Source organism: Amphiura filiformis, chromosome 15 (assembly GCF_039555335.1).
Source record: "Amphiura filiformis chromosome 15, Afil_fr2py, whole genome shotgun sequence".
In the NCBI taxonomy this organism is placed as follows: domain Eukaryota; kingdom Metazoa; phylum Echinodermata; class Ophiuroidea; order Amphilepidida; family Amphiuridae; genus Amphiura; species Amphiura filiformis.
The window spans coordinates 45124663-45258278 of NC_092642.1; the positions used below are offsets into that span (position 1 = coordinate 45124663).

The following is a 133616-nucleotide window of genomic DNA, read 5'->3' on the forward strand; positions in this document are numbered from 1 at the left end:
ATGTAGGAACCATATATCGCTCATTCTACAAAATCGGGTGCCAATCCACTGTAAAAATTGAAAAAATAAAAGTTGTTCAAAAAGATCTGCTTTTTGTGTTTTTTAAGAGTAAATGTATCACTACTTTCAGATGTAAAAGATTGCCAACACCACTTGCATATTTTTCTTTCAGGAAGTCATGATGTTTTTAACACTAAAACTCAATGTAATGTGAGCTACGTTACCGGCTCCAATATGGGCTGGTTTTACTTAATCCAAGGTCATAAAAAGCAAACAAAAGATCACTTGAGTGAAATGTAAAACCAATTTCACCATTTTATAGAAGTTTTAAAGATGCGTAGATGAGTGCGTAACGTAGCTCACAGTAACGTAGTTCATGGGTTTTTAATGTTTTTGATGTGATTTGTGAACGTTAGAACGTTATGTCGTTTAATTCTAATATAAATGGGGTTCGATCACTCATGATGCAGTCATGTCTACAGTAGAATTCATCTCGACCTTTGCAGGACTTAAACCCCATTAAAAGCTATTAAACCAAGATAACACTCATTGAAACAGCTCAACTGATTAAATCGGATCTTCTCTTGTTGTGCACATGTGTCTGTTTTATATGTGCGGTATCGCTATGAGGTGCTATAATACAGCTTCAGTTGGGTAACTGATTATAAAGGAAACGCAAGGAAACAATGGTACGTGGACCTTTGTTCACGAAATGAGACAATGGCCTGCTTTTTGTTAACCAGCATTCTTGAAAATGAGCAACATAATGATTGTTGACTTAACACGGTTTGGAAATAATTTCTTCATATTTTTGGTGTTATCTGTCGTTTACATATCCTTCCTAAAACACAAAAGTGCGACTATTTCCAAACACCTAAATTAGCTAAAAATTTAGGACATGTTACAAAACTATATTTTCTAGAATTTCATAGAATAGTTTAAATGTATAGCTTGTACCGTTTTTTGTGGCATCCTTCAGAACGGAGCGGTCCGTTACCAATATAGCTCAATATTTTCGGTCAAATCTCCATTCAATTAACACGGGGAGTTGGCTAGCTATGAGCTAGCTATGCTTTGCCCTCACTCATATTCTACGAAAGTGCGACTATTTCTGAACATCTAACCTAGCTGTAATTTTAGGTCATGTTAGAGAAATATATTTGCTAGAAGTTTGGAGAATAGTTTAAATATTGGCCGCTAATTTTTCACACAGTGATGTTAACTAGGCAAATGCAATATACTTCTAACATACACTATTTGTAAAGGTCGCGCGTCAATGGTGAGAGCACTGTGTATTGTGTATAGGAAAACAGACAGTAACTGCAGTATGTGGTACCTAGTCACATATTATTAGGAAGTACATGTTATACAAGTGCATACTATGGAATCCTGGTAACGTAACTCAGCAGTCTTAACATGGTCGGTCAAAATTTCAATGTTTACAACAACATTTATATGCCAAAAATGCTACAGCATCACGATTTTTACTGTGATTTTTAAAAACCTATGAGTGTTTCCTTTCAAAAACCGCAAACTACATTGATACCTCTGTTTTAGTTCTTTCCAATAACGTGTGTTAAAAAGGGGTAACATAGCTCACAGCATTTTGGTGGAAAGTGCAATTTATTTTAGAATTACACAAAGACGTTTTAATCACTAAAAAATAATGTTGATAAACAATATGATGGTGCGTTATCTAATTAAAAAGAACAAAAAGGAAAGGAAACGCATTTATTCAAAGAAAATATTAAGGGTCAGATTTATCACTTGAGCAGAGGAAACATATTTTTAGCGATTTTGAGCCTTTGCAAGGGTTAATCAGGCTTAGGAAAGCATTTAAAGTATGGAAAACTATATATGTCCGTGTAGATCTCATTGAGTTCTACCAGAATAAAAATTCCTTTAAAAGGAATAGGGTGGGCAAATGAAAAATTGTCAAGAGAAATGAAAGAACGAGTAAGTCAAGTTCACAATTAAAAACAGGGAAAATATGACACAACATCGATTTCCATTAGGGGAATAACACAAAACGTATAAACAAAGTTAAGAGTTTTTAACTTTATACGTTTATACGTTTGTTATTCCCCCATTGGAGGTTGTGTCATATTTTCCCTGATTTTAATCTGATCTATTGCTTATCCTTTGTTCTCTGCTGGTCAGTTGGAACAGATTTTCCCTGTTTTTATATTAACCCTTCACATCATAACACAAGACGTTTTATGTTAACATTTTATATAAAACATGATAAAACTTTTGTAGATAATCGTTATTTAAAACATTTTCGTAATCATACCTAGAGTTGTTTTTTTAATCATCAGATAGAAAGACTTCTGCTCATCTTCTCTGGTGAGACAACAGGGCTGCATGGGGTATCTTTCCATATCAGAGTTTAAAAATCTGTCATATCAATTTCCTCAATATGTTGTATTGCAACTTATGAGGGGAAATGTTTGATTTTACAATATTTCGATATTATTTTTTAACTTTGTAACTTTATTATGATTAACATAACTGTATTTCAAAGCGTCAAACTATATCATTATTTTTTCCCAACAAAAATAATCCAGGGAATAAAATATTCATTCATATGTTTATTTATTTTATTCAACCTGGGTCATTTCTACTGGTGCACATGCATTTTAATAATTTGTCTATAATACCTTATACAAACATCAGCAACCACTATTTGTCACAAGATTTGAAAAGTAAATAGCCTATGTACATACTGAACACAATGCACATACAAGCTGTATTTAATTACATGCCGAAGCTGTCAGTATAAAATGATATATATGACCTTCACGATGCTATTAATTTAGCCCAAAGATTAGGAAAACTAGCAAAACTGGTGAACTGGTACTGTTCAAATAAAAACATCTGCAAATCTTGCTGCAATTTCCAAATAGTATTTCTATTACTTAAATAATTATTTTTGTTATTTCTTTTAATACAAACACATTACTGCCTATGACGACTTTATCGTATTACTTACATATCAAAATCAAGTAATAATTACAAAACTCGCCGTAAACTATCACCTCTGTGGGTGTTTGGGATATAACTGGCACGAATATTTTCTCAACACTGCGGCATGTGAAAAAGTAGGTCAATAGTCAGAGAATACAGGGTGGGTGCGGCACGCCGCACCCACCCAAAAACAACATATTTGATGCCCTAAATGCTCGACAAAGTTTTTGTGGACCAAAGAATGGGAAAAAGGCTATTGGCACCCGATTTTGTAGAATGAGCGATATACTGCACGTATGATAAAGTCGGGACTAGCCTCCAACAACCAGACAAATTTAACTCAACATGCTGAAGGAGCTGGGATGTGCCAGAATGTGGGAACTAATTAAGGCAGTACAGGGCCCTCTCAACACTTACAGCTTTTCAAGACAATATGACGAGAGCCTTCCCTTTTAAGGATTTTTTTTTAAATTTCTAGCTGATTTACCGACTCATTTATCAGGAAATCATTGCGGATGAATCATTTAAGGTGACACTGTTACATTTTTCATTTATTTACTTTAGTCTTATAAATATTAGGCCTATTATTGTATATATAATTTTAAGAAAACTATTATTTACATTTTATTTTGAGCATTGTGTAGTGTATTAAAATCACAATATCTATCTGGTGAAAGCTGACACCGTATAGTCTATATTTTAAAAATGAAACAGATTCCATGAAAAGTTTTAGCGCGGTTTTAGCATCAAATAGACTATAATAGCCACAAATACATCATACCCTTAAAATAACCACAGCAACAGTATATAAACCATTGGTGATTTGTAAACACTCATCGACAGCACAAAGTGCTCTGAAGAAGATCCCCGTGCTTCTATCGAGTCGCTGGGTAGCCACCCGCTCCAGTTTTGCCACAATGACGGACTGGAAGTGGGTGTTGTCGCATTGCCCAAGATGATGGATCAGGCTTACTATTTTTCCAGAGTTTCTACTTTGGAATCATCAAGTTGTGTTCTTGCCGGCCCCGCTGTCTCTGCTATGCAATGCCCAGGAGGCGGGAAGAACTGAACTGTGGAATCTGACTCGCTTACTTCGTAGCCTTTCCATAGTTTCTACTTTGGAATCAACACCCGGTCTTGAGCTGAGTTCTTGTCGTAGCGGCTCCGCTGTCTCTGCTATATGCAGTGCTAGGGGTTGGCAAGAAGCACTCTGGACCACCATGATCTTATCTGGCTGCAGTGGGGGTTGTTGGTAAGGGTACTGCGTGTATCGTTATCCACATATTACACCCCATGCAGAGATAATGGTTTTGGTGGCTCTGAGTACATACACCTGTAGCATCGAATAGAACTGAATAGGCCTACTCTATTATTGCTCTTCGAAAAGGAATAAAAATCAAAACCACTATAATCCCTCCAATTATCTACTGCTGATTCCCTATTATAGAGCAATCAACATGATCAACATTGTGTGAAAAGTGTGCCAGCAGGTTCCATAATGTCATTTACAATTTTTTGGCTTGTCTACTGTGGTTTATCATTGGGGTGGACTTGTCCATCTGGGAATGAAATTGGCCAAAGGGGGTAATTAAATTTACTGCCAGTAATTGGGCCTGGATCATGTCCTTTTTCATAGAGCAAGTGGACTATACATAAAATTTGACCCCAAGATATCATTTGACCTCAAATGACCTCCACTTGATGTTATAACATGTTTGCACCTCCTCAGGATGATGCCGGAGCACTTTTAAAATCATTTGACCCTATAGATGACCTTTGACTTCGAAAGACCTCCGCTTAGAAGTTTCACCTCATGACTCCCTATACCCAGATATGAGATATTAGTATCGCCAAGTGAGGTTAACGAAGTCTAATTGCCTTTTCAAAGAAGAACAATTTCCCCTGAAACATGCAACATTGTCCTCGAGTGACTCCTAGATGACCTTTGACCGTAAATATCTCCACTCTCTTGATGTCCCCACCCAAAAGATTATTTACACATGAACGTGTTTATTAACAACTGAAAATAGTTAATATCCACATTATCTAGAAATTACTGGTATTTTAAGAAACCTCTCCTATAGCCTATATTACAAATACAAAATAAAACCCAACACTTTCAATCGCACTCTGAAGTTTCACACCAAAGTGTTATAAACACTACCAATATTAATGCTTCCTTAAACACCACGTTTAAGTTTTAATCATTGTTAGTGTTTAGAGTTTATCTAAAAGTGTTTACCTTAAACACTATTTTTTTTAAATTTGGGTTCCAATGTAGCAAGACAAAATGCCAACTCAATATCTCTACATAGCGCCATGTACTAAAACACCATCCAGGAAACCACTGCTGTGCTATTAAATGAGTCATCACAGTGTAGGGTGACACAGTCCATTATATTTTGGTTTTCATTTAATTTGTTCTATTTATTTTATCTTTTTATGGTTTACAATTTTTGTTTTAATATCTTATATGTCGTGTATGCCTTGTTTGTGGACGATTTTCCACAGCGAATCGGGCAGTGAATATACAATTTATTCCGGTACAGAAATGTTTGTTTTTTCAACGTATGAGGCCTGTCGTTTTTTTAAAGGTAGGCCTAATGTTACACTTTAAGAGAAACTGTTTAACCCACCCAATATATTTAGATAAACATACAGTAAGTTAGCGAAATTCGAAAACACCATGATAAAAAAATTGGAGAATTGCTGACATCGAACCGAACCGCGACCTAATGTTTAGTGTATCCTTTAAAAAAAACCACCCGGCCTAATAAAAGGGCCATGTATTTTGTTATTATGTTGTTGAAATTAAATTTGTTGGCAGTTGCAAAAAAACAAACAAACAAACAAAAAAACCCGGTCTAAACCACCCTTGAATAGAAAATATTTAGATCATAAACAAGTCCCGGAAACAAGTATATACCGGGTGTCCCAAAAAAAGGTTACATGTAGATCATTTGAAAATAATCGAAGTTAATGTTAACAAATATAAATATCCTTTTCATGACATAATCTATGTACCCTCTACTAGTACCCCTGTTAATGTTAAGTTCACAACGTACGTACTTAGCCCGCATTCCAGGCATTCCTGACCAAGCTATTTACGTGACATAATGCAACACGAGGTTCCTTCACCCTCACAGCCACCGTGCATTTGGCGGGGCACTTGAGTAGGCCCAGCCATAGCATGGCAGATGCAGTATTTTATTCCGATAAACAAAGAATAAAACTTGTTAAGTTTTATTTCAAGAGTTCAGTCAGAAATGTAAAAACAAACAGCAGCGATTTCAAGTCAACAAAATCCAATGCCAAAGATTGTTATTCATTTCACTATGTTGATGACGGGAAATACAGCGTGCACGTGCAGAACTGCTTTCACCAAAAACGTCTCTAATTACCATCTTCCTCTATTTTGTTACCACCAAAAGCCAAGAAGCTCTAAAACTTATTTATTTTCAGTGTACAATACTTAATTTTTCAATATGTATTTTGTGCAATAAGTTCAACGATGAAAAATAAGAGAAACATAAAAAGTAATACAGAAATTTTTTTGAAAACAAAGGTGTGCTTGTGTTCAACGGTCGTTGTTCGATATTTTGATGGTTAGCCACTCTTGACACCCCTGTCATCTTGCGCTCATAAGTATAAGTTGCTTTTAAGATACGGAATTGAAATGACATTGTTTTGTTATACCATCACAAAATGCGGTTCATTTTCTACATGTAACCTTTTTATGGGACACCTTGTACTAGTACTACTCGGTTCTACTCTACTCGTAATCATGGAAATAGACGGTTTAAACCAGGTTGTTCGATTCCAAAGTTGATTTTAGTATGAGTGCTAAACTGAGTAGGCCTACTTTTTTTTCACAGTACAAACCTTATTATTCACGTAGTAACAAACCCGGTATTTGATTTTTGCCAAAATGCACTATATTTCCTTTTTTTTGTCATTTATGTTTTTTTATTAGAGAAAACAAAAAAAATAATAAAAATAAATCACAGCTTACTGAGGCTGTGCAGGTCTACGCATAGATCTCGATCTGATGATCAGTAAAAGAGTCCAAGAGCAGAAATATTTGGTGTCAAACCACATTTGTATAGATTTATTTGCGTAGCAAAATTAAACACGAATTTTCGGTCATAGACCTTTGTCAAGTGATGACCTTTTGCGTGCCGGAAAACAAAGGAAGAGGAGAGCACAGAAACGCGTGAGGAGTCGCGCGCGAAGTCGTGCGTGAAAACATAGAATGAAATGCGCGAGGTCTATCGCGACGCAAAGGGGGAAGACACGCAAAAGGTCAAAATCAAAATTACTGCAAAGAAAAATGAAGGAAATAAAGAAAGAAAAGTAAAGTAAAGTAAAGAGAAAAGAAGAGAAGAGAAAAGAAAAATTAGAGTAAAGAAAAGAAACCTGAAAAGAAAAGAGAAAAGAAAAGACAAGAAAAGAAAAAAGAAAAGAAATGAAGAGAAGAGAAGAGAAGAAGAGAAGAGAAGAGAAGAGAAGAGAAGAGAAGAGAAGAGAAGAGAAGAGAAGAGAAGAGAAGAGAAGAGAAAGAAAAGAAAAGAAAAGAAAAGAAAAGAAAAGAAAAGAAAAGAAAAGAAAAGAAAAGAAAAGAAAAGAAAGAGACTAGCGGGACACCGCGCTTCGCGCGGGTCCCCGCTAGATGAGTAAATGGGAGCGTTCACTATAACAGGAACAATTACTGAACAGGGAGAATCATTGAAAAGGGACATTTTATTTATCTAAATAAAATCTGTCTCTTCTTACATTTTCTTTTTTAGTTTCTTCTGCTTAGCTTGTGATTTTCCGTTTCCATGTTATTTATTTATTTAACCCCGTTCTCATTATTTTCTAAATCTGTTCTTTCTTACATTTCCCTTTTAGCTTTTTTTTTTTAATTTGCTGCTTGTGATTTCCCGTTTCCATGTTACCGGTATTTATTTAATTCTATTCTCATTATTTTAGCTTCTTTTTTTCTTACATTTCCTTCTTTGTTTCGTTATCATAATCCCGTGACCCGTCCATGTACCTTTTTGTCCTTTATTTTTCCTTCATTCCGTATTGTCATGTCCACTGGTCGTGTGGCACTGCGCCGTTTACGCGAGCATTGGCGTAGTTCGCATTACGCACGCGGCGCCGACGCGCTGCCGGCCAGCTGCAGTGACGCGTAGGCTGCAGCCGATTTTCATCACAAAACCCCGTTTTTACCCATATTTTCACTGTTTTTGCAGCCAATTCTTGACCGTTTCCAACCAAATTTTCTTATAACCGTCTCGGTATATTCCTCGATTTCCCGTATGAATTTGGCGACATTTGGATCGAAACTGACGGAGCCTTTGATGGACTCACATAGATAGATACAACATTCGCCTATTTAGGCCTATAGTAAGATGCGTTGTTCCTCGACTTTCCGTTTGTGAGTATTATGCACTTGGGTGAGAGCGGTAACTGTAAGGTCCGTGATGGTATGACTATCCCCTCTAAAATGTTGAGGGACGGGTTTGGCGGTGTCACGTATGAGGACGTCTCGTCTATGTTCGGTGAACCTATCCGCCAAACGCCGTTCAGTTTCACCGATGTACAGAATATGCGGATGTCGTCGACACCCAAGTGCATAAATCACATGTGTAGAAGTACAAGAAAACTCGCTTCTGATGTGGTAGGTGCCTGAAGTGCTACTGACACAATTAGTATCAGATATATGGTTACAGGTATTGCAACGACGGCGATGACATGGAACAGTGCCACACGCTGAGCTGTCGGTAGGATTGAGATAGGAGTGAACAAGCCGATCTTTAATGTTCTTATCTCTACGATATGATATCATGGGAGATTCAGGGAATATTTCATTGGTAGAATGGTGGTCTTGAAGGAGTTTCCAATTCCGGATGATGATGTTGCTAACGGGTACGGTGTTGGGATGGTATGTTAATACCATCACTGGACGGTTAGAACCATTACGGGGTTGCTTGATACGAAGACATTCGTCTCTTGTGATGTTCTGGAAACGTTCGACGGCTGCTGTGGTGACCGCGCGGGGATACTCACGATCAGTAAAGAAATCAATCATCTTGGTAGTTTGCTGATTGAAATCGCCATCATCGCTGCATAAACGTCTTAAACGTAGTACCTGTGAAGATGGGATAGAATCCTTACATGATCTGGGATGAGAAGACGAATATGTGAGATATGAATGTGAGTCTGTAGGCTTGTAGTGGATTGAGGTAGATAACGAGCCCTGGTTAACACTGATGGAGATGTCAAGGAAAGTAACCTGAGTGGTAGATATATCCCAAGTAAACTGAAGAGCGGGATGGAATGTGTTTACAAAGTTCATGAATTGGAGAAGATCCTCCTCTCTACAGTTCGCGATGCCCAAAATATCGTCGATGTATCTCAGGAATAGAATGGGCTTAGTACCTTGGTAGCGGGCGAGAAATTGTTGTTCAATAAAACCAACGAAGATGCATGCGTATACTCCCGGTGTTGTCACTTAACATTGACTATGTGTACGCATGATCGTTCCCAATTTTGCGAAAAAGGGGTTATTTTTAAACTATGTTCGCGAACATTTTATGTTTGCGATGTTTAAAAATAGGGTTGTTTTTGACGACGGTGTACTCGAAATTAGAAAATATGGTATATTTTTGTGAATCATCATCATGATAATGTTGAAATCCCAAGAAATCTTACCATTTCTCGCTCAATTTACTCCCGGATTTCACTTTTGTGACACTTTTTTGACTTCCTAATATCCCGGCTTAAATATTCAGCAACACGCTCGACTCGGTTTTATTTGTTTCATGGTTTGTTTACACCGATTACGTCACTGGGGACTTACCCAGTTTGGCCGCGGATTCCATGAGACTTTTTTCATTAGCTTTATTAATGACACGCCCGGCCTCCGGAGCCTTGACAAACTGGGTACCCACAAACCGAGCCACAAACACTGATCTCTACACAAAGATCAGTGGCCACAAACCGGGGCCACAAACTCTTCGAAATGGCACCTGATCATAAAGGAATTGTTCCTTCTGAACCTTCTGAAGTTGTAGTCAGCAGGGCGGAAACCGCAAATCGCTAACTATTTGGTGACCGGCAAGCTGGAGGTTTTTCTTGAAAATATCTAAAGATGGGGCTGAATATAGTGGTTTGAGTGAGGGAATTCGTGGCAAATGCCACTGAGAGTTCGTAATTTTTGTCAGTCAGTTTATGTATTGGTCACATTCAAGCTTTATTTTGCAACAACAAAAAACCGGGAGGAAAGGTAACATTGTTGATAACTGTATCATAAAAAACACATGATGCATCCTATTGGATGTATTTGTATATATTTTTCTGTTATTTTTCTCATTAGTTCTCCTCAGAAAAGACAATGAATCAGAACAAGTGTTTTTGTGTGTGTTCTTGAAATGTTAAAAAAGGGGTACTTTTGTAAAAGTGTACTTGAAATGCAAAAAATAGGGGTATTTTTAAGGCTAATTTGTACCCGTTTTCGTATAAAATAGGGGTAAAAATGACGAAAATGTTCTTGAAACCGCGCAAAATAGGGGGGTATTTTTGACTTAGGGAACGATCATGCGTTACGCCTTTGAATGTTAAGTGACAACACCGGGCGTATACTGGACCAAGTCTAGAACCCATTTTGACGCCACGTAGTTGCAGGTAGAACTTGTCGTTGAATTCGAAGCAATTGAGAGTGAGTACTAACTCGGCAAGACGGCACAGTGCGTCGGTGGAGGGATTTTTCTCGGATCGCTGATCGAGAAAGAAGCGTAGAGCTCGGAGTCCTTCATCATGAGGAATGCAAGTATATAAAGACTTAACATCCATAGTAAACAAAAGAAGACGTTCATCATGTATATCCAGTTCATTGAGTATACGAAGAGCGTGTGGGGAGTCTCTGACATAGGTTGGTAGAGACTCAACGATAGGTCTTAAAATTTCATCCAAGTACTGTGCGATCCGTTCAGTAGGGCAATTACATGCGGATACAATAGGTCTCCCGGTGTGCCAACTTTATGGATTTTGGGTAAGAGATAGAATTTGCTCGTGCGTGGCAAAGGGTTGATGAGATAGGTGGCAGCATCTGGAAGTTCGTTAGAGTTGACCAATTCGTCAATAGTTTCTTTGACAAGTTCTTGGTGGTCTTCAGTAATGTCACTATCTAGCTGTTGGTAGGTCGAATTATCCGATAATTGACGTTCCGCTTCTTCCAGATATAGATCTTTGCGCCATACCACTATTGCACCACCCTTATCTGCTGGCTTGATAACAATGTCTGGATTGTTGTGAAGAGATTTCAAGGCCTTATCTTCTTCTACAGTTGTGTTGCGTCTCCTATGAGATTGCTTGAAATCCAGTTTGTTAATGTCGTTTTCACATTTGTCGATGAAAAAGTCAAGAACAGGTAACTGACCTTCTTTTGGTGTGAAGTTAGACTTCACTTTCTGCAGAGTATCTAGATAACTGGATACTGGTTGGATATCGGTACTATCATTTGATTCATCATCTGTATCGTCATCATCGTTCTGATTCTGTGAATGGAAATGGGCCTTTAAACGGAGTCGTCTGTAGAATTGTTGTGCGTCTTGACGAATTTGGAATTCATCAACATGTCTATTGATAGGGATAAATTTCAATCCCTTGGCGAGAACACTGCGTTCAATCTGATGAACTGATGATCTGATGATCTGATGATCATCAGATCTTTCGATCTGATGATCAAACCAATTTCGGATAATTTGAAAATTTAGATAAATGAACGGTAGGCCTACATTCATTATTGGTTGCAAAGTAGCTCAAAGCTGCGAACTTGGATCCATTTTATGTTTTTATTGTATAATTTTGCTACCGCTCAGTATTTGGCCTATATCTCAATTTCCTTATTTGAATCAGATCGCCAGTGTCACAAAAGTAAATGAACCGACGAAAAGCACTGACAGTAAAGCTTTATATTCCATTTTGGTCAAATTTTAATTTGAACGGTATGATTCTTTGCCAAATATGAAATATTATTTGTAACAACTGTCAGGAAAGTGTTCTGGTCATTTTTAAGCCAAACTAATGAGGTAAAATGAAAGAAAACTTGCTTACTATTAGCCGCTTAAAATAAATATGTTGTATGTGGGATTTTAAGTTATAATTACGACTTTGAACCTGCTCGGTTGTCCCAAAACCTTCTCTGCTAAAGCGCAATGAATTTGGCCGAATCCAAACATTTTTAAATGTTTGGATTCGGCCTCCGCAAAAAATCAGGTTTGAACAAATTTACCAAACCCATTTTAAAATATCGTACTTTCAATTGAAGTGCAATCATGCCGATATTATAAAAAAACTTTGAATCAAAGGCCCATTCAGTGCCCGGGATTCAGTGATTTGCTCATCCGGACGATCGTAAAAATCATCAAAATTCAGATTTTGATAGGCCTACCTTTGTCATTGTCATAGATGTGCTAACATAGCCTGCGAGTGGCCAGCCGAAAGCCGTGTACATGGTGTATTTAAGACAAAATACCGGGACAAAATAAGACATTTTACACGAATCTGTAATTTAGAGGACTACTGACAGTATCTAAATTAGCTACATGTACTTCGTCAGTACTGCTGTTTTCTTCGTTTTTTGCCAAATGTGAAGTCTATGTGACGTGTCATGTCAAAAGGAGACACTTTTGGGCAGGTTATCAATTCTGAGGTTTTTACATATCTTAAATATAGAGATATTTTGCTCCACAACGCCGTTTTTCCCAATGAAATCGGACATTCCAATTAGATATTGAGTTCGTGAGTATGGTATTATACTTGGAAATTGAGATATCGGCCTTTAAAAATATTATTGACAAAAATGAGAGTGGGAATTACCTTGAAAAATGTCTCAAGAAATACAAGATGCCAGTTATATTCCGGTCTGAAACTATCAGACAATATTTTAAAAATTAATACCATCACAAATTCGCAACAAACCCAAATTTTGAAAAAACCACCCTGGGCAGATTTTTGGTTATTTCTATTCTCCATTTACGATCCTGCCCAAAAGTGTCTCCTTTTGTAATGACACGTCACAAATTTGTCATTTCAAAAATACCAAATGACAATTTGAATGACTTATCCTTCACTTTTTTTAAAGCAATTTATAAACAATTTTAATTTTTTTAAACTTTCACATAACCGATTTATAATGCGGTCCGTGTCACCTCAAGATGATAGCATTGCTCCATGTGGCGCAATCTATCGTTACGTTAGTTTCCTTTCGCAGTCGTTTTAAAACTGTCTGATATACTTCCCATAATATTAAGGGTATAATAGACGCGGTATTATATTGTTGGTCGAAGCAGCCAACATGTCGATTTTCATTATCTTAATAAATATATTATTTAAAAATAACACTTTGATGTTTTGCAAAAGTTCATTCTACAAATCATATACACCAATCCGAGAAGCGTTTACTGTATTTGGCCCTCTATTGACGGCAACACAGATGTACCAGAGCGGGCGATTTAATTCGTAATTCAATACTCATGATTGTGTATTGAATATCACTGTTGTGTACAATTCCCGGGTACAATTCTGTATAGCACACAATAAATAATGGATGGAACCCCCGACCTCGGGACACCGCAGTTTTACATCGGGGACACCGCAGTAATGGCGAAGTCGGATAGGTGTATACTTTGAAAACTTGCTTGATTTATTGTTGTTAATGAGTTATGTACGTTTTACAAAAGTGTTGTTGTTTCAGCCCTCTTTACAACATAATTCAAGAACCACAGGACCTACAAAAGTATATCTGAATTCTTCTAAACATTCGCTATGAAATAACCAATGCATTTTTTGCCAAAGCTCACTACCATTCGCAAGATGATGTGAACTATCAAATCGCAACAGTTTATAATATTTGCTAACCTTAAGGGCTGGGGTATGAGCGACCTTGAAGTTCCGGTATCTGGAGAGGGGAAGCAATGAGTTACCCCAAATCACAGCGGCAGGTAGTGACTGGGCCGCCGAGTGCTAATATATATTTATTTTGGAAGGTTCGTGTTTGTTTTAAATTTTGGGGCGTTTTTCCAAAATTTGATATTTTTGGTCATATTTCAAAAAAGCGACATGCCAAAGACAACTCTTTGGGCACATAGTTTGTTATTGTTATTGCAGTTCTTTTCCACATACCTACGTTAACATTCGATTGGGTGATTTACTAATATTATATATTTTATGACTGCAATTTGGCGTTTTCAATGCGTTTTACACGTATCATGAAATTAACGCAAATATCTAGTCACGCTGCTTTTAGAAATTTTACCTGATCGTCGGCTTTTGCAGGCAACAGAATGCAGATTGGCTCACGATAGATGTCGTATTCCTCTATGTGGTTCACTCATTGATAAAATGAGTTTGCATTCCTTGTGACAACACACACATTGCCGTCTGGAAACCGGGTCTGGTACTGATTTTGGGACAGCCAATAGACTTCAGCGCCGTATCAAATCTCATAAAAACCACACGACTGACGACTATGTGTTTATGTTTCCCGCACGAAAGCTTGTGTCTACATCTATTACTATACTTCTTTGGAAACGTTGACCTTTGACCATTCTTTGTATAACGCCCTGATATGACCTTGATATGTTCGCTTGATTGGGTACGTTATAGCATCCATTTCATTGAGGTGTTAGGACTTGGTCAGTACTATACTTGCAGGGATATAATAGTTTAACATGGTGTGTGAGCATGGTGAAAGACTCATTATTGATTAGGCGCGGACATATTAAAGGCACAGGTCCTTTGCGTGTATAGCAGAAAATTATAATAGAATGTGTGAATAGAATGTTTGGAATTTTGCAACTAAAATACTAACTGCATTCTGCATTATGTATTTATTTATTTATTTAGGCCTATGCCTATTTATTTATTTACTGACTTATTTATTTATTTTATTTATTTGGTATATTAGTTAGTAGGCCTAGTTAGTAATATTCCATGATAGGCCTACGTCGGTTTATTATTGATTGTTGATAACTTGACAACTTGATTGATTGATCGATTGATAGTCATTTCACATTATATTCCTAGTTTATAGGCCAATTTGAATAACATCGTACATTAGATAAATAGACCTATCAGTATTGATTTATTCTATTCAGCAATATCAAGGATTACTATCAAACTTCTCATAGCTGATTGTAAGTTGGCTCAGTGGTAACGCAGTAGGTTTTACAACACCGAGGTCCCGGGTTCGATTCCCACCTCTGCCTATTTTTTGCAAGGCTGAGAAAAAAATGAAATTTCTGGACTGCAAACTTATTTGGCGCGCGATCTGAGCTGGTCCTTTTCTGGTGGCTGTGTCTGTTACAGGCACACTCCCTCTGCATCCAAACCAGGTGCACGCTCATTACACCTCCCTTAACAAGCAATAAAATCTAAGACTATATATAAAATGAATAAAAACATAAAATTAAATATTTGGGGGATTGGAGAGTAATTCATTATTTTTACACAATAACAAGTGCATGTTTAAAATAATTTGCTCAATCGTCCATAATTTTTTAAAGCGTACACCACGCTTTGAAGAAAGTATTATAACCCTCTTTACGCGGGTGTCTGGGTGTCGACTGCATACGGCAAGTTTCCAGCTTTAAAAATGTACATTTCCATGACCATATTTGGAATCAGCATGAATATGTATTTTTAAGAAGAGTACAAAAAAGACCAGTAGGCCTATTCGTTCAGTGGGTTCTTGAGATAGCTCTTGATATTTTGAGAAAATATCTCATAACTTTTTAAGTTGACGCTTTATATGATCAGCATGTAAAGCGTTATAAAATGGGAGACCTTGGAAACCAGTCAACCCTTTATTATGCTTATTGTGCAGTTATCAATAACTACGTCACTATTTGCTATAATCTATAATCAAACATGACAATCTCTAAAGCAGTATTCAGACTTTTTATTGTACGTACAATATGGTATGCAACATATCTACGTTGTATAATCTATTGCCATTCTATTTCCGGTAATGTTTAAGTTCTAACGAATGTTTGATGACGTAAAATCGATAATATATTTCTACTAGATATTACATGTAACATATTATCGATTTTTCGTCATCAAACATTCGTTAGAACTTAAACATTACTAAAAATAGAATAACAATAGAATAAATAACGTAGATATGTTGCATACAATATTGTACGTACAATACACGGAGTCTGAAGCTAGCTTAAGGGCTCAGTTCTATAAGATCAATATGCTTGTACACTCAGAGGATGACCTTTGAGTGGGTTGAGTATAAAAACTCATAGTCCGGAACTTGAGGTCAACTCTTCAACATTGTATGTAAATTGAACTATGCCGTGGTAGATGACGCTATTGTGTTTAATTATGGTTGGGCAAACAACCAATCAAAGGACGCGGTATATAATGACATCATGGCCTTAAAATAACCACAGCAACAGTATATAAAGCCTGGTTGTTTTGCAAAACATTATCGACAGCGTCAAGTGCCCTGTAGATCCCCGTGTGTTATCGGGTGGCCGCCCGCCCCAGTTTTGCCAAAATGACGAACTGGAAGTGGGTGTTGTCGCATTGTAAAACAAATTCTCCAAATGGATCAACCGCTTACTTCGTAGCCTTTCCATAGTTTCTACTTTGGAATCAACACCCGGTCTTGAGCTGAGTTCTTGCCGTAGCGGCCCCGCTGTCTCTGCTATATGTAGTGCTAGGGGTTGGCAAGAAGCACTCTGGACCACCATGATCTTATCTGGCTGCAATGGGGGTTGTTGGTAAGGGTACTAACTGCGTGTATCGTTATCCACTATATACACACCTCATGCAGAGATAACGGTTTTGGTGGCTCTGAGTACATACATCTAGCATCGAAGGAACTGAACCAAGCCATGTACCAAACCCCGGAAGTCAACAAAATATCGGCTGTCTACAGGATTGGAAAGGCTATGAATTGTGTATTTAATAGAGGCAAACATTTTAAATGCTTCTATCACTAACACATTGCAGTAAGCAGTCTAAATGATCCATAGGAAAATTCGTTTTATTTATGCGACAAAACTCACTTCCTGGTTGCAAGCATGGAAACTGGGTAAGGCAGATCACACGATTAGCAGACATGCATTATTTAATCACAATTAATTTTGCATGATTAATACCATTCTATTTTTTCAGGGTCTATGGTTTTGGTCCTATTATTTTGTATTGGCTCTTTCAAATAGGTATATTACTTTTGGATTTTACTTCGTTTGTGGTGTCTTTTTTGTACTAGCAAATTGATAGGCCCGTGGAGTATTTATAGGCCTAAACTGTGCTTTACTTTGGTCTCAAAAACAAAACACTAAAAACACCTGCCTCCCAACTTATTAAGACAGTATTTAATATGTTATTTACGTATGGTACTGCATCCATCTTTTACATCTGATTCTAAAAGCACTTCCTGTCTTCCCCCCCCCCCCTGTAAAAATGCATTGTGCAATTCCAGTTGAAAGCAATACACCCCTTATGGAAAACATGAACTTAATCTTCCACAAAGGGAGTGTGAATTTCAAATGGGGTTACCTGAATGGGTGACACGATTTGAAATCTACATCCATATGTGGAGACTATAAGGTCATATCTTCCATAGAGGGTGCATGGATTTCAGCTGGAATAACACATTTATAGGCCTATAACCTGCAATGTACAGATACTCCATTTATTACTAGGGAGGGAGGGCAGTAGTGTAAATGAGCGAGCTGTTCAAATATGCCAACCCCCTCTTCAAACGCACTGAAAACTGAAGAAAACAAATAAAACCAAGAAAGGCAAACTCACTATAACATAACAAACATATACAGGGACAATATATGAAACATTTTTTCTACATGTACACACTTGCACTGTACAGCTTACACTGTATAAGTCCTTTAGTTTCCTAGACAACCCGAGTCTGTTAATTCTGCTAGAATGCTCAATTACAATGCAAATTCATTCACCCAATTTCCACCTGTACTGATGTGCAGTGTGCCATATTGCACAACCTAGTGAAAACTGGAAATTCTTTAAATCAATAGGAAAAGAAAATGGCTATTCCAATTGAATCCATACACCCCCCCCCCATGGAAGACATGACCGTAACCTTCCATACAGGGAGTGTGAATTTCAAATGGGGTTAACTGAATGAGTAACTCCATTTGAAATCTATACACCCCCTGTATGGAAGATGAAGGCCATGTCTTCCATAGGGGGTGTATGGATTCAATTGGAATAGCCCTATATAATAGGCCTATATTTGCAATTAATTTATAGATACTGTCCCCCTCCAAACATACTGAAAACAGAACAAAACACCACATAAAAAAAAAAAACCAAGAAAAAAAACCCATAAGGCAAACTCACAAAAACAGGAAGAGTTTATGAAACATCAATGTACTGTTACATTGTGCATGGTGCAAAAAGCACTAATTATGTATTAAATCATTGTTATTTTCCTAGACAACCAGAGTCTGTTGGGTCATGGGTGTGCCTTATTTATTTGCACAACCTTGTGAAAGTCCTAATCAATAGAAAAATGAAATTGTGTATTTTCAAATGGATAATGTTGAAACACATCATTGATTCACATTTGATCATGAATATTATGTAATGGACCAAAGTACACAATTGACATATTGATAATTTTGAGATGAAATGAACAAAAACTTTGCAAGTTTGTATTGAATTGTACATATGAATTTTAATCTACTTACTTAAGGTGGTACTACACCCCTTGATAAAGTTTGTGGCTAATTTTGCATTTTTCTCAAAAAATAACTACACACTGGTAACAAAAGATATGCATATTATATGGGCAAGGAATCCAATTACTTCACTGACATTTCAGTGATTCAAGACAAGTGGTTCATTATATATGTTAAGAAATGAGGTACATTCTAGCAGTACCTCTTTTCTTATCATAAATACTGCACCGCTTGTCTTGAGTCACTGAAATTCCAGTGTAGTAACTGGATTCCTTGCCCCTATAATATACATAACTTTTGTTACCAGTGTGTTATTATTTTTTTTTTATAATGCAAAAATAGTCACAAATTTATCAAGGGGTGTAGTATCACCTTAAAGCCATTTTGTAACATTTCCATTAGAATGGAGTATTTCTTTTCCATAAAATGTTAGCATTTACTGTCAGATATGTTCCCTTTTAATTTTGAGCCGAACTGAGGTAAAGCAAAGAAAATTGGAATTTACCACCAGCACTAATGCATGTCACTCCGTCGGTCGTGCTACAAAACGGTCCTTTGATGCGTGTATAACCGTCCCTCAGGCTCATGCCATGTACGTACTGTGTTATCAAGCCCAATCATCAATATTATTATTATTGTCCAAAAATTATACTTTGGACTTGTTTATTCAATTATATTAATCTGTAGGCCAGGGGTGATCAACCTTTTTGATCCACCGGCCTCATTGCTAAGTTCAGACAGTTTGTCCGGTCGCGTTAAAGTATAAAAGCCAAGAATTTTCTGCTTTACAAATGCTAAATTCCGCTTTTCTCCACTTTGTAATTTTAGCACATTCCTGACATAATAAAATAATCGCCTTTAAATTGCGGGTTGGGACTTTAAATGGTGTTGTACGGTAAATCTATGACGGATTTTACTTTATTTTGATGAATTTTGAAGACCCATTTCATTTAGTATTTTATTTATTTCTTTTCAATTTTCTTTTTTTAGGGCAGTTTGCTTCTTTTTAAAAATTTTTTCTCAGAAATGCGTTTTCCGCTTTACCTCCGAATTCCGCGGAATTTCCGCAACGCGGAGAATTCTTGGCTTTACGTTAAAGTTACAAACTTTGATATACATTTGTTATGTTATTTTTTATAAGAAAGGCTTTGTGGGCTGCATTGGACAATGAACATTAATCAAGAGCCTTATATGTTGCCACCTGTGCTATAGGCCTACACTGTTCTTCTTGTTCGATTTTGATATAAGAAGCAAAAATGTGAATAACAATGCCTCATAGGATAGTATACTTCCGGTGTGGTTACCACAATTCACCACATTTTTGTTCACAACTATAAAAAACCCTGGATAAATTTGACCGGGGTAATGAGAGAAATACCAGTTTTCTTTTGATACCAAATTCTCAATTCTGATAAAGAAAAACAGGGAATGAGGCTGTCAATTGGATCACACCCCTTTAATAGAATAACTAGATGTACAATTTTATCAATAAAACACCGCATTCAGATCATCAGTGGCATAATACCATTCACTTGCCCAATGCCATATACAGTATCACTATCAAGCAAATATGAAATTTAATACGGTAATTTCACAATCAAGTTGTAAGTACTGCAAAGTATTATTTTTTTTGCAGCATAAAATTGTGCAATTTAAGAATAATCCTCATTTGGCAGTTTGGAATTTACAACATTTCCTGCGACATACAGGAAAAATACTAAATAAACATATCAAAAAAAGTAACTAACCCCCCTTAAATAATGGCCATTATTCAAAAGGCTATTGTATTACAAATCTGTAAAATGCGTTGGAAGCAGAATTTATTTCTGCGCATTTTGACACCCTCATTTGATACGATAGCCCTGAAAACAATAAAACACCGGTCAATTTAATGTAGTGAGGTCCAGATTTGTAAGTTGCACTTACATACAATTTTTTACAATACAAAAACACTCAGATATCATTACACAGATTTCCTTCCATTACACTGAATACAAAATCAATACAATTTACTGCAACTTTCAAATCTTCGGTTACATTGATTTAAATGTACGCTGTGACGTCAATATGTAGTCAATTGTTGCAAATGAGATGTCAAAATGTGCAGAAATAAATTCTGCTTCCAACGCATTTTACAGATTTGTAATACAATCACCCGTTTTTGAATAATGGTCATTGTTTAAGGGGGGTTAGTTACTTTTTTTGAGATGTTTAGGTGAGCCTAAACAATTCAAAAGCAATGCGTGAAAATTTCAGCAATAGAAAAAAAAATTGCCATACAGTAATTTAGATATCAAAGACTTTTTTTTTACAAAACAGGAGACATATTTTTGTCCAAAGTGATCCTTTTATTGGCTAAGCCTATTATCTATTTTCTACTATACATAAATTATCATACAATCTGTCAATGACAATTATTACTCTAACATGCTGATGCAATATACATGTTACAAATCACATTCAATAGTACAAAAATATGGATATATATATCAAAAGACTTTATTTACAAACTTATATACAGTTTTTACACAGTGTTCAAGAAAGGGGTATACATTAGTCCTAGAAAAAATGAGTTGGTCGATTTGCATTAGGCCAGGTACTACAAGTAGGTCTCTTTGTGAATATAGTTGTCAGGATTACTTTCCGAACATGTATGGAATGAATTTGTGGCATCAATCTAATGTCATTGAAGAGTGCTATCACATACCACATCCACACGCAACATCATGTGACATCACCCAATCATGTATAACATCCACATGCAACATCATGTGACATCACCCAATCATGTATAACATCCACATGCAACATCATGTGACATCACCCAATCATGTATAACATCCACATACAACATCATGTGACATCACCCAATCATGTATAACATCCACATGCAACATCATGTGACATCACCCAATCATGTATAACATCCACATGCAACATCATGTGACATCACCCAATCATGTATAACATCCACATGCAACATCATGTGACATCACCCAATCATGTATAACATCCACATGCAACACCATGTGACATCACCCAATCATGTATAACATCCACATGCAACATCATGTGACATCACCCAATCATGTATAACATCCACATGCAACATCATGTGACATCACCCAATCATGTATAACATCCACATGCAACATCATGTGACATCACCCAATCATGTATAACATCCACATGCAACATCATGTGACATCACCCAATCATGTATAACATCCACATGCAACACCATGTGACATCACCCAATCATGTATAACATCCACATGCAACATCATGTGACATCACCCAATCATGTATAACATCCACATGATACATGTGGATGTTATCATGTGGAATGGATGTTATGTGATGTCACATGATGTTGCATGTGGATGAAGTACGTGATTGGGTGATGTCACAAGTTCACGTTTCATATAATCCCACTTAAAGGAAATCTGTACCATAAACTAATCAATGGCTATATAGTTGCAGCAATAATAAAAACGACAAACAGTAAAAGTCCCAAGCTTATATACGTCCAAATAAAGGAGAAATTCTTAATTCCTTACGACAATCAGCCGTCAGTTTGCAATCCATGGGGTATATTGATACCCGATGTATTTTTATTACGCTGTAACGGTACCCCGATTTTGAAACCAGCGAAATCTGTGCCACAAGCCTCGTCCCTCGTGAACTTTGGTGACTCGCGAATACTACCAAAGTTCAGATTCAACATTCGCTTCAAAAGAAAACGCGACAATTTTTACCCATAAAACTACAGAAGAACATAAAAAAATGTATTTTAAGTAATATTTATGTATCAAAAACCAAAATTCGCTGTGGGGTCGCGAATGCCACACAGCAACACACGCTCGCCGAAGGTAGCCGAGGGTCTGTGAATCGCAGAAACGAAGGATTAAAAGTGCTTTTTCTTTGTTAGGAATATTCCGAAATTCATATAGACCGTCTGGTATGTTTAATTTAGGGGTATATAACTATATTAGCCATTGATTAGTTTATGGTACAGATTTCCTTTAACTCCAATGTGCACATAGCTTAGCGAACATCCACTTACTAATTCTTTGACAGAATTTCTGTCAACTTATACATTCACAAAGAGGTCATTTGATTAACGAATACGCAATGCACAAGCATGTGGGCTTACTCGCGGTGACTATGCAGGCTAGTTTGCTCGTTAATAAATGACGCACAAACACAGATTACTCATGTGCAAAACTGGAGCAATTATGCAATAATTTGTGGGCTCCATTTGCGTCTGTGTGTTTACGAATAATGAAATCGATGGTTGTTCAACAGATCAAACACATTTCTTTGGCCATTGCCTGAGATGACAAAAACCACTGAATCTTGGTCAACAAAAGATCACAAGGATACATTCATTTTTTTGGTCCTATGTCTTAGTAAAAATTCAGTATGGTGTCAGAAGGCATTAGCCAGAGGGGTGTCCAGGTGTCATTTGGACGCCCTGTTTTCAATTTGGACACCGTAAAATTCTGATTTTTATATTGGAGTGAATAGTGGACACCCAGATTTTGTAGAATAAAGGTATTTTTGACCATTTTGGACATCCTAAAGACACCTGTCTGGCTAATGGTGGAATTTCACAAGGCTTTATACATGGGTAATATAACAGAGTGTTATACAGGCTGTATCAAAATGGTACCCATCAGTTTTGACAGTTATTGAAAAGCCTGCTTCTTCCAAATACAACATTGGATCCTCTTGATGAAATGATCATAGTTTCTAGTTATGACTGGTTATGACATTAATCAACAAGTTATGTGGATCAATTTGTATTTTGATGTCAATATCACTGGAAACTGATGGGTACCCAATCATTTTGATACGGACTGTATCACTCAACACATTAAGTATATTTTACAAATCTTTTGACATTCTCATACCACGTGTGTTCTCTGTGCAAGTACTGCTAAACTGTTACTTTAATGCTGATGACTCTATTACAACCAGTAAAACATCCATACATGCAAACATTAGTTCCAGCACATAGACCCCTTTCAAGAACAATAGGTACTCTTTTACCTTTTATAGACAAAAGTTGTAATTCAATTTAGCAGCATTCCTTTGATTAGTATTGCATATTCTGTGTTTTCACAGAGTGAAAAACCCATACACCTTCCTCAAGGCAAACGTAAGGTAAACATTTTCAGAAAGGAAATGATGCAAGGCATCCAACTAGCATAGCAGATCCCTGCAAAATGAGCAGTTGAGAAAATCACAAAATTTGATTTTCATTTATTGACTTGAGGTCGAGGAATCACAAAATTTGATTTTAATTTATTGCCTCGAGGAAGGCATACAGAGTATAGTGGGTAGATTCAAGCATGGTAATAATAACACTGACTCAGTACTCTCCAATGTATAGCCCAATAGAGGCCGTCAGCGTGACGTCATATGCTGCCATCTTGTGGGTACACACTGCGATGGTCGTTCGATCTCCATGCGCGAACAGCAAAATCACCGCGTCGACGCGTGATAACAGCTGCGCGGTAAGCTGCACCCTGCGCATAGTGTCCGATGCATGAACACGCAGAACATTTGTACCCACAAGATGGTGAAAGGCTGACGGCCTCTATAGAGCAGCCCAAAAAGTTGTGGAACTAAGTCGGTTCTAACTTTTAACAGAAAGATTAAAGGAGAGGGACAGAAAAAATGGTTGCATGAATATCAACTTTTAACATAAACCTTCAATCCTTAAAAGTATTAATCTATAAACAGCTTGTGACATTGGACTTCACCATGCCCCTAAATTAGCTGAATAAAGAAAGCCAAAATTGATTTATTTTTGGTCGGAAACTTTTAGTATATACTCATAATCATTGTGCCTGACATGACCCCAGAGAAAATATCTTTCCATTCCCAGAATCCTTTGCAATATGATACATCACCTCACTACATCAAATGACACTCCCATTACTTTGCACAGGTTCCATTTGTTTTCAAGTTGGGAATAGACTGGCTACTATTAAAAAACATGGGGCGGTAGTAATGAAATAAACATTAATTTGCAAGCTCTGGATGTGCTGCAGCTGTTCAATGAGATAAATTTCCTCACTATCGACCCATGTTGCACTAGATAGCAAATCAGTTCAGAAAATTGAAATGGAAGCAATGCATTATGGGAAGTGTAAGATACCAGCCTTCTCTGATATGAACTGGTAAAATCTGTTCTTGATATCAGTAAAAGCATTTTACGTCCGGGCAATAAAATTATTATTTTATAGCTGAAATACAGATAAATGTCACAAATCAAAATTTGTTAAGTGTACAAGTTCCAGCTGCTTCCACTGCATGGTTGCACCCACCCACTAATAAACTTGGTATGAATATGTTACTTCAATAATATTGTTATATTCCATGGCAGTTTCAATATATTAAACACATTTTTCCACAACATAATTCAGCATTAGATGGCTCCAAAACAGTCTTGAGAAGAATATCTAGTAACATAATGAACTAAGGCTGTGAAAAATTAATTGTTAGGTGTGGGGTACCCGGCCGACCCTAGCTCAGACCCCCAACCGACCTTAGCTCAGCCCCGATTGACCATAGCTCAATTAGTGCAAATATTCCAAAAATGTACAATTTTCCCTTCTACATGTACATAAAACTGCAATTTTGCATACAATGTGACCGATGCATCGCTTGTGGATACTTTATGAGCGACAGGGAAGCTTAAGCAAAATTAATTTTCACAGCCTAATCTGACTGACCAGGTCATAGTTTAGTTCACAGATTCAATACATATGGTAAGAGTACCTTGGTGCAAATTATTCATCTAGTAGTTTAAAACATTATTTTGAAATTAAATCTGATATTCGCCCTTTGCACGGATCCGTCATCTTGTATATATCAAAGCGAGGTTCTCCCTGCAAACGCATGCGCAAAAAGTGCATTTTTATTTCTCTCGTAACCCTCCAGAAGGCTTTTGCTAAGCGTACACGGTCATTAAAGCACACGTTTGACAGGGGTACGCACACACAACACACACTTTGAGGGTAAAACCTCACTTTGAGATGACCATGCAAAGGGTCAATTGGAACTGACATTTTTCAACTCTCTTTGCTATCCACCACAAAATTGACTGGAGAGTTGACCAACCGTGCTCACTAATTTTGACATTGCATTGAATCCTTCCGTAAAAGATGGAACAAAGGACAGATTTCCTAGTAATTTATATTTATAATTTATTTTTACACTGCTAACAAGCACTAGGAACATGCAATATATCATTGAAGAATCAATTTATTGGTGAAATATTGGCAACTTTCCGGTCAGCATGTGGTGGACGGTCAAATTGTGTGACCTGCTCCCACAAAATAAGCATCAAGTCGCAAGTTGGGATTTTCAAGACGTTCAAATTGTTGAGTTGCTGTTCTTTGTTTGAAAACACTTACAGTATACTATAGACGAATCCAACGAGCCAAGTCATGGTCAGGATTTGATCGGCCATATTTGGTTCCCCGCATGCACCAAACAGGTGTTGTGAGTGCCCAATTGGGTGGATTAAACCTGCTTAAAATTTGATGTTAGATTCTTTTGTGTTGTAAACTGTCATCATTCTTTTGTCTACGTGTAACACGGGTGATAGAATGCAGTTTAAAATACCCTTCAAGGCCACATTATTTCACATTTTAGGTGAGATAGCTGGGTCCCCGTCGCGGCTATGGCTGCCATTGAGGAGTAGGAATGCGTGAAATTGGATTCGTCTATAGTCAGTGTCAGTGGTATGTCCTTTGTTAATAGGGACAGAATTGAATATGGAGTACAGTCATATTATATCACCATACATAAAGGACATACCACTGACTATTCTATCCCCATTCACAAAGACATACTGCTGACAATACAGGCGTCTTCAAACAAAGAACAAACAAATCAACAGTAGGAACATCTCCAAACTCCCAACTTGACGCTCATTTTGTGGGAGCAGGGCACATTAATGTAATCAATTGAAGCTGCTGAAAGGTCAAGGAACTGGCCTGTAGAGGCTCATAAACACCGTACATAGAGACACTATACTGCTTCAACCTAAGAAGTACAAACCAAATATGCGACATTGGGGGTCGATGCTTTGCATCACACGCATTGCGTGTTTAAAAAATGCAATGCATAAAGACTGTGGTGCGCTCAGCAATTAATACAAATCGTGCAGAAGTTGATGCGCCAAAGAAGCATTTACACACGCATTGCGCTGAAATAATTTTAATCTATTTACTTGTACTTTTGAGTTGACGGACTATAGTAGACAGGTTAACCCCATGAGAACTACCTGCCAATTGGCCAAAAAAAAGTTTTCATTATCAATTGGACCAATCAGCAACATTGTTCGAATAATTTAACCACACAAAAAAATTGGGGTGAATTATTTGCAAAGCTCTGTTCTGATTGGTGATTAAGGGATCTGGAATGAGCGCTTTGAGCATTTCGACAGTATTTTTTATGGGACATGAGAGCACCTCAGACGTATCGAATTGCATTCTTAATACGAAGCATGTCTTTCTGATATCAAATAATTTTCATTTTTTTTAAATCACGATATGATACAAATTTTATGATAAATTATAAAAATTTGATATTTTTCAAATATTTGATATATAACAGTCCTCGAAGTAAATTTTATAAATCTAATGATATATTCTTAAAGTGTATGTAGCTGGGAGGAAAAGCGGACGATCAATTGAAAATTTTGACCTTTCATATTGAAGATATGGATTTTTTCCCATAAAGACCTAATTGTTTTTGGTGTTTTGGGAAAAAAATCCATATCTTCAATACAAAAGGTCAAAATTTTCAATTGATCGTCGGCTTTTCATCCCACCTACATACACGTTAAGTATAAATCATCAGATTTATAAAGTTTACTTCGAGTACTGTTAAATATCAAAAATATCAATTTTTAATGATTTGCCATAAAATGTGTATTACATTGCGAATTTCAAAAAATCAAAATTCTTTGATATCAGAAGGACATTCTACGTATTCAGAATGCAATTTGATATGTCTGATGTGCTCTAATGTCCCACAATAAATACTGTCCAAACGTTCATACCCCTTCCCTTAAAGTGAAGATATCATATAATTGACCAATCAGAGGCAATGTTAGATCGGCAGGTAGTGCTCAGGGGGTTAATGGGCTATTCCAGTTTAATTCTATCACCCTCTATGGAAGACATGACCTTAATCTTCCGCACATGGAGTGTGAATTTCAAATGGGGTTACATGAATGGGTGACTCCATTTGAAATTCACACTCCCTGTGTATTGATTTCGACTGGAATACCTCAATTCAAGTTGTATTCTAGTCGTCATTTTTGTAGCAGACTGCCGCTTCAACTTTGTGGATACTTGTGGTGAAACTTCTTAGTTTTACTTCTTGAGAGTTGGGGATGAGAGATGGGCCAGACTCCTCCCATTCCTCCGGGATGTCCTGGTCTTTGTCTGTGTAGAACAACAGGTTGAAGGTACCTGCAAATGAGAGAAAACAATGGTAAGACACAATGGTAAGAGAGATTGTTTTAGGTTTTTGATGAGTCGAGAAACAGAGATAGGCCAGACTCTTAACCCCCTGAGCACTACCTGGCACCTGCCGATCTAACATTGCCTCTGATTGGTCAATTCCATGATATTTTCATTTTAATCACCAATCAGAATGGAGTTTTGCAAATAATTCACCCCCATTTTTTTGTGTGGTAAAATTATTCTAACAATGTTGGTGATTGGTCCAATTGATAATGAAAACTTCTTTTTGGCCAATCGGCAGGTAGTTCTCATGGAGTTAAAGATGCTGCAAATGAAAGTTGACCTCATGTTAACAATTGGAGTCCAATGGGCTATTGTAATTAGCCAAACACCCTTATGGAAGACATGACCTCAATCCCATACAGAGGTGTATATTTCAAATGGAGCTACCCATTCAGGTAACCCTATTTGAAATTCACACTCCCTGTGTGGGAGATGAAGGACATGTCTTCCATTTTTGTTGTACATAAAATATTTACGAGATTGATTCCCGCACATTTGTTTACGAGAATCAAGGATATGACGTTCTCATTCAAACCCTCCAGTCAGGATAGAAAAGAGTGCCACTGCAAACATGATTAGCAGATGCTGTTTCCAAGAGCCATACATGTATTGGGTGTGGCTGAAGTACACAAAATTTGACCTTTGACATTTTACTGTCGCGATCCACAAGTCTTTTAATTCGCACGAGTGTCCTTGACTATGCTTCTGTGGCCATGAAGACTCACCTCTGCCCAGTAATCCCTAGCTATTACTAAATTGATTCATCAGGTTTGTTGGTAAACACTATAAATGATTTCATTGTACAAAGCCAAAAAGTAACTCACTATTGATGATTTTGCCTATCATGGTCAGTAGGCATCATCAGAATAATGGTTGTAAAATGTAAATCCTTACTTCAGGTTGGACATCAAAGACCAAAACTAACTGCACACGACAAACTCGCAAGCAATCAGTGAACGAGCAGTTCAAGTCCACAATTGTGGACCATGTGGTCCAGCAAAACCATGTCATCAACTGGGACAATGCTAAGATCTTGTGTAAAGAGTGCGATGCAAATACAAGAAGAATCAAAGAATCCATTTGGATCAGAAGAAGAGGCCCGAACGTCATGAACAGAGACAAGGGGCCTACTTCCTTAGTCACGTGTATGATCCTCTCCTGGCTGATAAAACACCCTCGTTGGCCGGGATACATCCAACCATCATTCTGATGATGCCTACTGACCATGATAGGCGAAACCGTCAATAGTGAGTTACATTTTGGTTTTGTACAAATGAAATGTGACCGTCCACGGCGAATGAGCCGTAAATTCCTCCCCCGGTCAATTTTGTTTTATTTCGTGTTTAAAAAATAAACATCATAAACTTAAAAATGGTATATCATTTGACTTCAAACGATATCCAGAAGCGGGGTTATGGTTTGTTAAACTTTGCTCCTTCAACAAAATTATAGCTTTTACGTTTTTACATGTGTCTCTTTTTCCACATTGTTGGCAATAAATATCAAACAGTCATAATTGGCGGTCATTTCAAATCATCCCCAAGTCAACAAGGTTTAAGAAAGTTCTCTCATTGTTAATTGTTGGTTATGCATACCTGTACAAAATACAATGCCTGGTAACCCACCACTTGAACATACAGGATTTAGCAATATAAGCAAACAAAGACCAGAGCTATTAAAAGTTCTATAGCCATCTAAGGTAGAAGCTTATTATCCACTTCAACAATAGGATTATTGATTAGTTTTTGACTATCGAAATGAGACGGATGTCGGGCCAGCGTAAGTTACCGATGAATATGACCTTCGTACACATTTTACACCGTAACTCAGAATACAATTTAGGGAATTTACGGCTCATTTGTGCTGCCGGGTCACAAATCATTTATAATCCCTAGCTATTGTCTGAAACTGCTACATAGAGGGTGTTTGCTTCAAATTCAGTCTTCAAATGATAGTCACAGATAAAAGATAAGTAAGGGACTATTATTGAAGACTGACTCATCCAGATACTTACAAGCTGTTTCTAGGAGTGGCAGGAATGTGACGGTAGCAGTAATCTGTCTGATGACAGCCTTGATTCCTTTATTGATATCCTCTGCACTCTTCTGTCTCGGTTTACTGTCAAATTTAATCGAGAAGACACAAAATGTCATAAGGTGCATACTGTTTGTAATCAAAGTTTACAAACTCTGATGATATAAACAGAATTTTGCAATAAAGTTCACCTCATGCCCCCCTACTGGGCTATTCACGTTGAAACCTACACAACCCCTGTGGAAGACATGATCTTAATTTTCCACAAAGGGGGTGTAGATTTCAAATTGAATCACCCATTAATCAGTAAAGGGGTGTAAAAGTGTGCTGAGGCTTGTGGGTCAACATCTAGCGTGGCGTGCGGAAAACTTCTTTTGTTTGCTTGCAATCTACGCCTCATGGTGTTGTGCCAATAGCGCCTGCTTAGCTTAGTGAATGTGCATACCTTTGCGACTTGATACATGCAAAAGGTACACTATTTGCCTTCCAAGCTCTATGAGCGACAAATTAAGATTGCAGCTTTACCATATTATTACCCACATGCTAATTTTGAGTCTGTACTCTTTGGGTATAATCTTTTAGTTTAAAGCATAATAAAAGAAACTGCAAACTGTTAAGAATGTTGAGAAATTAATACTGCTTAAAACCGCTCATCTAGAACTATGCATGTGACCAGCTGAGAGGCTCATTTCACATGGATGGGGGGCTTTGGGGCGATTGCTTACTTTTCTGTTTTTGCTGTTTTATCACATTCAATGTTAAACTGCCATCTCTCCAACACTTCACCCGTATCAATGCTCGATACGACCAACACCACTCTCTGTACTATTAGCTCATTCAGCCAATCTGAAAAAGACAGAAATTATAGAAACTGAATTACTGAACCCTGACAGAAACAATAGTAACCGAACCCTCATGCATACATTCAATGTTAAACTGCCTGACAGAAACTATAGTAACTAATAGCATACTTTTTATTGTGCATAGAATATTTAATGCAAGATGTCTTCGTTATTTAATCTATTCCTATTCTAATTCCAGAAATGTTTGATTCTAATGGTATGTTTAGACGAGGAGACTTTGTGAAGCGACTCGCTCTGGAATGTCTCCTCTGCCAGAATCGCCTCGTGTAAACTCAGTGTTGACTGGGTAGTTAAGGACCCAAGAGGGTTATGAAGCGAGTTGAACCAGAATAGAACATGCTCTATTCTGAAGCGACTCGGAAGGGTCCCAAGTGCGCATATCAGTTTCACAATCAATGGAATGCCTCAAAACTGGGGTGCAGTGACTAGGACAAAGGGACAATCTGGTCAGTATTAATAATAAATAACATTGTGAAATACAATATAGTAGGCCCAAGCATTAGGCCAAGGAAAGTCGATTTTGAGTTTCCCGTCACCCGCCCTCACTTCATTTTCTGACCCTCACTTGAATTCATTTTTTGTGGAAAAATCAAAACATACATTTTGCTGTCAACCTTTCAGACTCTTTTTAATATACTTTTGAATCGCATTTGGGCTAAACATCCATCTTCAAGTGAGTGAGCGGCAAATAACAACACATTTTACATGCGTGTTGGTCATATAATGAAAGGCAGAAAAATAATGAATAATGAAAAAGTTACCTCACTTGTTTTCAGAAATTATGTGACGGGAAACTCAAAATTGACTGTTAGGGGCCTTTAATACCATGAGATAAATTCATTCAGTTTTGTATCTGAAGTAATAGGGTCAAGCATGGGATACAACACCATTTGCAGATGATGAAATTGAGACAGTTGAATAAACAGTATGTGTAGCTATAAAGAAACTATACTATAGGCCTATACTGATTTGACCAGTAACAATTGACCCATCTGATATATTTTGTTCAGATTCATTTTCTCATAAAACACAAATATGCTAGCTAAACACTTATCCACTAGTGTTCTCAAAGGTCTATTTAACCCAGACCTCAGGAACTAACAGGTTGTTTGGTTGTGAAACTTGACTTTTTGGGGACTGCCCTTTTACATACATTGTGCTGAACTGGTAATCACTTTTTGGTAGTTGACTCATCTAAACTCAACTGTTGATTGTCACATAAATCTTGAAAACCCAGATGGTTATTCGTAAGCGACTCAAGTCTCCTCGTGTAAATGGACTTTAACGAATATTTGATGACGTAAAATATATTTCCACCAGACATTCGACATCATATACTGAATTTCTGTTAGCACACATTCGTTGAGGTCAAAAACCATAGGTCACAGTAAAATGTTGTGATTGTCTTTTTTGCGGGTTACAAATTTGCCAACATGGCAGAAAAGATTCTCAAGACTCTTCTGAACATTTTGATTTATGATTTGTCCATCTGAAACATCTGTCCAATGATGCAAAATACTTTCTTGGGACTGGCCCAATACTGACTAGATTAATTGTAAGAATCAAGATTGATTCTTGCATTGTGCTATTCCAGTTGAAATCCACACTACCCCCTGTGGAAGATTTTGGAAATATCTTCCACAGAGGGAGTAAGTTTTTCAAATGTAATTGGTCAGAGAGTTAATCATTTTGACACTCATACTCCTCCTGTATTATGGCTTCACCTCTATCTTCCATAACCGGAGTGAGTATTTCAAATGGAAGTTACCTAATTGTCTGTTCTATTTGAAACTCCTACTCCCTCTGTGGAAGACTTCAGCTATATCTTCCACAGGGTAGTGTGGAATGTGGATTATGGAATAGCCCATTGTGTGATGAGACTCTATACCCCTGATTCCTACCTTTGAGTTGAGTAAGTACATTTGACAAGTAGTTTTTGAGTTTGTCGTCAGTTGAGACCAGTAATGTCAAGCCATATTGCTGCTTGCGTGTGAAGGTTTCAGGCGGATAGATCCCTCGCTGGTATAGCACACTGTTAATCCCATAATCTGTGATCAGAAGAAAGAATGGAATAAACTGGTTAGTTTGTCGTCAGTTGAGACCAGTAACGCAAGCCATATTGCTGCTTGCGTGTGAAGGTTTCAGGCGGATAGATCCTCGCTGGTATAGCACACTGTTAATCCCATAATCTGTGATCAAAGAAAGAATGGAATAAACTGGTTAGTTTGTCGTCAGTTGAGACCAGTACCGTCAAGGCGTATTGATGCTTGAGTGAGAAGGTTTCAGGCGGATAGATCCTCGCTGGTATAGCACACTGTTAATCCCATAATCTGTGATCAAAGAAAGAATGGAATAAACTGGTTAGTTTGTCGTCAGTTAAGACCAGTAACGACAAGCCGTATTGCTGCTTGCGTGTGAAGGTTTCAGGCGGATAGATCCCTCGCTGGTATAGCACACTGTTAATCCCATAATCTGTGATCAAAGAAAGAATGGAATAAACTGGTTAGTTTGTCGTCAGTTGAGACCAGTAACGTCAAGCCATATTGCTGCTTGCGTGTGAAGGTTTCAGGCGGATAGATCCCTCGCTGGTATAGCACACTGTTAATCCCATAATCTGTGATCAAAGAAAGAATGGAATAAACTGGTTAGTTTGTCGTCAGTTGAGACCAGTAACGTCAAGCCGTATTGCTGCTTGCGTGTGAAGGTTTCAGGCGGATAGATCCCTCGCTGGTATAGCACACTGTTAATCCCATAATCTGTGATCAAAGAAAGAATGGAATAAACTGGTTAGTTTGTCGTCAGTTGAGACCAGTAACGCAAGCCGTATTGCTGCTTGCGTGTGAAGGTTTCAGGCGGATAGATCCTCGCTGGTATAGCACACTGTTAATCCCATAATCTGTGATCAAAGAAAGAATGGAATAAACTGGTTAGTTTGTCGTCAGTTGAGACCAGTAACGCTGCCGTATTGCTGCTTGCGTGTGAAGGTTTCAGGCGGATAGATCCCTCGCTGGTATAGCACACTGTTAATCCCATAATCTGTGATCAAAGAAAGAATGGAATAAACTGGTTAGTTTGTCGTCAGTTGAGACCAGTAACGTCAAGCCATATTGCTGCTTGCGTGTGAAGGTTTCAGGCGGATAGATCCCTCGCTGGTATAGCACACTGTTAATCCCATAATCTGTGATCAAAGAAAGAATGGAATAAACTGGTTAGTTTGTCGTCAGTTGAGACCAGTAACGTCAAGCCGTATTGCTGCTTGCGTGTGAAGGTTTCAGGCGGATAGATCCCTCGCTGGTATAGCACACTGTTAATCCCATAATCTGTGATCAAAGAAAGTATGGAATAAACTGGTTAGTTTGTCGTCAGTTGAGACCAGTAACGTCAAGCCGTATTGCTGCTTGCGTGTGAAGGTTTCAGGCGGATAGATCCCTCGCTGGTATAGCACACTGTTAATCCCATAATCTGTGATCAAAGAAAGAATGGAATAAACTGGTTAGTTTGTCGTCAGTTGAGACCAGTAACGTCAAGCCGTATTGCTGCTTGCGTGTGAAGGTTTCAGGCGGATAGATCCCTCGCTGGTATAGCACACTGTTAATCCCATAATCTATGATCAAAGAAAGAATGGAATAAACCAGGCATGAGAATACATTTCAATGGTTTTTCTTGTTTCAACGATACGATAGTAGGATACGAGACGTAGGCTAAAAAGGTCTGAAACGCATGCGCGGTGGTGTTCTTGAAATCATCTAGAAACGCTTCATTCGCTGGTATCGTTTCAGGTGGTCTTGGTACGAGTAAGTATGATCATGCCAGCCAGTATTTGCAAGAACTTCACTGGCTCCCTGTGAAGCAGAGAATTTTATATAAAATCATGCTTTACGTGTTCAATTACGTTAATCATTATTTATCAGATTCAACATTCGCTCAAAAGAAAACGCGACAATTTTACCCATAAAACTACATTAGAACATAAAAATGTATTTAAAGTAATATTTATGATCAACAATGTCTTTTGAGAACGAAAAGTGTAAAAACAGCACTAAAAACCAAAATTCGCTGTGGGGGTCGCGAATGCCATGAATACAGCAACACACGCTCGCCGAAGGTAGCCGAGGGTCTGTGTGAAAGGCTACACTACCGCTAGGCGCTTGTGGCAGAAAGGATTCGCAAGCAGCTATCATGGCGGATTAAAAGTGCTTTTTCTTTGTTAGGAATATTCCGAAATTCATACAGACCGTCTGGTATGTTTAATTTAGGGGTATATACTATATAACTATATTAGCCATTGATTAGTTTATGGTACAGATTTCCTTCAAGAACTTTTCATTCATTCATAAGTTTGGAAGAGTCACACCTTTTGGTGACAGTGTCTTGATGCTTCTGACTCTTCCTGGCTAGCCCAAAAAGGGGTCAGAAAGGGGCATTTTTGGGAAAAAAGTCAATTTTCACCCAAAATTCATCTTCTGACAAAAGGGAAACATAGTTTGACAAAAACTTGTATCCTTTTCACATAACAATTATAACAATTCAAGTTTACTTAAGGGATCTAAAATGAGCGTTTATTAACGTTTCGACAGTATTTTTGTGGGACATGAGAGCACCTCAGACCTGTCGAATTGCATTCTGAATACGAAGCATGTCTTTCTGATATCAAATAATTTTCATTTTTTGAAAATCACAATATATAATACAAATTTTATGACAAATTATAAAAATTTGATATTTTTCAAATTTTTGATATATATAACAGTCCTCGAAGTAAATTATATAAATCTAATGACATATTCTTACAGTGTATGTAGCAGGGAGGAAAAGCAGGCGGTCAATTGAAAATTTTGACCTTTCATATTGAAGATATGGATTTTTTCCCCAAAAGACCTAATTTTTTTGGTGTTTTGGGAAAAAATTCATATCTTCAATACTGAAAGGTCAAAATTTTCAATTGATCGTCGGGCTTTTCATCCCACCTACATACACTCTAAGTATAAATCATCAGATTTATAAAGTTTACTTCAAGTACTGTTAAATATCAAAAATATCAATTTTTAATGATTTGCCATTAAAAATGTGTATTAAATTGCAATTTCAAAAATTATTTGATATCAGAATGACATTCTTCATATTCAGAATGCAATTCGATATGTCTGATGTGCTCTAATGTCCCACAATAAATACTGTCCAAACGTTCATACCCCAGCCCTTAAAGGAGTATTTCGTGATCCTAGCATCCTCTTTTTATGACATTTTTCAGTAGATATCCACGAAAAAAGCTTATTCCCAAAATTTCAGTTGATTCCGATTTTATGCGTTATGCGAGTTACGCATGATTATGTGCATTACACTGCTCCATAGACAATGTGTGGTAATTTCGTTCTGGTGCACCAGAACGAAATTCAAATGTCACGATATCTTTGCTAAACGAATTAATCTGCAAGATATTTTTTGTACATAAACATTATGTAACCAGAGGTTTCCAGTGATATAAAAATCTCAACTTTTTTTGAGAAAAGTGGGGGATGATGCTGTGGATCACGAAATGCCCTTTTAATTGCTGGACAAAAGCACTTTTTTGTAATCGCTTGGCAATATTTTATTTTTATTGACATTTTTACCACCTAAAAATTTGAATTTTCATATGACATTTCACAGATGTGTTGAAAATGACAATATACAAAGTATTAAACAAAAATTAGATTAAATTACAATGAAAACAAAAAATTGACAGGGGCACAAAAATTATCAAGTCCCCCATGCACTCCTATGGAAGTCAATATCATAACATGGTTTTGAGATCACCGCGGGCCTATAATTTTAACCATGACCCAGAGAAGGAGAGGAGGAGACTTAAAGGCATTCCTACAATGCACTATGATCGGGAAATTTGATCAATATAACCTAATTTTAAAGGCAATGTCCCCATTGCCACACACACAAAATGGTAATTTTAAAACTCCAGCCAACAAGCTGATAGTTGAGACTTATGACTGATATTTGATTTTCTTACAGGAAACATTCATATTGTCCCACTGCATTAATTTTATTCCAAAGTTTTGAATGTTAAATAATAGGATGAAAACACCAGATATTTGCACACAATCCCAATGCAAGGTATGATCAACTGTACCACATGTGTACAAAATCCAGACATACAAGGTCAGAAACCCCATTGGGTTGTGGGAATGTCTTTAAACATCCTCTGACCATGACCTGAATAAAGCAGTCTATATTTGTTTTATATACCTCATTAATATAGATTTTTGTCATCTGATTGGTTAAAATGCCTATTTTATTGGTCATATTAGGCCATGGTAAAATTTACAAAGAAAGTTTTTCGTTATGAACCGATTAAGTCACCAAGCTGGGCAGGCAGCGCGTTGGCGCCAGCGTCTAAATGCTAACACGACATCGCAGGGATGATCGCGCAGAGAGTTTGATCGGGACGCCTTACGATGTGAAAATGACTATGCCCGGGAATAGTCTGTTTAAAAGACTATTGCCCAGGGAATAGTTCAGTTTTTACGAAATTCTTAAAAAGGAGGGCATAGCTAATTCAATGACTGCACTTTTAACCAATTGATCAGATGACAGGAATCTATTTATGAGGTATACAGAAAATATTGCCCAATGTTCCGACAGTAATTTCATCATAACTTCACTTAGCAATACAGTAGAAGATTGATGTTGGTATCAAATTGTTTCTGAGAAGTTCTCTCTTCCAATAAACAACAATTCAGGTTAATAGAATCAATTTGAAATTTGTATGCCTGTCCCTAGCATTGGAGTATCTGTATCTGTAGTTGGTACTACACAGCGCTCCCGAGCTGGAACCAGGAGTGAAAACAACTATCGCATATTTTTATTTGCAGAGAGTCGAACCTGGCACAATAGTGTGATAGCTTGTGATACACTCCAGAGTTCAGTGAATGCGAATGTTGTTTTCACTCGTCTCCAGCGCTATTGTGAGCCGGTTCATGCCCGGATGTTCGACCGACAGAATTGCAGAATATGATAATAATACATTATAATTGAGGAAATTCAATCATGCCTGCATGCTGAGAGAAGAGTTAAACAATCACGCTGATTGGCTGATCAACACACTTTTGGCTTATTTTATTATTACCGCGGATGTATAATAAAATTGGCGATCCTGACTTTTAGACCACCAGCGCTATATAGGGCTCAAATATTACTATTTCATCAAGGGTTAATATTCTAACAAGCTTAAACTAAAATCTAAGGAGTCAAGCTTTAAACTATTAAGCAAAAATATCCAACAAGCTAAAAACGATTTTTTACCCATTTTTTAACAAGCTTTTTTTGAAAAGAAGCTTAAAACATCCATTTTTTCATCGTAAAAATCATCTAAAAAATCTTTAGAAATACAGTGACCTACCTAATACTATTAATCTATGTTTCCGATGATATCCAAGAAGCTAAAATAGTGTGAAAGAGGGCAGGGCTTTGAGTAATGAGGGAAATTACGGGGTAAAATACATCACGTTTTTCGGGAAATTTGCCATCTTGAATAAATGCAGAATTGCGTCACGCAGTAAAACGATGTCAAACAAGCTTGAAAATACATGATACGCTAGCGTAAATTACTGTCAAAACAAGCCTACATCAAGCGCTTGTGCTACGCGAAAACTTCGGAGCTGGCATCACCGATTTTGTTACCAGCTCTTTTACGTCAAAAATAGCTATAAAAACATGAATTTCGGAACAAAATAAAGCTTGTTTGATGGAATAAAAGGTATGTTTGACACCCAGTATGGAAGAGAATCCCAAAATATTTTGGCGCTATATCAAGTCTCTCAAGAGAGAGATTGTGGTGGCATTGCAGCCCTTAGAGACCAAGGCCAATTGATATCAGACAGCAAAGGCAAAGCTGAAATTCTTAACAACTATTTTAAGACTGTGTTTACTAAGGAAGACACAACCCAGATTCCACACAAGGGAACATCACCATTTCCTGAAATGCGTGACTTCAAAGTTACTTCTGAAGGGGTTCTGAAGCTTCTAAACGACCTTAAACCAGCAAAAGCAGCCGGGCCTGATGGTCTCCCCTCTCGCGTGTTAAAACTGCTTGCAAACCAGATCGCTCCAGTCCTAACAGACATTTTCAACTGCTCTCTCCAGCAAGCTGTGCTCCCTCAAGATTGGAAAGAAGCCAATGTGTCGCCAATTTTTAAGAAGGGGGAGAAGGTGGATCCAAAGAACTACCGCCCAGTTTCATTAACCAGCATATGCTGTAAAACGTTCGAACATGTGATACATAGTCAGATTATGCAACATCTGGATGATCATCAGATTTTGTCCGACTACCAACACGGATTTAGAAAGCGCAGATCTTGTGATACTCAGTTAGTTTTAACAACAAATGATTTGGCTCATGCACTGGACAGCAAAAAACAGGTCGACGTAATCATACTCGACTTCAGCAAAGCATTTGATACCGTGCCGCATGCTAGACTGATAAATAAGCTGAAATATTATGGTATCAACAACAAACTCATCTGTTGGATTCAGGCATTTCTCACAAATAGACGGCAGAAAGTTGTTTTAGAAGGGCAGTCATCTTCATATCTATCTGTGGATTCTGGCGTACCCCAGGGCACTGTCCTGGGGCCACTGCTATTTTTACTTTATGTGCACGACTTGCCGGAGAATCTTTCTTCAACACCGCGTCTATTTGCGGATGATTGTTTAATGTATAAGACTATCTCATGTGCTAAAGACTCTGAAGACCTTCAAAAGGATCTTGACACCCTGAGTAAATGGCAAACTAAGGGGCAGATGCGTTTTAACGCGAGTAAATGCAAAGTTATGCATATGTCATCAGCTAGGTCACCTATGTACAACAAATATAAACTCAGTGGTCAGACCTTGGAAGTCGTGAATTCCCACCCATACCTTGGTATACATTTGCAAGACGACATGAAGTGGGACACCCAAGTCGCGCACTCAACTGCCAAAGCAAGCAGAATACTGGGGCTGATTAAACGCAACCTTTATAATTGCTCCGAGCAGCTCAAGTCGACTGCCTTCACCAGTCTCGTCAGACCGCATACTGAATACGGCGCCGTTCGTGGGATCCCCACACCAAAGGTCACTGCAAACAACTGGACAGAATCCAAAGGAGTGCAGCTCGGTTTGTCAAACATAATTATGAGAAATCTGAGGGAACTGTCACCAAAATCCTTCGCGACCTTGAATGGCCACCTCTCCAGGACAGAAGGTCTGCAGCACGCCTCGCACTTATGTACAAGATTACACAAGAACTTGTCGACATACCCAGTGACCAGTTCCTAACGCCGTGACCCGACAAGGTCAAGGCCTTCGGCTTCACCGCAAGAACTCACATAATTACCAAGTACCTCACTGCCGCGCAAACACCTATAAGAACTCATATTTCCCACGCACCATACAGGAGTGGAATAACCTAACTGACAACATCATCACTTCTCAAAGTGTTAAGAGCTTCAAGGCACATCTGCAGACTCATCAAAACCTTAACTAACCAGCATAACCCCCCCCACATGCCTGGCTTATATGCTCAAAGTATGAGCCCCGCCAGTAAACGAGAAGAAGAAGAGAAGAAGTTGAAAACATGTTTAACCTTGTTGCGAAAGTTTAATATGATAAATTTGTAATTTGTACCTTATATAGCTCGGGTGGTCTAGAAGTCAAGATCGCCATAAAATTGTAATAAAAAATAACCAAGACATAGTCCAAAATAAAATTATAAATAGACGAGCGATGCATCATCAATTTAACTTGGCGATCCTGACTTTTAGACCACCCGAGCTATATAAGGTACAAATTGCAAATTTATCATATTAAACTTTCGCAACAAGGTTAAACATGTTTTCAACTGTACAAACATACCTTTTATTCCATCAAACAAGCTTTATTTTGTTCCAAAATTCACGTTTTTATAGCTAATTTTGACGTAAAAGAGCTGGTTACAAAACCGGTGATGCCAGCTCCGAAGTTTTCGCGTAGCACAAGCGCTTGATGTACGCTCATTTTGACGGTAATTTACGCTCGCGTATCATGCATTTTCAAGCGCGTTTGACATCGTTTTACTGCATGACGCAATTCTGCATTTATTCAAGATGGCGAATTTCTCGAAAAAAGCGTGATGTATTTTACCCGTAATTTCCTTCATTACTCAAAGCCCTGCCCTCTTTCACAATATTTTAGCTTCTTGGATATCATCGGAAACATAGATTAGTAATATTAGGTAGGTCACTGTATTTTTAAAGATTGTTTAGATGGTTTTTACAATGAAAAAATTGATGTTAAAGCTTCTTTTCAAAAATTGGTTTTAGCTTGTTAAAAACGGGTAAAAAAATCGTTTTTAGCTTGTTGGATATTTTTGCTTAATAGTTTAAAGCTTGACTCCTTAGATGAAACTTTTAGTTTAAGCTTGTTAGAATATTAAACCTTGATGAAATAGTAATATTTGAGCCCTATATAGCGAGGGTGGTCTAAAAGTCAGGATCGCCCAAATTCTGCAATTCTCCATTGCTTTTTAAAAGCAGTGCATCGCAATCGCTCAGCGATTACACCCATCGAATGTGTGTCATCAGCCCTCAGATTGTGTACTGGTTTTCAGTACCCTGTTTTCCATGGGTGACTGTAGGAACCCATGGATTCGATCCATGTACTCAGCGATCAAGTTTATTCAGCTTTATTGGTCGATTTTTAGGAATAAGGGCATACATGCAAAGCCAAAGGTAGCTCGTTCACGTAGCGTTTTCGTTGTCCCACTGGCCTACTACAACGTTAATAACGTAGATTGCCTGGCGATCGGAGTGTTATCGTCAGAGCACCTCGGACTAAGCCAAAGGTTGCCAAATTTTGCACCCTGGTCGACATGATTCATGAATGCATGAATGATGCTGTACAATTTTGTCAATGTTTACCTTTACACTGCAATCCAACAGTAAATAAACACTTTAATTCATTCATTTTATACCATATCATATGACTTACGGAAGAATTCCGCAACAATCTCGCTGGAACCCTTCAAAGTAATGGTATTTTTTGTGGCTTGCTGTGTCGACGACATGTTGACTTTCTTATTTTGTTGTGAATTTTTTTTTGGAAATCCCTCACATTTTGGAAGACTTTCTGTGATTGGTGGAATCATCATACGCTTCCCATAAAACGAACATTTCTATTGGCTGCAATGAGAAAATGACATTATTTCATCAAAAGAGGGCGACATTTCGTCCATGTAGCAGACAACAAAATGGCCGCAAATGTTGTGTCAGGATCTGGCGATTCTAATAAAATGCTTGGAAGAGAGCTTCCAATGTTTATTATAGATGCATTTAGTGGAGAACCATTTTCTGGTAATCCTGCCGCAGTATGTTTGGTAGGAGATGAGGTGAGAGTAACATCGATTGTTGTTGTTGTATAATAAATGACTAAATGTTGTATCAATGCTGTGTGGTGTGCAGTGCACACTATATTTTATATTAGGATTTTATTTATTGCTGTCGGTGTCTGCACTCTGTACAGAATCCCAGGCGGCATAGGACACGCAACACGGACGTACGAGGCTGGCGAAGATACAGGGCTGACAGCCCCATTCACAATACACGGTTAGCGATTATAAATGGACAATTAACATACTTGCAGTGGGGTACTTTGCAGAACCCCAACGGTTTTAGAGTAAGATAATTTTGCTTTGACACCACATAACAAATTTAGAATTGTTTGTGAAGATTTCATGATTATGTGTTAATCCAATGGCGACGTCAAAAATAGCGATATCGCATCCACCATCATCTGAGAATCCAACAGTCCAACAGACTGGGGGGTAGGGGGGCACTCCCACTTTGGAGGTGTTGAGATTGAGAACCCCTTTTTCAGAATTGCTGTCACCCCAAAGACCCCCATTACAACAAGTTAACATGGGCAAGAGGACAAACTATAATTAGCTGATACCCCAATGCTTAATTTACATATAGCCAATCATAGTGCACTGCTGTTTCAGTAGTAATGAATAAACAACAGTTGTTGGTTGAGCTATCACGCATTGACCTGATGTGACCCCATGCGAGTAATCAATTTCGTATGTAAATAAGATAGAGAGGATCGCAAAGCGCATGCACATCTATCAGACTGCTGTGGCAACGCACAAGCAAATGAGGAGAAACTACAATCATTATTTGGGGAGGGGTGATGTAATTCGTGATGCCCTCGTCCCCCGAATGTTATTGCAAAAACGCAAATAAATGGAATATTTTTCTTCTTTAATATCTGTTCAGAATTGTAAAGGCCTACGGAAAAGAAAACCAATAAACAGCATTTCCAAAATACAAAAACTAGGCCTATAAAACCCGGTATAAAATATCAAGTCCGGCCATTAACATTGTATCGTGTATTTACAGTAAATGAATATTTTATTTAGTTTATATTCACAGATTTTATTTCAACGTAATATTTCCCAAATTTTAAAACCTAATTTTGGAATACTGATAATAATTCATTAGTCCTAAAGTAAGTCACGATGCACGGAAAAGAGAATAAAAACCAGGAACAAATTGCTTTAAACTATCAGTGAATATTATAGTACCATTAAAATTGCACGAAAGCGATATAAAAGAAACCCCAATTGAAAATGCGTTCACCCAGATCCCATTGTGTATATAATGACGTCATGCCATTCATAACGTAACTATCACGCCCTGCACGGTGGGTCATTAGCATGTTATTTGATGGAATGTTTGAGATCGAAAGATGCCTATGAATATTGGACAGGTACCTATGGTAAAAATATGTCGAATGCCTTGATATTTGGCTCGAATGTGCTTTAGGGTCGACAGGAACTATTGGGCGTGTTACTATGACTATAGAGTACATGAGTGACACATAAATCGACTCTGGCCGCTGAGGTCTTGCTTCATCGATGGGTAGTTCTCATAGCATGTGTTTTCAATGGAACTTGACCGGAACAGAGGGTGGCGAGTTGTAAAAGTTATAGGTTTCAAGCAATGGGTACATGCATATTTTTTTCACAAAAGAATACATGTTTGGTATTGATGGTTAGAGGAAATATTGAATTTACATAGGAAACAGTTACTTTATCAAAATTTGTTTCTGTTGGGAACAGGAGATTCTCAAAAACGGGGTACATGCATTTAGCCCATACCAAGCTATGCATGAAATACGGCGTGTTATTGACAATGTGTTTGGCATTGAAGGATGTCCATTTACTTGTTGTAATGCATATTTCTTTATGAACACAGGCTCTGTCACCTGAAGATCCTTTATTTTTCCATTTGATCTGCCACCCAAAGACCCTTCATTTATCACTGATTTTGTTACTTATTTTGAAAAAACAAAGAAATTTGAAGCCATTTAGAACTAGAAATTCAATGTTTGAGGTTTCTGTGGCGCTGTTTCGGCTCTCACCCAAAGTTCTATTTAAAAAAAAGGTTAGGCAAAAAAAAAAAAAAAGGTTGGTCTCAAAGCTCACGAGAAATTTAAAAACAAATGCGAAATGCGATTTTTTTTTTTTCATGGTATTTTGATAAAAAAAGTCTGATTTTCGCCAATTTTTTCTGGAAAAAAAAAAAAAAAAAATCCGCATTTCTTTTTTGTCAAATCGTGCGATTTTACAAACGCGCGCGCAAACTTTGAGACAAACCTTTTTTTTTTTTTGGCCTTATGTTCTCACCCAATGACCCCATATTTTTTACATTTTGCTCTCACCGAATGGCAAAATGATGCTCTCACCCAATGACCCCATATTTTTTACATTTTGCTCTCATCGAATGCCTCTTGCTGTGAAAGTGCCAGCCCTACACCTATGGCAGGAAAAAGTGGGCAATATGGGAAGCTCATTGCCGGGAAATTTTGGTTTTGACCAAAAAATAAAAAGAAATACATACGGTAAGGGAAATGTGTCATACTGGAGGAAATTTGGTGAAACTGGAGGAAATTCGGATTGCTTGCAGGAAAAAACATTTTTTCAGTCTGTGCGGGGCTACACCTAAATCCATTTCATATTGAAGTGCCCCCGGCTGCCAGCTCATAACAGTATTCTTGCTTAGGATAGGAAAACAACTGCGTAAATTGCGTATTGCTTGCTTCGGGTCCATTTTACACTTTTAAGGAAAAATATTTGCATTGGGTACTTTTTGAAAGTCCTTTAAGTATGCAGGTGATACAGCTTGAAATACCCAGAGGATTTGATAAATTTTCTGATTGGCAAATAACTGAATAAATAATACACATATGTACACCTTGATTATTTTAACGACATTTTTGAATCTCTCTTGCTTTTTTTTGTTCAGGATTTATCAGATGAGATCAAACAAAAGATTGCAGCGGAGATGAACCTCTCAGAGACGGCCTTCATACGAGCTCTTTCACCTGCTGATGACTTTGATAAAGGTTGGTCATGATATCCATCCGGCAAAAAAAAGGGGTGAGGGCTCTCCCCAACAGTACGAAACACCGTCAATCAGAACTCCCGTCAGTCCGAAAATTTAGGGTTAGGTTTCGAACTGAGGGAGGTTCGGATTGATGGTGTTTCGGACTGACGGGGTGTCCTCCAAAAAATACCATCATCAATTACTACAACTGGCCTAGATTTTGGGGATTTGGGGACTTAAATTTGTTTCTGCTGTATGCTTGTAAAATCAACCAATACACGTTTGACTGATATTTCCATCGCGATAATAAACCGTCTTGTTCAGATGCTTTTTCTCAGATTTTAACAAAACTACAGCACCTAATGTCTTGATTTTTTTTATCTTTGCAAGGCTGTCAGGTTGCCATCTTTATTACAACAATACAAATACATTTAAAAAATACAACCTTTTTTTCATTTTTTTTTTTTACAGAAACATAATTAAGAAAAATTAAAGTAAAAATTTTATAAGGTCACAAAAAAAAAATCACAAAAAAAGAGATAGATTGAACAATGCACCATGTATAAAATCAAACAAACAAATATTACACCTAAGTCATGTATCTTCGAATCCACAGTCATGCATACCACAGGAAAAAATTTAAAGATCAAACCTCCTTTTTTTGAAATGAAGTGAGAGTTTTCCCCTTTTTTTTGCAATACAATATTCAGTCTCTCTATTACTAGTATTTTTAATAAAAACTTTACAACTCACAATATTAGGCTTCTTTTTTTGAAATTTACTAACATAAATATAGTATTTTATACAAAGAAACAAATATGTAATAAAGTTGTCTTGAAACACCCCAAAAATCTTATCAAAATTTGAAATGGAAAAAGTAATGTCATGTTTATCTTGAATAATCTGAACAAAGTCGTCCCAAATAGGTTTGACACAATCACATTCACAAAAGATATGAATGATTGATTCAGGAAATTTGCTACAAAAGGCACAAAGGGAAGAATCTTTCCTATTAATTTTGAAAAGAAAGTCATTAAATGCAATTGCCTTATGGAAAATTTTAAAATAAAAGGAACGAAGCCTTGTATCAATAGAACATTTAAAATTACGCAAATGAATTTCTTCCCAGTCCGTGTCCTCGGGGCCATCATCATCAGAATCAACATCGACAAGAGTCTCCCAAAAATCAATACGATTCTGTGGAACACATGTCTCTCTCAAAATAGAATAAGAGTATCTTGGAACCTTTTGAGCTTGAGAAGACCTGTAGTGACATCTTCACTAATTCTAACTTGCCCATCTGAACCCCGAAGCCACGAGCTGGGAATACATTTCATGAGAAAATTAAATGTCCTTCTGTCATGATTAGAAATACCAAAGTCCAAAACCAATTCTTCAAACAGTTTACTACCTGGTAAGGGAGGATTAAGAAAGTCATTAATATACACGATTCCCATGTCACACCACTCCTCATAAAAAAAAAATTTTTGGTCTTGGACCTAATATTTCTATTGTACCAAAGACATTGATTAAAGCCCATATCAGAAAATTTTTTATTATAAATTTCTTGACAAGCCCTGTCACGATAAACGTACCAAGTCCTAAGCGAGTCAGCTAATTGAGAACAATCAAGTTTATTAAGAAGACTCTCAGGAGCGTACGAAAGCCATAGCAAATCACCATACTGTTGATCCATACTTGATATCTCAATGGTTTTCCAAAACTATCAAAGTCTTCATCAAGAAGAAATTTAACCCAGGTCATTTTTTGTGCCAAACAGAAATTGTATGGGTCAATCATACGGAGACCACAAAATTCAAAACTATTACAAAGATAAATTCTTTTAACCCTATCATTACCCCCATTCCAAATAAATTTATAAAACATCTTATCAAGCTCTTTGAAAAAATGTTTTGGGACTTTAATACATAAAACTGTAAATAAATAAAGAAGCTGTGGTAAGAGAAGAGTTTTAACAACACATATTTTCCCAACCATAGAAAGGTTTCTTGCACGCCAACAATTCAAGATTCCTTGAATTTGTTTTAACTTTACTTTATAGTTGAGATCAAACATACAAGTACTTACAGATCGGGAATTTAGGGAAAAGTTTATACCCAAAGTTTTAAATTGATTTCTTTTCCAAATAAGACCCTGTTCTAAAAAAGGAAAATTCAAAGACCCCCTTTTGGATCCCACCCAAATAGCCTCAGATTTAGAAAGGTTGATTTTGCAACCAGACCAATTTGCAAAATTATTCAGTATAGCAAAAAGGAATTCTGCGAGCCGTCCAGAAAACATGTCGAGTCATCAGCTAAAAGAGAAATTTTCAACTCTTTGTCACCAATAGGAATACCTTTAATATTAATATTTTGACGCTTTTCTGCAATAGCCATAGTTTCAATAACTAATAAAAATAAATATGGTGAGATTGGAAAGACCTGAAATATTCTTTTAATCATATCAATAGATTCATTTAAAAACCCATTATTAATAATGTAACTTTTTCTACAAGCATAAATAGTTTCTACATATGAAATAAAATGATTCCCAAAGTTAAAATGTTTTAAGACTTGTAATAAAGAATCATAACTAACCCTATCAAGAGCCTTTTCGATATCCAGAAGTAAAATGGCACCAGGAATGTCTTTTGCTTCGGTATACTCAATGATATCTAAAATTAAACGGATATTATTACCAATATTCCTTCCTTTAAGGAAACCAGATTGATCAGAATGAATAAGATTATGAATACACTTTTTCAAACGACTGGCCAACACTTTAGCAAAGATTTTGTAATCAACTGTCAGCAATGAAATCGGTCTATAGTTTTTAATACATAAAATATCTTTATCTTTCTTTGGCAATAATGTTATAATACCATTTCTTTGGGACATTGACATGAGACCATTTTCAATTGAAAATTTATAAGAATTAAAAGGCATGTCCGAAATATCTTGCCAAAAAACAATATAGAACTCAACTGGAAACCCATCATACCCTGGTGTTTTATTCTGTTTCATTGAGAGGAGGGCATCATACAATTCTTTCTTTGAAATTTGTTGATCCAAGAACTTTCTTGGACTCAGCACTCAATTTGGGAATGTTAATACTCGTAAGAAAATCCTCCATAGTATCACAAGAATTGTCAGTAACAGTTTTTACAGAATACAATCTATGGTAAAAGTTATAAATTTCTTTAACAATGTCAGACTGGTTAGAAACAATGTTACCATCACCATCTTTAATCTTATAAATACATTTCTTCTCACAAGATCTTTTTTCCAAGTTACAAAAATATTTTGAACTTTTCTCACCTTCCTCCATCCATCTAGTTCTTGAACGAATAATCAAACCTTTTGTTTCAAAATCCAAGATTTTGTTTAATTCTGCCTCCAAATTTTCCAACTGCGAAAACAGTGAATTATTGGATGGATTATCATTAATCTGAATTTTTAACTTTTCTATATCACTCATTAATTTTGTTTTAACACCTTTCCTTTCTTTCTTTTTTCTAACACAGTATTCAATACAAACACCAGCAATAGTACACTTAAATGAATCCCAAAGAACATACTAATGTCTTGATTTTTGCAGGGTATGTTAGTTTACTAAAGTACATTACAATCATGTAAAAAAAACAGAATTTTGAAAAATATTGAGGGAAATGTTACAATATGGCTTTAATCTTGTACACAAGGATTGCAAATTTCAAATGTGATTACCTGAATGGGTGACTCCATTTGAAATCTACACCCCTGCATGGGGATAATGGATATTAAGGTCATGTCTTCCTTAGGGTGTATGGATGTCAACTCTAATAATTAGCCCATTGTATATATTTCTTCACCAGCTTGCAGATTTGGTCTACGATGGTGGACACCAACCAATGAAGTAAATCTTTGCGGTCACGCAACCATGGCATCAGCAGCAGCTTTGTTTAACATAGTAGGCAATGGCTCTTCCATAAGGGGTGTATGGATGTTAACTCTAATAGCCCATTATATATATTTCTTCACCAGCTTGCAGATTTGGTCTACGATGGTGGACACCAACCAATGAAGTAAATCTTTGTGGTCACGCCACCATGGCATCAGCAGCAGCTTTGTTTAACATAGTAGGCAATGGCTCTTCCATAAGGGGTGTATGGATGTCAACTCTAATAGCCCATATATTTCTTCACCAGCTTGCAGATTTGGTCTACGATGGTGGACACCAACCAATGAAGTAAATCTTTGCGGTCACGCAACCATGGCATCAGCAGCAGCTTTGTTTAACATAGTAGGCAATGGCTCTTCCATAAGGGTTGTATGGATGTTAACTCTAATAGCTCTTTGTATATATTTCTTCACCAGCTTGCAGATTTGGTCTACGATGGTAGACACCAACCAATGAAGTAAATCTTTGCGGTCACGCAACCATGGCATCAGCAGCAGCTTTGTTTAACATAGTAGGCAATGGCTCTTCCATAAGGGGTGTATGGATTTTAACTCTAATAGCCCATATATATTTCTTCACCAGCTTGCAGATTTGGTCTCGATGGTGGACACCAACCAATGAAGTAAATCTTTGTGGTCACGCATAACCATGGCATCGGCAGCAGCTTTGTTTAACATAGTAGGCAATGGCTCTTCCATAAGGGGTGTATGGATTTTAACTCTAATAGCCCATATATATTTCTTCACCAGCTTGCAGATTTGGTCTACGATGGTGGACACCAACCAATGAAGTAAATCTTTGTGGTCACGCAACCATGGCATTGGCAGCAGCTTGGTTTAACATAGTAGGCAATAGCTCTTCCATAAGGGTTGTATGGATGTTAACTCTAATAGCTCTTTGTATATATTTCTTCACCAGCTTGCAGATTTGGTCTACGATGGTGGACACCAACCAATGAAGTAAATCTTTGTGGTCACGCAACCATGGCATCAGCAGCAGCTTTGTTTAACATTGTAGGCAATGGCTCACCACAACTAGAATTTGAAACTAGGAGTGGTACATTGATTGCCAAGAAACAGGATGAATGTATTACTATCGATTTACCATTGAACCCTTGTACAGAAGAGGTAAGATACATTTCTTTAAAAAAAGTTTCAGGCCCTCACATGATATATTTCTTTAAAAAAGTTTCCGCCCTCACATGATATATTTCTTTAAAAAAGGTTTCAGGCCCTCACAAGTTTTTGCAGGCTTGAATATATAATCCACATCAAGCTATTTGGATTTGAAATAAGCCAGAATTTCTGAGCCTGGCCATTCAAGACCTTGCTCTTAAATTTTTTTTTGTTGTCACAATTTTGTGAGGGCCATGGGCCCTTGGACCTTGGACCTGTCTTATTTTGAGCCCTGTATTTTGCTAACAATAACAGTGTCAGTATAACTAAGCAGTATCATGTCCAAGGACACAATATGTTGAAAGTAAGGTTTAGTATGTCTAAAATATATGAAATAAGGTTCGCTATGTAGAATCTAACCCTAAATGTATCCCTAACCCTAGCCCCAACTCTAACCCTACCCCTAACCTTAGCTAACTTTGTTGTTTCATATCAGACATAGCAAAACTTATTTTCAACATTGCGAGTCACCAACACCACCACAACGGACTATTAGAACTGCAAAGTGCAAGTGCAGTACTACTAGGAATCAATTGAATTGTAATAATGGACTATTCCATTAAAATCAACACTCCTATGGAAAACATTAATCTTCCAAATGGGTAGTGAGAATTTCAAGTGAGGTTACCTGAATGGGTGAATCCATTTGAAATCTACACCCCCTGTGTGGCAGATTAAGGTCATGTCTACCACAGGGGGTGTATGGATTTCAACTGTAATATCACATTTCATTCATGATAATCATTTGTGATGTGATCAAACTAATTTTGAGTCATGTGTTGCTAATATTGATTTTGAGATTATAGCCAATAATAGTATTCAACTCATATTTCATTGTTCTAAGCAGCAATAAATTGACATGATGATAATTGATAGATATGGAACCCCAAGTCCAATTGTGAGGAAGTTTTCACCAAAATAAAGCTCTGAAACTGGCACATTACATATATACCGGTAATGAAATGAAAAGTTGAATTTTAGTATTGTTCGACAAACAACAAATTCATGACAATGTCTTTTTAATTTTTCTCTCATGATAGGATCCCAGTTCCATAAGTGACCTTATCAAGGTAGGCAAATATGGTTTGGTGCTTTTGGATTGTACAGGGTGTCCCTGAAAGAACTGTATCGTCAGAAAATGAATTTTTGGGGTATTTAAACACATAAACCCAACATAACTAAATAACTGATGTGGTTGAGGTATCAGTTATCACATACTTTTTGAATTTTGACAATCGACCGCTCCGTTTTTGAATTAAAAGAATTTTATGAAACTACCTCATTTTCAATGCGTTCCACGGAGTCAAATATCTGTCAATGACAATAGACGCCTCATGTACTGATGATGCGCAGTGATATTAGCACTCCGAATACTGATCACCGATTGATATTTGAATCTGTGGAAAGGTTTTCAAATGAGGGAGTTTCATAAAATTCTTATATTTCATGAACGGTGTGGTCAATTGTCAAAATTCAAAAAGTATGTGATAGCTGATTTATTCGTCAAACACACCGGTTATTTAGGGAGCATGGTGGCCGAGCCATGCGGGCTCCAACTCATAATCGGAAGGTTGGGGGTTTGAGCCCCAGCGACGCCATCCTGATGTGCCCCGGTGACGCCATCCTGATGTGCCCTTGAGTAAGGTACTTTATCTCGATTACTCCTTTCCACCCAGGTGATGTGCCCTTGAGTAAGGTACCATACTTTATCTTGATTACTCCTCTCCACCCAGGTGTTTAAATGGGTACTGGCATTCTTTAATGCTGGGAAGGTAACAGACTCGCTGTGGAGGAGGTGTAGGGACCCCCTACAGCAACATTGCATGGAGGAGTCTGGCCCAATCGCCAATGAAAGAGAGATGGGCACTCTGTTCACTGTTTATATACAGGTTCGCCTCCTTTACCTTATCTTTTTTATTTAGTTATATTTAGTTGTGGCGTTAAAATACCCAAACAATTAGTTTCCGACTATACAGTTCTCTCAAGGACATCCTGTATGTATGTAATTTTCTGGTCTTAAGACCGGGCAAATTTGTTTGATCTTTGGATCGACCATCGATGCTACTTTGATGCTTGTTATTAATGAACTGACTAATTTAATTAGAATTAATGCTTAATTTATATTGGTCAATATCAATATCAATACAAGCAAAGATTCATATGTTATCACAAATAACAACAGTCAATTAATTGAGTTCATAAATAATAAGGATCGACAAAGCATCTGTAGTCAATCGAAAGATCAAACTAATTTGTTTCTATTGCCTAAGCCCCTAATTAATGTTGAAGCTTGGTTGTTTGCAAAGTTTCGATTGGCAATTTTATATGGCATGCAAACTCTAGCCAACTACTAATCTCTGGCTAAGCGCTGTTCCAAACTATAATGAAAGACAAAGATAAGAAGACTAGTTTGCGTCTGACGTCACTGTCAATCAAATTCTTTACGATCCTTGATTGGCTAATTAACGCGCCATATAAGGAAGGTCGATTCATCTGGCTGGTGCCGATCGGAGAAAAGGAATAGCAGTGAATGGCGAAAAATACGTACTCTTACAAGGCAAAAAGCAACTTTTCTAGGCATTGTGGACATGGTGCCTTCACCAAAAAAAGTTTCCTACTATTAAGACCTAACTTTTGAGATGGTTTGTTTGTTAAAAGGTGCAAAATCAACAATAAGGCGCCCGGTTTTACCGCCGTGTTCAGCAACTCATATCATCACGACACTTGTAAACAAACCGTGCTCGGAGTTTGATTGACAGATGACGTCAGACGCAAACTAGTCTTTTTATCTTTGTCTATCATTATAACTCATCTGCTTTCATCTGACAACAGGGTTGCCAAACAATTTCATCCCAAATCGCGGGTCAAATAATCGAAAAGTCACCCAATTTTTCTCTTAACCATTGGTTTCTATGGGGCAGGAAACTATCGGAAGTCGCGTGAGCCAATTGATGTTGAAAAGTCGCCCAAATTTTTTCTTAACCATTGGTTTCTATGGGACAGTAAATTGTCAAAAGTCGCGGGGAAAATCTTCAAAAGTCACCCAATTGGGCTACCAAATCACTGGTTTGGCAACCCTGTCTGCCAAAACACCTAACACCGATTGGGTTATTCCTTTTGAAATCCATACACCCCCTATTCAAGCCATGACTACTATTATCCTCCATACACGGAGTGAGAATTTCAAATGGGGTTACCTGAATGGGTGACTCCATTTGAAATCTACACCCCCTGTGTGGGAGAGTAAGGTCATGTCTTCCATTGGGGGTGTAATGGAATAGCGCATGTAATGATTGATCAGAGGTGCCCAGTTATCTCAGTCAGTACAGCGCTAGACTCTGGTCCGTGGATGAGTACTGTGTGGTTTGAGTCTGAGCCCTCCCCCCTATTTCTGTTGTAGGAAAATTGAGCTGGCTTGAAATTACCCTGTGGAAAGAACCAACTGCTAATTATCTTGGTCTACCCATGCTAAGCTCGGGTGCTGATCCTGGCTGTGATGGTTACATATGCTAACTAGGGTTCTGCGCCTGTATAGAGCTGAGTGAGCTGCATCCCAGAATGCCATACTAGAGAAGCTATCTTACCCTTCCCAGAAACCTTTGCAACATTATGCATCACCTCGTTTCATCAAATGACACTCTCATTTATACTTTGTATAGCTTCCCTTTGTATTCATTTTGAGAATAGACTGGCTGAACATGGGTCGATAATCAAGAAATAAACATATTTTGTAAGATCTGGATGTGCTCCGTTTATTGAGGTACATTTCATCCCCGGTGTTGTCACTTCCTATTCAAAGGCGTAACACATGATCGTTCCCAAAGTCAAAAATACCTATTTTGCGCGGTTTCAGCATTCATTCATTTTCATTCTACTTGCAGCATTTGTTACCCTTATTTTACACAAAAATCGGTACAAGTTAGCCTTAAAAAATACCCCTATTTTTTGCAGTTCAAGTACACTTTTACCATGTTTACAAAAGCACCCCTTTTTAACATTTCAAGAGCACACACAAAAAACACCTGTTCTGGTTCATTTTTTTTTCCGATGAGACCTTGTCCTTTTGAAATGGAAACAATGCATTGTGGGAAGTATAAGATGTCCTCTCTGATTTCAAATACTACGTCACTCATCTCTTTGCTTTGTCTTCATCAGGTAGTTCTTGGTTCCATCAAGCCACAAGAAACTTACTTCTCGGAGAAGACACATAAACTCCTACTAAGACTACCTGATGACTGCACAAGGTATAAGAATGATACTATAGTATAGTTGCATGTGCAGAGAAGATTCCTTACACTCTCCAGAATGCATTTCTTCCATTTCAAATTTCTATATAATATGCTATCCAGTGCAACATGGGTCACTATTGACAAAATGTACCTCGATGAACAGAGCACATCCAAATCTTGCAAAATATGTTTATTTCTTGACTATGGACTCATGTTTAGCCAGTCTGTTCTCAACATGAAAACAAAGGGAGCCTGTACAAAGTAATAGTAGTGTCTTTCAATATGATGAGGTGATGCGTCATGTTGCAAAGGATTCTGGGAAGGGTAAAGATATCTTCTCTGACGATACATTATAGTATGGTTGCAGTGAGTGGTGGAAAGATTTTGCATGTATACAAAAGGGGACTAATCTCTGTTATAATATAATGTCAAATTTGGATGAACTTTGTGTTTCCACTTTTTTGTAGCACATCGAAGGGAGTCTGTTTGCAGCCAATTCCCACCCATCAGTTTTCAGTGATTATGGACAAGACTGCCACATCAAATGAGATCTACCTGGGGTCCATTTCACTAAACTTTACGGAGCTTCGTAAGTCTCGAAATCGTTCTTAACTTACTACGAGTCGTAAGTTCCATTTCACTAAACTCATTTATGAACGGTACTCTTCGTAAGTAATAGGGATTTTCTACAGGGACCCTTCTTAAAGTTACGTCTAGCATTGGGTATTCGTAACTTTACGAATGGTTACTGGAGTTACGAAGGGTTAAGAGTTTAGTGAAATGGACCCCTGGGCATTTCAAGAGGATCCAATGTTGCATAGAAGAACAGGCATGTCAATAAACACCAAAAACTGATGGGTACCGTCCATTTTGATACAGCCTGTATGTGAGGGACACATCAGGAAATTGACAAAATCTTGGTTGTACTCATAATTGGAAGCAAGTGTGATTATAACAACTCTTTTTACATGTGATGACTGGTGGTCGACCGAGTTTGAAATGATGATATATTCGCACTCACACACGCACCCCTGTGTGTGTTTGTCGCCGACCGAGGACATTGTGTTTTGCTATCTAACAGAGGACGAGTGTATGATGTTTTCATCGCCTAACCGTGGACTAAAATGGCGGATTTTTTTTGTGTATAATACGAAACAGAATTTTAGCCATCGCCTGCGGACGGTAGTTTTCACACGTATGGTCCTCGGTTTCAGGCAAATAGCGTTATAAAGCATTTAGCATGCATTTGAGGTCTTTTGCAGCAGTTTGAGATTGCGGACTGTCCTCGGTTGGAAGTAAGTTCGCAGTTTAGGGTGAAAAATCTTGTGTGTGTCCTCGTTTGCCCGCAAACACGTACGCACACCATACCGTCAAACTGTGGGTGTTTGGGCTTATGTTGCTGAATGTGTTTGAAGCTCAAAAATCCACAGCTTTTTAGTTTTAGAGTAGTGTAGAAACCACTAATAATCTTGCTCTCTCTTTTCATTCTACTTGCAGCCTTTTTTCCAGCAACGAACGAAGAATGCATAACATTACGTCACTGGGCAGGAAAAACCTCTTATGTGTCATTGGCCCCTGAACATGTTTAAGCAAAGCCTTCTATGTAACCTCGCTTGGCAGTTTTATTTTAAACATGTTCAAGGGCCACAAGTACATACATGGTTTTTCCTGCCCAACGACGATTATTTCCTCCCAAAATAGCTAAATGTACATGTAGACACCTACTTTTGCAAATACCATTGGTCTGTGTTGAAGAAATCACGGGAAGTAAGGGCATAAACCAAAAGATTGATAAAGCTATATAAACTTAACTAGTTGACCATAGCTCAGTGGTGTACGCATGTTTCGAAAGTGGAGAAACCATGGGTCTTGATTCCCCCGACTGCTTGAAAATGTCCGTCTCACTTCGCTCGACGTAATCAGACCAGAATAAAAATTTTAATTGTTGGCCACTTTTTTTTCCGTCGAGACTCAATAATATGAAAAGTGGGGATACCAAAATGTTGATCAAAAGTTGCAATACTTAATTTAACCATGTTGCTATTGCACCCCCGGATTGCACCACCCTCTAGCGACAGCCCAATTGGACATTTTCCCCCGATTAGGTGCACTTCTACTGACTGATTGACAAAAGGGGGGGGCATGTCAATTTCACCCTGACTAGGTGCATTTCCCTTCCCTTGACTGGGTGCACTTCCCCCCTGTGGCTCCTTTGTATAATGCTACTGTCATAGCTGACATCCCTCCCCCGACTCAATGTCTGTAACTGAACCAAAAGTGGATCTAAATTACAGTTGATGCTTTTTGAAGAACATAGGAGAAACTTAATCATCATTTTTTACCCACTCCTTCCTAGTGAAACTATACTTTCATTCATAGTACTTCATTTATCGTTTGGTTTGTTCCCTAGGGATATTGGGCTAATCCAGTTGAAATCCATACACCCACTGTGAAAGACATGACCTGATCTTCCACACAGGGAGTATGAATTTCAAATGGGATCACCTGAATGGGTGATTCCATTTGAAATACACCAACAGGGATGCAAGTTTTTCGGGAAATTTCTTTTGGATGATGATATGTGACATGATCTGGTCCATGGGGCCAAAGGCAGTAAATTTGAAATTGAGATAAAGGCAAAAATATGGAGTAAAAAACAATAAAATACATAACAAAATACACATCAAAAAGCTTTAGAACCAAGTATGCTAGACATTTGCCTCCTTTGGCCCCCATGGAGCAGATCATGTCACACTTGATTTTGAAAGATGATATTTCTTAATAAAGAGAGCAAAAAAAAAAAGCAAAATAAGGAGGGGTAATACCCTCTAGCCTATTCCCGGACAAGGTCCCATAAATGTTTGATGCCGCGCACAAGCGCTCGTCCGTCTGGCCAAGGGCCAGTCTGATTTTCAGGAAATTTGACAATTGCCAATATGCATCCCTGTACCCCTTGTGTGGGAGATTAAGGTCATGTCTTCCATAGGGGGTGTAGTATGGATTTCAACTGGAATGGCCAGTGAGGTCCATGACCACAAATATGTTAATGTGCCATTATAACTAATTTATGCGCATATTTCACATTATATTTCAGGCTACTTTAGGTGACATAGAGCCACAAGATGTCCAGTATGCACCGGGTGCTAACAAAGACCTCCTGTTACGTGTCCCTGATTCAATGACAAGGTAGAACTGGTTATAGTTGAGCCAATTAGTTCTTGATTTATGCAACACTTAACCCTAACACGCCTGAGTACTACAAAATACTACTAGATATATGCGCTGTTCGTGCGTGCATCCCACGTGGTGTGATGACGCAATCAACCTAAGTGATATATAGGCACGGTTTCGCTGGTCAGCGAAGCCCAAGACCCTTGGCAAAGTGTTGCCGACCCGGTACTTGGCATGCGAGGGGTCTCCACCCAGAGCAAACAACTTCTTTCTTTGTTTTCTCTCTTTATTCCTTCCATCTTTCCCTTCCTGTTGCCAAAAAGCCCCTGGAGGGTTAGGGTTAGAGTGTCCAGTGATATGTCAAGTCTGTGCAGTGTGTAATTTTGTTAGCATGATATCATGTGTTTAGACAGTTCTAACAGAGTACTAGTTAGCAAGTTGAAAACAGCAACTTTCTTAATGGGACTCTCTTTTGGCAGGGAAAAGGTGAACTCCCTTCACAGGTGTTTGAAATCAAAGTAGTCTTGAGTAGTTTTAATCCATATACTGGCTTTATTGTAGGATATACATGTGTACTTCTTAGCTGCAAATCTATGGCAGTTAGTGAATGGTTTTAGATTTCACACCACCAAATAGTATTATACAGTTGTGCACCCTGAATGCATTTCTCAGAAAAACCCATAGACCTAAAGTAAGCATTAAAATGAGCAGAAATTTGCACAACTTTAGCTAAATTTGGATTGGTCATGATTAGTAATATCAAATCCTGCAAGTGTATCACAGATGGGAGAGATCAAGTATTTTTTAATGATTCTAAGCAGCCTATTCTATACAGAAACACTGGCATCATTTTGCAGGTAAATTAGGTAATTCCCAGACATCATAGACTTCGAGGGTCAGTCGTAAAAAATAACGATGGTCAACCTATATTTGTGCCCAGTCAGAAGGATCAGGCTAGGGCAAATTTCAACCATCATAGCTGTCGCTAAGAACTGAGTCTCTCCTGTGAAGTAAAAATGTTTTCTTGAGGCAAATTGAGTACATATCTCTATGGGGATTTATTTGGTGGTGTGAGATCTTAAATGATGACTGTGTCTTGTACCACGGTGGTCAGCGAATTCCAGTGTGCTGAGAGCTGTTGGTTTATCCCTATGCGTTATGCACTTTAAATCACTATTCTGTTCTGTATAAAAATTTTTATGTCAAGCACAGTTTCTGCATTTGACCAGGGAATAAATAAAGATTGGGAAGTGTCACTCGAAGATAAATGTAATAAAACTATGGATGCCGCCATTACCCTGCCATCGCGTAGGCCTGGAACACTACCGCGATTTCTACCGGCTGCATCGCGCCCGTGCTTCGCGTTCAAGAAATAAAATTACCCGTGAAAATCACGGCTTGCTGCAACCAAGGTTAGACCTTTTCAAGCCTGCAACAGCGTATTTTTTCAAATGTTGAATAGCTGTTTTTAATACTTTTAATAATATTTTTAGCGCATCCATTAACTTAATTTATTAAATACATCAAATCGACCAACAATCCCACTCTCCAGACCAAGATTAATACAAGAAAAATACTGTTTCAATCACAAAATTAACCTTAATTTCGGCGCCTACACGTAAGACTTGGCAATAGTCTATTCAGATATCGTTGTCAAGCTCGAGGTGATTGACCCTTGATGATTGACAGTCGGGAACGCTTACTGTTACGCGTCGTCATGGTGCTGGGAGCTGCTGGGCGCGTTCGGGGGTGCTGGCGACTGTCGAGTCGACGGTCGCCAGCACCCCTTTTCCCAAGATGGCAGCGCCCATGCTGGTACCAAATTTGTGATTCCCGGCAACTTGTGTATAGCATACCGTAGCGTGCAAATTTGGCCAAATTTGGAGAATCGGCGAATCACTGTCAACCCCTTGATTTGACTACCTTACTCCAGGGAAGATAATTATCTTACCCTTCCCATAATCCTTTGCAACATGATGCATGACGTCATTACATCAAATGGCACTCCCATTACAGATTCCTATTTTAAGAATAGACTGGCTAAACATGAGTCGATAGTCAAGAAATAAACATATTTTGCAAGATATGGATGGGATCTGTTCATTGAGGTACATTTCGCCACTATCGACCCATGTCGCACTAGATAAAAAATCAGTACAGAAAATTGTACAGAAATTGGGAGAAGTGCATTATGGGAAGTGTAAGATATCTTCTCTGACCTTACTCATATGTTACTTGCATGTAATTCTTGTTGGGGGTAGCAAATAATCTGGAAGAGTGTCAAAAGGGCGATTCCATTCAAATCTACACCCCCTGTATAGGATATTAAGGTCATGTCTTCCATAAGGGGTATATGGATTTTAAGTGGAATAGCCCAACGTATGTGTCTCTGCTGACTGACCTTAACAATACCCTGAAAATAAGGTGGTATAAAATTGATGTTTTGGTTCTCGTCCAGAGGAATTTTATGATTTGGTGAGGGAGAGAGTTTTTTTTTCTTAAATGTAAAATTAGCATTGTTAGTAGTTTCTGGTCTTTTCCAACCGTGCTCGAGGAAACGATGAGGCTCTTTTTTTTTTTTTCAAATGTGAGATTCTGAGGGATAAATCCGTAAGTACCACAAAAAGAATTTGAAAGTGATCCTTGTTACAATAAAAAAAAAAATTTCCTAAAGCAGTGCAAAGTCTTAAATGTTTTGAAAAATGAAAAAAAAAAAATTGTGACTAATTCCAGAAATTGAGGCAGGAGGGGACAAGAACCAAAACTTTTTTTTTCAGCCTAACTTGCATGAATCCCAACCAATAAAATTGGAACCTGTGTGATTGCTTTGTAACAAACAATCAAGTTGACCTCGCCATATCTAATTAATAATTCATTCAATCATTTCGTTACCAAGAGAATCATTTGAGAAAATCCAGCCAGACACAGCGGCCCTGATGAAAGCTTACGGCAAACAAACATACATTGGCGGCGTCATCATCACATTGAAAGGACACCAGAAAATGGAGCAGTGGATCACCGTGGCACGCCGTACGATTTCATCTCGAGATATTTTGACCCGTGGAACGGAATCCCAGAAGACCCAGTCACAGGTACGAAATGATCAAATATCATCAATAAATTTGTACCTTTTTTTTGTGTTTGATTTTATTTTTTACAGGGCAACTCTGGAGAGTTTGAAACCCGATACCACAACTATGATGAAAGTTCATAACACCGGGCGAATCATGGGGGTGATATTGACGCTGAAAGGGAGTAAAGAAAATGGTGCCGTTGATGCACATGGAAAAGTGTACGACTTTATCTCAAGATATTTTGCTCCTTGGAATGGCATTCCTGAAGATCCGTTCACAGGTACCTTGGTATACCTAATGCTTGTTCTATAATGTCATGCCACTACTGCTTGGTGAATGCCGCTTAACTGTTCTGAGCCTTCGCTACAAACGGCACCCGGGGGTTAGTGGAAATTAGGGTACGGGGATATGTGGCAGATTTGGGGTGCATTTTCAGCCATTTTGATTTATTGATGCTTTTTAAATCAAATTTGGTTTAAAGTCGGGTAGTTTGCCATAGTCCCAGCCGCACATCCCCACCCAAACTTACGTTGAGACTCCCTGGGAAGCAGCATTCACCAAGTGGCATGCCCTTGGATGACACTCTGAAACCTGTGCTACCCTTTGCTCATTGGTCCAAAATGATCACAAACGACAATTATCCGGAGTTGACTCCTAGCAATTTTGCAGTGTTGGGAAAAGCGGTGGAGTGATTGATGTATCGACAAAACGCTGATTCTCACTGGTCACCACTATTGACGCTGTCCTAATTGTTTACTGAAAGTTTGTCCAGCTTATAATTGGCTAAAATTATTTTTATTATTTTTTTTGGACTTGTCAATAAAGTCCTACCTTATGCTCGTGTAAATTCACATAGGCGCCGCCAATTCATAGCAGTAACTGGCATAAATGGTGTACCCAACTGCGTACATGCCATTCTTTATTCATACACAACATTACAAGTCTTCATTTCTTTTGCCAATTATAAGCTGAACAAACTTTAAAAAAACATCATGAGAGCGTCAAAGTGGCAAGTGGTATGACACTATGCAATCAGCATTTAAATATAGAAGAATGGGGTATTCCAGTTGAAATCCATACAGCCCCTATGGAAGGTGTGACCTTAATCTCCCACACAGGGAGTGTAGATTTCAAATGGAATCACCCATTTAGGTAATCCCATTTGAAATTTACACTCCCTGCGTGGAGGATTAAAGTCATGTCTTCCACAAGGGGTGTATGAATTTCAACTGGAATACCAATAAAATCATCTTTGTGTCAGAGGGTATATGGCCCATGATTACAATGTTGCACTGGTTCAAACCCCCAGTGACATCTGTGTGTTGTGCTCTTGGGCAAGGCTTTTCACTTCTATTGCCTCTCTCTACTCAGGAGTATATGGGTAACAGCATATGGTGTAATGTAAAACAGGCTTGTTGTGTTGGAGGAGTTGCAAAATCAAACACCCCAAGCAAGTTATGCAGACAGGGTTTATTGATTTAAAAAAACAAGCTTAGATGTGATAAAACTGACTGATATTAATGGAAAATAAGTTTCTAAAATGGGATCTAATTAACAGCCTATTCCAGTTTGGCAGAGCATTAACAAGGAGGTATTTCAATTTGGTTTTTTTTTCAGGTGCTGCTCATACTGTATTGTCTCCATATTGGTCTGAAAAACTGGGAAAAAAACAAATGTATGGTAAGTGTTGTAATTAGTTACATTTTGGTTTCATTTTTTAATAGCTAATGTTCCCATGGGATTACTTGGTATAAATGTGTATGTGCTGCAAACATGGTCACATTATTATTCATTTGGTATATCAATGGTCGCTTTTATAGGCCATTTTGGTATGTGGATGGGTAATTAAAAAAAAAAATTCCCAAATTTTTTCAGAACTTGTTCATAAATGATACCCCACCATAATGACAGTCACCCCACAGAACTAAACCACTATCATTTAATACTGGAATTAGTTACTCCTTGCTTGTTACCCAATAGGCTACAGCAAATATTGTACTGTCCGAAAAGGATTGTCAAGACGCAAGTCTAACAAAATGGCATAAAAGTTGTAGAAATTGGTCTAAGTTGTGCCAGATTAGCTTAGACTGGGGATGGGGTAAGTGCAAGTTGTAATCCTCTCCTATGGAACATTGTAGAGTTCCTAGAAGATCATTTAAAACAAACAAATCAGTACGACTAGAAATAATTTACCTGAATCATTATTCTTTGATTTGTCTTTTTACAGCACGCTAGTGTTCTGCACGTGGAGGTGTCGTCAACATCAACGTGCGCAATGATGGGAGAGTGGACTTATCAGGCAAAGCAACAACAGTAATGCAGGGCAAGATATTTGTATAGACATTTGATAATGGTGTAGTACACTCTCGTGGAAAAATTGAGTTAGCTTTAAATTCCCCTGGACAAGGAACTTACTGCTAATTGTTTCGTTGTAACCCATACAAAACTCTGGGAGCTGATCCTGGTTGCAAAGGTCATTTGTAGAATGTCTAGGGTGTGCGCTCTTGAAGCTGCATACAAATTAGTTTGTATTATGACTTATTTGGTTGGGAAAAGAAACTTCTCAAGGCTATAGGCTATGATAGGTCAGGTAGAGGTTGTGGGTTCGAGTCCCTGTGGTGTCAACGTGCTGTGCACTTAAGCAATGTCCATCACCCCTAATGCTTCTCCACCCAGGTGTATAATCAATACCGGGAGAAAACAGGTGCTGTGGAGGAGGTGTATCGATCCCCTCTCAGCAAAATTATGTGGAGGAATCTGGCCCAATCGCTTCAAAAGTGAGATGGCCACTCCAGCCTGTGATCAGAGGATTTCCCCCTTTACCCCTTTTATGTCAGGTCATAGGTCATCTGGTCGAGGTCAATTTCAGGCATTAATTTTGAACAAAAAATGTTATCATAGATTCATACTTGAAAAAAGGCCACTTTAAAAGATGCATTTTAGTCCATATTAGTCAACTCGCCAGCAATGCACATAATGAACCGTTGTGACTGAGCGCATTGAAATGTGATGCTATAAGTTAGTTCATGTGTGTAAAACAAATAAGGCTACACATACCTTTTTACATTTCGGAAAATATTTTTTGATTTATTTCAAAAAGTGTTGGGGGGACTTCTAAGTTGTGGATCCTGTATTATGTGTTTTATTATTGAATAAAATCAACAACCATATTTACAAAGAATGTGTTTTGATTCTTCAATACCGTCACATTTTCCAACTACTTAAGAAGTTTGCATTTTAATATACAATGCTTACTGGAGGTATCAAAATATGCCCTGGACAACATTTTACTCTGATATCAAACTAACCATTGTTGCCATATACAGGCATGAGAATTTTCAGTTTAAAAACTGAATTCATTTTTTTTTATAGTCAAAATTTCCGCAACTTTATTTAATTTCAGCCTGTTTTTGGTACTTTTTGCCCAATTTCACGCGCATTTTCAGTTTTTTCAGGTTTTTTTAGGAAAGTGCAGTCTCATGCCTGCATATACACTATGCAGTAGCGGAGGGCTAATTATTTTACCGTAGTTAACATTTGAATAAGGAGCCTTATAGTAGTACTACACCCTGATAAATTTTGTAATTAATTTTGCATTTTTCTCAAAAAATAACTAATCACTGGTACTAAAAGTTATGTATATTATAGGGGCAAGGAATCCAATTACATCACTGAAATTTCAGTGATTCAAGACAAGTGGTTCATTACATATGTATGTTTAGAAATGAGGTACATTCTTATTTCTAGCGGTACCTCTTTTCTTATCATAAATAATGTACCGCTTGTCTTGAGTCACTGAAATTCCAGTGTAGTAATTAGATTCCTTGCCCCTATAATATACATAACTTTTGTTACCAGTGTGTTATTATTTTGTGAGAAAAACGCAAAAATAGTCACAAATTTATCAGCGGGTGTAGTACCACCTTAAACAACTGTATATGTGGTGTCTTGCACAACCCTATAAGAGTCGGGATTAGGGTTAGGAAACTTATAGTTTCTCCTATTCAAATGTTAACTATGGAAAAAAAAATATGGGGGGGGGGGTACTTGGATTCAGGCCGGGTGCACATGCTTGATCCGAAAAATTTTTAAACAAAAATTGTCTTTAATATAAAGACAAAGTTCACAGATCAGGTGTATTTGTTCTAATTCTCATCTAAACTAATCTGCACTGATTTGACAAGTAAGAGAGTCCAAGAGCAGAAATATTTGGTGTCAAACCACATTTTTCAAACCTACGCAGCCACTACTTGTGCACTGATTTGACAATATATAAATGATTTGACGCATAATGATACCTACATCCTGACTGTGGAAATAAAAATTTTTAAACCCCATTTTGCATTTAGGTTTTTAAGCCACCTACAGGGAACAAATTTGGCTGTTTTAGCGCTTAAATGAAATATATTGTAACATTCTATATCACACACATGATGCCCATAAAGCTTATATAACTCGCTAGCCAGAAACTCTAGAAATATACAGTGAGTATGCAAAAGGAACCTGTTGCTGCAAAAGGAACCTGTTGCAGCAAAAGGAACCTGTTGCAGCAAAAGGATCCTACCTGTTGCTGCAAAAGGAACCTATTACTGCAAAAGGAACCTGTTGCTGCAAAAGGAACCTGTTGCTGCAAAAGGAACCTGTTGCAGCAAAAGGAACCTACCTGTTGCTGCAAAAGGAACCTGTTGCTGCAAAAGGAACCTGTTGCTGCAAAAGGAACCTACCTGTTGCTGCAAAAGGAACCTGTTGCAGCAAAAGGAACCTGTTGCAGCAAAAGGAACCTACCTGTTGCTGCAAAAGGAACCTGTTGCAGCAAAAGGAACCTGTTGCAGCAAAAGGAACCTGTCGCTGCAAAAGGAACCTGTTGCTGCAAAAGGAACCTACCTGTTGCTGCAAAAGGAACCTGTTGCAGCAAAAGGAACCTGTTGCAGCAAAAGGAACCTACCTGTTGCTGCAAAAGGAACCTGTTGCAGCAAAAGGAACCTGTTGCAGCAAAAGGAACCTACCTGTTGCTGCAAAAGGAACCTGTTGCTGCAAAAGGAACCTGTTGCTGCAAAAGGAACCTACCTGTTGCTGCAAAAGGAACCTGTTGCAGCAAAAGGAACCTGTTGCAGCAAAAGGAACCTACCTGTTGCTGCAAAAGGAACCTGTTGCAGCAAAAGGAACCTGTTGCAGCAAAAGGAACCTGTTGCTGCAAAAGGAACCTGTTGCTGCAAAAGGAACCTACCTGTTGCTGCAAAAGGAACCTGTTGCAGCAAAAGGAACCTGTTGCAGCAAAAGGAACCTACCTGTTGCTGCAAAAGGAACCTGTTGCAGCAAAAGGAACCTGTTGCAGCAAAAGGAACCTACCTGTTGCTGCAAAAGGAACCTGTTGCTGCAAAAGGAACCTGTTGCTGCAAAAGGAACCTACCTGTTGCTGCAAAAGGAACCTGTTGCTGCAAAAGGAACCTACCTGTTGCTGCAAAAGGAACCTGTTGCTGCAAAAGGAACCTGTTGCTGCAAAAGGAACCTGTTGCTGCAAAAGGAACCTGTTGCTGCAAAAGGAACCTGTTGCTGCAAAAGGAACCTACCTGTTGCTGCAAAAGGAACCTGTTGCAGCAAAAGGAACCTGTTGCTGCAAAAGGAACCTGTTGGAAATTTTGGGTACAGAAAATCTACTAACTCAAAACACATGGCCATGTGAGAGAGAATGACTTTGTCCATCGTCTTTGTCTCTTGTGTTTTTTGTCCTGTTGCTTGAAAAAGATTTATGTTAGGATAAATATTAAGGTTACGTAGGGTGAAAATTCCACTCAACTTGTCTTTTGTTTTTTAATTTTTATTTATGAAGTATATGTATATATTAAACATCTCAGAGATGTAGATTGAAAAAATTGTATCAACAAAGTATTTTTTTAATTATAATTATTTTTGTGTATCAATATTTGCTCTAGATATCCCACAGCACTAATTCTTTTTTAAAGACAGTTCTTGTTTTAAGAGGACACTACACTAAATCCTTCCGCATTTGGTGGAAGAAAGAGAAGGTGTGAGGGGCTATCATTTTCTTTGGAAGGGGGAATCCCAAATATACATGGGGGCCCGTGGGTTAGATTTTAAAAGGTACGCCAACATGTCCTGTCATCCTCCCCTGGCCCTGCTCTCGGCCAGCCTAACTTTGCCAATGTGGAAACTTTAAATGGCCTAGATATTATGATGCAGATTTGAATGTTTCTGTAGTGTTTCCTAAGCCTTATAAAGATGCACTGTAAATGTTTGCCAACAACTGCTCCCCCTCCCCCATTCTACCCTCCCCCAGGACTCATAATTATTATGCACCTAGTTACTTTATTGTATTTTCACATGTATTTCAATGGGACATTTATTTAGTGATGTCCCCCCTTATAGAGATTATTATTCCAGGGCATGAACTGGCAACCCTATCATTTTCATTTGATTTCTAAAATCACTGAAGCATAAGCACAGTGGAGCATGAGTATTCAACCAGCACTATACTAGACAAAATCAATAAAATAAGTACTATCACCTTGGCCCTGGCAACACTAACTAGCATTGTAAACAACTTAGCACATGGTTTGAACATGATATAGATAGTGTGGAAGTTTTGGCAGAAATTTGTCAATTTCTGCAAGTTTTGTGAAAATCAATTGATATTTCCCATGCAGTAAGGATTATCAGTAGAAAATGTGAGTACTTGAAACTAAATGTGTGCATATCTCAGAACTCCATTTTGGACCATTTGGCCTGATATGCTGAGATAAAATAAATTATTTTTAATGTTTCCCGTAGCTGATTCATAAAATTTTGATATGCATGTGTTAGCTGATACTTCAAAGAAATAATGTAGGGAATAATTGTGTCAATATATTGGCACACTAAATTAAAGGAGTATTTCGTGATCCTAGCATCCTCTTTTTATGACATTTTTCAGTACATATCCACGAAAAAAGCATATTTCCAAAATTTCAGTTGATTCCGATTTTGTGTTTGCGAGTTATGCATGATTATGTGTATTACACTGCTCCATAGACAATACGTTGTAATTTCGTTCTGGTGCACCAGAACGAAATTCAAATTTCGCGATATCTTTGCTAAACGAATTAATCTGCAAGAAATATTTTGTACATAAACATTATGTAGCCAGAGTATTCCAGTGATATAAAAATCTCAACTTTTTTGAGAAAAGTGGGGATGAGGCTGTGGATCACGAAGTGCCCTTTAATATTGTTGTTGCAAAAAGACGACATTTACCCCATCATTTTCATTGACATTCTGTGAACATGTAAGCTTACTGTTTCAAATCAGGAGGACCTATCGAAAGAATAAATAGGTACATTATTTCATTGGTTTGTTTGTAACACATATGCGAAATCGCAATGAAATCGGACCCTCTCCCCATATTTTCCTGGCCTCTTTCCCAAAAAACCTCATGCTCATGAAATTGAACACAAATTGAAACACTTACAAAGTACATTTGTGTATGAGCTATGACGTTAAAAAGTATTACAATGATAATCATTAGAGTGTCAACTTTAAGATGAAGTATGATTTTTAGGCCTGCCATGTTTATTTTTTGAAAAACAAAATATTTTAGGTGGCTACGTGCAGCCAATTTGCCTACACAAAATTTCAAAATCCTGTATAACCTTAATTAATAATCGTTGGGAACTGGTGGTCATTGTATACGTGTATGTCTTTTCTCCTCCACCAGTTTCATGCACAGAGAAGTTTTTGAACCAACAAAAATGGTAAAAAGTCATACTTTTGGCTTTATTTTGGTCAATGATTCAAAAAATAAAGCCAGTATCTAAAAATTTCTAAAAAAGTTCGTCGATTTCAAAAAACATGTAAACGCCAAATTCCGGGTTTTTCCTTTTTCTATAGTATGTTTACAAAAACTTCAGGCAAAAATGTGTTTTTTGTGATTTTCTCTACCATTGTTGTTTTTAAACCATGCATGTGTTTATTTTTAGATTCCTTGACAAATTTCCTTTCCAAAATGTATTGTAGGCCTATTATCTTACATGAATATTTAGGGGGGGGGAATTGAGAAGTTACAACACTTTTAATTAAAGGCCTATTTAGTGATCCCAGTGAAGGTGTAAATAAATTAAAATTATTTATAAGTTGCCTTGGAGTGAAGGATAAGTCATTAAAATTGTCACAAGGTATGTTTGCTACGAAACATTAGGCAAAAAAACAACAAAAAAACGAGGAAAACAGCATTATTGACAAAGTTGAAGCTCCCGTTCAAATACATGTAGTTGATGATTTGTATATAAATTAAAAATTTATGTAAATTTTTATGATCCTCCGGATCAGCATCAATAATTACAAGTAATTATCAAAATCTCCGGGGTAGGCCCCTATCTCATATAAGCGTATAATGATGATACGCACGATTGCTTTGCCGCACCGGTGTACGGCGATGCGCGTGACAAGCTACGCGTGCTACTAACAAATTACAATCACTAATTAATTTTAATCTTAAAAGTGTCCATACCCCTATTAGTTTTTATTATTTACCCTTCCGCACGAGTAACAATTGCGGTCACCGAGTCATTTTTTTCTTTTCAAATTCATGAAACTTTGAAAACGTTCTTCCATTTTCAAATCATGTTTAAACATCATGATCAAGCTGGTTAAAAAAAAAAAAGAGGAAGGTTTTTTCAAACTCTAATGGTGACCCGCAAGTCAAATTGCTAGAATTGTACATTAAATACACCTAAACAGACACAATGCAATTTGCAGGCAGCAGCTTAATTAGCGCCAATATTGCAAACATTGAAACAAACAACTGTACAAACATCCAATCCAACCCAACCACATCCCCAGTAGGCAATGAGGATAAAGTGCCTTGCCCAAGGACACAACCCCGGGGACACAACACGTTGGCACGAGCGGGGCTCGAACTCACAAAAAAGCGGTGGAGTGATTGATGTATCGACAAAACGCTGATTCTCACTGGTCACCACTATTGTCGCTGTCCTAATTGTTTACTGAAAGTTTGTCCAGCTTATAATTGGCTAAAATTATTTTTATTATTTTTTTTGGCTTGTCAATAAAGTCCTACCTTATGCTCGTGTAAATTCACATAGGCGCACGCCAATTACGCAACGCGTAACTGGCATAAATGGTGTACCCAACTGCGTACATGCCATTCTTTATTCATACACAACATTACAAGTCTTCATTTCTTTTGCCAATTATAAGCTGAACAAACTTTAAAAAAAACATCATGAGAGCGTCAAAGTGGCAAGTGGTATGACACTATGCAATCAGCATTATAGAAGAATGGGGTATTCCAGTTGAAATCCATACAGCCCCTATGGAAGGTGTGACCTTAATCTCCCACACAGGGAGTGTAGATTTCAAATGGAATCACCCATTTAGGTAATCCCATTTGAAATTTACACTCCCTGCGTGGAGGATTAAAGTCATGTCTTCCACAAGGGGTGTATGAATTTCAACTGGAATACCCAATAAAATCATCTTTGTGTCAGAGGGTATATGGCCCATGATTACAATGTTGCACTGGTTCAAACCCCCAGTGACATCTGTGTGTTGTGCTCTTGGGCAAGGCTTTTCACTTCTATTGCCTCTCTCTACTCAGGAGTATATGGGTAACAGCATATGGTGTAATGTAAAACAGGCTTGTTGTGTTGGAGGAGTTGCAAAATCAAACACCCCAAGCAAGTTATGCAGACAGGGTTTATTGATTTAAAAAACAAGCTTAGATGTGATAAAACTGACTGATATTAATGGAAAATAAGTTTCTAAAATGGGATCTAATTAACAGCCTATTCCAGTTTGGCAGAGCATTAACAAGGAGGTATTTCAATTTGGTTTCTTTTTTCAGGTGCTGCTCATACTGTATTGTCTCCATATTGGTCTGAAAAACTGGGAAAAAAAACAAATGTATGGTAAGTGTTGTAATTAGTTACATTTTGGTTTCATTTTTTAATAGCTAATGTTCCCATGGGATTACTTGGTATAAATGTGTATGTGCTGCAAACATGGTCACATTATTAGTCATTTGGTATATCAATGGTCGCTTTTATAGGCCATTTTGGTATGTGGATGGGTAATTAAAAAAAAAAAATTCCCAAATTTTTTCAGAACTTGTTCATAAATGATACCCCACCATAATGACAGTCACCCCACAGAACTAAACCACTATCATTTAATACTGGAATTAGTTACTCCTTGCTTGTTACCCAATAGGCTACAGCAAATATTGTACTGTCCGAAAAGGATTGTCAAGACGCAAGTCTAACTAGAGGCAAATGATGGTCATAGACCATAAACCTAGCTGGGGTTTGTTGAGGTGTTTGAGGTTGTGGTATTTGGTTGGTATGGGTGCAGCATTTGTTTTTGGTGCGTATGTTGTAAGTATGTAGACTACTCTTTGTTTTGTTATGAGCGGTACAAAATGCAAATCTTCTTTGAATTATACGTCACTAGGTTAATTTGGACCGTTGTTTCTCCATATGTCTACAGATTTAGAATCGTTTGTGAAGATTTCATGATTATGGGCGCATGACACCAAATCACTGCGCGAAAGGTGCAATGGTGATGAGTTCCGGTTAAAAGTATGAGGCTACTGGAAACAATGTGGTGTCCTTAGGGACCATGTTCTTCGTGAGGTTGGCATGTTCTGATTTAAATGAAAGATGCTAACCTATTAATGACTAAAATAGATATGAAATTATACAAATCGATTTCACAAGAAAAGTAGGCCTGTCCGAATTACTGCTAACGGAACAAGTTTTAATACTAGTTTTGGCGTTGAAATAGCGGCGTCGCTTTTCAACATTTTTTATTAAAAACTGAATCTGTAAAGTTCCCCAAAATTGAAGCTAAAATGAAATTTCAGTCCTTAATTAATACAGGGATGACTTTAAAAAGTGATAAAAATTGTCACGCCTGGTAGAGAACGCCGCTTAAAAAATTTGATTTCTACGTGCTTTTCAATGGAGAAGTTATTTGGTGGTTTATGTCCTTGAAAGCATGTTATAAAAATGGTGGAATGAGCTATAAAATTTGGAATTTAAAGTTATTAAAGAAAGATTTCCCTGAAACTGATTTATTTTGAAATGAGAATATTCTATTATATAATCATGAAGCTTTCAAACAAGATTTTAGAGTATAAATTTCTGGAAAATTCGCTGGAAACAGGGTTTGGTACCAAAGCTGGCAATGGCGGCCATGTTTGTTCAGATATACCATTTTGAGCTTAAAATCGAATAACCATTCAACTTTTAAAATTTGTGTTTAAGAAAATGGTATAATAATTGAAAAATGTATAACATGAAATGTGTTTATAAGATACTCTTGGAAACATTTATCCCATCAAAGGTATCCAAATACCTCCAACTGCCTTATCAATAGCGTTTTAAGGGGACGTGTCTTTTTTCCTCTCAATTTTAACGACATTTGGTCGGTATATGGCGATATTATTTGCAATGCGGCTGTTTTCAATTCTCTGGAGGGAAATTCATTAACCCGCAAGTTTGTGATGAGTTTCTTTGATTAAAGATATTGTAAGTGACAGTTTTTCTAAGAATGGTTTATTGTTTCCAAAAATAGAGAAAAGTTAAAAAAATTCAAACCTCTTGTGCGGTTGAAGGGCGCATGACACCAAATCACTGCGCGAAAGGTGCAATGGTGATGAGTTCCGGTTAAAAGTATAAGGCTACTGGAAACCGATGTGGTGTCCTTAGGGACCATGTTCTTCGTGAGGTTGGCATGTTCTGATTTAAATGAAAGATGCTAACCTATTAATGACTAAAATAGATATGAAATTATAGAAATCGATTTCACAAGAAAAGTAGGCCCTGTCCGAATTACTGCTAACGGAACAAGTTTTAGTGCTAGTTTTGGCGTTGAAATAGCGGCGTCGCTTTTCAACATTTTTTAATAAAAAACTGAATCTGTAAAGTTCCCCAACGTCATCCCTGTATACCTTCAATTTCGGGGAACTCAGTTACAGATTCAGTTTTTGGCTCTGAGCGGAGCTTATCAGTGCCTTTGTCATGCAACTAACTAGCATTCATTTTCAGGCCACAATACGCTGTTGGTTTTTATGCTAAGGATCATTTAATGACTGATATGAAGACTTAAGTTTCGTTTCTAAGTTTGGCTAAGTTATTTTCGAATCGATTGCACTCCAGATTTTATTGAAATTCAGGCGATAAAAGTATTATTTTTGGGTAAAAAAGACCAAAATAGTCACGATAATCGAGTTATATCTTGGTTCCCTGTGTGTGCTAGAGATTATTCTGGTCTGTATAATTTAAGATGCGTAATACAGACGGAAACCAATGGAGGTACATTTCTTAAGATTTAGTTCAGATCAGAAATTATTTGACTACTTCTTAACTTTTCTTCACTATTTCTTTATAATTTAAATAAAGAGATAGGTAAGGAATGTCAAAAAATAGTCAAGAACATGTCTGAATCTTGAATAAATCCCCGAATAAATCTGAACAAATGACTTTTCTGGGGGGACTATTTGGCTTGCGCAAGTGCAGTACGAAAGCACTGTGCCGATTTTTTTGTTAAAGGTCACGTTTTTACCGATAAGCTGCGATGCTCAACAAACTTCGTACTTTTCTATGAGGCTATTTTGAACCAATAAATCGATTAGTTTTTCTTGATTGATGACATCACCATTTCTGAACCAATCAGCAAACAGTTTTGTGTGATTGATCGATTCTTGCAGTAGTCTCCACAGCAGCCAGTTTGGTTCCGCCCCTTCCACACAAACATTTTTGTGGAGGGAGCGTAACCAAACTGGCTGCATAGGAGACTAAGCTCACTGACCCACTGACCTTGCAAACTCAACCACAGAGAGCTACGGTGCATAATCGAGGTGAAAATACGCTAGTTTGTTTACCATTCTGAGCTCATGAGCTTCTGGTAAATGTCATTCCGAAGCATTTACGAGCATACCATAATATTTTTTTTTTTAATATAAAGATGTTTATTTAAGTTATTTGTAAAATTCAGCGATGGACTTAATATAGAAGTGGTTTGATTTTAGTTGTAAACGCGGGACTCGACCGGCATGACAAGTTGAACATGTGAAGTTCCAAATTCGGAAGCCATGTACTACTATTCCATGTACGTAGGTCTCACACGAACTGCTCCGAGGTTATACTGACTACTAGATTGTCTACTTTTGTACTTTCGTAAGTGATGAAATTGAAGAAAAAATCATGAAGTGAAATCTATCAGAAATAAACACTGATGTGATGTAGGCTAGTCCTGCTTAATCGGAGTACAGCATCCAGACCAGGCAGATCCAGATCCGAACAGAACTTACGATTGTTCGGTTGGACCGGGTTCAACACACATGACACAACAGACATGTCAGGACAGAACAGTTTTGGTGTTTACAAAAAAATGCAAATGATCTCAAGTCACAAAAATTTGTTATAAAATTTCATCTCGCCTCAGTATTTCTGTCTGTCCGGGGGTGTGGATGTCCGTGTGTCCGTCTGGAGCTGTATCTGGGAAACTGTAAGACCTACGCAGTACGTGGACGCTACTTGGTGGGAGGAAGGGTATCTAAGTTTGCTCCGTAATTGTATGTTTTACGGTGAAAAATAATGCAAATTAACATAGCTAATTTGCATAATTTATGCAAAAATCAGCGCAAATTGATAAAATTTCATTTCTGAACTTTGTTCAGGATGGGACTTAGTAATCACTATTTCCGTCTGTGTGTGGGGGTGGGATGTCCGAATGTTTGTCCGGAGCTGTATCTGGGGAACCGTAAGACCTACGGGGACGCTACTTGGTGGGAGGAAGGGTATCCAAGTTTGCTCCGTAATTGTATGTTTTCGGTGAAAATATGCAAATTAACATAGCTAATTTGCATAATTTATGCGAATATCAGCGCAAATTGATAGCGGTGCATGGTAACGAAACCTTGTGACAGGAATGATACACACCTGCTGATCACCTGATTAGTTTTTGGCGAAAAGTATGCGCATTTAGTTGTTAAGTTGCATAATTTATGCGGAACGCTTCTACAAAATGGTTGGAAATCTGAAGAAATCCGCCTTGTGAAGCTGTTTCTGGGGATCCGTAAGAATGCTAAGCCCTATGATGATGAAACGTGGTGGGGGTAGCATGACCAGAGGATCTCGACCTGATTCGATTTTCAGCGCAAAATATGGTAATTACCTACCTAATTTGCATAATTTATGCATAATATGCAAAAACCTTTTTTCTCGGAGACTAGGGGTCGCACATTCTTCAAACTTGGTGGGCGGGTGCATCTTGACCCCAGACAGAACAAGTTTGTATTGGTTAGTGGGTGAAGGTCACTCGAGGTCATCCAGGGGTCATCTAAGGTCAGATTACTAAAAACTGTCGTATGGGCATGAAACTTGGTGGGTACAGTTAACATTTAGAGTCAAATTTTCTGACGGTCATTTTGGGGTCATCCGAGGTCACTTAGGGGTCATCCGAGGTCAAATTACTAAAACCTGTCGTATGAGCATGAAAACTGATGGATACAATTAACATTATGAGTCAAAGTTTCGGAAGGTAATTTCAGGGTCATCCAAGGTCACCAAGGGGTCATCTGAGGTCAAATTACTAAAACTGTCGTATGGGCATGAAACTTGGTGGGTACAGTCAACATTTAGAGTCAAATTATCGGACGGTCATTTCAGGGTCATCCAAGGTCACCAAGGGGTCACCTGAGGTCAAATTACTAAAAACTTGTATGGGCATGAAACTTGGTGGGTACACTTAACATTTAGAGTCAAATTTTCAGACGGTTATTTTGGGGTCATCTGAGGTCACCAAGGGGTCATCTGAGGTCAAATTACTAAAAACTGTTGTATGGGCATGAAACTTTGTGGGTACAGTCAACATTTAGAGTCAAATTTTGGAAAGTCATTTCAGGGTCATCCGAGGTCACCCAGGGGTCATCTGAGGTTAAGTTACTAAAAACTCGCATGGGCATGAAACTTGGTGGGTACAGTCAACATTTCAAGCCAAATTTTTGGAATGTCATTTTGGGGTCATCCAAGGTCACTCAGGGGTCATCTGTGGTCAAATTACTGAAACCTCATGTGGATATGAAACTTATTGATGGATGTATTATGCTCTGCAAATAAGATATAGCTACCAACCAGCAAGATGTATGATTGCGTGTGATCTGGCACATACAATGTATATGATTTCACCTGTTGCACATTCGACTGCAATTACTTTCACATTCAAAAAAGCACAGAGCCACAGCGCCATTGGTGCTCTTGTTTAAGTTAAACAATGTTAAAAAGCGACGTCGCTATTTCAACGCCAAAACTAGCATTAAAACGTGTTCCGTTAGCAGTAATTCGGACAGGGCCTACTTTTCTTGTGAAATCGATTTGTACTAAGTATAATTTCATATCTATTTCAGTCATTAATAGGTTAGCATCTTTCATTAAATGCCAACCTCACGAAAAACATGGTCCCTAAGGACACCACATTGTCTCCAGTAGCCATATACTTTTAACCGGAACTCATCACCATTACACCTTTCACGCAGTGATTTGGTGTCATGCGCCCATAACCATGAAATCTTCATAAACAATTCTAAATTTATTATGTGGTGTCAAAACAAAATTATCTTACTCTAAAACCGTCGAGGTACAAAACAATAATTATAGACATATAGTTACATGCATTTCAAGAAAAATATCTTATTAACACGGTAGGCCCTATGTTGCTTAGAAAAAATGTAGAAACTGATAATGATGATGATGTCGATAATGATGATGATGATGATGATGATGATAATGATGATTGATGATGATGTCTCCAAAAGTGGCCCGGTTTTTTCCTTTCCCTACATCGTGTGTATCTATTAATAACACACTTCAATAATCAATAATCAGTCCCGTGACGGCCTCTACTAACTTCGGTTTATGGGCGCTAATATTTCATGTTCACTGTCACTTATTTATCGCCATACTATATAAAAAACTCATCATGATGATTGCCAGAGAATTGTACCTTTTTTTTTTCCATCCTTCAGTGCAGAAGTGAGCGGTTCGATACCAATATTTTCGGTCAAATCTCTATTCAATTAACACGGGGAGTTGGCTAGCTATGCCTTGCCCTCATTCATATTTTACAAAAGTGCGACTATTTCTAAACATGTAATCTACCTGCAATGTTAGGTTTGTTAGAGAAATATATTTGCTAGAAGTTTACAAAATAAGTTAAATATTGGCTGGTTATTTTTCACACAGTGATGTTAACTAGGCAAGTGCCCATTCTTCCAACGTACATCATTTGTAGGGGTCACGCGTCAATGGTGAGAGCACTGTGTATTGTTTATATAGGAAGACGGACAGTAACTGCAGTATGTATACATTACTTCAAGGGCACTACCACTTCAAATCCCTTTTTAAATTTTTTTTTTGCTCTTCTTTTTCAAACCAAAATGGGTCAACCTTTTCGGGCGGTTAAAGAAGGGCCGGCAAAATTTTCTTCAGCCCCCGGGGTAGGGGCGACCACGGGATATAAGGTGTATACATGTACGCCAAAATTATAAAGGCAAAAAAAATAAAACATTTGTCTCATATCTCTCGACCGATACGATAGCCCAAATTCCCAATAGCAAACCCCTCCGATTATTATCCTACCATATTAAATTTCGTACATTTTCTTGTACAGCATAAAGGCGCACATGCGCAGCGCGGCAACCCGTGTTCAAGAGACTATCCTAAATAAACAAACAATCAATAAATAAACAAACAAGAGTAAAGAAACAATAACACTAACTTACTTATTTTTCTATATCCCTAGGGTGTTGCACAGAAGGTCCATCATCAAAAACTGGTTCTGGGTAATATCCATCAAAGACATATGGCAAATAATGTTCTTCATATGCTCTGTCCAATCTATCCAACTCTTCCTCAGTTAGAAAGCCCCTTTCATTAGTTTGAGTTTCAACATCTGCCTGAACGTCTTCTTCAGTTGCTAGACTTTCAAATTCTTCAAATTGTCTCTGCAACTCATTATCTGTTGGCAAGTCATAATATGCTTCATATTGCCTTTCAAATTCTGCATCAGTGATTGTACTTTCTAAGTGTTCAAGTTCTGCCAAAAATTCTTCTTCAGAGGGTTTAACTTCCAAAGGAATTATATTTTCCATCTAGTCTGTTTTGAACAACAACTGTGAAGAAGACAAAGCATTTCAAACCGGGGTGTCTATTCTTCCAGAAAATTGATATTATTTCCTCGTACCCTTCGGCTCATTCCAGATCCCTTAATAAGGAACTTCACTTATTTTTAAGTAATTCTAAACCCTGCTCATCGGAGAGAGTTCGTCCGATATCATTTGGATATTGTGCCACATATGCCAATATTACAAAAGACAGTGATCACGAGAGACAGGTGACTGCTATACAATACATACCATGTATTGTACAATGTATACTCTAAGTGTATTACTTACCTTCAAACGCAATCCACTTTAAAATCTTAAAACTGATATATAAAACAAGAAATCCACAACAAAATGACAAACTCCAACAAATTCTAAGTCAAAGTCTATACAAGTATCCAAATTCATATGTCCTCACACAGATGTCTACTAAGTCCTTGGTAGTGACGCCGTGGCGATAACCTTCTGAAAAGAAAATCTTCACAACCTGGTGTTCACCATGCAGGTGCTATCCAATTTCACCTCGATTCATACTAGGGCTACTTCATTTATAAAAAGGAGGTCAAGTTCTCCTCCTATACATTAGGCCAAATAAAAAATAAAAATGTTACACGTCCCCTCCCAGCTCCTCCCGCTTCCTTTCTTGAGATTTCTTCAATTTCATTTTATTTTTATTTTCATTCAGTTATAACTTTCCAAACAATATGTATATATTAAAAAAGTACAGATGTTTTCTATAGCCTTCCTATTATATACAACAAACACTTTCGGAAGCTTTTCTGATACTTAGAATAGAGTGGCCATACCTCTCAGAACAACAAACAAAAAAGAGGCCTCCTCCTTTTTCCAGCCATTATCGTCTACGCTAAAACAGCTCTAATTATGTATATTCACACCAATTTTAAGGTAAAAATAAAAAATAAAAAGTCACCTATTCCTCTTTTTTTTTTCAAAAACCAGGACACCAGGGCCAGGACATAAACATGTTTTTTATTTTATTTCACCTTATAAAAAATGAAACTACACCTTAAAGTTCCCTACAATGAAAATAGCAACACCACTACTTTGCACACGTCAATACCACTGCACATGTCACTAACTATTATTAAAGTGATATTTTAAATTGCTCTTACAACCCGCATATTCAGGTCATGTTTTCAAAAAATCAAGCACAATTACTCCAACTAACAAACACTATAAACCAGCCGGCAGCCCCTACCTAATTATATGTGACATATAGATATCAAATGTAACGTGATACCACAGTGCTCCGGCACCGAATTACCTAAATGTATCACCAGGGAAGTACTCCTGCACTTTTCAAACAGACATATATAGTATATACTACATCAAATGTAACTGATACCACTGTGCTCCTGCACCGACTTACCAAGTAGCTCTCCTGCACCGAATTACCAAGTAGCTATTCCAATCACTACAGTTTTAAAGGCTTTCATACTATTTCCACAAACCTCATATTAAACAAACAAACAAAATAGGCCAAACAAATTAATTCATATCCCACCTTCATGGAAGCCCCCCCCTGTTTAACCCTAGTCCATTTCATAGCCATTTTGTGTTATAACCATGTTTAATAAAATTGTAAAATACACGAACACTAGTCTATATTGTTAATGTTTTTAAACCACACAAATCAGGAACTGAGAACCAAATATTAAACTAAATGTCACATGTTTTCAATCAAACAAAATAAGCTACATAGCCTACTCTAAGATATACATGTACGTATAAAACAATAGTTTCATATAATTATACTAGTACTAACATTGCAATTACTCATCAGCCCCAAAACACCTTCATTACAAAGAAAGAGACAAGAAAACACTACAAGAACATTTTTAACCTGCCACATTAATCAACTGTTTCCAAACATACAAAGCAAGCAATACTTCCAATCACGGGCTTCAAATAGTAAACACAATGTTAAATCCAGAAATTTCCACTACAATTACTGTGAAGTAGAGCCTTTAACACACCTGGTTCATATCAAACATCACATTCCTATTACAAAGCCCCTATATAAATATGCCTTTACTGCTTCTCATATTCTGTCACAGTTTCAATACATAAACAAACTCTGTGTATCCATACCTTCAGCCTCACTCACAGGAAACAGACACATCATTTATCGGTATGACATTTTCGTATTGGTGCTGCCCTATCTATCTACCTATTGTGCAGAGCTACTATATATGGGTTCCTCGTACTAACTAAGGGGCAAAACAGACACATCATTTATCGGTATGACATTTTCGTATTGGTGCTGCCCTATCTATCTACCTATTGTGCAGAGCTACTACGGTATGGGTTCCTCGTACTAACTTTGTTGCCAGCGGAAGAAAACGAGAAGATTACAGTGGTTTGTTGCCAGCGGAAGAACCCGACCGATTACAATACCTAGCTGGGGGGTGTAAACCCCCCAGCTAGGTAACAAAATGGCATAAAAGTTGTAGAAATTGGTCTAAGTTGTGCCAGATTAGCTTAGACTGGGGATGGGGTAAGTGCAAGTTGTAATCCTCTCCTATGGAACATTGTAGAGTTCCTAGAAGATCATTTAAAACAAACAAATCAGTACGACTAGAAATAATTTACCTGAATCATTATTCTTTGATTTGTCTTTTTACAGCACGCCAGTGTTCTGCACGTGGAGGTGACGTCAACATCAACGTTCGCAATGATGGGAGAGTGGACTTATCAGGCAAAGCAACAACAGTAATGCAGGGCAAGATATTTGTATAGACATTTGATAATGGTGTAGTACACTCTCGTGGAAAAATTGAGTTAGCTTTAAATTCCCCTGGACAAGGAACTTACTGCTAATTGTTTCGTTGTAACCCATACAAAACTCTGGGAGCTGATCCTGGTTGCAAAGGTCATTTGTAGAATGTCTAGGGTGTGCGCTCTTGAAGCTGCATACAAATTAGTTTGTATTATGACTTATTTGGTTGGGAAAAGAAACTTCTCAAGGCTATAGGCTATGATAGGTCAGGTAGAGGTTGTGGGTTCGAGTCCCTGTGGTGTCAACGTGCTGTGCACTTAAGCAATGTCCATCACCCCTAATGCTTCTCCACCCAGGTGTATAATCAATACCGGGAGAAAACAGGTGCTGTGGAGGAGGTGTATCGATCCCCTCTCAGCAAAATTATGTGGAGGAATCTGGCCCAATCGCTTCAAAAGTGAGATGGCCACTCCAGCCTGTGATCAGAGGATTTCCCCCTTTACCCCTTTTATGTCAGGTCATAGGTCATCTGGTCGAGGTCAATTTCAGGCATTAATTTTGAACAAAAAATGTTATCATAGATTCATACTTGAAAAAAGGCCACTTTAAAAGATGCATTTTAGTCCATATTAGTCAACTCGCCAGCAATGCACATAATGAACCGTTGTGACTGAACGCATTGAAATGTGATGCTATAAGTTAGTTCATGTGTGTAAAACAAATAAGGCTACACATACCTTTTTACATTTCGGAAAATATTTTTGATTTATTTCAAAAGTGTTGGGGGACTTCTAAGTTGTGGATCCTGTATTATGTGTTTTATTATTGAATAAAATCAACAACCATATTTACAAAGAATGTGTTTTGATTCTTCAATACCGTCACATTTTCCAACTACTTAAGAAGTTTGCATTTTAATATACAATGCTTACTGGAGGTATCAAAATATGCCCTGGACAACATTTTACTCTGATATCAAACTAACCATTGTTGCCATATACAGGCATGAGAATTTTCAGTTTAAAACTGAATTCATTTTTTTTTATAGTCAAAATTTCCGCAACTTTATTTAATTTCAGCCTGTTTTTGGTACTTTTTGCCCAATTTCACGCGCATTTTCAGTTTTTTCAGGTTTTTTTAGGAAAGTGCAGTCTCATGCCTGCATATACAATATGCAGTAGCGGAGGGCGAATTATTTTACCGTAGTTAACATTTGAATAAGGAGCCTTAAGGTAGTACTACACCCCTGATAAATTTTGTAATTAATTTTGCATTTTTCTCAAAAAATAACTAATCACTGGTACTAAAAGTTATGTATATTATAGGGGCAAGGAATCCAATTACATCACTGAAATTTCAGTGATTCAAGACAAGTGGTTCATTACATATGTATGTTTAGAAATGAGGTACATTCTTATTTCTAGCGGTACCTCTTTTCTTATCATAAATAATGTACCGCTTGTCTTGAGTCACTGAAATTCCAGTGTAGTAATTAGATTCCTTGCCCCTATAATATACATAACTTTTGTTACCAGTGTGTTATTATTTTGTGAGAAAAACGCAAAAATAGTCACAAATTTATCAAGGGGCGTAGTACCACCTTAAACAACTGTATATGTGGTGTCTTGCACAACCCTATAAGAGTCGGATTAGGGTTAGGAAACTTATAGTTTCTCCTATTCAAATGTTAACTATGGAAAAAAAAAAATATGGGGGGGTACTTGGATTCAGGCCGGGTGCACATGCTTGATCCGAAAAATTTTTAAACAAAAATTGTCTTTAATATAAAGACAAAGTTCACAGATCAGGTGTATTTGTTCTAATTCTCATCTAAACTAATCTGCACTGATTTGACAAGAGAGTCCAAGAGCAGAAATATTTGGTGTCAAACCACATTTTTCAAACCTACGCAGCCACTACTTGTGCACTGATTTGACAATATATAAATGATTTGACGCATAATGATACCTACATCCTGACTGTGGAAATAAAATTTTTTTAAACCCCATTTTGCATTTAGGTTTTTAAGCCACCTACAGGGAACAAATTTGGCTGTTTTAGCGCTTAAATGAAATATATTGTAACATTCTATATCACACACATGATGCCCATAAAGCTTATATAACTCGCTAGCCAGAAACTCTAGAAATATACAGTGAGTATGCAAAAGGAACCTGTTGCTGCAAAAGGAACCTGTTGCAGCAAAAGGAACCTGTTGCAGCAAAAGGAACCTACCTGTTGCTGCAAAAGGAACCTATTACTGCAAAAGGAACCTGTTGCTGCAAAAGGAACCTGTTGCTGCAAAAGGAACATGTTGCTGCAAGAGGAACCTGTTGCTGCAAAAGGAACCTGTTGCTGCAAAAGGAACCTGTTGCTGCAAAAGGAACCTGTTGCTGCAAAAGGAACCTGTTGCAGCAAAAGGAACCTGTTGCAGCAAAAGGAACCTGTTGCTGCAAAAGGAACCTGTTGCTGCAAAAGGAACCTGTTGCTGCAAAAGGAACCTGTTGCTGCAAAAGGAACCTGTTGCTGCAAAAGGAACCTGTTGCTGCAAAAGGAACCTGTTGCTGCAAAAGGAACCTGTTGCAGCAAAAGGAACCTACCTGTTGCTGCAAAAGGAACCTATTACTGCAAAAGGAACCTACCTATTACTGCAAAAGGAACCTGTTGCTGCAAAAGGAACCTGTTGCTGCAAAAGGAACCTGTTGCTGCAAAAGGAACCTACCTGTTGCTGCAAAAGGACCTGTTGCTGCAAAAGGAACCTGTTGCTGCAAAAGGAACCTGTTGCAGCAAAAGGAACCTGTTGCAGCAAAAGGAACCTACCTGTTGCTGCAAAAGGAACCTATTACTGCAAAAGGAACCTGTTGCCGCAAAAGGGACCAGGAGCGGCAAAAGGAACATGTTGCTGCAAGAGGAACCTGTTGCTGCAAAAGGAACCTGTTGCTGCAAAAGGAACCTGTTGCTGCAAAAGGAACCTGTTGCTGCAAAAGGAACCTGTTGCAGCAAAAGGAACCTGTTGCTGCAAAAGGAACCTGTTGCAGCAAAAGGAACCTACCTGTTGCTGCAAAAGGAACCTATTACTGCAAAAGGAACCTACCTATTACTGCAAAAGGAACCTGTTGCTGCAAAAGGAACCTGTTGCTGCAAAAGGAACCTGTTGCTGCAAAAAGGAACCTACCTGTTGCTGCAAAAGGAACCTATTACTGCAAAAGGAACCTGTTGCTGCAAAAGGAACCTGTTGCTGCAAAAGGAACCTGTTGCAGCAAAAGGATCCTACCTGTTGCTGCAAAAGGAACCTATTACTGCAAAAGGAACCTGTTGCTGCAAAAGGAACCTGTTGCTGCAAAAGGAACCTGTTGCTGCAAAAGGAACCTGTTGCAGCAAAAGGAACCTGTTGCTGCAAAAGGAACCTGTTGCAGCAAAAGGAACCTACCTGTTGCTGCAAAAGGAACCTATTACTGCAAAAGGAACCTACCTATTACTGCAAAAGGAACCTGTTGCTGCAAAAGGAACCTGTTGCTGCAAAAGGAACCTATTACTGCAAAAGGAACCTGTTGCTGCAAAAGGAACCTGTTGCTGCAAAAGGAACCTGTTGCAGCAAAAGGAACCTACCTGTTGCTGCAAAAGGAACCTGTTGCTGCAAAAGGAACCTGTTGCTGCAAAAGGAACCTGTTGCAGCAAAAGGAACCTACCTGTTGCTGCAAAAGGAACCTGTTGCAGCAAAAGGAACCTGTTGCTGCAAAAGGAACCTGTTGGAAATTTTGGGTACAGAAAATCTACTAACTCAAAACACATGGCCATGTGAGAGAGAATGACTTTGTCCATCGTCTTTGTCTCTTGTGTTTTTTGTCCTGTTGCTTGAAAAAGATTTATGTTAGGATAAATATTAAGGTTACGTAGGGTGAAAATTCCACTCAACTTGTCTTTTGTTTTTTAATTTTTATTTATGAAGTATATGTATATATTAAACATCTCAGAGATGTAGATTGAAAAAATTGTATCAACAAAGTATTTTTTTAATTATAATTATTTTTGTGTATCAATATTTGCTCTAGATATCCCACAGCACTAATTCTTTTTTAAAGACAGTTCTTGTTTTAAGAGGACACTACACTAAATCCTTCCGCATTTGGTGGAAGAAAGAGAAGGTGTGAGGGCTATCATTTTCTTTGGAAGGGGAATCCCAAATATACATGGGGGCCCGTGGGTTAGATTTTAAAAGGTATGCCAACATGTCCTGTCATCCTCCCCTGGCCCTGCTCTCGGCCAGCCTAACTTTGCCAATGTGGAAACTTTAAATGGCCTAGATATTATGATGCAGATTTGAATGTTTCTGTAGTGTTTCCTAAGCCTTATAAAGATGCACTGTAAATGTTTGCCAAAAACTGCTCCCCCTCCCCCATTCTACCCTCCCCCAGGACTCATAATTATTATGCACCTAGTTACTTTATTGTATTTTCACATGTATTTCAATGGGACATTTATTTAGTGATGTGCCCCTTATAGGGATTATTATTCCAGTGCATGAACTGGCAACCCTATCATTTTCATTTGATTTCTAAAATCACTGAAGCATAAGCACAGTGGAGCATGAGTATTCAACCAGCACTATACTAGACAAAATCAATAAAATAAGTACTATCACCTTGGCCCTGGCAACACTAACTAGCATTGTAAACAACTTAGCACATGGTTTGAACATGATATAGATAGTGTGGAAGTTTTGGCAGAAATTTGTCAATTTCTGCAAGTTTTGTGAAAATCAATTGATATTTCCCATGCAGTAAGGATTATCAGTAGAAAATGTGAGTACTTGAAACTAAATGTGTGCATATCTCAGAACTCCATTTTGGACCATTTGGCCTGATATGCTGAGATAAAATAAATTATTTTTAATGTTTCCCGTAGCTGATTCATAAAATTTTGATATGCATGTGTTAGCTGATACTTCAAAGAAATAATGTAGGGAATAATTGTGTCAATATATTGGCACACTAAATTAAAGGAGTATTTCGTGATCCTAGCATCCTCTTTTTATGACATTTTTCAGTACATATCCACGAAAAAAGCATATTTCCAAAATTTCAGTTGATTCCGATTTTGTGTTTGCGAGTTATGCATGATTATGTGTATCACACTGCTCCATAGACAATACGTTGTAATTTCGTTCTGGTGCACCAGAACGAAATTCAAATTTCGCGATATCTTTGCTAAACGAATTAATCTGCAAGAAATATTTTGTACATAAACATTATGTAGCCAGAGTATTCCAGTGATATAAAAATCTCAACTTTTTTTGAGAAAAGTGGGGATGAGGCTGTGGATCACGAAGTGCCCCTTTAATATTGTTGTTGCAAAAAAGACGACATTTACCCCATCATTTTCATTGACATTCTGTGAACATGTAAGCTTACTGTTTCAAATCAGGAGGACCTATCGAAAGAATAAATAGGTACATTATTTCATTGGTTTGTTTGTAACACATATGCGAAATCGCAATGAAATCGGACCCTCTCCCCATATTTTCCTGGCCTCTTTCCCAAAAAAACCTCATGCTCATGAAATTGAACACAAATTGAAACACTTACAAAGTACATTTGTGTATGAGCTATGACGTTAAAAGTATTACAATAATAATCATTAGAGTGTCAACTTTAAGATGAAGTATGATTTTTTTTTTTTGCCATGTTTATTTTTTGAAAAACAAAATATTTTAGGTGGCTACGTGCAGCCAATTTGCCTACACAAAATTTCAAAATCCTGTATAACCTTAATTAATAATCGTTGGGAACTGGTGGTCATTGTATACGTGTATGTCTTTTCTCCTCCACCAGTTTCATGCACAGAGAAGTTTTTGAACCAACAAAATGGTAAAAGTCATACTTTTGGCTTTATTTTGGTCAATGATTCAAAAATAAAGCCAGTATCTAAAATTTCTAAAAAGTTCGTCGATTTCAAAAAACATGTAAACGCCAAATTCCGGGTTTTTCCTTTTTCTATAGTATGTTTACAAAAACTTCAGGCAAAAATGTGTTTTTTGTGATTTTCTCTACCATTGTTGTTTTTAAACCATGCATGTGTTTATTTTTAGATTCCTTGACAAATTTCCTTTCCAAAATGTATTGTAGGCCTATTATCTTACATGAATATTTAGGGGGGGGGAATTGAGAAGTTACAACACTTTTAATTAAAGGCCTATTTAGTGATCCCAGTGAAGGTGTAAATAAATTAAAATTATTTATAAGTTGCCTTGGAGTGAAGGATAAGTCATTAAAATTGTCACAAGGTATGTTTGCTACGAAACATTAGGCAAAAAACAACAAAAAACGAGGAAAACAGCATTATTGACAAAGTTGAAGCTCCCGTTCAAATACATGTAGTTGATGATTTGTATATAAATTAAAAATTTATGTAATTTTATGATCCTCCGGATCAGCATCAATAATTACAAGTAATTATCAAAATCTCCGGGGTAGGCCCCTATCTCATATAAGCGTATAATGATGATACGCACGATTGCTTTGCCGCACCGGTGTACGGCGATGCGCGTGACAAGCTACGCGTGCTACTAACAAATTACAATCACTAATTAATTTTAATCTTAAAAGTGTCCATACCCCTATTAGTTTTTATTATTTACCCTTCCGCACGAGTAACAATTGCGGTCACCGAGTCATTTTTTCTTTTCAAATTCATGAAACTTTGAAAACGTTCTTCCATTTTCAAATCATGTTTAAACATCATGATCAAGCTGGTTAAAAAAAAGAGGAAGGTTTTTTTCAAACTCTAATGGTGACCCGCAAGTCAAATTGCTAGAATTGTACATTAAATACACCTAAACAGACACAATGCAATTTGCAGGCAGCAGCTTAATTAGCGCCAATATTGCAAACATTGAAACAAACAACTGTACAAACATCCAATCCAACCCAACCACATCCCCAGTAGGCAATGAGGATAAAGTGCCTTGCCCAAGGACACAACCCCGGGGACACAACACGTTGGCACGAGCGGGGCTCGAACTCACAACCTATGTATTATGAGTCGGGCGCCTTATCCACTCGGCCACATGTGCTCTGGTTGAATGTTTGCAGAGATAATTGTGATAAATCATCGCAGAGTGTGGATGAGGCATAATATACAAACTGTTACAAAATGTTTTTTTGTAAGTTCATAAAAACCGCCATATTTTTACCTCACTTTTGTTACATTCTGTCCCGCATTCTGTCATCCTAGTAACTATTTCTCCCGAATTTTCATTATCTAAATCAATTATGTTATTAAAAAATAACACTTGAATGTTTTGCAAAAGTTCATTCTACAAATCATATACTTTGAAAACTTGTTTGATTTATTGTAATTAATGAGTTATGTACGGTTTACAAAACTGTTGTTGCTTCAGCCCTCTTTACAACATAACTCGAGAACTACAGGACTTACAAAACCAAAAGTAGGCCTATATCTGTGATATTTGAATTCTTCTACGCTCGCTATGGAATAATCAATGCAATTTTTGCCAAAGCTCACTACCATTCGCAAGATGCTGTGATCGTGAACTACCAAATCGCAACAGTTTAAAATAGTTGCTAACCTTAAGACACGGTAGACACCTTTGATTTTCTACATTATAAACCAGATTAAGGGATCTAAAATGAGCGTTTATTGGGTTTCGACAGTATTTTTTGTGGGACCTGAGAGCACCCCAGACCTATCGAATTGCATTCTGAATACGAAGCATGTCTTTCTGATATCAAATAATTTTCATTTTTGAAAATCACAATATAATACAAATTTTATGACAAATTATAAAAATTTGATATTTTCAAATTTTTGATATAATACAGTCCTCGAAGTAAATTATATAAATCTAATGATATATTCTTAAAGTGTATGTAGCAGGAGGAAAAGCCGACGGTCAATTGAAAATTTTGACCTTTCATATTGAAGATATGGATTTTTTTTCCCAAAAAGACCTAATTTTTTTTGGTGTTTTGGGGAAAAAAATCCATATCTTCAATACCAAAGGTCAAAATTTTCAATTGATCGTCGGCTTTTCATCCCACCTAAATACACTTTAAGATGATTTATAAAGTTTACTTCAAGTACTGTTAAATACCAAAAATATCAATTTTTAATGATTTGCCATAAAATGTGTATTAAATTGCGAATTTCAAAAAATCAAAATTATTTGATATCAGAATGACATTCTTCGTATTCAGAATGCAATTCGATATGTCTGATGTGCTCTAATGTCCCAAAATAAATACTGTCCAAACGTTCATACCCCAGCCCTTAACCTTTCACAAAATAATTATCCCTCGTTGAACAGTAATCAGGCATGTCAGGACACCTTGGTCTCTGTCAAAAAGCGTAAGTCTATTTTTTCAAGAAAATAAACAACATGTTTCAACAAAAAAGTATCTAAACTTTCCCTCATATTTTCAGCAGAATAGTACTTGCCATGTACTTTATTTAACCACACATTTTTGGTTTTTTAATTTAATTTTTAATATATATATTTTAAAATATTACTTAGAAAATATTACTTATTTTTCCATTAACTTCTTCCGGGCTAGTATTCTAGATTACCAGAGCATGAAGTATATCAATTAAAGCACCTGCAAAATTGGTCAAGTACGCCCGTGATCAAAAATATGCCCAGTGAGACAATAACCAAGTGTCAATTTATGTATTTAAAGGCCCATTCAGTGATCTCAGCTGAAGTGTAAAAAAATTTAAATTGTTTATAAATTGCCTAAGAGTGAAGGATAAGTCATTAAAATTGTCATTAGGTGTTTTTGACATTTGGCCCATTATGTTTTGCCAATGGCAATTTGTCTTCGTTATATTAAAATTTTGTTTTTGAACGTTTTCACCATCAGAAATGCAATGCACACGGGGGACATGAGACAAACCTTTTTTTTTTGGCCTTTTGGATCGGATATCAATGTTTGCACAGTATTTTTGTGGGACATGAGTGCACATCAGACATCGAATTGCTCAGCTCTCACAGGCCCCACAAAAATACTGTGCAAAGTTGGGTAATCGACCCCTTAAGTAGAGAAATTCAAATTATAGATTCGTGTGAAATGTCTTCTATATCGTCGCGACTTTCAGCTTAACCACTAGCAGGCTATGTTAGCACATCTATGGCAGTAGTCCCTACAAACAAGAAACATGCGAAAACAATCAACAAAGAGTCAAAGAAATTACATAAGAAAGTGTGCGTTTTGACGTCATTAATGACGTCAATAACAACAAGAACTCGTGTCATTTCCGCGGTCATTTGTTTCATCTTCACACAAAAAAAACGCCATCAAAAGACAAATAAAATAAATAAACAATTATATAATTCATGGCGTCAAATTTCTATAAAACAATTAAAATTTAAAAGAATAAGTTAAAAATTTCAACTTAGTGCAACCCAACGCTTAGATTTACCAGACAGGAGATGACAGGGAAGGCTCTCGACACGTGCGTGGTGCCGAACTCCCCCGAACTACGGCTGTTAACTGTTTCGCACTTGATGTTGCGATTTCTTACGCCTGGTGCATTCGCCTGTCTTGTCCAATCAAGCCACGAAGTGCAAGTGGCGGGCGTACACTACAACAAGCAAGAACACGTATAAGAACTCGGAACCTCTCAACTGTTGCATATAATACCACAAACACGTGGCGGGTTTTTTTAAAAATGTATATTAAAGCAATAATGTGCGATTCAATAAAAATGCATTCTTATTTCGTGAGCGCATTATAATAGTCCTTAATAGGGGGCCTAAAAAAGTAATGACTTCTTCCAGTAAAGTTGAATATATAGAATTAATAGCATGGTTCCCGTCGGCACACGCGTCATTTTTCTGGAACTTTCATTATTTTCTGGAAAAATTATCTCCCCCCTTCAAAATCTATATTTTTATCAGTTCAAAATACCAATCACATCTGTATCTGACGCAGGGCCGTCGCCATGGGGGTGGGGGTGCGACACCCCCTGGCGATCCCTAAAAAAAGGAAAAGAGAGAAAGGGAAGCCCCTGGCGATCCCTAAAAAAAGGAAAAGAGAGAAAGGGAAGGAGAAGGGGAAAGAGAGAGAAGGAGGAAGAGAGAGAGAACGGGAGAGAGGGGGAAGAGGAGGAGGGTATGAGATGCGTATCTCGCATCCAGGGCCGTCGCCTTGCGATCCCTAAAAAAGAAAGGGAAGGAGAAAGAGAAGTGGGTATAGAGGGAGAGAGATGGGAGAGAACGAGAGAGAGGGGGATGAGAGGTGAAAGAGGGTGAGGTTATGAGATGCGTCTCTCACATCGCATGAGAAAGAGGGGATAAAAACTACAATAAGTTCGTAATGTAGCCCCTATTGGGCCGGTATATTGGGCCTACAATGATGTTGGCCAGGCACAGAACTAATGATTTTGCAAGATCGACAAAAATATATGCGCATCCCATCACCTCTCCACACCTCGCCTTTCATCAGCATCTAGGCGTAGATCCCGTGAGGATGGGGGATAAAACCTCCCCAATATTTTGCTAGAGGGGTGGTCCATACAATCATTCCCCCCCCCCCCAATGTTGATGCCTGTATGTGGGTTTCTGACCAAATTAACCTCATTTTCATGTGGCCATTTTAGCCACTTTTGCACCATATTTCACCAGTTTAGCTTCGCGCGCATATTCTGTCGCCAAAAGGTGCTGGATTCACTATACTTCAACAAATTTTCCCCAATCATATCCCCCTCAATGTCAAAAGGAAATCTGCTCATTAGCACCAATTGAGATTAGCCATATGGCAGCTAGGGTGGCAAGTCAGTCCCCTCCCCTGCTCAAATAGAGGCAAAAAGAGGACAAACGTCATTTTAGTACTTTATTACTAGGCCTACTGTACAATTAGTAGGCTAACTCGTGAAAAGGGGCTTTTGTGGGGTGTGGGTGATATGCAAGTTCCTGATGTGCAAGTTAACTGTGGGTTTTTTTCCGAAAAGAATTGCACATTCATGACATTAAGGCCCACATTTTAGCTAGTCGTGCGCGGTCGTGCCTGGATATAGACCTACTGGGCAACTTAAGGTGGCCGGCATTCTATCTGCCATGCGCAATCTGCGAATAATTGGATTGAAATGATGGATACGTGTTCTGACGACTCGATTATATAGCCGGGTGAAATCGCCCTGCGTTAGGGAATTACAGGGGTGTGATCTATTCCAGCCGTGCGCACGCAGTTACCGTAATTCCTGGTAACAATTACACAAATGTCATTATTTTTACACTCATGGACGGTCGACAAAGATGAGTTGAATACGACAATGGCAGGTTGGGTCCTATTATTCTATAAACTGCAGGTGCCTGGATTATTAATGATTAAACGTGTTTCCTTGCAACCAAAATAGGTTTGAACTATTTTGATTTTGTCAATACATGATTGAAAAGTCCTAAGTTTGGTTTATTCACGATTTGCGAGAACAATATAGGCTTATAATACTTAAATTAAAAACAATATTTATGCAAAGTTGGATGACCGTGCCCTTAAGCTTTTTTTAATTGAAATTCTATGATAGGCGTACACGAAATTTTATGAGAAACAAACATGAGTAAATTCAACGTCACAATGTATCAAGCATTTCTTAATGCATGACAGATTTTAAATGTTCACAACATTTTAAAATAAATATTGGATCGAGGTAAATGTCCAATGTCAAGGCTGTCTTTATATTAAGTGAAAACTACTTTTAAAAATCGCTCTCTCATTTCATTAATATCAACAAAATAAAATCTTATATAAACTATTTTATTGCAAAATAATGTACAAGTGTGAACAAGTGTTTTCAAACGCAGTGGCCCGATGGTGGTGCACGCGTTCTTCCTTGCGTTCTTACCCTCCTCCACGTGCGCCATAATATATATTTAAAAATATCTTTGTCCCTTTTTTGCGGCTGAGAATCAAAACGTATTTTTGAGATATCGCTGGCCGAGTGGCGGGTGTTTATTCTTATATTCTTTTTTTTTTAATTGTTGCATCTTCTAAGCTTTAAATTTAATTTGTTTAAAGTAACCAATTGTTCAAATCGTCGAGGCTATATTTAAATAGTTTTGATTAAAAATTGGCTTGTTGTTTTAAAATGAAATAAAAGTGCATTTGCATCTCCAGGACCTATAGAGTTTTCTTCTTGCAACATAATTTATATAGGCCTGAAGATAATTTCATTTCACTTTCAACCTATTAGCTTGTGAAGCAGTAGCGTACCATATAAATTAGCTTGCTAAGTAACAGTTGGCGTACGTAACAAATACAAAACTTTATAGATTAGTCCGAGTTACAGAGTCCGGAAAAGCAACATTGTGCACCTTTTTGTATTGTGTTTCATTATTTAAGGTGGTACTACACCCCTTGATAAATTTTTGACTATTTTTGAATTTTCTCAAAAAATAATGACACACTGGTAACAAAAGTTATGTATATTATAGGGGCAAGGAATGCAGTCACTACACTGGCATTTCAGTGACTCAAGACAAGCGGTACGTTATTAATGATAAGAAAAGAGGTACCGCTAGAATATACCTCATTTCTTAATGTAAACGAACTTTGTAAACAAAAGTGGCAGTAATAAAATGGTCGATAAATATGACTTTCATTTAATAAGACACGTGTATACCGAATAATACCCTTAATTATTTGACAAGAGCTAACTAGTAATTTGACAAAGATTCATATTAATTCCTCATTAAATGCATGACATCAAAATCATGTTGAATTGATTTGATATAACCTAATTACTGCGTGATTTGTACATAATTTGTTCGCACACGTGTCAACTGGTAAAAAAGGCAATTTTACTCAGCTGATTATACAAGGTACAGTGATAAAACACGTATTTTATAGTTGCCACTAAGAATCAACTTTTACTGTGCCACATGGTTGTGAACACAATACAAATTTGTTAGATATATTACATTTTGCGCGGAAGATCGAAAAACGGAAAACCTGCATTTATGTAGTCCACTAAGGCCCCTCCACTAAGGCCAAAGCTTGCGCGCGCGTTTGTAAAATCCCACGATTTGACAAAAAACAAATGCGGAATTTTTTTTTATTTCAAAAAATAATTTTCTTTTTAGTTTTTTCCAGAAAAAATCGGCGAAAATCTGACTTTTTTCTCAAAATACCATGAAAAAAGTCGGGAATAAAAAAAAAAAAAATCGCATTTCGCAATTTGTTTTTAAATTTCTCGTGAGCTTTGAGACGAACCTTTTTTTTTTTGGCCTAAGATGGCGTGAGGAAGCCAAACAATCCCAAACAGAATCTGACATTTTCTCAAATGCACGATTTGGTCAATTCAATCAAAATGGTTTACAATCATACTGTAAATAAAAGTATTTTAAGCATTTTAATGTTTTCATCTCTAAAATCGAAATAAACACTCCTTTTTTGAACAACTGTAGTCACGTGATGATGTTAACCGAGTTTTACTTGTGTCAAAATCATAAAAGCCAACGCGTGTCTATCCTAATAATTTCACGGAATAAAAGAAACAAAAGCCCTAATAATGTATAGAATGATGCACCATTAGTGTTAAAAGTCAATAGGATTTTTGTTATTTTTGGCTCATATTGTCTGTTGTCATGTGAATGCGATCCCAGAATTCTTTGCGAGAACAGGGTATAAAAAATCGAATCATTTAGGACCAATATTCGTCTCGGGTTTTTTTTTCAGATAATCGTAATAATATTACTTGATCGCTTTTCCTACTATAAATGTTGATGTAAAAAAATGTTTTTAATATAAAGGGTTCTCTTCAGATCTGCCAATGCAATACGCAACTACTACGAACATGTTTTTGAGTCCTATAGTTTGAAGTATTGTTTCTATATATAGAGGTTATCCGTGTTCTATAAGCTGCATATCCTACCAGCGACTCCTATACCTTGTTTAGGACTTTCAAAAGAAGTACCTGCATGTGCAACCATGACTATTTCAAAATAGCCCGTCAAAGTCATGCCGGTAACTCCGAGGTCGTGCATTGAATTAGTTTGAATGAGGAATTACGGGAACCAGCGCCTTTTGTTAGAAGTCATGCATGAGTTAAGTGGATAACCTCAATACGTTTGATATAATGTGAGAGAACGCATGGAATTATGGGATTTTATTATATAATGTTGTGACAGCTGCCTATAGCGAAGAACACAAATTTAAGGTGTGTTATTTTAACATGTTTTTTATTATTTCGAGATATCTGATATAGATACGATGAAGAACGACTCCTACTGATTTGGTAAAAGATTCAAAAGAATTAACAATTGTAATTGGCCTCTCCGAATTGCTGTTATGAATAAAAATAAACAATGTATAGACAATAAGAATCAACAGCACATTCATTTAATAAAATGAATGCTTAAGGGGGTACTACTCCTTGGCCAATTTTGTGCTTATTTTTGCATTTTTCTCCAAAATTATAGCACATTGGTGACAAGTAAGATGTGTATATTATAGGGGCAAGGACTACAACTACTGCACTGAAAATTCAGCAACTCAAAGCAAGTAGTTATTGATTTATTGATCAAATATTGGTTTCCCTCATTTTTGACTGAACTCCACAACTGTTTGTGAAATTGGTAAGAGTTATATATTGTTGGTGTTTTCTTTCTGTTATGTCTGTTAATATTAAGGATGTATGTGTTAAGTGCTCAAAAATTGTAAAACAATGTCACAAGGATATATCATGTAAAATGTGTAACGGTTACGTTCATAAAAAATGTACCTTATTAAAGCCTAAACAATTAAAATGTCTAAATCCAAAGGATTGGATCTGCTCGAAATGCATTGAACCCATTGATAATAGCGATAATTCTGATATCGAAGCAGAAGCTGACAACTTAAACCAAGCATACCACGTTAATTTAATGTTGATGTATATTATGATTCATCCAGTCGTAGAAACAGAGGTGAATTATAAATAAAATACTGGAATAACTTACGAATTTTGCGAATTTTCATCCAATCTCATTGGACTTCATCTGGCAACTGCAAAGATGCTCCGGTATTGATCGTAGTCGGAGACTGGTCACGTGTCAATCGGCAAGGAATATTGACAATCGATGAATCCCAGGCGTGCGACAGTTGGAATCTCAGGCCCCCTCGTTTGTTGAGGGATGGCTTCTCCACTCGTTCCCAAATCGCTTCACGAACTCCCCGCTCAAACCACCTCTCCTCACGATCTAGAATGATAACATCCTCCGTATCGATTTGATGTCCGGAAGTTTTGGCATGAGCGTATATAGCAGAATCCGGTTGCCAGTCAGTAGAACTAGGCCGTCTATGTTGACCAAGACGAGCTTTAAGGGATTGCTTTGTTTCTCCTACATACGCTTCTGTGCAGTCCGAATCCCCACACTTATAACCGTAGACAAGGTTAGACTGTTTGTCTCTGGGGGGCTTATCTTTAACATGCACTAGTTTTCCGCGCAATTTATTTACCGGCTTAAACGCGGTTGTGATGCCGAAGAGTTTATGTTCTTTACTCTTTCAGAGACACCAGCACAATAGGGGATAGTTATCAGTGTTTTGCGAAATTGCGCGGAAAACTAGTGCATGTTAAAGATAAGCCCCCCAGAGACAAACAGTCTAACCTTGTCTACGGTTATAAGTGTGGGGATTCGGACTGCACAGAAGCGTATGTAGGAGAAACAAAGCAATCCCTTAAAGCTCGTCTTGGTCAACATAGACGGCCTAGTTCTACCATGGAAGAAAGAGATGACTCTTTCTTCCATGGTTCTACTGACTGGCAACCGGATTCTGCTATATACGCTCATGCCAAAACTTCCGGACATCAAATCGATACGGAGGATGTTATCATTCTAGATCGTGAGGAGAGGTGGTTTGAGCGGGGAGTTCGTGAAGCGATTTGGGAACGAGTGGAGAAGCCATCCCTCAACAAACGAGGGGGCCTGAGATTCCAACTGTCGCACGCCTGGGATTCATCGATTGTCAATATTCCTTGCCGATTGACACGTGACCAGTCTCCGACTACGATCAATACCGGAGCATCTTTGCAGTTGCCAGATGAAGTCCAATGAGATTGGATGAAAATTCGCAAAATTCGTAAGTTATTCCAGTATTTTATTTATAATTCACCTCCCACGTTAATTTAACAGATACAGACCTAGAAAAATATAATGACATGGTATTTAATCCATTAACATTTGATTGTAATTCGAGCAAGATCTATAGTGATGTAGTAAATACTGTAAACGACGATATACACGATTGTTCATATCTTACCCCTACACAGTTCTGTTCAGATCCGAAAGCAAGTAGTGGAAACTTTAACATGTTAAATGTTAATATTCGAAGCTTATCCAAAATTTCGCTAAATTTAAACAATGTATTAATACGCTAGATCAAGATTTCGATGTTATTGGTATTTCCGAAACACATTTGAAAGACACACCTCCGAATATGTATAATCTTCCTGGCTACAATTTAGAATATATGAACAGGATTGGACGAGGTAAAGGAGGCGTGTGCCTTTATATCTCTGATAAAGTTAAGTATAAACTTAGGCCAGACCTTTGTCATGCCCACTCTAATTATGAGTCGTGTTTTATAGAAATTGAATGTAATTCTTCTAAAAATGCTGTAGTCGGTGTGTTATACAGGGCTCACAATTCAATAAATGACTTTATGACGGATTTTGACCCTCTTTTAAAAAAATTAACATCAGACAGAAAACAGATATATATAATGGGTGATTTCAACATTGATTTACTAAAGGTAGATAGTCACAGACCCACTCATGATTATCTTGAACTTCTTTACTCATGTTCATTGACGCCTACAATTTATAAACCAACTAGAATTACGCCAACATCAGCTACAATTATTGACAATATTCTGACAACCAATGAAAATATAATCAAATCGACAATTTTGATTACAGACATAAGTGACCATTTTCCAACTACTTTGTCAACCAATCTTGAAATACATAAACGAAATGAAAAAAACGAATAAGGCAACTTACACAAGAATTCATAGTGATGTTAATGTATCTAAGTTTAAAAAACGACTGTCAGAGGTTAAATGGGACGAAACTCTTGACAATAATAATGCAAACGATGATTATAATACATTTATTGATACTTTTAATACTTTATATGATGATTGTATCCCATTAAAAAATGCACGGGTAATAGAAGAAAAGAACCAATAGCACCATGGATCACCAAAGGTTTACTTAAGAGTATTAATAAAAAGAATTTATTGTATAAACAATATATTAAATCACCTAATGCTAGAAATTGTCAATTATTTAAGACATATAAAAATAAGTTACAAATGCTTCTTCGAAAATCGAAACGAAAATATTTTTTCTCTAAGTTTGAGCATGCTAAATGCAATATGAAACAAACATGGAAAACAATCAATGATGTTATTGGACGAAGCAAAAAACAATCGACTCAAAGTAAATTTAAAGATGAAGGTGGCAATACTATCAACAATCCTCAAGATATCTCAAATAAATTTAATGATTTTTTTGTAAATATAGGTCCTAATCTTGCTTCAACCATTCAACACAAAGGGAAACATTATTTTGATTATCTAAACGATACCATATCTGGGAGTATGTACCTGAAACCAATTGTTGAACTTGATATAATCAAAATTATAGATAAGTTAAAGTTAAATAAGAGTGGTGGTCACGACAATATTGGCAATCTAATCATAAAAAAGTAAGTCGAGAAATTGTCAAACCTCTTAATATGATATTTAATTTATCTATTTCTACCGGAATTGTTCCAGATAAAATGAAAGTAGCTAAGGTCATACCACTTTTCAAAAAACAAGATGTTGAAGTTTTCTCAAATTATCGTCCCGTTTCTCTCCTACCATGTTTTTCCAAAATTCTTGAAAGATTAGTTTTTAACAGATGTATGGATTATATTGATACTCAAGGAATCCTTAACACTAAACAATTTGGTTTTAGACCAAAGCACTCAACCTCTATGGCTATTGAACAAATGGTAGATAAAATAAATTTCGCGGTTGAGAGAAACGAGACGACTGTTGGAATATTTTTGGACTTGTCTAAGGCATTTGATACAATTGATCACAATATTCTCCTTCACAAACTAGAACACTATGGCCTTCGTGGCATTGTCTTAGACTGGTTCAGAAGTTATTTAAGTAACAGGAAACAATATGTATCTTATAATTGCCATTCATCAGAATTGAAAAATGTAATTTGCGGAGTTCCGCAAGGATCTATTCTCGGCCCTCTTTTATTTATACTATATATAAATGATATAACTAATACATCTAATATACTTGATTTCATCCTCTTTGCAGATGATACAACAATTTTATATTCACATGAAAACATAGAAAAGCAAGTCAATCTTATAAACAAAGAACTAGAGGAAGTGAGCAATTGGTTCAGAGCAAATAAATTGTCTGTTAATGCCAGTAAAACAAATTACATGATACTAGGAACGCCAAATATGACACAAATTAATGATCTGAGAATCATACTTAACTACATTACCTTAGAAAGAGTACAACAAACCAAGTTTCTTGGTGTGTTAATAGATGAATGTCTCACTTGGAAAAGCCACATAGATTGTATTTCAAAAACAGTGTCAAGAAATGTTGGTGTCATGACCAAACTAAAACATTATGTACCAGAACGTATTTTACATACCCTTTATTGTACTTTGATAATGCCCTATCTTAATTATGGAATACTTGTATGGGGGATACCTGTACAACTTACTTAAGTAAATTAATGAAACTCCAAAAGTGGGCTATAAGAACGATAGCAAACAGTCACTACAGAGAACATACAGGACCGTTGTTTGCAAACTATAACATCTTAACTATCGAAGATATGTACACACTAGATTTGGGTACATTCATGTACAAGTATTCTATTAATGAACTCCCTCTTATATTTAATAATTATTTTTCCAAACGCTCTGATGTACATAACTACAAGACAAGACATGTAAACGACTTAAATTTGACTAAAAACAAAAAAGTTTTTTCTGATCACGCAATTCGTACTAAAGGCCCCATCCTTTGGAATTCACTAGGTATTTTTGTGAAAAACTCCAGATCTATTAAACATTTCCGTTATCAATTAAAAGAAATGTTAATCTCAAAATATACTTAATATATTATCTTTAAGCACCGTCCTTGTCTTGTCTTTTGGTTAGTGATTCCTTTTTATGTGATGTTTGATTGATTTTTTGTATAAATGTTATTTGTAACTTTATAATTTCTAGGGGGAGGCGATATATCTGGCCTTATTGGCCTTCCAGCCTCTTCCTCCATAATGTGTTGTTTTCTGTAAATTTTTAATTTGATTGTTTTTGTGAATGTCAGTTTTTTATGGAAATAAAATGAATGAATGAATGAATGAAATGAATGAATGAATGAATGTTGTCTGTGTTGAAATAAAATTTCCAGTGCAGTAGTTGTAGTCCTTGCCCCTATAATATACATATCTTACTTGTCCCCAATATGCTATAATTGTCAAGAAAAATGCAAAAATAGGCCCAAAATTGTGCAGGGATGTAGTACCCCCTTAAGGCAACGAAAAAAACCATGTTAATACGGGCCCAACCTACCAAGATTTTGCGTTTTAGGATTTTTTTCTTTGAATTTGCTGTAGGCCTGTGCATGTAAAATCAGATTCTGCTTGGCAAAAAGTGGATTGAATTTGACGGAAATTGCTGTATGCATGGCAAATAAAATCAGCTGTTTTAAGCAAAAAGTAGATTTATTTTGAGTGAAAATATCCGAGTGAAGCAAGGGACAAAATACAGATTTTGGCAGGGAGGTAAATAAGGATAATTTACTGGGTGGGCAATTTAATTTATTTTTGCCCTCAAATAATGGAAAATAATTTACTGGGTGGGCAGCGATAATTAATGGCATCCAGGCGTTTGGATTTTCGGAAATGTAGACCTGTTTTTGCGTACAATTTGGCTTTGATGTAAAAAAAAAAAAGTGGACATTACCCACCCCCTAAATGCATCGTCTGCCAATTATTAGCATATTCATGAGCAACTTTCAAGAAAAATTGTATACCGTATTATATTTCACTTTGGGTATTTAAAAATCTTATACTAATTATCAATCACCATTACTCCTACGTAGGAAAAGTAAAATTAAATGGTAATTAAATTGAAACAGTAAAATTAAATGGTAATTATTATATGGCATGCCCAAATTTTTGTGGGCAAAATAATTTACTGGGTGGGCATTTTTGGGCAATGGGCAAGTTTAATTTACTGGTTGGCAAAATAATTTACTGGGGGGGGGGGTAAATGCCCACCCAGTTAACATGTTATTTACCTCCCTGGATTTTGGTGATGTTTAGAGTCATTTGCTAAGGAAACAAAAAACGCTCAACCGACCGACCCTACGTAGCAAATTCGCACTCCCGTAGAACAGGTTTTTTCCGTCGCATATATTAAATCCCAAATCACAAAATACAGGCGCCCTTGCATTTAAAGCGTCAAAATACAGACACGCCTGCATGTAAAGCATATAGAATAAAAGATACGTCAAATTTGACAAATCATAATTTGACTGATAAGGCTTAAAAATTAATAGACCTTTTTATCATGATGACATTAATCGTATATTGTTTTGGTATTATGTTGTTAATGTTTTTATATTGTCTCGGTTCTAACCGGTCTATGGCTTGGCTCCGTCACATTTTTTTCCAAAGAAAAATAATGCATTCACAAAACGTCTGAATCTGCGACATGTAACATTCATGATTGTTCAGAGCACAATGTGACGACATAAGCAATTAAGAAAAAACCGGTCAAACGGGGATAGGAAAACAAATATTTCGAAATCATAACACCGAGCTTGAACAAGCATGACTAGCGTATCTTTCTGATTCAATTTTTCTTTTTTATTGAATTCTTTACCCTTTTTTACTTTATATTATATATTATTCTTCTGTCCTTGCTAATATTTACTTAAAATTTTTCCATATCCTGATTTGCTTTCCATCTTTCCTTCTTTCCTTCTTTCTTTCCTTCCTTCCTTCCTTCCTTCCGTCCTTCCTTCTTTCCTTCTTTCCTTCTTTCTTTATCATGGTGAACAAAAAGTTCCTTCCTTCTTTCCTTCTTTCTTTATCATTATGAACAAAAAAGTCATGTCTTCCACAGGGGGTGTATGGATTTCAACTGGAATATCACAATCCAGTGTCGTAGACTGAGAGTGTCCAGGACTGATTATGCTGACTAGATTCTATATCTATCATGCTAGAAGAAGCGTTTATGGCGTTTCGACAGTATTTTTTGTGGGACATGAGAGCACCTCAGACGTATCGAATTGCATTCTGAATACGAAGCATGTCTTTCTGATATCAAATAATTTTCATTTTTGAAATTCACGATATAATACAAATTTTATGACAAATTAATTTTGATATATAACAGTCCTCGAAATAAATTTTATAAATCTAATGATATATTCTTAAAGTGTATGTAGCTGGGAGGAAAAGCCGAAGATCAATTGAAAATTTTGACCTTTTATATTGAAGATATGGATTTTTTCCCCAAAAGACCTATTTTTGTTGGTGTTTTTGGGGAAAAAATCCATATCTTCAATACGAAAGGTCAAAATTTTCAATTGATCGTTGGCTTTTCATCCCACCTACATACACTTTAAGTATAAATTATCAGATTTATAAAGTTTACTTCAAGTACTATTAAGAGGTACTACACCCTCAATAAATTTGTGAATCTATTTTTGCATTTTTCTCAAAACTAATAACACAGTGGTAACAAAAGTTATGTATATTATAGGGCAAGGAATCCAATTACTACACTGGAATTTCAGTGACCCAAGACAAGCGGTTCGTTATTTATGATAAGAAAAGAGGTACAGCTACGATGTACCTCATTTCCGATCATATATACTGAACCGCTTGTCTTGAATCACTGAAATTTCAGTGTAGTAATTGGATTCCTTGCCCCAATAATATACAGAACTTTTGTTACCAGCGTGTTATTATTTTTTGAGAAAAATGCAAAAATAGTCACAAATTTACCACAGGGGTGTAGTACCACCTTAAATATCAAAATATCAATTTTTAATGATTTGCCATAAAATGTGTATTACATTGCGAATTTCAAAAATCTAAATTATTTGATATCGAAGGACATTCTTCGTATTCAGAATGCAATTCGATGTCTGATGTGCTCTAATGTTCCACAATAAATACTGTCCAAACGTTCATAACCCTTCCTTAAGCATACCGACGCAAATTCATCAATACCTATACTTTTGGCAGAAAACATCATTTTTTTATATCAAAATTGGGAGACCCCCAAAACATGACCACAAAACAGCCCCCCGGAAATAAAGGTTAGGGCCTAGTGTTTCAACATCATGGTTTTTTTTTTTTTTTTTTTCATTTCGAGAACTTTTCTGTATCATTTATTATCAAATCAGATTAAGATGAACTCATTTTCCCCATTTTAATGTATGGATGGGGAAATTTTTGTTTTTTTACTCCTCAGTGAGTCAATTTATTTTCTGTCTCACTTGTGCATGGGTGATTTTTTAAAACTCCCCATGCCCCCTTGGAAATCAAATGGTACACCCCTAAATATCAAACATTAATGCTATATAACTCTTTATCATCATAGGTTTTTTTTAAAGAAATACACGTTACTTTAAAGTGTCGACTTGAAGTGCGCACGTGTCAAACCATATACCGCACATTAATCAAACATGCAAGCCCCCGGTACGTGTTTCAAAAGACAAAAAATATAATCTTGCAAAAAATTGATTATTTGTTTTGTTAAAAAGCCAGCCGTCACGCGAGTAGCTATTTTTTACTCCAAAGTTTAAATTTTTTGAAATAATTGGTATTATCTAGTGTTCATACTCGCTAATGGTTGGAAAATTGCAATATGATTAATTTGTCTTATTTCAATGATGACACAAGACATCGCTTGATTGACACACCGTGACGGAGTCGGATATCTTTTGAGAGCAAATTGCGTCTAACAAAGATTATTTGGAGATTTTCCATAATGCACTGTGAGCTTGTTCTTCTATTTTGAAAAGAAACTCATCATGCACAAACTTTTATTTATTATCATCCGTCCCGAAAAAATCTTTCACACAATTAGCACTAAAAGGGTTAACAAAAAAGATCCAAATAAAATGATGATGAGATTATACTTAAACAATTAGCATGACTAGTGAGTGCGTCAATGAACATCTTTAAATACCCTGTCACGTGAGCAGTGTTAATTTGAAGCAAGCGCATGCGCAGTAACTGTCACGAACAGGTGGATTGTAGCTGATAGGCAAAGTAACTGTTTCACGCTTTTAATAATAAAACACCATGGAAGACTGATTATCAGCCAATCTAACGCAATGATGAATCTCCAATGACTGAGTAAACATACTTTTGAAATTCAATACCACCATTACATGCATGACTCCTAAATAGTATGATATAAACTCGTTACTTGATCAACTCATCAATATCATTTGTATGTACCACCTGGTGAGTTCATAGATTCGTCAAAAATTTCACGCCAAATTAATATAAAACTTTCAAAAAATGACGAGGACAGTGGTATTTGTACTTTGCAACCCTGTCGTTGGGACGCCTCATCAAAATATTGCCACCAAAAATAAAACGATGACTTTCGACAAGTACTTGCTTATTGATGGTTGGAAAGAAATTGATATATCTGAATCACATGATGCGCTTTCCTCCGCTGATTGCTATATTTCATCTCAAACTTCTGATCAAATCTGGACTTCAAATGTTAACCATTCAAACGGATTCAAAAGATGTCAGAAGAAATTGTCAAAACGCCAAATATCTTCACTTAGTTTGAAGCATGCAGTAACCACAGCCTCAGTGTCGTCCACGTACAAGCCATGCGTACAGAAGAAACGGAGGAAAGCGGCAAATGCTCGCGAAAGATGTCGAATGAAGAAGATCAACACCGCATTTAACGAACTCCGTCAAAAGGTGCCGTCGTATAATGAAAGCGACAGACTATCTAAATATGATACGTTGTTGATGGCTCAACAGTATATCTGCGCTTTACAGGACTTGCTTCAACGAGAAACTGAGAGAGAACGGGAATCTGAAACTGATATTACTGATGAAAAACGAAGGAATTCGTGATTTTTATGAGGTCGGCAATAACGTGCAATATATGAAGGTAAGGACAATTTCATGAGCATGGCTTATTAATGGCGGTCACGGTGAAGATATCTTTAAATGCATTTTGTAAATTCTTACAGCAGATTATTTTTCTAGTCAAAAGGAGAGTATAGGAGACCCTACAACAAGTTAATTTTATACGAACTTATAATTATACGAGATCATTTTGAGCGAAAGTCCGAAAAATGGAAAACATACATTGGTAGACCAATTACTTTTACATAATATTATTATGAAGGGCACGTTGTTATATAATTCCACCTCTTGAACATTTTATGAAGCAAATTAGGCCTACTCAAGAGACCATTACCGAAGGACTTAATATAAATCCCATCTATAGTCTCAGGTCCGATTACTAAAGGGACAATGATATTACCGAAGGACTTAATATAAATCTCATCTATAGCCTCAGGCCCGATTACTAAAGGGACAATGAAATTACCGAAGGACTATTATAAATCTCATCTATAGTCTCAGGCCCGATTACTAAAGGGACAATGATATTACCGAAGGACTTAGGCCTAATATAAATCCCATCTATAGTCTCAGGCCCGATTACTAAAGGGACAAATAAATTACCGAAGGACTTAATATAAATCTCATCTATAGTCTCAAGCCCGATTACTAAAGGGACAATGAAATTACCGAAGGACTTAATATTAATCTCATCTATAGTCTCAGACCCGATTACTAAAGGGACAATGATATTGCCGAAGGACTTAATATAAATCCCATCTATAGTCTCAGGCCCGATTACTAAAGGGACAATTAAATTACCGAAGGACTTAATATAAATCTCATCTATAGTCTCAAGCCCGATTACTAAAGGGACAATGAAATTACCGAAGGACTTAATATAAATCTCATCTATAGTCTCAGACCCGATTACTAAAGGAACAATGAAATTACCGAAGGACTTAATATAAATCCAATCTATAGTCTCAGGCCCGATTACTAAAGGGACAATGAAATTACCGAAGGACTTAATATAAATCCCATCTCTATAGTCTCAGGCCCGATTACTAAAGGAACAATGATATTACCGAAGGACTTAATATAAATCTCATCTATATAGTCTCAAGCCCGATTACTAAAGGAACAATGATATTACCGAAGGACTTAATATAAATCTCATCTATAGTCTCAGACCCGATTACTAAAGGAACAATGATATTACCGAAGGACTTAATATAATTCCCATCTAAGTCTCAAGGCTGATTCATACTTTATAAATCGAATAATTCGATGCAACAAGTATCCGTTATTTATTCAGTTTCAAGTCATTTTTATCTTCTAACGAATGTTTGTTGATAAAAAGTATTCGACACATGGTGGCCATTTTATTCAACGACGACATAACATGGTGAATCGGGTTTAATAACGTTAGTTGGCTATGCAAATACCGGCCTATAACAAAAAGTCTGTGATCTGAATAAAATAAACATCCAATTTTTGCTATAAACCATCAAATTAATTAATTAATTTCAACAAACACGATGACCTGTTGATTCAAGATTTGTTTACCAAAATATTTTTCAATTTCTTTTGAAAGAATAAGTTATTTTATGAATGCAGTTCAATGCACCAACACACGTGCGAAGTTGCAGACCTGAAAACATGCGCGTGCCATGTGCAAGACCTCGGCAGCCGTCAACACATGCGCCGTGCCGGTCACTCGAAGATGACCCGGGTGGTCGACGTGCATGACATTATATTCCAAACTATACGAATACAATACTTTTTTAGATTATTTATTATATAAATATATTTCTTGTTTAGACAAGTTGTTGTTATTAACAGACGAAGTATAATAGGTCTACCCTCGCTGCTTGCAGGAAGGTAGCGGCACACATCAATTTTGCGAGGAAATCCGGAATACGGAAAACCTACATTGGTATCGCATTTTTTGTATCATAAAACTTCCTTACATACAGGGTGTCCCAGAAAAAATTTCTCAGTGAATAACATTGAATGTAAGTCGAGAAATATACATCAGAATTAAAAATTTAAATTTTATTTGATTCGGTTGACTGGTTACGAAGACTAATTAACGATTACATAATGCACGCATTAATGCCGTTCATTCCAAGTTTGATCGCAGGCGCTTTTTTCATACTCGCTCACCGCTTCCTAAAGTTTGTGTATCTCATTAAATTTAGTCCACGTTGTCTATTTTATAATCCGACGGTGTTATGTTATTCATGCTTTCACTGAAGATGAATAACAGTTCGTCCGAGAAAACTTTGATTTCTGCCATTGGAAGCTTTCCAACTTTAATTCTTTAGGTTGTGAAAAATGTTATATTTTAACTTCCCAAAGAACATTTGAGCCAAGAATGACAATGATCAAGTGCTTACAGCTTTACGTGTGATTTTTGATACCATGCAACATTAATATTAAAGTTTTAACAGATTTAAGCTTTGCAATTACATTACAATTTCTTGGAAATATTCCAAAACATTAATGTGTGAGAAATTTTAAGCCAGCTGGAATTCTTTATGCAATAATTCTTTTTGCAACATTTAATCAACCTTAACGAAAAAAGATATTTACAAGTACCAAGCATCATCTTACATGAAAGCTTTCATTTCCAATATCGTGCAGGTTTTCAAATTTGAACAAAACCTAATTTAATGTTTGCAAGAAACAGATTGTTAAAAGAACGAAAAAGATGCACAGAACAAAATATAAAGCACATTGTACGGTGTACCATCTCCGCCAATTTCCTTTTTAATTTCCCCTTTTTTAATTTCCCCTTCTTTTTTTAATTTCACTTTTTTTTAATTCCCCCCTTTTTTAATTTCCTTTTTTTAATTTCCCTTTTTTTTAATTTCCCCCTTTTTTTGAATTTCCCTTTTTTTTTTTTTTTTTTTGAATTTTTCCCCTTTTTTTTGTTGAATTTCCCCTTTTTTTGAATTTCCCTTTTTTTAAATTTCCCTTGACAGTTACCACTACTAGTGCGCATTGTGTTGAATGATCTTTTTTTTTCAAACTTGGAATGAAGTGAATTGACGCATGCGTTATGTAATCGCTCATTTCTTCGCAATCAGTCAACCGAATCCAGTAAAATTGGCGTATAAGATGGGCTACACGCTGAAGTTTAGATTTTTGGATTTTGATGTCTATTTCTCGACTTACATCCAAATTCATTCGCACGGTAATTTTTTTTCTGGGACACCCTGTATTGGCCTACGCTATAATACATGTACACATACCAGGAGTGGTGGGGTGTGTGTAGGGTGTTTTTGATATAAAGTATGGGTTATACAACCATGAACTCACTCGTAATAGACAGCTTTGCATATGAATTAATAATTTGGCTAAAGTAATAATAATTTCATGAAAGTAAAAATAATAATAGTTATTTCCAATTTCCTGTGTTAAATTTGTGTAATAAAATTATTGTGGTCAGAAGTGCATTCATGGCTGAAATGAAAGTGGACATTAGTTGCCCTGGCATTATCGTAATTATGGAGGACGCAATCGTCTCCCCTTCTGTCGTCCTCGCGAGTACTACAAGACAATTCAATATTTGATATTTGGTCGCTTTTATCATTTTATAGATATTAATAAATCTTCAAAAAATGCCATAAACCATTCATTTGAAACAAATTGAGATGTAAAAATGACCAACAAGTGCATGCATCATTGCATGGGCAACAAAATCGAGATATTGAATAATTATTAATGAGATACCCTGTAATATCTGGCGATATATTATAAGGGCGACTATAGGCCTATTATAAAAGGTCTATGACAGAGCGGGTGGGTAAATGATAATTGCTATATAAATTGACAGAATTGCTTGAATTGCACTAAAAATACATGCATACCGAACACCATTATAAATATGAAAAAATGGCAAAGATCATGTTTTCAAAGGGACCCTCCAGGACCCCTTTTCGGGGTCTATGATCTCAATTATAATACAGCATGATGCGAGCGCGTGGCGATATATAAGGGCGCCTATATAGGCCTAAGACAGAGCGGGTTGATGACAATTGCTATAAATCGCTATATAGATTGACAGAATTGCTTGATTTACACTAAAAATACATGCATACCGAATATCATGATGAAGCATAGACACTTTCTCTCTACTGTCTATGGATGAAGATACCCCGGGGAATTGTGAGGGTATTATGATATTTGAAAAAAAAAAAGAAAAAAAATGGCAAAGATCATGTTTTCAAAAGGACCCTCCAGGACCCCTTTTCGGGGTCTATGATCTCAATTATAATACAGCATGCGAGCGCGTGGCTAGCTGCGTGCTCCGGTTTAAAAGAAAATTTACAATAGGTGTAATTGATGATTTCAAAGATTTGATTGATGACAGTTTGTATCGATGAATAAGAATGTAGCAATTGTTTCTTGCCTTTTCATCCCGTTTTCACCCTATCTCCAATGCTGCTTTTTTCTTCTTTTCTTTTGTTTTGAAGAGGGAATTTGATTGACTATTTGCGGCGAATAATTAACAACGGTTGTGGTGTTTTTACCATTCTGTAGAATTCTGCACGTCGAGATACTTAAAAAACTAATTACAATCAAATAAATTAATAATAACGATATAAATTCAGAGTGTTTGACGGTGTTCATGTTCACAAATTGATGAGGCGAAACGCCGGATGCCGCCTATGATGATCATTGATAATCGACTCACTCTGTGATAATTTCGTTCTCTTAAGGGCTCAGATAGCAGCGTTTGCGCATTTTTTGTGGGTCCATGAGAGCAGACATATCAAATTGCATTCTGAATACAAAGAATGTCCATCTGATATCAAATAATGTTGATTTTTATTTTAATTCGCGATATAATACAAATTTTATGGCAAATTATTAAGCAATTCGATATGTCTGATTCGATAAAAACATGAAAAACTAAATTTCAAAATTTTTGATTATGTATAGAATAACCACAACATATAATTATTTGTAAATATAATATAATATTTTTTCATAAAATAGTAATTTTTGTTTGTCTTTTTCTTACGTTTCCAGGGCAACACACGATGCTAATGACATGAGACCAATCATCCTCATCAACTTTGTCGGTATAATCATCTTCATCGGTTTGAATATAAAGCCTGAAACAAGTCAGCTGCTTCTAAAACACCATCAATAATTAACGCTAATGATGGAATTAGCAAGAAATGCTTCATTGAAGATGATTATTTCATTCATATTTGGCATCAATAATGACAATTTTCAATTCATATGGTGCTAAGTAATGACATTTAATGCAGCCTAATTTTAATTGCTTTCCTGTATAACATGTATGGTGTTATTGAAAAGAAAATGCCCGTGGTAATATGCCCATCGTAACAAACGGGCATAACTGACACTATCGTCAACATTGGGTTATTACTACAGATGGGTCCAGGTATAATTATTATGATATCTAATCTATCCACAGAATATATAAAATACACCACTATCCCAAACCATTTTAAATTATTTTTTGACGAGTTGTCAGGCATAAGCCTTTATTATACATATTATACATATTTAAATCATTAAATCAAACAGTTTCAGAACACAAAGATTATTGCATTACACTACATAATTATGCAAGTATACGAAATTAAGTTGAACAGTTTGGTACATAATTTGCAAAGTTTGAGTTCATTATCAAACAAAAAGAGAAGATTGGGGTGGTTACCATATCTTTAATTTGCTAATACAAAGCTTGGCAATCACAATTATACATAGTTGACAAACAAGTTGTCTTTGCTGTGTGAACCATGTTCACCAAACATGACATTTTTAACATTGAGAGAGATGTTATGCTGGATATTCAAAGAAATCACTGTTTTGACTCTATCCCAAATGGGATTGATTTTTTTGCAATAGTAAAAGAAATATTCAACATGATCAATAACATTACAGGTTTCACACATTAGAATTTTCTTTGCCCATTTTATACAACATTGTTTTTGTGGGGTATGTGTTGTGAAGAAGGTGGTACCTTTTTGCAATACAGTGTGGGCCAAAAACAACTTTACCCAATTTCAGAGGGTGGTTGCTCGAATTGTAGAAGAGCTATTCATGATATTATTACATATTCTAAATGTATATCTTTCTAAAAGTATGTGATGAAGAAACGAAAGCAAAAGGAGCTAAATTAACAAAATGGTGCTAGTTTTACGTCCGAGTGTCAAAAATCACTTTGTCCACACGTAATTCAATGGGATTTGTCCGATTGCTAAGAGTAAGGCATACATATGCGTTAGGCATACATGTAATTAGTAAACACGTTTGGCTTGTCTTTGAAAAGTGATGATTGTTTTACATGCATGAAAGAAATACAATCGATTTTAATCCCCATTTACTTGTCATGTACTCGAACTTCACTCCTGTCATTGACCAACAATTAGCATAAATAATTATACAATTACAAAGGTTTCATCTGGCGCAATTTTTTAATTTTAAATAGGTCTTCGTGCATTTTGTGACTGCGTGGCTTATTTCTAAATAGGTTTGCAAGGTGTCAAGATAAGGCAACACAAGAGAGGACTTTTATGGTAGAGGTATATTTAAGAACGGAATGCTTTTTGGAAGTGCAGCGTCAATTTCGGATTCGTTTCCCGAACGTAAGAGTCCCGCCAAAACCTACCATAACTCTACTTACGAACAACTTTCCCAACCGCGGAAGCTCGCGGAAGTGTGATGAATAGATGCAAAGCACAGAGCGGACGTCCAAGAACTGGCCGTTCAGCTGCAAATATTGCAGCGGTACATAGGAAACTTGCAGCTAACCCCACAACCTGCAGAGTCAGTTGTCGACGCAACAATTTGCCGAACATACCACGAACGCAATAAGTGCAATAACTTTCTTGTAGATAACATTTGACAAAAATGACAAAAATGAGGTCTGAGGTTACAATTGCTTTGCGCATATTTGAAGAGAATTGTTTTTATATCTTTGCAGCAAGAAAGCTGCATATCATGACGAAATGCCGTAGCTTGACATTTAAATGGTTTATGTTTGATTTATTTCATTGTGTTATATAAAACTGCTGAACAAATTTGTGCGTATACTGAGTGGTTCTCATTCTCTATCAAACTCGCTATTGCAAATGATGCGACGCGACAGCTGTAGGTCTTCGCGTGGACAAAGTTAATTTTGACCCTTTCATTTAAAACTAGCGTCACGTCTTTAATTTAATACATTTTTGAATAGTTTTTTCACCAAATACTTTTAAGAAAATGGTCTTTACGATCATGTGAAAACAATTTGAAGCAAACTTTTTAGTTTTGAGATATGAACCTTTTAAATTGGGTAAAGTTGTTTTTGGCCCACACTGTAGTCTTGCAAATAGACATAGATACACATAATTATTAATTTCATAATGATGACAAAGGAAGTTATACATGGGACACACAGTGGCGGTGAGCGTTTGTCAATGTGGATGACATTGTATTTTGACTGATATAAATGTTGTTTACGGTTGCTTGGTCATTTATCATGTTTATATGATTTTAAACAACTTTTGATCGGTTCTTTGATCGTATAATTCTTTTAAATTACGCAAAAATGAAATGTATTGATTATGATGATTTTAACCACCACAAGTAATGCAACGCACGTTTCCGCACGCGACTAAAATAAACACACATGAATACAGAGTCAGCTGAATGACGTCAAATGAGGGGTGCGTGTGCGCTCGAGCACGGCGAGTTTAATTTTGGATCGGTGTGGATCTCAATGTAAATCTGCATGTCGTTATTATAATTATTAGGAATATGCACATACATGGTGGTTTAAAAAAAGTATACCCATTTTTGACATAATAATAAGTTAAGTTCATAGTCTGGCTTATATTATAAAGTGAAAGAAATCTAAGAAAAGGTCTCAAGAATAACATAATTATGTTTTAAAAAAGTGACAAAAATTCACTTAGTCTATATGGTAGCTTATTCATTCATGCATGGTTTCTTACAACCCTAACAAAAAAGCACTGTTTTACTCTCTAATGCACTGAGACCGTAATTCACTTTAAGTTTATGTGCAATTTAATGCTAAGATCAATTATTGTAAATGAGAGATTTAGTTATAAAATTCATTTGTTCCTTTATAATTATTACTTAATGCATAAATGGCAATAATGTTATATCATATCTGTTACTCTTTCACATAAGGACTGCATTTTTTAATGTGGGCTTTTCAAGTCTTTTTCAAATCACAATATTCCACTGGAACGAATAATACCACAGTCCCAGGTTCAAGCATGCATTTTAGTGCATTTCGTGACTGTTTTCCCATGATATGATTTATTGGATCAGTGATAGATTTCAAGACAGGATCTTTAGATGTGAAGATCAACGCCTTACTGATGTTTAAATGGCAAGGTTTCCCGCGGTATGCGCGATCGCAATGCACCCTGAATCACGACGTAATGGTCTTTGACAAAGACTAACACTAATGCAGGCGTTCGATTACCGGGCTTCCGCGCAAAATGTATCGTAGGAATTTTCATGTGTAGTATATTGTGCTGGATGTTATAAACCATGTAATCGTTCACAATAATGTGATACAGTCACGAGCCGCTTTTTAGTGGGAACTTTAAAATACGTGTTGTATCCGTGTACCTTGTATAATCAGCTGACTAAAATTGCCTTTTTTACCAGTTGACACGTGTGCGAACAAAGTATGTGCAAATTAACTCAGTAATTAGGTTATATCAAATTAATGCAACACATGATTTTGATGTCATTGCATTTAATGATGAATTAATAGATATATTGTCAAATTACTAGCTAGCCTTTGTCAAATAATGGAGGGTATTATTCGGCACATAGCCTACGTGTCGCATTATATTATATTAAGAGGGTACTACACCTGCCCAATTAGTGTGCCTATTTTTGCATTTTTCTCAAAATTATGGCGCATTAGGGACAAAGTAAGATATGTATATTATAGGGGCAAGGACTACAACTACTGCACTGGAAATTTTATTTCAGCACAGCCAACAGTTGTGGAGTTACAGTCAAAAATGAGGGAAAACCAATATTTGATCAATAAATCAATAACTACTTGCTTTGTGTTGCTGTATTTTCAAAACAGTAGTTGTAGTCCTTGCCCCTATAATATACATATCTTACTTGTCACCAATGTGCTATAATTTTTGAGAAAATTGCAAAAATAGGCGCAAAATTGGACAGGGGTGTAGTACCCCCTTAAGGGATCTAAAATGAGCGTTTATTGCGTTTCGACAGTATTTTTTGTGGCACATGAGAGCACCTCAGACCTATCGAATTGTATTCTGAATACGAAGCATGTCTTTCTGATATCAAATAATTTTCATTTTTTGAAAATCACAATATAATACAAATTTTATGACAAATTATAAAAATTGGATATTTTTCGAATTTTTGATATAAGAGTCCTCGAAGTAAATTATATAAATCTAATGATATATTCTTAAAGTGTATGTAGCAGGGAGGAAAAGCCGACGGTCAATTGAAAATGTTGACCTTTCATATTGAAGATATGGATTTTTTTCCCCAAAAGACCTAGGCCTAATTGTTTTTGGTGTTTTGGGAAAAAAATCCATATCTTCAATACGAAAGGTCAAAATTTTCAATTGATCGTCGGCTTTTCAACCCACCACTACATACACTTTAAGTATAAATCATCAGATTTATAAATTTTACTTCAAGTACTGTTAAATATCAAAAATATCAATTTTTAATGATTTGCCATAAAATGTGTATTAAATTGCGAATTTCAAAATTCAAAATGTGTATTAAATTGCGAATTTCAAAAATTCAAAATTATTTGATATCAGAATGACATTCTTCGTATTCAGAATGCAATTCGATATGTCGAATAAAAAGGGCGCTGATACTTATTGACCTGCAGCCACTGTGATGATGCTCTGTAATCTTTTCATCTCTACATGTGTTTTAAGGGATTTTACGATCCCAGACTTTTACCAGCTGTCATTTATAACTTTCTGATCCTGTAGATCATTTTGGTGTGAATTGGATCTTTGTAACCAGTGAAATTTCATGATGATTTTTTTTTTTTTTTTCTGGATATTTGTGAATATCTACCAGTACACACATGCTACACAGCACTTGGATACTCAACATTATGGTTTTCTGATGCAAATCACTGAACCAGTATCAAGTACACTTCAGCTCACAAGTACTTTTCAGAAATCAATTTTATCAATATCAAGTACCAACAAGCAGCTAAGTATGAATGAAACTGTCTTGGATAATTGCTCACTATCTCAATCTGTTCATGCACCTCCTAATAGCACAACTACAACTAGTATACAGTATAGCAGAAAGGAACTATTAGGCCTACGCAGTAAGGCTTCTAAGTGGTTACCTTATGATACTTACAATACCTTAAAGAACTTAACTTTATTTCGTAACAGAAGCAGGCGTGCAGGTACCCATATCAGAGGTAAACATGCACATCCCAAATCAACCCATTTACCTGTTGCTGATGAACACTCAAGTGTTTCAACAAATAATTCAAGGAGTTCATCTTATGGTTCTCTCCCAATCAAAACTCTGTCAATTTGTCTAATATCTCTGTTGGTCCATACCTAAACATATGCCAATGGAATGCTCAATCCGTGCGGAACAAGACAACAACATGCTCTGACTTAAGGGATGGGTTTATATGTGTGTAAATGGAGGAGAAATGGGAGGGTTTTGGCATGTTTGCTGTGATTGTTTGCCTAGCAATATTGATCACAAGTACACAATTGATGGTGCATATCAAGGACCAAACTCTATAGTTTTATATTTGAGCACGATCACTTCTGTAAGGTCATGGGAAATTATGTAAATCGGCTTTTATATTTGATGTTGCATATCGGCTCACGCACTTTTTTTTTGTACCCAGTATTTCACAAAGTCCCTGTACTCTGATGACCGTATGACTTTTTGCTGGTATGTTGAGCACTTTAAACAATTAATTATAGTACTTACCTCCTACTTTAGGAACATGCGTATGTCTTAATGTATGTCGACCATGTCAACAACCCAGTGTAGTTTTACATGGTTGGAAAAGTCTATTTCCTTTCGCTATTTTGCCAATCATAATTCATAAATTGTCCAACTTTTTTTGACAAAAAAGAGTTTTACAACTATTCCGCCAGCAAGGAAACACAAATTTATGTGTATCCAGTGCGTCCTTTACGTTTAAATAGTTCAGTTTATTGTCAAGTTGTGCCTCTATACGCCATATTTACGGAATTGATGATACGAGCTGATACGGAATTTTTGAACCCAAATTTCTTGAAATATACATTACCTTTTTAACTTCTCGCCACGAAATTGGATTCCTAAGAAGGTCAAATACAAGCCTTCCATTATGGCTGGTATCATCATCTCGATTGGTGTCTTGTGTTAGTATTATTCCATATTTTGCTGGTAGAAGTTCAATGAAACCCTCCATAATTCACGACTACTATCACTTGTGTTATAAACTCGATGTGTTTACTATATTGTCGCTCGGGTCCGCGACTAATCGCAGGTACCGGTCTATCATTAGCTATTCTATACACTTTTCAATAGCCTTATTGTGATGTGTGGGAGTTTTAAAAGCCGAGCCATGAACAAAATATAATGCGAGCACCCGGGGGCATCAACTTTAGAGGTGACGGTATGTGCCTGTCAATATATGCCCCTCTTTTGAAGCCGACTATACCCGATGACCAGGCACCTTCAGTTTTCAAAATATTATACCCAATGACCCCTTTTTCATTTTGATTGTACATAATGACCCTTTTTTTTTAAAAAAAACCCCAACGTTTTGTACTGATATGCGCCTACTTCGCGACGCTTGTACAAAATGTAGGCACATATACTCATCAATTCTAAAGTTGAGTGCCCCGGGGCGAGCGCATACTGCGGGCCAATGAACAATGAGATAGTGGCTTTTTTGATATCACTTTGAGGAACTGTTGAAGTATAAATCAGCCAACGAGTAGGTGTGTCCAAATTGCACATCTTGAATTGAGACCAAGACATGCTGTTATTTCAATTGTTATATCGTTCCGGTTGGTTTATTACCTACCATTGCCTACGAGATGCAGTTCTAAGGTGACAGAGGGACAGGTCTGCAATTCGATTCCACAACCATTCATACCTTTCATCTGTTTTATTGTATTATCGTGCGAATTGCTCCGTGGTACCTTACGGGTACCTGAATTTTATTTGAATGAAGATGACTCTGTCATGCTCGACGTCATATTGCATAATTTCTATACAGTATATGCAATAAACCAACCAGAACAGTATAACAATTGAAATAATAGGCAGTTCTAAGGCTAGCTTCAGACTCCGTATTGTACGTACAATATTGTATGTACAATACTTTTCGTGACGTCAAAAAGTATTACACGTGCAATAAATATACGTGCCACGACGAGTTGAATCAGATTAAATAACGCGCTATAACCCTGACGGTTCATTGTTTGCTAAATCCAAGCGAGGTCACCAGAAAATCTATGCAAGAGAAATTTCTACTGCTGCTGATGAAAAATCCTAGAGTGCGTTTGGAGGTTCTTTCTACACTTTACCAGTAGCCTAATAAATTCATAAAACAATAAAAATCAAATAAAGATTTAGGGCAAATGTTTTTACTCACTGCTCATCTGATCCACTTTCCCAGGAAACTAAATACCGATACTCCTTAGTTTTTCCCTGACTTTCCAGACATAATTATGAGTAAACATCAAATTTAATGTTTACAAAACAATCAAATATATATACATTCTTTTGCATTTTGTACATAAATATTGATATCAATAATGTAGGCCTACAAACATTATAAAAGGGGGCCTAAGAGTATGTCTATTTTTAATCATATACTAATTCCGCCATGCCCAAACATATCTTATTATGAAATCGTGTAATGGAAGTGGAACCCAAATTCCAATCAAAAATAAAAACAAATTTGTTATCAAATACACTAGGCCTATACATTGTATTATAGGAATTTAATAGATGGTTCATTTTAATAAATAAATAGATTAACACGGGTAATGGACAAGAAATATTTGGCAATACCAGATTTACCAGAGAGCCAGTGGATAAAGAAATTAATTAAAATTAAAACAAATTAAATGAGAAAATGAAAGCAAGGACATTTGGCGAAGTATTGTTTTAGAATTCGAAGGAGTCCTAAATGTTATCCTGGCCCCAGGACACTGATTAATGTAAATTCGACCCATAGTTATTTTATCTACTTTTGCCAGCATTCAACCTGTTCGATGTGATTTATGCCTATTTTTAATAAAATTCCGAAATCTGACGTATCAACGTTGTATCGTGCACAAATTATGATTCGAGACTATTTCATTTGACACGGTTGTATGGATTTCAGAAGATCGGTCCTATAATAGATATCGATTAGAAAATTACAGCAAGAGGCTTTGAGGATGCCGTAATCCTCTTGACCATCAACCAATCAGAGAGACATATTTCAGAATTATGTTCGTATATTTGAAACTCTTTCAACTCTGAAATATATATTTCAAGTAATCTCGTTTCACATTAACACGTTTATGGATGTATTGGGATGATCATAAGTAGGTCTATAACATCCCGGTATAACATACACCATCATAACATGCCTCAACGATATCAACATGTGAAAAGCTGTTGCAAATTCATAACACAACGTGTTATAATGTATAATGTTATATGCCAAAACTTGAAAAAACAATGAAAATATCAGTATCAATTAATCAAATCAAAACCAGAATAAATACATAGGCCTACAAATAAGACTTAAGAAACTGACTAAATCAATATATGACTAAACATTAATGTCAGTATAAATGAATCGCTAAATCAATTAATCAATCAGTAATCAATCAATCAATCAATCAATAAATAAATAAATAAATAAACAAATAAATAAATAAACAAAAAGGCCTAAATAAATCAATCTATAAATAAATAAATAAATAAGAACTGAATGTGCCATTTATATTATTATTACAATTTTAATATTATTAATATCGTTAGTATTAATAGGCCTTTTAATATTAAGTACAGTTGAATACAAAAACACATGAAAAGATGTTCATCATTCCGTGCACGAACACTCACTAAATTTACCACTCTTAGAAATTTGGCAACTACGTATCAATTAAGCAACCAATGATTGTAGCACAATATATATTTTCCCGGTACATACTATTTATTGCACGTGTAATACTTTTTGACGTCACGAAAAGTATTGTACATACAATATTGTACGTACATATGGAGTCTGAAGCGCGCTTAAGATAGGTTAAGAAGAATATAACGTCACAATTCTGTATTATTATTCAAGGTTGTAACGTGTGTCTATGCTGTCATGTAGGCCTACCTGGCAACAGACACGCCCCCGGTACAAACAGATGAAATTTGTAGAAAAGCGTGATTATGACAAAAAACATTAAAAATGATACTTTGAGGTATTGTTTTTTTAATTTTTGTATGGCAGATCATACATACACATGTGCTGAGGTCAAAAGGTAAAAATTTTGTTTTTGACCCCTGACTCACCTGTCATTCCAAACAACCCCTTAATCCTTGAACATGAATTGGATGCTCTGTTTCTTACTGAAACATGGCTTGGCCGAGACGATGATGATGCAGTATCTGGCGAATCTATCCCACCAGGGTACTCTTTTATTAATATTCCGAGAGTTGCAGCCAATCATTGTGGAGGTCTGGGAGTTATTTTCAGAGATGCCCTGAAACTGAAACCTATGCCATCTGATTTCAGTACCTCTACTGGTACCTTTGAACATGCTCTTATATCCGACAAACAAAGGAAAGTTATTTATGCTCTTGTATATAGGCCACGACCAACTTCTGCAAATCAATTAAAAACATCTGATTTCTTAAGCGATTTTGAAGATTTTCTAATCTACTTAAAATCTTTAAGTACTAAAATGATCTTGCTCGGCGATTTCAACGTCCATGTTAACACTCCTGATGATTATGATGCCAAGCACTTCATAACATCCTTTGAAAGTGCTGGATTTTGCCAACATGTGACTGGTCCCACCCACAAGTATGGTAACACATTGGATTTGATTTTTTCGCATCCTGAAGATGGCTTGTTTAGGGATACGTGTACTGGCACTCGCCTATCAGACCATCATGTTATTTTCTGTACACTTAACCTGGACAAGCCAACTGATGTGAAAGAAGTCAGGAACTGTCGTAATTTTCGGAACATGGACCAGACATCGCTGAACAATGATCTTGTATGCAAATTTAAAATGCTTGTTTCTGAATCTAATAATAGTGACCTAGTCACTAGCAAATACAATGAGATCATTACAGATGCTCTTGATACACATGCTCCCAATACTAGGAAAGTTTGTAGAGCCAGAGTCAGACAACCGTGGTATACCCAAGACATTCACAAAGCTCGTCGTGAAAGACGAAGGCTTGAAAGAAGATGGAGAAAAAGCAAGTCTGAGGCTCACCACGAGTTGTATATTGCTCAAAACAATGTTGTTAACTCAATGATTGAAAATGCTAAAATAACCTACTACAAATCTGAGTTTGAAAACGCAGATAGCAAATCTGTTTTTAAGCTTGTAAAAGGTCTCCTAAATAGCAGTAAAAAGGTTCTGCCAGACCATAGCTCCGCAAAGGAGCTCTCTGACGAGTTTGCCAATATTTTATCTGAAAAAGTTGCTAATATCCATAGAGAATTGAAGATTGAACAGAGTAGAATTAAGAATGTTGTTGATGTATCATATGATAATACTGTTTCTTGCAATCTTGCACACTATGATCCTGTTAATGAAGATGATGTTGTTGATCTTATCAATAAGTCTGCTAACAAAAGTAGTCTTTTGGATCCAATACCCACTTGGTATATCAAGCAAAATATGTCTGTTTTTGTACCTGTAATCCACCGTATTATTAATGTTTCTCTTACCACAGGGTATTTCCAGACGCACTCAAGCAAGCTATTATTAACCCATTGATAAAGAAGCAATCCCTGGATCCAAATGTTATGAAAAACTATCGTCCTGTCGCAAATATTCCGTTCATTTCAAAACTGATCGAGAAATATGTTTTCAGATGCATCAATGCTCATATTGATAAGTACAATCTTGGTGAAGAATACCAGTCGGCCTATCGCTCTCTGCATAGTACAGAGACAGCGCTTCTCCACGTCAAGACTAACATCATGCAGTACCTTTACAACCAGCAAGCTGTGTTTTTGGTTTTACTAGATCTGTCAGCTGCATTTGACATGGTAGAGCATAGTGTTTTGGTTCATCGTATGGCAAATGAAATCGGCCTAAGCGGAACTGCACTAGACTGGTACAAGTCATATTTTACCAACAGAACCACCAAAATTTGTATCAATGGTACTTTTTCTGATCCCCACCAGATGTACTATGGCCTTCCACAGGGTTCCATCGTTGGTCCAGCATCTTTCAGAATTTACATCATCCCGGTTGGTCGTATTATCAGGAAGCATCAAATCCATTACCATATGTATGCCGACGACATTCAGCTCTTTTTAAATTTCAATCCTTCTGATCCGATTTCCATTCAATGTGCTCTGTCAAGACTTTCAAATTGCATTAGCGAAATAAAACTGTGGATGACTAACAACATGTTGATGCTGAACGATAACAAAACGGAGTTTTTTATCGCTGCTTCACCACACAATAGGCGCAAGTTACCATCAAATATTCATCTTCAAATTGATAATAATGTTATCATTCCCTCTGACACTGTTCGTAATCTGGGTGTCCTCTTTGATGGTCAGCTTTCCATGTCAACCCACATTACAAGCTTGTGTAGTAATGTCACTTACCATCTTCGTAACATAACACGTATACGCCGGTTCTTAGACAGAGACACATGCCACCACATCGTTAGGTCGTTAATTCTTTCTCGCCTCGACTATGCAAATGCAGTTCTACTTGGAGCAAATGCAACTGACATCGCGAGACTTCAGAGACTGCAAAATTGGGCGGCAAAACTAATTTTCTGTGCAAAGAAGAGTGATCATGCAACACCGTTCATCAAAGAGCTCCACTGGCTTACTATCAAGAACAGAATAACATTCAAAATCCTTGTCATTGTTTTCAAGTGCCTAAATGGCTTTGCTCCATCATACCTTGCCTGCAACTTGTCTCTGTACTCACCTGCACGAACTGGCTTACGATCTTCAACTGACAGTACCAGACTCACTGAACAAACTTACACACCTCGCACTCTTCAATCTGCTGCCGACAGATCATTCGCATATGTTGCTCCTCGGTTGTGGAACACTTTACCACCTGCTCTGCGTTCTGTGCCATCACTTCAAATGTTTAAGAAAGGACTTAAAACACACCTTTTCACACAATGATTTTTCTTTTATTCCATATTATTTGCTTGCTTTTATTTTTGTTTGTTATTTATTATTAGTGTATCATCACACACGCTGTGATATCTATGAAACAGCGTGTTATAAATAATTTGTATGTATGTATGTATGTATGTATGTCTGGTGGGCTCTAATGTCCCAAAATAAATACTGTCCAAACGTTCATACCCCAGCCCTTAAGGGTCATCTTTATCGACGATTTTGTTCGAACACTTTTGTTTACAATATCAGTTTTGCATGTCAAGTAACCGGGCCGTTAAACGTACCAAACGATAAATGTCATGTACGCACAAGGGGGGCAAGACAAATTTGAAGGGGCGAAATTACAACACATTGTCAATGGAGCAGTGTAATACACATAATCATGCATGGGCCTAACTTGCAAACACAAAATCAGAATGAACTGCAATTTTGGGAATAAGTTTTTTTCGTAGATATCTACTGAAAATATAATAAAAAGAGGATGATAGGATCACGAAATACTCATTTAAGTTTACCGTGCAATATTGGCTAAAACTTAAATAAGTATATATCGCCTTTATGCGGTTAATGTTGTAATTATGGTAATGGTTAGGCTTATGTGATGTTTGTCAAAATAAACTTGATATATGCCTATATAGGCATAATATACGCTTCTGAAAAAAAAAATGTATTTTTTCGTAAAAATATATTATAGACCGCATTTTAAAAAGATTCTTCGTAGGGCTTAGGAGGTTTGTCCTGCCGCTATACGGAGTCAGGGTCGATCCTTCATGTAATTATTTCGTGTAAGTTAATCCTAACTCTAACCCTAATCCTAACCCTATGCCTAAGCCTAATCATAATCCTAACCCTAATCCTAACCCTAAACTAACCCTAACCCTAATTTCGTGTAAAATTACATGAAGGAATAACCGGAGTCAGACCCATTCAAACTCCGAGGCACCTACTTATCTGTCTGAAGACTAAACCGAGATCGAGAAGAAATACATTACCGGACCAATTAGTATATCCCCTGTCAGGGGAAAACCCGAGGGTCAGTGTTCAGATTCTTAAGACAGAACTAGAAAGATCATTGAAAACCAGACTCTTCCCAGCAAACACAAAAATGTTTTTAAAATGTTTTATAAACAGATGCCCTAATGGTGTAATAATATTTGAAGAAAAGTTTTTAAAACGTGAAAATGTCGGGTTATAAGAAAGTCAGGAAAGCGTTTTAAAACGTTTCATATGAAACATTTCGACAACATTTGCAAAATGTTGTATCAAAACATTTCTAAAAAAGCCTTTTACACGCTATAACAGTGTTTTCTCTAATATTGTTATAATATTCCTTGAAAACGTTCTTCTGGCTTTCTTATAACACGACATTGTCATGTTTTTAAAACCTATTATAACACTATTCAGGCAGACGTTTTTCTATCTTTATAATGCATTTTTTCGTGAATGTTAGGATGCACTCTTTTTAAAACGTTGTAGGAATATTTAAAGTAAAACGTTTTAAGACATCCCCCTAACTTTCTCATAACCCGACATTTAACGCTGTAAAAACTTTTCCCAGAATATTATAACAATATTAGGGTAAAGGCTTATATAACGTTTTAAAGCATTTTTGTGATTGTTTCGATGACACATTTTTCTAATGTTGTAGAAATGTTTAATGCAACATGTCTTAAAACGTCCTGCTACCTTTCTAATAACCCGATATTTTCACGTTGTAAAAACTTTTCCAAGAAGATATAACAAAATTAGGGCAAAGGTTTTTGTAGCGTTTAAAAGCATTTTTCGTTAATGTTTTGAACCAACATTTTTCAAATGTGTTAGAAATGTTGATTGCCAAATGTTTTAAAACGTTCTCCTAACTTTCTAATAACCCAACATTTTCACGTTGTAGAAACTTTTCCAAGAATATTATTAAAATATTAGGGCACAGGTTTTAGTAGCATTTGAAAGCATTTTTCGTGAATGTTTCAAACCAACATTTTTTAAACGTGTTAGAAATGTTGAATGCCAAATGTTTTTAATCGTTTTCCTAACTTTATAATAACCCGACATTTTCAGGTTGTAAAAACCTTTCTGAAAATATTATTAGAATATTAGGGCAAATGTTTTTGTAGTGTTTGAAAGCATTTTTCGTTAATGTTTCGAACCAATATTTTTCAAACGTGTTAGAAATGTTGATTGCAAAATGTTTTAAAACGTCTTCCTAACTTTCTAATAACCCGACATTTTCACGTTGTAAAAACTTTTCCAGGACTATTATAACAATATTAGGGCAAAAGTTTTTTTAGCGTTTTAAAACATGTTTCGTAACTGTTTCGATGCATCATTTTTCAAACGTTGTATCGATGTTTCATGCCAAATGTTTTAAAACGTTTTCCTAACTTTCTAATAACCCGACATTTTCACGTTGTAAAACTTTTACAAGAATATTATAAAAATATTAGAGCAAATGTTTTGGTAGCGTTTTAAACAATTTTCGTAAATGTTTCGAACCAACATTTTTCAAACGTGTTAGAAATGTTGAATGCCAAAGGTTTTAAAACGTTTTCCTAACTTTCTAATAACCCGACATTTTCACGTTGTAAAAACTTTTACAAGAATATTATCCAAATATTGGGGCAAAGGTGTCAGTAGCGTTTTAAACCATTTTCGTAAATGTTTCGAACCAACATTTTCAAACGTGTTAGAAATGTTGAATGCGAAATGTTTTAAAACGTGTTCCTAACTTTCTAATAACCCGACATTTTCACCTTGTAAAAACTTTTCTAAGAATATTATTAAAATATTAGGGCACAGGTTTTAGAAGCGTTTCTAAGCATTTATCGTGAATGTTTTGAACCAACATTTTTCAAACGTGTTAGAAATGTTGAATGCCAAAATATTTTAAACGTTTTCCTAACTGCCTAATAACCCGACATTTTCACGCTGTGAAAACTTTTCTGGAAATATTATTAGAATATTAGGGCAAAGGTTTTTGTAGCGTTTGAAAGCATTTTTCGTTAATGTTTCGAACCAACATTTTTCAAACGTGTTAGAAATGTTGATTGCCAAATGTTTTAAAACGTTTTCCTAACTATCTAATAACCCGACATTTTCACGTTGTAAAATTTTTTCTAAGAATATTATTACAATATAAGGGCACAGGTTTTGGTAGCGTTTGAAAGCATTTTTCGTGAATGTTTCGAACTAACATTTTTCAAACGTGTTATAAATGTTGAATGCCAAAAGTTTAAAAACGTTTTCCTAACTGTCTAATAACCCGACATTTTCACGCTGTGAAAACTTTTCTGGAAATATTATTAGAATATTAGGGCAAATGTTTTTGTAATGTTTGAAAGCATTTTTCGTTAATGTTTCGTACCAACATTTTTCAAACGTGTTAGAAATGTTGATTGCCAAATGTATTAAAACGTTTTCCTAACTTTCTAATAACCCGACATTTTCACGTTGTAAAACTTTTTCCAGGAATATTATAACAATATTAGGGCAAAAGTTTTTTAACCGTTTTAAAGCATGTTTCGTAAATGTTTCGATGCATCATTTTTCAAACGTTGTATCAATGTTTCATGCCAAATGTTTTAAAACGTCTTCATAACTGTCTAATAACCCAACATTTTCACGTTGTAAAACTTATCTAAGAATATTATTAAAATATTGGGCACAGGTTTTTGTAGCGTTTGAAAGCATTGGTCGGGAATGTTTCGAACCAACATTTTTCAAACGTGTTAGAAATGTTGAATGCCAAATGGTTTAAAACGTTTTCCTATCTTTCTTATAACCCGACAATATTAAAACAATATTAGGGCAAAGGTTTTTGTAGCGTTTTTCGTAAATGTTTCAGGTAAACATTTTTCTAACGTTGTATCAATGTTTCATGCAAATTGTTTTAAATCGTTCTCCTAACTTTCTAATAACCCGACATTTTCACGTTATAAAAACTTTGTCAGGAATATTATAATAATATTAGGGCAATGGTTTTTGTGGCGTTTCGAATGCTACATTTTTAAAACGTAGACATAATTCATGCCAAATGTTTTAAAACATTTTCATATCTTTCTAATAACGCGACATATTCACGTTTTTAAAGAATCTTGAAGAATATTATAACAATATTACGGCATATGGTTTTGTAGCGTTTGAAACCATTTTCGTTAATGGATTAATGAAATATTTTTCAAACGTGGTAGAAATGTTGAATGACAAATGTTTTAAAACGTTTTCCTAACTTTCTAATAACCCGACATTTTCACGTTGTAAAAACTTTTCCAGGAATATTATAACAATATTATGGCAAAAGTTTTTGTAGCGTTTGAAAGCATTTTCCGTAAATGTTTCGATGCAACATTTTTCTCACGTTGTAGGCCTATCAATGTTTCATGCAAATTGTTTTAAATCGTTCTCCTAACTTTCTAATAACCCGACATTTTCACGTTATAAAAACTTTGTCAGGAATATTATAATAATATTAGGGCAATGGTTTTTGTGGCGTTTCGAATGCTACATATTTAAAACGTATACATGTTTCATGCACAATGTTTTAAAACATTTTCCTATCTTTCTAATAACGCGACATATTCACGTTTTGAAAGAAGCTTGAAGAATATTATAACAATATTACGGCATATGGTTTTGTAGCGTTTGAAACCATTTTCGTGAATGTTTTAATGAAACATTTTTCAGACGTGGTAGAAATGTTGAATGCAAAATGTTTTAAATCGTTTTCCTAACTTTCTAATAACCCGACATTTTCACGTTGTAAAAACTTTTCCAGGAATATTATAACAATATTATGGCAAAAGTTTTTGTAGCGTTTGAAAGCATTTTCCGTAAATGTTTCGATGCAACATTTTTCTCACGTTGTATCAATGTTTCATGCAAAATGTTTTAAATCGTTGTCCAAACTTTCTGATAACCCGACATTTTTATGTTATAAAAACTTTGTCAGGAATATTATAATAATATTAGGGCAATGGTTTTTGTGGCGTTTCGAATGCTACATTTTTAAAACGTATACATGTTTCATGCACAATGTTTTGAAACATTTTCCTATCTTTCTAATAACGCGACATAGTCACATTGTGAAAGAAGCTTGAAGAATTATTATAACAATATTACGGCACAGGGTTTTGAATCGTTTGAAACCATTTTCGTGAATGTTTTAATGAAATATTTCTCAAACGTGGTAGAAATGTTGAATACAAAATGTTTCAAAACGTTCTTCTAACTTTCTAATAACCCGACATTTTCACGTTATAAAAAGTTTTACAAGAATATTATAACAATATAAGAGCAAAGATTTTTGTAGCGTTTGAAAGCATTTTTAGGAAATGTTTGGATGCAACATTTTTCTAACGTTGGAGAAAAATTTCATGCAAAATGTTTCAAAACGTTCTACTAACTTTGTTATAACCCGACATTTTCACGTTGTAGAAACTTTTCCAAGAATATTATAACAATATTAGGGAAAAGGTTTTTGCAGCGTTTCAAAGCATTTTTTCCAAATATTAAGATGTGACATTTTTCAAACGTAGTAGGGATATTTAGTGTATGACATTTAAAACGTTTTCCTGACTCTTTTATAATCCAACATTCGCATGTTATAAAACATTTTCTAATAACAATATTTTTGATATTTATACACAATGTTCAAATACGTTTTGTTTTAAAACCTTTTAGCGTTCGTACATTATAACGTGTTTACAACATGAAACATATATGAATTCAAAAAACTATAAATTACAACTTTTAAGCAAGTTCATTTATTACGTTTGAAAGGTTATTATAATAACGTTATATAGAAAATGTTTTATGACTTTTGAATAAGCAAGCACTTGGGCTATTCCATTTAAAATCCCCACACCCCTTCTGGAAGATAACATTGTCACCTCAATTCCAGTTACACCTTCTGTTCAGTGCAACTGGAATTTTGTTTTGTTCAGTTTTATGCTAAATAACAGTTCAAAACATGCTGAAATTGATACATTCCAGTGTATTTTACATAATTTGACCTCAAATGAGAAATTTTGTTTGGAATTTTCAAATTTTCAGCATATTTTACAATTTATATGTGACGTTTTAAAATGTCTCCCCAACGTCATTACAACATTAGTAGAGAATATATTTTAAGCACTTTGCCTGAACACAATGATAACATTAAGACATATAATTCTTTAATTCCAGTTAAGAACGTTTTCATGAAAGTTTTTAAAATATTTTCAAAAGTTCGCTCAAAGGCTGATAAAAAATATTTCCAAACAAAATGTTTGTTATGTGGTTACAAAAATATCGGGTTATTAGAGAGTTAAGAGAACATTTTAAAACATTTGGCATTAAAAATTAGTAAAACATTTCAAAAACGTTGGCTCGAAACATTTAAGAAATATGCTTTAAAACTCTAACCAAATATATGCCCTAACGTTGTTATAATTTTTTGTAAAAGTTTTAACAACGTGAAAATATCAGCTCATTAGAAAGTTAGGAGAACGTTTTAAAACATTTGGCATTAAAAATTAGTAAAACATTTCAAAAATGTTGCCCCAAACATTCATGCATATTTTTTTCAGACGCTACAAAAACCGTCACCCTAACATTGTTATTTGAAAAGTTTTTCCAGCATTATAAAAACATTGTATTGAGAAACAATAACGAAAAATGCTGTAAAATATTTGTACAAGGTTTCAAAAATGTTGCATCGGAGCATTCACGAAACGCCACACAAACTAATATTGTTATGATATTCTAGTAAAAGTTTTGACAACGTGAACATGTCGGGTTATTAGAAAGTTAGGAGAACATTTTCAAACATTTGCATTCAACATTTCTACAGCGTTTCAAAAATGTTGACCTGAAACATTTAAGAAATATGCTTTGAAACGCTAACAAAATATTTGCCCTAATATTAGGTATGTCACAGTGGCTGCACAATAATTCTGCTACACTGTGCATGCAAGCATAACAGTGAATTGAAAAGGGCGCGCTTCAAATTTGGCCAATTTTAGAAAACATCCATGTCGATAAATGAATTTTCTCATATGCTTCATTTATCCAAATTGTTTAAATTTTTAATATATGGTGTGTGAAGCCTTTCGGAGGCTAACATCGGGTCCTCAAATATTAAAAATTGTTTTGTTTAAGAAACTACTGCTTGTTTTTATGGATTTTTGAAGATCGCTCATAAATCAGTAAATATAGGCCTATTGAAGTAAAGGAACCTACCATTTAGCTGAAATACTAATCTTTCTTAGCATGTAAATTAATTCCGTCGACAACGAATGAAACACTTCCCTAAAACCAGTTGAAGCAAAACATTAATCAATGATATTTTTAGGAGTAATTTTCCAAACCACAATAGCTCTAAGCCATTGTGTGTGTCCAAAACCATACTATTTTTGTATACGCGGTACAGTAAAATGGCTGTTCCTTTTACCGATTGTCCTCCAATGTTAATCCTGATGACAAAATGTTAATTTAAAGTCTCATTGCAACTGAATGTTCTTAGAAATGTTTTCACAACGTGAAAATGTCAGTAGAAAGCTAGGAGAACGATTTAAAAATATTTTGCATGAAGCATTGATACAACGTTAGAAAATGTTGCATCGAAAGATTTACGAAAAATGCTTTCAAACGCGACAAAAACTTTTGCCATAATATTGTTATAATATTCCTGGAAAAGTTTTTACAACGTGAAAATGTCGGGTTATTAGAAAGTTAGGAAAACGTTTTAAAACATTTGTCATTCAACATTTCTACCACGTTTGAAAAATATTTCATTAAAACATTCACGAAAATGCTTTTAAACGCTACAAAACCATATGCCGTAATATTTTTATAATATTCTTCAAGCTTCTTTCACAACGTGAATATGTCGCGTTATTAGAAAGATAGGAAAATGTTTCAAAACATTTGGCATGAAACATGTCTACGTTTTAAAAATGTTGCATTCGAAACGCCACAAAAACCATTGCCCTAATATTATTATAATATTCCTGACAAAGTTTTTATAACATAAAAATGTCGGGTTATCAGAAAGTTTGGACAACGATTTAAAACATTTTGCATGAAACATTGATACAACGTAAGAAAAATGTTGCATCGAAACATTTACGAAAAATGCTTTCAAACGCTACAAAAACTTTTGCCATAATATTGTTATAATATTCCTGGCAAAGTATTTACAACGTGAAAATGTCGGGTTATTAGAAAGTTAGGAAAACGTTTTAAAACATTTGGCATTCAACATTTCTACCACGTTTGAAAAATATTTCATTAAAACATTCACGAAAATGCTTTCAAACGCTACAAAACCATATGCCGTAATATTGTTATAATATTCTTCAAGCTTCTTTCACAACGTGAATATGTCGCGTTATTAGAAAGATAGGAATATGTTTCAAAACATTTGGCATGAAACATGTCTACGTTTTAAAAATGTTGCATTCGAAACGCCACAAAAACCATTCCTGACAAAGTTTTTATAACGTGAAAATGTCGGATTATTAGAAAGTTAAGAGAACGATTTAAAACATTTTGCATGAAACATTGATACAACGTTAGAAAAATATTGCATTGAAACATTTACGAAAAATGCTTTTATACGCTACAAAAACTTTTGCCATAATATTATTATAATATTCCTGGAAAAGTTTTTACAACGTGAAAATGTTGGGTTATTAGAAAGTTAGAAGAACGTTTTAAAACATTTTGCATTGAACATTTGTAAAACATTTCAAAATGTTGCCCGAAATATCTAAGACATATGCTTTGAACGGTACCCATATATTTGCCCTAACATTGTTATAATATTCTTGGAAACAACGTGAAAATGTCCAGTTATTCGAAAGTTAGGAGAACATTTTAAAACATTTTGCATTCAACATTTGTAAAACATTTCAAAACTGTTGCCCCGAAACATTTAAAGAAATATGCTTTGAAACGCTAACAAAATATTTGCCCTAATATTGTTATATTCTTCGAAAACTTTTAACAACGTGAAAATGTCGGGCTATTCGAAAGTTAGAAGCACATTTTAAAACATTTTGCATTCAACATTTGTAAAACATTTCAAAAATGTTGCCCCGAAATATTTAAGAAATATGCTTTGAAACGCTACCAAAATATTTGCCCTAACATTGTTATAATATTCTTGGAAAAGTTTTAACAACGTGAAAATGTCGGGTTATTCGAAAGTTAGGAGAACGTTTTAAAACATTTGGCATTTAACATTTCTACCACGTTTGAAAAATCTTGCTTCGAAACATTCATGAGAAGTTATTTCAAACGCTACGAAAACATTTACCGTATTGTTATGGTATTCTTTAAAAGGTTTTTCCAGCATTATTAAAAACATTTCATTGAGAAACAATTACGAAAAATATTTGTACAACGTTTCAAAAATGTTGCATCAAAACATTTACAAAAATGCTTTGAAACGCTACAAAACTCTTTGCCCTAATGTTGTTATTATATTCTTGGAAAAGTTTTGACAACGTAAAAATGTCGCGTTATTAGAAAGTTAAGATAACGTTTTAAAACATTTTGCATTAAACATTGATACAACGTTTGAAAAATGTTGCATTGAAACCTTTGCTACGATAAATGCTTATAAACGCTACAAAAGCGTTTTGCCTATAAATATTGTAATAATATTCTTGGAAAAGTTTTGACAACGTGAAAATGTCGGGTTATTAGAAAGTTAGGAAGACGTTTGAAAACAATTTGCATTCAACATTTCTACAACGTTTGGAAAATGTTACATCAAGACATTCACGAAAACTTCATCAACACCGATATCAGCAGTAGATACCTATACTACTTCATCAACACCGATATCAGCAGTAGATAGCTATACTAGCTATACTACTACTTCATCAACACCGATATCAGCAGTAGATAGCTATACTACTTCATCAACACCAATATCAGCAGTAGATAGCTACAATACATCATCAGCAGTAGATAGCTACACTACTTCATCAACACCAATATCAGCAGTAGATAGCTACAGTACTGCATCAACACCGAAATCAGCAGTAGTTAGCTATACTAGCTATACTACTACTTCATCAACACCGATATCAGCAGTAGATAGCTATACTACTTCATCAACACCAATATCAGCAGTAGATAGCTACAATACATCATCAGCAGTAGATAGCTACACTACTTCATCAACACCAATATCAGCAGTAGATAGCTACAATACATCATCAGCAGTAGATAGCTACACTACTTCATCAACACCGATATCAGCAGTAGATAGCTATACTACTTCATCAACACCGATATCAGCAGTGAGATAGCTACTTCATCAACACCAATATCAGCAGTAGATAGCTATACTAATTCATCAACACCAATATCAGTAGTAGATAGCTATACTACTTCATCGACACCGATATCAGCAGTGAGATAGCTATACTACTTCATCAACACCGGTATCAGCAGCAGATAGCTATACTACTTCATCAACACCGATATCAGCAGTAGAAAGCTATACTACTTCATCAACACCAATATCAGCAGTAGATTGCTATACTACTTCAACACCAATATCAGCAGCAGATAGCTTTACTACTTCATCAACACCGATATCAGCAGTAGATAGCTATAATACTACTTTATCAACACCAATATCAGCAGTAGATAGCTTTACGACTTCATCAAACACCGATATCAGCAGTAGATAGCTTTACTACTTCATCAACACCAATATCAGCAGCAGATAGCTTTACTACTTCATCAACACCGATATCAGCAGTAGATAGCTATACTACTTCATCAACACAAATCAGCAGTAGATAGCTATACTGCTTCATCAACACCGATATCAGCAGTGGATAGCTATACAACTTCGTCAACACCAATATCAGCAGAAGATAGATATACTACTTCATCAACACCAATATCAGCAGTAGATAGCTATACTACTTCATCAACACCGGTATCAGCAGCAGATAGCTATACTACTTCATCAACACCAATATCAGCAGTAGATAGCTATATCAGCAGTAGATTGCT

At 36.5% G+C, this 133616-nt stretch overlaps 2 protein-coding genes across 5 annotated transcripts; one reads left to right on the top strand and one right to left on the bottom strand.

Moving 5' to 3' along the window:
- Positions 1-27513: 27513 nt before the first annotated feature.
- Positions 27514-42334, bottom strand: LOC140171714 (mitotic spindle assembly checkpoint protein MAD2A-like). Its single transcript, XM_072195017.1, has 5 exons — positions 42148-42334; positions 33051-33197; positions 31012-31132; positions 30267-30370; positions 27514-28195 (listed from the first exon to the last, which is right to left on the bottom strand). Exons 1-5 carry the CDS (start codon positions 42305-42307, stop codon positions 28029-28031), a joined length of 699 nt encoding a protein of 232 aa, XP_072051118.1. The 5' UTR covers positions 42308-42334; the 3' UTR covers positions 27514-28028.
- A 35-nt stretch (positions 42335-42369) lies between these two features.
- On the top strand, positions 42370-81802 carry LOC140171713 (phenazine biosynthesis-like domain-containing protein). 4 transcript variants are annotated; one of them, XM_072195015.1, is made up of 8 exons: positions 42370-42544; positions 45462-45561; positions 50400-50608; positions 51697-51726; positions 54812-54900; positions 61217-61410; positions 62748-62810; positions 80957-81802. In XM_072195015.1, exons 1-8 carry the CDS (start codon positions 42407-42409, stop codon positions 81067-81069), a joined length of 936 nt encoding a protein of 311 aa, XP_072051116.1. In that variant the 5' UTR covers positions 42370-42406; the 3' UTR covers positions 81070-81802. The 4 variants fall into 4 exon arrangements, with proteins under 4 accessions (XP_072051116.1, XP_072051117.1, XP_072051114.1 ...); XM_072195016.1 differs by lacking the exons at positions 54812-54900; positions 61217-61410 and adding exons at positions 57980-58071; positions 60953-61148; XM_072195013.1 differs by lacking the exons at positions 54812-54900; positions 61217-61410; positions 62748-62810 and adding exons at positions 57980-58071; positions 60953-61148; positions 70990-71053.
- The last annotated feature ends 51814 nt before the right edge of the window (positions 81803-133616 follow it).

Excerpts from the sequence above, each read along its gene's own strand:
- LOC140171713 (XM_072195013.1), top strand. The coding sequence starts at position 42,407 with ATGGCCGCAAATGTTGTGTCAGGATCTGGCGATTCTAATAAAATGCTT. Across the intron at positions 42,545-45,461 it reads TATGTTTGGTAGGAGATGAG|GATTTATCAGATGAGATCAA; the intron begins GTGAGAGTAACA and ends TTTTTTGTTCAG. Across the intron at positions 45,562-50,399 it reads TGCTGATGACTTTGATAAAG|CTTGCAGATTTGGTCTACGA; the intron begins GTTGGTCATGAT and ends TTTCTTCACCAG.
- LOC140171714 (XM_072195017.1), bottom strand. The coding sequence starts at position 42,307 with ATGATGATTCCACCAATCACAGAAAGTCTTCCAAAATGTGAGGGATTT. Across the intron at positions 31,133-33,050 it reads TGTACTTACTCAACTCAAAG|ATTGGCTGAATGAGCTAATA; the intron begins GTAGGAATCAGG and ends TGTCTTTTTCAG. Across the intron at positions 28,196-30,266 it reads GCCACTCCTAGAAACAGCTT|GTACCTTCAACCTGTTGTTC; the intron begins GTAAGTATCTGG and ends TCTCATTTGCAG.